General features: G+C 49.6%; 2 protein-coding genes and 1 long non-coding RNA gene across 4 annotated transcripts in view; 1 reads left to right on the top strand and 2 right to left on the bottom strand.

The window, feature by feature from the left end:
* LIMK1 (LIM domain kinase 1) overlaps positions 1-19489 on the bottom strand; it is a 25811-nt gene extending 6322 nt beyond the window's left edge. Inside the window, exons 1-12 of one of the 2 annotated variants that reach the window (XM_090276882.1) lie at positions 19246-19489; positions 17393-17489; positions 10777-10915; positions 10315-10424; positions 8984-9190; positions 4550-4655; positions 4285-4451; positions 3078-3261; positions 2147-2233; positions 1665-1796; positions 448-507; positions 107-172 (exon numbers count right to left, since the gene is read on the bottom strand). In XM_090276882.1, the coding sequence (XP_090133008.1) occupies positions 107-172; positions 448-507; positions 1665-1796; positions 2147-2233; positions 3078-3261; positions 4285-4451; positions 4550-4655; positions 8984-9190; positions 10315-10424; positions 10777-10915; positions 17393-17489; positions 19246-19300 (1410 nt within the window). In that variant the 5' untranslated portion in view covers positions 19301-19489. Of the gene's footprint in view, positions 1-106; positions 173-447; positions 508-1664; positions 1797-2146; positions 2234-3077; positions 3262-4284; positions 4452-4549; positions 4656-8983; positions 9191-10314; positions 10425-10776; positions 10916-14066; positions 14139-17392; positions 17490-19245 lie in introns of those variants that run through there. The other variant, XM_090276883.1, reaches the window with a different exon arrangement.
* Positions 19490-34066: 14577 nt separating this feature from the next.
* On the bottom strand, positions 34067-66222 carry ELN (elastin). The gene is given in 35 exon segments (XM_090279348.1): positions 34067-34433; positions 34436-34564; positions 34567-35178; positions 36701-36751; positions 37333-37362; positions 38453-38491; positions 39182-39274; positions 39547-39606; positions 39692-39763; positions 41184-41222; positions 41906-42031; positions 42580-42639; positions 42724-42819; positions 43874-43939; positions 44879-44973; positions 45355-45386; positions 45776-45870; positions 46415-46468; positions 47453-47650; positions 48144-48197; positions 48281-48373; positions 49748-49795; positions 50084-50143; positions 50549-50590; positions 51179-51250; positions 51744-51773; positions 52115-52186; positions 53141-53188; positions 53885-53947; positions 54030-54107; positions 54350-54442; positions 54939-54974; positions 58400-58432; positions 59920-60054; positions 66021-66222. Coding segments are annotated over 35 exon segments (3090 nt in total). The 5' UTR covers positions 66103-66222; the 3' UTR covers positions 34067-34329.
* Positions 66223-70491: 4269 nt separating this feature from the next.
* On the top strand, positions 70492-76378 carry LOC150009114 (uncharacterized). Its single transcript, XR_016511357.1, has 3 exons — positions 70492-70586; positions 75004-75158; positions 76177-76378. It is a non-coding gene; the product is annotated as an uncharacterized LOC150009114 (long non-coding RNA).
* Positions 76379-142583: the final 66205 nt, after the last annotated feature.

Below are 142583 nucleotides of genomic sequence, written 5' to 3'. Positions count from 1 at the left end.
GTAGAGGCATCTACCCAGGCACCCCTGTTCAGAGAAGGCCTTGTGGCTAGAAGTGTGGTGGGCAGGGCTCCTGCTGTCCCCTCCCTCCCAGGCCCAGTCTGCTCACCTCACGGACCAGGCAGTTGTGGGAGTTGAGGTCCCGGTGGATGATGTTCATGGAATGGAGGTAGGCCTGGGGGTGGGGGGCATGGACGTCAGGAGGCAGTGCGCTGAGGGACCCCAGCCCTGGCCCCCAGAGGCTCCCATCTCCCCTCCCGCCCCAATCAGACCAGTTGGGGGTGCTCTTCCCACTGTCCATTCAGGACCCTCTGCCCACTCTCAAAGCTTCCTTGTGGTTTCCATCTCTAAATTCCTTGTGGAATTTTAGGTTAGCAGAGAGAATGTTTTTATAGGTGGGGTTGGATCACCCAGCCCACACCCCATAAGTTAGGACCAGAGCCTACTCACCATCCCTGAAGCAATATCCTTGGCAAAGCTCACCCTCTGACTCCACGGATACTGGCTGTCCTGGGGGAGGAGAGACAATGGCCAGGAGGGGCCAACAGGGCCACAGTGGCAGGACAAGTGGGTGAGAGAGAGGCAGGAGGGGCTAGTGTCGTAGAGGGTCCAATAAACCCTACTCTCTTCTGCACCCACACCTGTTCCTTCTAAGGAGTGTGGGTAAATACTTCAAAACAATTTTCTAACAGACTGATTTCAAACAGTAAAGGAGGTGTGGGGAATACTCCTTTATAGTTCCTGATCACCAACTCTGAGAAAAAAAAACTCTTTATATCTTATACAAAATCCCATTCTTTCAAGTCTTTAAAAAATCTGAACCTATTTTCATGGACCATCAGGGACTGATGGACCTGCTGAGATTGCCTGCGGAACGCCAGCCACGTCACTCAGGAGAGAAGGGTTTTGGGCTCCACTCATTTGGGGAAACACCTTTTTCTCTCACCTCATCCCCTAGGAGACCTCCAGCAGGGGGGTGAGGCTGTCAGAGCGTATTAAGGATTCAGAGTGCAGTTAGGAAGCCAATGTTGGTGGAGCCCAGTGTTTCTAAATAGTACTTGACCACAGAATCCCTTCTGAGAAGTTATCTCCGTTAGGAGTCTGTAGGAGCAACACTGTGGCACCGCCAAGTAATTCAGTCAGGGTGAGGATCTGCCGCAGGCATGGGAGGGTGACAGGGTCTCAGGGTGACACTGAGATGGCCCTCATACTGGGTCCCAGGGGCACTGCCAGCAGCACAAGAGGGCTAGAAGCGCCCCTCCAAGAACTTTGTTTCTGAAGGTGGCTTTGTAATTTTTTTAAAAGAAAGTTCTAAATTTTACAGAACATGGCAAACCATGCAAATGACTTGGTTTCACCAGAAGCAAAACAAAGGCCCACTATGAAGAGGTAAGGGGAAGGGGCCTCTCTCAGGTGTTTGACCTGTGGCAGGTGTGGCTCGGTCTGACCTGTGTGGCCTTGAAGGGCAGCTAATTCAAAATAGCTTGTGCATCCCCTCAGCAAAGCTGCCAACCTTCTCTGGGCCCTGGCTTTAGATGGAGCCATGTAACCTTATTAGATTTTGAATCAGGGTTTGGAGGTTCTTTGAGACCACAGGCTGACCCCACCAAAGGGAGGTGGGGCCCAAAGGGGTGGTGGGGCCTTGCATGGGGTAGCCCAGCACTCACCATGCTCTTGATGATGCCCCGGAGTGTGCCCCCCTTGATGTACTCAGTGATGAAGTTGAGCCTCTTGTCCTTGTAGAGCACCCCGATGAACTTGAGCACATTGGGATGCTCCAGGCATCGCATGACCTTTACCTGGTGGAGAGCAAACAGGCTGGGCCTGGGCTGTGCTCATGTCTCCTTCTCCCTCCACTGTCCCAGAGGCCACAGACAGTGCCAAAGACGGAGGAGCCTCCCCATCCTGTGGGGCTCTTGTCATGCCCACTGGCCACTGTGCTCTTTGCTCAAGCTTCTCATACCCCTAGGAGTGGCCCTGTCCTTCTCGCCCTCCTGGTAGACATTGTCTCTTCTTTCAATATGTGAGCTGAGTGTCATGTCCTTTTAGGGTGGGTCCTCTGCCTCCCCACTCAATGGGGGAAAGGGGTGGGGACCACAGCATGTACCAGAAGTCTCGTGAAGAGGATGTGGCAGTTCCACTCACTGACCTCCTTGAGAAATGTCCTCTGCGTCTCCTCATCAAACCGGATCAGCTCCTTCATCACCATCACCTCACCCGTCTCCCGGTGTGTCACCTGAGTGGGGACACCGAGGAATGGAGATAGACAGACAGGGACTCTGCTCTAAGCCTGCCTTGTTGGAGGCCCTGTCCCTACCCCCAGGACTGCCAGGGAGATGACTAGTTGGCTTCAAGATCTTCACAGACATTCCTGGCCCTCAAGGGCAGAAGGCCTTAACACCTTTACAGATGAGGAAACTGAGGCTCGGGGGTTTCCTAGCAGGGCCCAGGGTCACCCAGCTGGCAGGGAAGGGGGTGGTTGGAGCTTGGGTCCCGGGCTGCCTGACCCAGAGGCCAGCTCTTTCCTCTGCTCTGCTGGGCTGTCTCCAGCAGGTAGAATGGTGGCTCTACCAGGGACTCCTCCTCTGACAAGAGGACCAGGGACAAGAGCTGGGGGCCAGAGCCAATCTGGACAAGGGCATGTGGGGGGCCTTGCAAGCACCTTTTGTATAATTCTGATCTTCCAGCCCAGTCATAGCCAGTGACATGAGAGCCAGGGAAGGGTTCATATTTCTGCTGGTGAGAGTATGAAGGGGAAAGTAGCCCTGAGCCTTGAGTCCCAAGTGGGTTGGCATCAAGCTCAGCATGAGGCCTTCAGGATCTGGCTGGGCTGCCCTCCCATTCCCCACCTTCCAACAATCTCCTCCACATAAAGTTCTGGGTCTATCTGGAGTAGGTCCCCTCCCCCTCAGTAGCTCAGGGAGGCCCAGGCGGAGGTAAGTACTGGCTAGGAAGTCTGGAAGCCCCTTTCCATGTGGATTCCTAGGGGCATTGGTGGGAGAACGCAGAACTGACAGGCTGCACCCAAACTACCCCCCTGCTCCCACCCTTGGCCCATCCCTGTCTGGCATGCCTTATACCTTGATGGCCTGGCCGAAGCAGCCCTTGCCCAACACCTCCCCATGGATGAGGTCCGATGGCCGGAAGATGCGGTGTGGTCGGCAGACCACGCGGAGGGACTCAGAGCGCCCCAAGTCCCTGCGCTGGGAGGCAGGGGAGCCGAATGAGCCGGCACCTGGAGACCTGTCGATGCTGCAACTCCTCCTGTGGGGGCACACACACAAGCCCAGTGCCACCGGAGGCCCCCTAGGGGTGGCCAGGCCTCAGCCTGCTCCCTTCCCTTTGCCTATCATGCTCCCACCTATGTCAGTCTATGCATAGTCATCTGTCCTCAGAGGGTACCTCAAGGTAGCTCTCCTGGGGTGGTCACAAGGCGTTTGCCCCAGCCTGATGGCCCTCCCTGCTTCAGGCCCACTATTGTTCGGGTGCCCTTGGTAGGAATGTTTATCCTTGGGTTTCTCTGCTTGGTGGCCCTGGGTCAAACACTTTGGCTCCCAGCATTGGGGTCCCGGGTGCAGAAGCAGACGACCTGCCTAGGAAGCTCATAACCCTGCCATATAGGTAGCCCTACAGGATGGCATGAGCTCCAGACAAACACAGGTGGGGATAAAATACATCACCTCAACAACACTATTTCTTAAGGGTAAAGGCTGTCTCCCCAAGTTCAGGAGTCCTGAGCAGCCCCACAGTAAGTAGAGTGAGGACCAGGATTGCTTCTGGGTTTCTTCCTCATGTCCCCCAAACCCCTGCAAGAGGGTACAGGCACCCCTCCCCCTCACCTGGACCACTGCAACAGCCCTCTAACTGTCTCTGGTCCTGGATATCCCTCCACACAGGGGACCAGAGTGGTCTCTGTGAAATACATCACTTTGCTGCAATACCGTTCAGTGAGGCCCCGTGATGGGTGGACAGAGTCTGAAGACCCCTGCCACATCTAAAGCCCTGCAATTAGCTTTTGCTTTGGAACCCACTCCTCCCAAACCACACCCAACACTCCCATTATCCTGAGTTAATACTCCCCAGCTCAGGGAGCGGCTTCCACCCCTTTCCCTACTTCTCATTACCCTTCCTTCCTCTTTCATAGTCCTTAGCACGTTTGGCTGGCCTGCTTTTTTGCAGGGCTGACTACCCCATGGACTGAGTACCTGAAGGTTGGGGATCAGGGCCCAACCCGAGGCCCAGCATCAGTGCAAGTACCTAGATACACAAGGTGCAGGGCTGACTTACAGGACAGGTTTCTGCCGGGCAGAATTGCCTGCCTCTCCACTGGGAGTGTGAACTGGAGAGCCCAGGGGGCTGGGCTCAGGCCCAGCCACGTGGCCCAGTGTGTCGTGGGGGTCATGCTCAAGAGTCAGCTGGAGAAGGCGGCTGGTTTCCTGGATCAGCAGGTCAATCTGGGGAGAACAGGTGTGTGGACAGATGAGTTCCAGGTGGTGGGAGCAGTTTTGAAGGCACCACCTTTGATCCAGCTTACCAGACGCGGGACCCATACCTCATCGAGGGGCACATTCCGAATGGGTGTGCCATTGATTTCCAGGATCCGGTCTCCAACGTGGATAGAATTCTTCACATCTGGACTCATGCAGCCTGGGTCCACTCTGTGGGCACAGAGCAGTGGTCAGACCCCTGCCCGCCTGCCTGTGCCCTAGAGCCCTGAGAGGAAACCAAAGCCAAAGGGATCAGCCTGGGGTGAGGGGGCAGATGATTCTATCTTGCAGATCAGCAGGTGGCAATGGTCTAGAATCCTGAGTTCTGGTTTGGTGGGAAGAATTGTGATTAAACTGGAGACAGGTGGCACAGCCCCAGATGCTCAGGGGCTACCGTTCAACAGAGCGTTGTCTCTGCCACAGAGGACAGACCCATCCTCTGAACTTCCTGGTATGTTTGGGGCAGACGAATGTCATGAGTCGTAAAAGGGTCTGGATCCACTGGCTTCCTACCTGACTCCCAAACTTGCCCTGCAAGATGAGGTGAAGGCTCCCATTCCTCAAGAATCAGCATGAAGGAGCTTGCAGCCTGCCCTGAAGCCACAGTTGCAGAGAGGAGACAGGATGATGCCCTCCATTAGTTGGCCATAAGCTAATGCACGAAATGGCCAATTTGCCAAATTTAATTGCATCTTTTAACTCTTTGGTGTTAATTATCTGGCTTCCTTTTTGTCTTCGTAAGAGCTTTTTAAGAAATGTTCACTTTGCCTCTGTCCTGAGATGGGGAAGGGCTGGGCAACAGGAGAGAAGAAACTCAGGACTTAAAGGAAAACAGATTCATAAACAAATTTCATTACAAAGAGCTTCTTCTCACATGGTGGAGCTCTTCCTTATACTGGAAAGCCAGGTAATAAATGCAGAAGGAAGAACAGAGTGAGGAAATAACCATTTTGTAGCCATCACGGTAATAATTGATACAGATGAGAATAATCTGTGGATGCTAGCACTGTTTAGTGAAAAGTTCTTTGGGAACAGGCTATTTACAAAGTCAAATCTCATAAGTGACTTAGTGACTGCATTACAAAGGGGAAAAAAAGTCCTTCACAGCAGAGAGGTTTATTTGCACTTTAGTCAAAGAATCAAAGCTGACACCCTGAATAAAAGTCACGCTTTACTGACATCGTGTGTATGGTGCAGAGGGACACAGCAACACCTGTGCAGTATCAGGCCAAAAATGCATAATAACTTAAATCCAATAAAGAAGAAACATCAGTCAGACCCAAATGGAGGGACATTTCACTTAACAACTGACCTGCACTCTTCAGAAATGTCATGAAGGACCATGAAAAGCTGAGCAATTGTGACAAATTAAGAGACTGAAGAGACTTGAGGATTCAGTGAAATGTATGTTCATGAACTGGATCCTGGATTGAGAAAACTGCTATAAAGAACAGTCCTGAGAAAACTGGCAACATTTGAATATGAACTGGATATTACATAAAAGTACTGTATCAATGTGAAATTTCCTAAATGTCATCATGACATGTAAGATACAATTAACAATTATGTTGAAGAGAATGCCCTTGTTTCTAGGAGAATATCTGAAGTTTTCTTTTTTCTTTTATTGGGGGGTGGGGGAGAGGGTGAATGGTAGCTGCAGCTTACCCCCAAGTGATTTAGAAGGTAATAATAATATGCACATATATGTGTTTATATAAATATAAATCAGTATATATGTATACACATACATAAATGTAGAGGGAGACACACACATACACCCCAAATGTGGCAAAAAATTAAAATCGGTGAACCTAGGTGAAGGGTGTATAGGCATTCAATACATTTATTATTTTAGCAAGTTTTCTGTAAATTTCCAGATAAAAAGTTGAAAAAACAATGAATATATTTTCATGGCTCCCCCCACCGCCCCCCGCCAAAATGTATTAGTTAAGACTCCTCTTCTCCTCTCCGTCAGTCTCCTGTTAAGGCAGCAGAGGTCTGGGTCACAGATAAATGAAACTTTCCTCAAAATGTTACTATAAACAAAATGAAAGTGGTTAACTAAGACTTGCTTAAAACAAGTAAATCCGGTTAGCAGTCTTTGGGCAACCTGGGAGCTTCTGAGAAAGGGGTGGCTCTTTGCAGAAATTGGAAAGCAGATGTTAGCTAGAAAGAATGCTCAGCCATAAAGGGAGACAGGGGGGAGGTGCCATTGGCTCTGCATTTCTAAAATTCTGCCTGGTTGTCAGGCACCAGCTGGTCTGGGAGTTTCCCCATCTCTCTCACCAGTCTGTCTGCTTACTTGTGTATGTAAGGCAGCTGCTGGCCTGGCTGATGCTCAAGGTGGGGGTGGAGATGAAGAGTCAAGCCTGACAGCATCCTCCTTCCCAGTACCATCTTCACTTCTTACTGGCTCCTAGGCATGGTGTCTGGTACCGAGCAGGTATGTGAGAAAGTTCACTGAATCCAATGGAAGCTGGCTCTTGGTTCTCATGTACAGGTGTCAGAACATGGGAAATATTTAAAACTACTTCTCAAGGAGTTAATAAAGGCCTTGGAGAAATCTTAGAAGGCTCCAAAGTGTCTAACTTCCTCATTGTTCAAAGATCCCAAGGCAGCTGCTCAACGTCACTGGGCTGGGCCCCTAATCTTTAGGGATGATCTGCTGGTGCTAAATCTTGGTCTTGTCTGTTTTGTCTGCCTTAATATGTCTATTTGACATTCAATCTTGAAGGACATTTTCCAATATAGAATTCTAGGTTGAGTTTTTTTTTGTTTTTGTTTTTTGTTCATTGCATTAAATATCTCATTTCACTGATTTCTGGCTTACATGGTTTCTGTTGAGAAATCAGCTGTTAATTGTCCTTTCTTGAATGTAATTTGTCTGTGTTCTACGGCCTTTGGATGTCTTTTCATTTGTCGTTGGTGGACTAGTTTCACTAGATAGGGTGGATCCATGGGCAGATTTCTTTTTATTTCGCTGTTTGGGTTTTACTGGGCTTGAGTCTGTAGATTTGTGTCTTTTATCAGTTCTGGGAAGTTCTCAGCCATTACATCTTCAAAGAGAGCTTCTCTCCCATTACCTCTCTCTTCTGGGATTCCAAATAGATGATTTGATCCTCTCACTGTCCTCCATGTGCTTTAACCTCTCTTTCACAGTTTTCATCTTTTTGTGTCTCTGCTTCTCTCTTCTGCTGTTTTAAACCCTACTATACTGTTAAATGCTTGCATTAAAATTTTCATTTTAATAATCATAGATTTCATGTCTAGGGGTTATATTTGGTTCCTTTAAGAATTTATTACTCTTTATTCATTTTTCAAGTATCTTTTTTTTATTAAAACACAGTGAGTATAATTGTTTTGTATTGTTTCTGATAATTCAAATACTGTAAGGTTTTTTAAAAAAATAAATTAGTGTTTTTTAAAAAATTTGTCTGTTTATTTATTTATTTTTAGAGAGAAGGGAAAGGAGGACGAGAGGGAGAGAAACATCATTGTGTGGTTGCCTCTTACTCGCACCTCCAACTGGGGACCTGACATGCAACCTAGTCATGTGCTCTGACTGGGAATCGAACCAGCGACACTTGGTTCGCAGGCTGATGCTCAGTCCACTGAACCACACCAGCCAGGAAATATTGGAAGGTTTTATAGGTCTGTTTCTGCTTCCTGTTGTTTCTGCTGACTCTTGCTCACAGTGCCTTACTTCCTTATCTCCATGTTCAGTGATTTTTCACTGAATTGCTCATCTTCCTTGGGACACTTATCTAAGTAAATTCAATGGAGTCTGGAAGTGGGTTTCCTCAGAAAGGATCTGTATCGATTTTGTCAAGGCTTGAGAGCACTAGCAGTTGGGAAGCACTTTAAATTTTTATAATTTTGCCTTAAGGCTTTCTGAACCACCTAGACACATGAATTTGGCTTGCAATCCCAAATTTATGAATTTTTAAGATTCCCTCTTCCCTTCCATTCAGGTTCAAATCAGTTTATTCTGCAGTTCTCAGAGTGGGGGGCTGATGGAAGGTGTGGTTTATTTCTTATTCATCCTCACCTTGAGGATCCTTCTGGGGTCCAAGCTTAATGGGGGAGGGAGCAGTTCTCTTATTAGATTAGCTTCCTTAGCAGGATGAGGCTTTGAGAGACCCAGTCAGGAAAGGACTTGAAAATTAAAGCTTAGGTTCGCCCAGTTGAGATTTGCCCTCAAAGCATGGCTACCTTTAGTATACTGCTGACATCCCTGGGCTCCCTCTTTCATTTATTCCTGACCTGCTTACGTCTCTTTCTTATAGGATTAAGGAAAATATTTTAAAATATTGTATCTAGCATTTGTAATGGTTTTGAGAGGAACCAGCCATCTAGTATATCAGGCTATCAGAGCTGGGCTCTATCTGGACCTAAGTGATACCTGTTTTCAGAGACCCCAGCCCCAGAGTTGGGTACATATCTAAAGCATCCATGGCTATAGCCACACCAACTGCAGCCGTGGCAGGCCAGCTACTCACCCTTGGACGCGGACGGTGTGGGAGTGCTCCGTGCCACAACCTGGCGGGCCATGAGGGGGGTCGATGGAGACTGAGAGGCCACGTTTGCCATGGGCCGAGGCTGGAATGGACACTAGAGTGACTGTGTGGGGCAGGTGAGAGCCGGGGGAGTCAGGCAGGATCTGCTCGATGACGGGGGTCACCACGGTCTGGTAGTAGCAGTGCCCACTGCAAGAGCCACAGGCAGCAGAGACCCAAAGAGAGGGAAGAAAACAGCACCAGCAGTCACCAGCATCACCACTCTCCACCCTCAAGTCCCAGGCTCACCCCCTTTCTGCTCCCCATGGATGGAGGGGAGTCTTAGCTGCCTGGTGGATCTGGGAGCAGAATCTGAACATGCACAGCCCTGCCCTTGCCCCTCTCTGGTGCTCAGTCATTCTGGGTTTGTCTACTCTCCTGTCATGTTGTAAGCTGACCAGAAAAAGGCTTGGGGTTAAATCCAGTTTAGGAGTAAGTCATTAAAAGTCCACCTGGGATCAAGCCATACTGCCCTCAGTGTAATACAATAAAAACTTCTTTGGTCTTTGGCTCTGGTTTCTAGGAAAGAGGCCCTAAATCCTTAGAATAAGAGTGCCTTTGTTTTTCCTGAGCCCCTCAGACCATACCTGAGTTTATGCTAACAAAATGATTTAGGATGGGGGTTAAGTCACCAGAAAGACCAACCCATGTAATTGGAAGGCTGGGGCTTTGACCCAGTTCAATCTCCAAGGAGAGGAAGGGATTTGGAGATTGAGTTCAATCACATGCCCAATCATTCAGTCAATTCTGCCTATACACATGTCCTGTTTCCATGGGGAGAACGCATAGAATCCCTGATTTAGGGACCCTCTCAGACCTTGCCCTTTGCATCTCTTCATCTGGCTGGTCCTGATTTGTATCCTTTATAAAAAAATGGAATCTGAATTATAGTACTTTTCAGAGTTCTGTGAGTCATTTAGTGAATTATCAAATCTGAGGGGTTTGTGGGAATTCCTGATTTGTAACCAGCTGATCTGAACTGGGAGTGTCCTGAAGAGCCCTCTTGCCTGAAGTGAGGGGGTCTTGTTGGAGACTGGGCCCTAAACTCATAGGGGCAGTGGTTGGTGCCAGAATTGTACTGCATGCAGTAATGCATCAGTAAGAAAGCTGATGTCTGAGGCTTTCACAGTGGACTCTTACGCAGTATTTCCCAGTCCCTTCTACAAAGCACTTTTATTAATGACTACCTGACGTGGGCAGGGAAAGGGTCCCAGTGTGGGAGACCTGTGATACCTGTGGACATGGCAGACATGAACAGGGGCCAGGGCACTCACCAGTACAGCTTGGAATGTTCCACCAGCGTGTAGGTGTCCCCATCACCAATGAAGGTCCCGCATGTGAGGCAGATAAAGCATTCGGGGTGGTACTTCAGCTCCCCAGCCACCTGGGAGGGTGGGGGGACAATCCAACATAGCAGCCCCTGGAGCCCCCATATCTCCTCCCCTTGGCCTTCTCTCAGAAGGGCAGCCCCAAACAAACTTCAGGGACCTGGCTGGCCAGCTGCTGAGCTCCGAGGCAGTGCTGGTTCTAGAGATAGGGGGCTGAGGGATATAGACAAATGTGTTAAGACGACATGGGGGAATTAGAGAACCAGTGAAAAGAAGAATGAGAGGTGATGGGAAAGAGATCTGGAGTAGGGAAACCTGCGAGGACAGACGGATGCGCGCGCGCTCACACACACACATACACACACACACACAAGGTGAGGTGTGCAAAGGGGGGCAGGGCGTGCTCACCATGACCAGCCCCTTGGTGATGTGTTCCGAGCACCCATGGCAAGACTCGCCATAGCGGGCCCAATAGTCTTTCTTGCAGAAGAGCTGCCCATCCTTCTCATAGTACTGGTGTGAAAGGGAGGCACTGCATTCACAACACCTAGATAGAAGAAGAGTTGGGCTTAGCATGGCCCATTCCCACCCCTCCCCTACAGCTGGGTCTTGCCACAGTCTAGAGGTGCCTTTGTGAGAATTAGGAAAAGGTGTGACATCTGGGCAGAGGAAGCCTGCACTGGAGCATGGCGCTTAGCCCAAGGAGTCAGGGAGGGATTCACCCACTTTGGCTCTTTGGCCAGAAGCCTCTGTGCAGTGCACAGCCTGCATAGCCACCCATAGCAGACTGCACCCAAAATATCTGGCCGCCTGCTAGCCCCAGGTGAGTGGTGCTCCTCCTCGGAGACCCTGTCCCTTGTCATGAGGAAGATGGCCCAGAGAGGGCAAGTGACTCACTCTTGGTCATCAGTCAGGTGAAGAGGGGAATGGAACCAGGGAGCCCAGGATGGAGGTGGTGCGCCTGAACAAACCATGGGCCCCACTTCTCCAGTCTAGTCAGCTTCTTCTCCCTCTCCCCTTCTCCCACCTCGAGCAACATGGAGGCAGCTTGAGCCAACAGACATATATATTAAAGTGACCTGTTGGAGATCTTCTCATCATCTTGGTTAAGTTTACTTAATACTCATAGGCCACAATGAGGCAGGCATGGGCATCCTCATTTTAGAGATGAGGCAGATGAGCTTCAGAGCATCTAATCTGCCCTAGGTCACACAAAGCTACACCATGTTCCACTAAAGCATAGGGCAGGAATTAAGCTCAGTAGAGATCCATCAGTATCAGTTAAGACAGGGGATCTACTGGTTTCCTAGACCCCGGCCACCCGTATAGTTGCTAGTCACAACAAGGGGGCTTAAGGGTAGTGTAGCATAGCCCCTCCCTCTAACTCAACCAGAGCCTTAGTCCCCACACCTTTTTCCCTCAGAAAAGTAGTCATGCTATATGGAGAATGCTCGCCTGTGTGGGATCATCAGGGCATGATCCCCTTGCCCCATTACCTGGGGCTACCAGGGAGGCCTAGGTTGTGGGGCCGCTGAAGAGCCAATGGGGAGGAATGATGTACAAGCTTCTAGGTGTCACCCCACAGGCCTGGAGCTAAACCGAAGGGCCTGGCTTCTTTCCATCCAAGCATCCATCCCAGTGGGGTGGGCACCAATAGCCCAGCTAAATCAGGAGGGCAAATGCAGAAACGTGGATCCTGTGAGCCCTCAGGGGCATGTTTTCAAGGGCCTGGTCCAGGGTCCCAAGGGCCAGAGTATACACCATGCAGAAAATCCATCCAGCTCTGCTGCTGTTTGAGCCCTCTGGGTAATTGTGAAGGTCACACAGGAACAAAGGCTCAGAACTTATGGCTCAGCAGGAAAACAATCCAAGAGAGAGGGGGACAGGAAAGCCTCCCATCCCTCAGGGAACCCTCCACTCTATGTAGACTGCTTTCATTGACTGCTCCTTGAGTAGGGAACTGGGGATGAGGAGGGAGAGGAAAGCAGGGAAGAGTGCTGGTGGGACACTGTGCCTTTAAGAGGATCCAGCCTGTTCTTCATTGTCTGGGAGCCTGAAGCGGGGAGGGGATGGGTTGGTGTGGGGGGCATGGCAAGGGCAAGGAAGACACAAAATGCTCGAGTTCAGAAGCAGGGGTGGTGTCCAGAATGGGAGTCTGATGATGCCATCACCCTATAAGAGGGCGTCCAGAGACCGCCCTGGGATGTGAGAGGAGGCAGCGGAAGCAGCAGCTGGACCAAAGCCATGATGTCATCTGTAACCCCCCCACCCCCAATCCTTCCTGCCCTGGGCCCCGCAGGGGGCGGGCATCTCACTACTGGGTGGTGGTGGTGGTGGGGGGGTTGGGTCGCAGGAGAAACCAGCTCTGCAAAGAGGCGGTGCAGTGCATCGTGATCTTAGGAGGTGCCCCACGCCCTGAGCTGATCAGTGACATTCATTTCACCCTCCACAGACCAGACAGATAGCGTCACGGAGTGTAGCCACAGGAGTCTCCCCCTCACTCTCTGGTTGCCCGGATGCGTGAAGGGGGCGCTGCCTGTCTCTGGGTGAGTGGGTTGGTCAGGCTCAGGAGCAGCTGCCTTGCTCCAGGGGAGAGAGTGTTCTCTGGCTTGCAAACTCCTACTCTTTTACAAATACTCATCACTATAACACCCCAGGAAGACCCGATGCTGACTCACCCAAGGGCTGGGTGAGTGAAGTTGAAACGTGGTCACTATTTCCTTGAAGCTTGCTCAGGGGCCTGGCTAGGTGCCCCCCAGCTCCCACCAGCCTGCACAGCCAGCCTTTGTGGGCCCACCAGTCTTTGCCACTAACCTGCAGGACTCTGGGGTCCCAGGCCAGGCAACCACAAACACTGGACCCCAAAGAAAACAAAGTGGTTCCTGCCAGAGAGGCCTGCTCTATGCACTCCATCTGGAGCAGTTCCCACCCCAGCATCCTCTGAGCTGCTGCAGGGTACCCCAGCTGGGCCTCTATCTCAGAGAGGGGACAGGGTACCTCCATCTCAGATAGGGGACCTAGCCCAGGCTCATGTAGCAGCTGGGTGGCTGGCACTTGTGGCCTCACTGGACCTTTGCTGATGGAAAGCATCCAGGAGCCCCACTCCTGTCCATCCCTTCACCCCTTATGTCCACATCCAGCCAGATGCTAGAGGAGGCAGGTGGGGCAGGCAGGCCTGGCTCATAGGGGTGCCCTACACATGCCCCTGCCCCCACAAAGAATGTCAAGAGAGGAGTGCCAGGTACTAAGGATGTATACAGATGGCCCAGGGCCGAACAGAGAGGCAGTCCTAAAGGATAGTAGTCTGTCTGCCCCATACAGGGAACCCATCTCTGAGAGCAGAAGACAAAGCCAGGCTCAGGAACTCGGGAGGGCACGAAAGGCCGGGGCTGAGAGGCAGGAGCAGCCTCTGCAATGATAGGTCCATCCCTTCCAGAGCTACATCCCTGGACATCAGAGGCGAAGGAAGAGCAGCTGGAGGACCAGCCTCATGTAGAGACGGTACTAGAAAGGCCAGAAGCCTCAGCAGTGGCCTGCTTCCCCTCAATAGGAGGCCACCAGTGACCAGAAGTTTCAGTTCTCCTGCCCCACAGCCTGGACCCAGGTTGGTCTGTCCCATAGTTGCCTCTAGCCCCAGCCCTCACACCAGGGGCCCTTTCTGGGGTCTGGGTCAGGTTGGGAAGGGGCTTTCCACTTACTTGGCCCCTCTAAGGAAGCACCTTCTTCTCAGAGCGGAGGCCAGCATCCTTTGCAGTTCCCCACAGCAGGGGCTCTGGAGGCCTATGGGGAGTTCAGGGGCAGGGGTGGGCTGACTGGCTGCTTCCCCATCCTACTCCAGGCACTCAGGATTGGAGGCTGCAGAGGGTGGGGCCAGAGTGGCCACCCACATGGGAGGAGAATGCAGCAATGTGGGTGCAGGAGGACTTGGTCTGAGCCCGAAACAGGAAGCAGTGGAAGGGCCTTCTGCCGGGGCTCCAGTGCAGGCAGGGAAGCTGTGGCAGTCACTCTGCCTCTAGCCCTACACAGTGAGAAAGGCACCCTCCATGCTCCTCAGTGTTTACTTTGACAAAGGCACTGGGGCTCAGTACTCTCTGTGGACAGGGACAAACTCAAAGGTGGCTGCATCTTCCGGTGCTGCCCCCAAGAGAACAGAGGTCGACTTTCATGGACAGTCTATCCTCCTTGCCTGAAATGTCCCCCAGAGAGGGGGAGGCTGCATTCTGGCCCAGGCTAGACCCACAGTGTCAGCTGTGTGCTCATCACCACCCCCCTCGCCCAGGGCCAGCCCACCCAGCCTCCAGGGAGATGTTACCAGAGCTACAGCAGCCCCAGGGCTCATGCGCTGCAGGCTGCTGGGAAGGGACCTCCCAAAGGCAGCAGCTGGACCAAAGGGAAGCTTGGACTACTCTGGGCCTGGCTATAACGTTCTGGGAGGGGTGCCTGGAACAGAGAAAGGGTGGCCCCTAGGGTGACAATGACCCCTAGCGCTAATGCCAGAGGCATCCTGATTGCCCACAGCAACTCTCCCACTGCAAGGCCTCAGAGCCCAGGGACTGGTGCCAGCCCTACTTCACGGCACTGAGATGCTTCCAAGGAGAGACCAAGCAGAGTCCGAAGCCTTGGGCACCCCACTAAGAAACAGACTGGCTGCCTATTAACCACGGGGACCAGACAAACAGTGACTCCTGTCAGAACTGCTTTTTCTAATTGTCACGGGATATGGACACTGTTGGCCTCATCAGCTTTAGGGGCTGCTGAGAGAGCCACACCACTGAGTCAGAACACTCATGTAAGCCACACTGTGGAACCTGTGGCTCTTACTGCCTGCGGGCCCTCCTCACTGGGGGAGCCTTCCCCGCGCCCCTGTCATACAGGGAGAGCCAAACATGCCTTCTTCCTACCATCTCCACCAGGGCCTCACCCCTCTCCTGGTTATGCAGGGCAGGGACCCTTCAAAGCTAGGTTATCTATGCATCCTGTCCCACCAGTTTACTCCTGTGGGTTCCACAGCTGTATTCCTGGCCCTCTCCCAAGGCGCCATCTCCCTCCCCACCCAAGGCACAGGGACCCCTAAAGTTCTTACCCTGATTTCTACTGGCCCCATCTCAAATTCCCCCACCATCTCAGTGCCAACCCTAAGTAGGCTGTTCTCTCTGGCCTTCTCACCTCTGACTGGCCTCAGACAACCTTGGCCAGCTCTGAGCAGGGTACTACCACCCTGGACAGTCCACTGTACCTCCAGTTCAACAGGAACAGGGCACAACTCATCACCAACCCTGCCTGCGACTCCATCAGAGCCAAGAGACCGCTGCCCTCCCCAGCACCAGGGTAAAAATCAGACCACCTTAAATTCAGCTCCTGCCCTTCACCAGTTCCCAGCCCCACACTAACGCCCCTCATCTCTTCAACTCTTCAGTGATTTGGAATAAGACAGACATAGGTCCGAGTCCCATCTCTAGCTGTTGTAACTTTCAGTCAAGTTACCTTATTTCTCTGAGCCTCCATTTCTCGTATACTGTACAAGCTGGGTAAATAATGGTACTTCATTCGGTTATGTTGACGGTTTAATGAAGTGGCATTAAAAGAGTGCTCAGTACATAGTGGCTAATATGCCTAAAACTTGCCAAACACTATCTCTTCTGTATCTGCAATTCTCTCCACTCTTAGTCACTATCTTAGGTCAGGCCTTGAGTACAGAACTCTGAACTACTGTGATGGTTGGTCCCTTCCCTGTCAAGTTACCAACGGCCATTGGGATGGCACTTTTCAATAGCACTTTCGCCCCTGTCCCTCCTTTGCTTTCTGCTTTTTGAATCCCTTGGCTGGCTCCCTACTGCCCTCAGGAGGTCCTTATCATAGGGCTCTTCACAAGTCAATCCCAACTCTACCTCCTCACTACATCCCTTGACCCAATCTGTTCCAACAAAATGAGGTGCTCCTGTTCCCTCAACTGCCCACGCTGTCCCACCTCCCTGCTGTGCACATCATCTTCTCTACCTGCTGAGGATCCCCTGCCTCCCTGAAAACTCCATCTGAACACCAGCCTGGTAACCCCAGGGCCTAGTGCCTCTCTTCTGGCCTCACTAGCCCGTGGTGTGCTTGCTGTGTGTTCATTTCACTCACTGGCTGGGTGACTTTGGTCAAAAGAATTAACCTGTGTCTCAATTAATGGAGATAAAGCAATACCTAATTATACAAAGTCCCTACCAGTGCCTGGTCCTGGCAGAAAATGTTAGATATTATTCTTAAAAAAAAAAAAAACTTGTCAGAGGTTCCCACTGACTAAAATAAACTCCACCAGCTGGGGCTGATACCCTGATTCCCACTGAGCCTTCCAGCTTCACATTCCTACCTTTGCAATGCCTTTCCACCTGAACTCTGCTGTTCACTGACTGAGCCAGGCCCTGCCACCATTCCACCCTTCGCACCTGCTGAGTCCTCTGCCTGGAATTCCTTCCCACGTGGGAAATCTCACATCCTTTGAGACACCAACTCTAAGGCTATCCCTGACCCTGCTTCTAATTATGGTCCCATTGGGTTGCTGGGCCATCTTTGGGTTCCATGTGCTCAGCCACAACCCTGGCTATTCTCTTCAACACCTGGGAGCTGGTGTCTGGGCTATGCACCTGAAAATTAGCCCGAAGCTCGATGAAGGGAGCCCAGCTTTCCCCAAGGCTGGGCTTGTCTCCCTTCCTCCTCTGGAGCATCAGCACCCAGAAGGCAAGGGTGCATTGCTCTCCTCCTCCTCCCCCCGCCTAGGTGCCTGCAGACCTTGGTAATACTGGTGGAAAAGCAGGTTTCTCTCCTTTCCTTTCCTCAGAAGTCTAGAATGTCAAAACAGAGAGACCTTTAGGGATCTTCCAGTCCAAATGCCTACTTTATAGATGGGGAAATTGAGGCCGAGTTACTGGAAGTCAAGAGACAGAACCAGGGGGAACAGCCAGCTCTCCTAGCTTGCTTGCCTAGTCTCTCGTCTCTGGCAGGCCTTGCTTATGGAACCCCACCCCTGGCCAGCCCACCTTACCTGAAGCAGTCTGCGTGCCAGTCAGCATTCAGGGCCTGGAGGTACTGGCCGTCATAGATCCTCTGGCCGCAGCTCGCACACACAGGCAACTCGCTTCCTGCAGGGGTGGAAAGAGAGCCAGAAACTATTCTCAGTGGAGACACAGTTTGGTGTAGGCCCAGTGTGCCCTGCCGACCCTACATGTACCTGCACAAATCCTTGTGCACAGACACACACGGCACCCAGGCTGGGCAGTCACTGTGCTGAGCAGAAAGAGGAGGTAGGTCTGAGAGCCTTGCTGAGACCTTGGCTGTTACCAAGCCTCTCTGGATCTCAATTTCCCTATCTACAAACTGACTGTAAACTGAAGAGGAGGATCAGATGTCCACTCTCCAGCAACAGCATTCTTCAACTCAAGGTAAACGGGGAGAAAGAAAGCAGCAAGATTTAGAAATAAGGCAGCGAGTAACATTGTTGTCACAGCTCCTTTCCTCCCCTGCCTGCCCAGGAAAAGGTACTAAGAGGACCTTTCAAATCCAGGTAGGTACTGGATAGGACTGGATTGGTCTATCCTGGGGTGAAGTCCCTGGGAGGGTAAGGGCAGGAAGCCCAGAGATGCCAGCCCCAGATGAGCCTTGGCTATGTCCTGGCTTAACTAGGGGTGGAACTGCAGAGGTGGGCACTTCTAGACACCTGCTCCAGGGAGGCCTGGCACCTCCACAAGCTGCTCAGTTGGCATGCTTAGTCATCCTTGGGGCCTGGCACCATTGGAACCGGGTGGGCCCTGGAAGATCCCCTAGGCCTACCTTTCATCACTGTGTAGAGGGGAAGACTGAGACCTGAAGAGGTTAAGGCTGGCTGGATCACACAGCAGGATCCCAGGCCACAGCCTGCCCCTCCTTGAGGACCCAGGGACCTACAATAGGGGCAATAGGGAAGTGGGCCCTTGCTCCAAGGAGGCCTTCATCAGCCTGGTGGAGGGCAGGGCTGGAGGGTCTGGCTAGTCGGGACCAGGTGGGCCTATGTGATGGTGCAGTTGAGGAAACCCAGAGAAGGAGACCTGACCCTGCTTCGGGCTGGGGAAGTTTTGGGGGTTCTGGTCTTCACACCCTAACTGTCGTGTGGACACAAGTCTTGAGCCCCAGTAAGGGGGAAGGGGCTGAAGAGGAGGCTGGGATGAGTCATCCTCCCAGCCAATACTGGTGGCTGGCACTGGGTACAGGGAAAGAGTGGGTGGGGGCCCCCAGCATACTGCCAACAGCTCCCTAGAGGCTCCTCTAGGCTGGGCCCATTCGCCCCCTGCCCACTAGTACCGGAGTCCAACTATGCGGCCCCCTAACTGTACAGACGGGGAAACTGAAGCCCGGCAAGTAGCCCCTGGCTCAAGGTCACAGAGCCAAGCAGGCGCGAAGCGGTGACTCGGACCCGGGCTGCGGCTTCCCCAGCGCCTTTCTTCCCAGGCTGGGTTAGAGAGTGGCAAGCCCAGGGTGGACAGAGCACGCGGATGAGGGCCGGGGTTGGGGGTGGGGGGCAGTGCGCCTGGGACTCCTACAGGGTGGTCGTCGGTCGGAGGCTAGGGAAGGCGGGGAAGAAAGGGAGGAGGGGCTCTCCGCTCGCCGGAGGGCAGCCCACCAAGGGCCGAAAAGGGGAAACCGGGGGTGGGGGGAGGCGGTGAGGGGGGGTGGGAGCCTGTCAGGGAGGGGCCTGCGGGCTTCGGGAGGTCCAGCTCATTCCCAAGGAAGGAGGGGCGCGGCCTCGCGGCAGACCCGGCCTCCGCAGCGGCCTGGCCCAGCCTCCTCCCTGCCCCCCGGTCTCCCCAGAAGGCGCCTCCGCCCCCCCGCCCCCCAGGCCGGCGCCCAGCCTGCCCCGCGCACCTTCTTCTCCCATACGTTCTTCCCTCCAGGTGCAACAAAGTAGCGTCAACCTCATGCACTCGGCGGGAGGCGGGGCCCGGCGGGGCTGAGGCTGGCGCTGAGGGCGGCCCGGGCCCCGCGAGCTCCCCGCAGCCGCCGCCGGCCCGGGTGGCGGGGGCGGAGAGAGCGGGCCCGGCCGGGTGGGCTCGGGGCTTGCGGCGCCGCAGCCGTCTCTCCGACACCGGCTCGGGCACCGGCTCCGCGCCGCGGCGTCCTGAGGAGGGAACGGAGGGGCGGGCCGGGGCGGGGCCTCGGAGCTGCGGCAGGAGGCGGGGCGGGGCCGGCCAGCGGCGGAATTGCCCTGCGCGGCCCCGCCCCACCTCGCGCGCCCCGGCCCCTCTCCCAGACCCCTCACTGCTCCTCCTCCCCTTCATTCATCCTTTCCGAGCAACTACTGTACCCTGCGCCGGCAGGCAGAGATACGTAAACCGAAAGAGCGCTTTGTTGGACGCATGCTCCGACGCGGCAGCCTCGGCGGGTTTAGAAGCCCCAAGAGGGGGCCTCAGTTTCCCTGCCTGGATCCCTTCTGACCCAAGCCAGCTAGGTGGAGGCTCAAGAGCCTTGAGCTGGAGGAGATTTTGTGGACCCTGAGGACCTCAGTGGCCGCCTTGGGGAGGGGCGCAGCCCAGTTGCTCTCCCTCTGAAGGGGCGGGAAGGCGATAACCCAAGTCTCAGGCCCTCACCGGCTAGGCAGGGAACTAAAGGAGCAGGACCTGTGGGAGGAGTGACCTGCCAAACTGTGACAGATGTGCCCAGGCGTCTGCCCTCCCCAGGGATCAGGAGGGGACACAGCTGAACAGGTTTTGGCTGAATGAAATGACCAGAGGAATTGGGTGGCTCCCAAAGCAAAGGTGCCGAATCCAGCACTGGAAGGATGTAGCACCCTGCCTAGGAGTGGAGAATCCTAGAATGCCCCCTGGGGAGGCAGCACCCCTATCTCCCCCCTAGGCCCACCCTCCCACTGCAACCTACTGCCCAGGAAGCTATGAGCGCAGAGGTTGAGCCGCGTGCCCGAGTGCACCCAGTGAATAACGGCAGGCTAGCTTCAGCCATCACATTTGCTAAATTTCTCTTGACAGGGCTCTGGCTAAGAGGCCGTAAGGGGGGGGCATTCCCCGCTGAGTGCGGGAACAGTTACCTGGTGGGGGCGGGAGAGGGAAAATATTCCAATTTTGACAACTAATAATAAAGAAGCTGGGCTTTAGAAATACTTAATACTTAGATTGCCACTAGTGCCCTCACTGCCTTTGGGTCAGATGGTCCCAGAGCACTTACAGGAAAGTGTCCCAAGGAGACATGGAGGTCCTGAGAGGCTGTAGAGCAACAGTTTTGCTTGTTTGATGCTATTCTATGGAGTATAGTGTTCTCTCACTTATCGCGGGTATTACGTTCTAGACACCCCCGCGATAGGTGAAAATCCGCGAAGTAGGAACCTTACATTTATTTTAGTACAGTATGCAGTATTTTATTTCGATTTAATATTTCTTTAATGTTAGAATCATTTATTAAATTTTTAGATATATTTTTTGAAAAATTTTAGGCAAAAATCGTTAAAATCATAAACACTACGCATATAAATACATATACAATACCGTAAAATCCCGCAATATAGCGAAAAATCCGCGATAAATAATTAAATATAATATTTTTAAAGATCCCGGGATACTGTGAGGCCACGATAAGTGAACCACGATATAGAGAGGGACTACTGTATCTCAGACAGGGTCCTGGCAAGATACAGGAGCCCTCAGTGGAGATTATTGAGGAGAGTTTAATAAAGGGGATTTTACAACGGATTGGGCAGGGTTAAGGGAAACCAATGAGGACAGGGACACTCTCAGGGGTGGCAGCAGTTATCAACCCACAGTGAAGGGGCTTAGGAGACGATCACAGTGCAGGGTGAAGGGCATGTGCAGAGTGCACCTGGAGGGGGGCCTGTCCCCGGTTAGCTGAGTAATGTTATCTAGTTTTAACAAAATTAACCCACACAGAATGAATTCATGGCTGCAACGGACTGCTGAAAAGAAAGCAGAGATTGATGACAATGCTAATACTGCAAGAAGAGTGAAAAAAAAAAAAAGAACTGGCATTTCTATCCCTAGTTGGAGCTGCTTGTCAGCAACATTTCCTGGTGAAACCAGTGACCAGCTCATCAGACCTGACATATTCAGTTACAGTGCTCATACAAGGTATTGTCTTTTTTAAACTGAAAGCAAAAAATTTATTTATCTATTTTTAGAGTGCTCTTCTTAAACTCTTTGCATTGTTATGTGATGAATATATTTTATTATTTGAATAGTCAAGTATGTATAAAATTATAAGTGAATATGTCTATGTGTGTGTGTGATCGGGCACAAATCTTAATTTGGGTGCCCATTTGCAATCCAAGTGGCAAAATTATTTTACTGATGGGTTTCATGATAAAAATTTTCTAGACAAGGGGTCAAGAGTCCTGTGGGAAAGGCTGTATAACTCCAGGTCAGTGATTAGGATTTGTCCAAACTGGTGTCTGGCTGAATGCAAGCTAGTGACAAGCAAGAGGATCTGTCAGGACACTGTCATAGGATGAGCCCAAGACTTACTTAGGACAGGGTTCAGAGCCTGAGCTGTCCTAGCCTGTGGAGGAAGACAGAACTGGCATCATGGGATCCCTGCTGTCAGACTCAGTCTGCCTCCTCCTCACCCAAACACATGTGTCCCTCACCCTCTCCTTGAACTGCAAACACAAGGACCCAAATGTCTACTTGGCACCTTCATTTGGATGGCAAATGGGCACCTCCATGTTAATGCATCCAGGCCAGAGCTCTTAATCTGTGCCTGGAGCTGCTCCTTCCCAGGTGTTTCTTATCTCAGTAAATACCACCACTGCCTTCTTGGATGGTTCAAGCCAAAACTTGCATGTGTCCTTAACTTCACTCATCCTCTTTCTCTACTCTGCATACGATCTAGACTTCTACGGCTGCTCCCTGGTCTAGCTGGACTTTCAGTGCAACAGCCCCAAGTCTGTCCCCCTGTTATCCTGCACAGCCTCTGAACATGTGGGTGAAAACATGACATTTCCTTGCTTTCAAATCCAAAACCCTTATTTCAACCCTTACGGGATGTAGCCCCTGGCTACTTCTTTTTTTTTTTTTTTCTTCTTGCTCATTTTTGTTAACCAAGGCGCACCTCCCTGCTGTTCTGGCTTCCCAGTCACGTGCTTATCACAGGGTCTTTGGCCTGAGGTCAGGTGACCCCAACTATCCCAAGTATCTTAACATTCTTTGTCATCTCTGTCTCCTGTGACTTTTAATCTTCATAGCATGGATTCACTTGACGTGAATCATTTATTCACTGTATTAGTTTCCTGTGGCTGCCAGAAGAAATCACCACAAACTTGGAAGTTTAAAACAACAGAAGTTAATTTTCTCGCAGTTCTGGTGGCCAGAAATCCCAAATCAGTTTTCCTGGGCCAGAGTCAAGGGCCACACTCCTTCTGTAGGCTCTGGAGGAAAATCAGTTCCTTTCCTCTGGCAGCTTCCTCTTCTTCTTTTTAAACTGTAATAAAGGACACATAATGTAAATTTCTATCTTAACCATTTTTTAAAAATATTTATTTATTTATTTATTTGTTTTTAGAGAGAGGGGAAAGAAGAAAGAGAGAGAGAGAAACATCACTGTGTGGTTGCCTCTCACACGCCCCCAACTGGGAATTGAACCAGCGACACTTGGTTCACAGGCCAATATCTTAACCATTTTAAAGTATACATTTAAATAGTGTTAAGTATATGCACATGGTTGTGAAACTGTAATGCAGGAGGTCGAGCCTGGGGATCTCAACTGCTCATTCGGATAAGCTGAAAAAACCACCAGGAGGACTGGATGGAGCAGACATAGCCTTTATTGCTCACATTACAGGAAGCACTGGTGGTGGCAGATCAGCAAAGTAGGACCGCACCTGCCTGAGTCTGAGACTGGTAAGGGGTCCCAGCCAAAGGGACATATGTCCTGTGCGTGACTCTAAATTACATAACCTCAGTGTATACAGGGCGTGCAAAGAGAAAAGGTCAAAAAGTGGTCACACAGGACAAGGGGCCGATCCCAAGAAGAGATAAGGAGGGAATTACAATCCATTTCCAAAGGAATACACATTCCTTCTGGCCAGGGCCCTCTGGCCAGCCTTCCATTATAGGGGTTGGAGGAGCCCTGACCAGCACGACCCACAGAAATAGATCTCCCAAACTTTCTCATGTTGCAAATCTACTCAATATACATTAAACAACAACTCCCATCTCCCCATCCTTTAGTCCATTGTAACCACCATTTTATTTTCTGTTTTTATGAATTTGGCTATTTTAGATACCATATATTAATGGAATCACACAATATTTGTCTCGTGACTGGCTTATTTTCACTTAGCATAATATCATCTAGGTTCATTCATGTTACAGCATGTAACATTTCCTTCCCTTTTAAGACTGATAAGATTCCATTGTATGTATCACACTTTGTTTATCCATTCATTCATCCGTAGACATTTAGGTTGCTTTCACTTCTTGGCTATTATGGGTAATTCTATTATGAACATGGGCATGCAAATATTCCTTAGAGAACTTGCTTTTGATTCTTTTGGGTATATACCCAGAGGTGGGAATGCTGGATCATGTGATAGTTCTATTTTTAATTTTTTTGAGGAATCTCCGCACTCTTTTCCATAGTGATTCACCATTTTACATCCCCACCAAGACTGTACAAAGGTCCCAATTTCACCACATCCTTCCCAACACTTATTTGTTGCTTTTTTTTGACAGTAGCCATCCTAATGAATGTGAGATAATATTTCATTGTGTGTGTGTGTGTGTTTTTTTAGAGACTGGTTCAGAGTTTTTATTCTTCTATAGCACAATGTACATTTGGGAATGTGATGTAATTTAAATATTCACATCAGAAAAATAGCAAAGAGATTAATTCCTGAGTCTCTTATGAGAGGAAAAGTAAATAAGGATGTTTAACAGAGGAAAAGATTTACTGAAGATGCGTTGTCTATTTAGATAACTTCTTTTCATCTTTTTTTAACTTGACCTGTAGAGAGTCTGTAGATATAGCTGATAAGTTTTAATTTTTTCTGCAACATTTAGGCTATTTTTTGGGATGTGCGTTAGTGCTTTGTGCTCTTGATTTGCATTCCTCTGCTGATTGGCGATTCTGGGCATCTTTTTACTTGTCTGTTGGCCATTTGTATATCATCTTCAGAAAAATTTCTTTTGCCTTTTTTTTTGAGGAGAACAGGTCCTTATTTATAATATTCCAACCTGGGCATGGTGGTGGGGAGCAGGCAGTGAGCACTTCAGCTCAGAGGCCCGTTCTCCCACGGGACCCAGCACTTCCCTTGCTCCCCAAAAGACTAAACCAAAACCATACCCAGAAGTTCCCTATTTCTTATCTGTCAGTTCTTTCCTCCAGGATCTGGGGTACAATGTCATCAGCCTCCTTGTAATAGTTCAAGAAAGCATGTGCTGTGTTACACTGGATCATGGTGAAGTCCAGGAAAGTTCAGAAAGCCTGGGTTTGAAAAGCAGAGTTCTTGGCAGCTTGGAGTTCTCTAAAGTTGGCATGATTAAAGCAGCAGCAGGCCGGCTTTCTTACTAGCCCAGGCTGCGTGGCCTCCCTTTTCTTCTTTCAGACTGTGTGGCTCTACACCCTTTCAAAACTGCATGGTTCTCTCCCTGCGAATGGTTGCCGCCTTATTTTTAAATCCCTAACTATCTGTGACACAGTGGGTGTGGTAACCGGTTCTGACCATTAGTAGAACCTTGTGCAGGCTCATAAGCCCTTTCCCTTTTGTCACCATTCTATGGTCATAATCCCTCCCATCTCCTTGGCTCCTTGAAAGGACCAAGCCATTTGCATAACTAAGACCCTATCTACCCATTATAGATACGCAAATGGAATCGCTTATGAAAAATGGCTGGGTTCCACTGAGTTCCCTCCCCCACTGAAACCAGGGGCTCTGGGAAATTTTGGGGACCCCCGCTCTGTAATAATTCCTCCCTCTTAGACTTAAGACCCTTTATAATCTTATAAAGAACAATGGGTGAAGGTCTTGTTCTCCTCCAGCTGCTTCCTGCTGTACAGGGCTGTTGTCCTACCTACCCTTGGGTCCAAAATCATTAATAGAGTGGGGGTGTGGAGGGGAGAGTGGCCTTCCCACATGGGGAAGGATCTTGCAGAGTCCAGGTCAGTTGGCTGTCCCTGGACAGCGGCATGCTCAGTTTCCAAGGGCTGGCACTGCTTGACAAGTTGACATTCTTGTTGTATTCTGGGGGCAACAGATGAGGGAACAGGGTTAAAAGGCATAATTAAAACAATAACCTCTAGATGACAAAAAGCAGGGATTAATTTTTCAATGTCGCATGTTAGGAAAATGGCTTTTTTGGAGGAAGGTGTGCATGGCATGTCACACCTGTGTTAAATCCTTTTGCCCACTACACTTAGCTTGAGCTAAGGGGAATATTTTTAGATTCTCCCCTCTCAGAGCTCTGGGCCCTTTCTGTCCAAGCCATTAGGGCAGAAAAGAGAAACCAGGTTTAAAGTGAAGCTCACAGATTGCCCCACACTTCACCAATCCAACCACTTAGTTTAGTCAAACCGTTGAGTCCCAGGAGGTGGCAATGCAGATGGGCTTCTTAAGTGAGGCCTGTATGTACAGACAATCACTCAGGTAATAAGATCATAGGCTTATGCCCTATGAAAACAGAAGGAAGAACACACATGTTAATTCACCCTACAACCCACAAACCAATCTCTGAGTTGGCGAGACTGTCTTATTGGGAAGACATCCAGTTACAAGGCATTTGACACATTCTCCTTGCCTGTAAATTGAGCATCTCTGGTGATGTCACAAACCCAGTTTAACTTGGAAATGAAAACAAACTTTAAAGACAGTTAGCTACACTAGTTAATAGTCTGCCACTGAGCATTGTGATTTTTCTTGAATCATGATTTTTCTCCTTAAGATTACCCTCCCTGTCAGTAAAAGGACTGCACTAAGTCCAGTTTTAATTTAGCCTGTTCATTTACATAAACATGACAAGAGCAGCAGTTGATCACATATGATCTTTAAGTCTGTTTTGCTGGAGCTCACACAAGGAACATTCAGGTTTGACTTTCAGTCTGCCCTTCAGGGCACAGAAGCTGAGCCACACACCTGCCATCTGGCCTTTCCAGTAAACACCTGCTTCTTTCAAGTCCTTCAGGTTTTCCATTGTCCCTCAAGGTTCCTTTTAGTCATCTTTCAGGAAAACAACCTTGGTTTCTCCCCTGGAAAGATTGCTGTGAACTGCACAACCAACCAAGGTATCAGGCTTTTTCCTCATGGGCTTTCATTAGCTTTGAAAGTCAATTCCAGTTCCTCAGGGCTTTTCGGTAACAACTAGAGCCCAGGCATGCCTCCTTCAGGCATGGCATTTCCGTCAGAGTCTTGGTTAACAAAACCTCTATTAACAACTAGTCTTATTAGTTTTATACCAAGAACCTTATGTCATTACTTACTTCTTCAGAATGCCAAATTCTGGAGGAATCAGGTAGGGAGAAAAATATAGAGTGTGAAGGAAAATTCTTGTCCTTCTAATATTCACTAAAATTGTATTTTCATGCCTTATATGCCCATTTTTTAATTGGGTTGTTTGATTTATGAGGGAGGACACCCCACAAAAAAAACAGAATTATATTCTGAAGGGGGCCCCTTGTAGGACAGGCTTCCCCAGCTAGGTGAGTGTTGTTGGAACCCATCAGCATCAGTGTACCAGCTGGTGTTGTTGTGAGAGGTTGCATTCGGCTTCAGTGAAAATTTTTTTAAGACTCTTTCATCGTGTTTGCCCATTTCATGATGGGTGGTTTATGAGTGTTCCTGCCCACACCATGCTGAGTGTTCAGCAGTTTTCGACCAAAAGCAGCATGACCCTCATGCCCAGCCCTCCCTATTCACCCAGTATCTCCCCAACTGACTTTTTTTTGTGTTTCCCTGGAAGAAAAAAAGTCCTTAAAGGGAAATGTTTTGCTAATGTGGAAGAAGTGAAACAAAACACGGCACCAAAAGAAGCACTAAAAGGCATTAAATCAACAAATTCAAAAACTGTTTTGAGCATGGAAAAAACATCTCAATAGGTGTATGACATCAAATGGAGAGTACTTTGAAGGTGACTGAAATTTAAACATGTAAGAATAAACACACATTTTTTAATAAATAAATTCTGGGTTTTTTTTTGGGTCCCCCTCTTGTATTGTTGTTGAGTTGTAGTTCTTTGTATATTCTGAATATTAACCCTTTATGATATACTTAGTTGGGCAAAAGTAGGTTTACGGTGATGTGTATACAAAGCAGTTTACTCTTGTATTAGTATTTATTAATTATTGTATTATTTTCCATATTAACAACTGTAAACCTACTTTTTCCTACCCCTGTACATGATTTACAAATATTTTCTCCCACTGTAGGTTGTCTTTCCACTCTGTTGATCATATCCTTTGATGCACAAAAATTTTAAGTTTGATGTACTCACATTTGTCTTTTCTCTTGCTGCTTGTGTTGTTGGTGTCATACCTAAAAAATCATTGCCAAGTCCAATATCACGAAGTTTTCCCCTATGTTTTTTTTAGGAAACATAAAATTTTCCTAGAGGAAACATAGTTTTGAGTCTTACATTTAAGTCTTTAATCCATTTTGAGTTAATTTTTGTCTATGGCGTAAGGTAAGGTTTCAATTCCTTTTGCAAGTGGATATCCAGTTGCAACACCATTTGTTCTGAGCAATCTTGTTGAAAACCTTTTGACCAGCTCTGGTCAAGTAGCTTAGTTGGTTAGAGCATCATCCTGATATGCCAAGGTTGTGGGTTTGATTTCTGGTCAGGGCACCTACAAGAAGCAACCAATGAATGAATAAATAAGTGGAACCACAAATAGATGTCTCTCTCTCTTTGCCTCTCTCTTTAAAATCAATAAATTAAAAAGTTAAAAAAAGAAAATCATTTATCCAAATATGTGAAAGTTTATTTCTGAGCTCTGTATTCTATTCCATTGTTCTAATTGTCTATCTTTATGCCAGTACCACATTACTTCGGTCACTGTAGCTTTGTAATATGTTTTGAAATCAGGAAGTGTGAGTCCTCCAACTTCATTCTTCTTTTTCAGAATTGTTTGGTCCTTGACATCTCATATGAACATTAGAATGAATTTTTCTATTTCTGTAAAAGATGTCATTGGGATTTTGCTAGAGAGTGCATTGACTCCGTAGATGGCTTTAGGTAGTATGAACATCTTAACAATATTAAGTCTTTCAATCCATGGGTGTGAAATATGGATATTTATGTCATCTTTAATTTTTTCAGCAATGTTTTATTGATTTTTATGTGCTAGTCTCATTTCCATGGTCAAGTTTCTAAAAATTTTATTCTTTTGATATTATGATAAATGGAACTATTTTCTTAATATCCTTTTGGATTGTTCATTGTTAGTGTGTAAAAACACAACTGATTTATTTTTAATCTTTTATTATTTTATTAAAATTTTTTCCAATTTTTTTGGAAATGAGTTTTTGTGTGTGTGTGTGTGTGTTAAGTTTGTATCCTGTAATTTTGCTGAATTCATTTCGTAGTTCTAACAGGTTGAGGGTGTGTGTTTATGTACGTGTGTGTAATCTTTAGGATTTCCTACATATAAGATCATGTCATCTGTAAACAGAGGTAATTTTATTTCTTTCCAACTTAGATGCCTATTATTTCTTTTTTTTTCTAATTGTTTTGGGTAGAACTTCTAAAGCTATGTGTGGAAGTGGTGAGAATGGGCACCCTTGTTATATTCCTGATCTCAGAGGAAAAACTTTCAGTCTTTTGTTAATTAGCATGTTAACTCTGGGCTTGCCATATATGGACTTTACTATGCTGAGGTAGTTTCCCTCTATTCCTAGTTTGTTGAGTAGCTTTTATCATGAAAGAGTGTTGAACGTTTTTTCTGTATCTATTGAGATGATCATGTGATTTTTGTTCTTCATTCTGTTAATATGGTATGTTATATTGTTTGATTTTTATATGTTGAACTATCCTTGCCTTCTAAGAATAAATCCCACTTGGTCATGGTGTATAATCCTTTTAATACGCTATTAAATTCAGTTTATTAGTATTTTATTGAGGGTTTTGGCATCAATATTTATCAGGAATATTGGTTTGTAGTTTTCTTTCTTTCCCCTCAAAAATCAATTAATTAATCAATTAAATATCTAGCTTTATTGAGATATAATTGCTAAATAAAATTGTATATTTTACTTGTTGTACAATATGATGTACTTATATGCTTATACATTGGGAAATGATTTCCACAATCAAGCTAACTAACATTTCCATCACCTGACGTAGTTGCTTTTTATTTTATTTTATTTTTTTGTGGTGAGAAAACTTAAGGTCCTCATCACACACACACACAGAAATCTCTCTTAGAAAATTTTAAGTATATAGTATTAGTAACTATAATCATCATGCTGTGCATTAGATCTCCAGAACTGACCAACATCTCCCTATTTCCCCTACTCCCTAGCCCCTCATAACCACCATTTTACTCTTTGCTTCTATGACTTGGGCTTTTTAAGATTCCACATATAAGTGATATCATGCAGTATTTGTCTTTCTGTGTCTGGCTTATTTTACTTAGCATAATGTTCTCCAGGCTCACCCATGTGATTGCAAATGACAGAATTTCCTTCTTTTTTTAAGGCTAAATAATATTCTATTATAATTGTATATATACAACATGTTTCCTTTATCCATTAATCTGTTGATGGCTACTTAAGTTGTTTCCATATCTTAGCTGTGGTAAGCAATGCTGCAATAAACATGGAAGTGCACACCCAAAAACAGGATTGTTGGATCATATGGAGTTAATTTTTAATTTTTTGAAGAATCTCCACACCATTTTCCATAATGGCTGTTCCAATTTTTACTATTGAGTTGTTTGAGTTCCTTATATGTATTAGATATTAGCCTAGATCAAATGTGCGGTTTGGAAATATTTTCTCCCATTCCATAGGTTATCTCTTCACTCTGTTGATTGTTTCTTTTGCTGAGCAGAAGCTTTTTAGTTTGATGCAATCCCAGTTATCTATTTTTGCTTTTATTGTCTGTGCTTCTGGAGTCATATTAAAAAAACCATTGCTCTGACCAATGCCAGGAAGCTTTTCCCTGTATTTTCTTCTAGTAGTTTTACAGTTTCAGATCTTCTATTTGTCTTTAATCCATTTTGAGTTGACTTTTGTGTATGGTGTGAGATAAGCATCCAATTTCATTCTTCTGCATCTGAATATCCAATATCCAACTTTTCCAACACCAGATACTGAAGAGACTATCTTTATCCCAGTGTTTGTTTTTGGTACCCTCATCAAAGATCAGTTGATTGCAAATGCATAGATTTATTTCTGCACACTCTTATTTTGCTCCACATGTCTGTTTTTACTACTACTGTAGCTTTGTAATATACTTTGAAATCAGGAAATGTGATGTTTCCAATTTTGTTCTTACTGCTCAATATTTCTTTGGCTATTTGGGGTCTTTTGTGGTTCCATATGAATTTTAGAATTGTTTCTGTAAGGAAATGTGGGATGAAGACCTCCTATTCTGCCATCTTGCTGATGTCACTTCTCTGTAGGTTTTTCTTCTTGTGGTGTCTTTGTCTGGCTTTGGTATCAGGATAATGCTGGCTTGTTAGAATTAACTTGTAAGTGTTCTTTCCTCCTCAATTTTTGGAAGAGTTTCAGGAGGATTGCTGTTAATTCTTCTTTAAATGTTTTGTAGAATTCACCAACGAAGATATCTGGTACCGGCTTTTCTTGACTCAGAGTTGTTTTTTTTTTTTTTTTTTTTTTTCTTCCTGATTTAATCTTCTTACTTTTTATTGCTCTGTTGAGATTTTTTATTTCTTCATGACTCATTGGTAGGTTGTATATTTTTAGGAATTAATCTACTTCTTGTACTATTATCCAATTTGTTGGCATACAGTTCTTTCAGCTTTTATAAGAATGCATCTGATTACATTTAGGACCCACATATGGGCTGAATTGTGCCCCCCTGCCCAATTCATATGTTGAAGTCCTAACCCCAGTATCTCAGAATGTGACTGTGTTTGTTGCTAAAGTCTTTAAAGAGGCAACTAGGTTAAAATAAGGTCACTAGGGTGGAACCTAGTCCAGTAAAACTGGTGTTCTTTTAAGAAATTAGGACACAGAAATGCACAGAGAGAAGACCGTGTGAGGACACAGGGTGAAGATGGCTGTCTGCAAGCCAAGGAGCAAGGTCTCAGAAGGGACCAACCCTGTCCACATGTTTATCTCGGACTTTCAGAACTGCGAGGAAATAAATTTCTGTTGTCAAAACCACCCAGTTTGTGGTACTTGGTTGTGGCAGCCCAAGCAGATGAATTCAGTAATATTTATAAGACTACGGGGATTAGGACTTGGATATCTTTGGGGCTGTTATCAGCACATTATCTCTCAACCAGAGTGTATAACTAATGAAAGCAGGGAGTTTATCTATTTTGTTCTTAAAGCAGTGTCTATCCTCAGAGTGTTTACATTCTAGTATGGAGAGTCAGGCGATAAAAAAAAAAGAAGGAAATCTACTTTGCCACATGGATGCTCTGGAGAGAAGGGAGGCAGCGGCAGTTGAAAGAGTGCTGCACAGAAGAGGGTACAGTTCGCAGCTTTAGAAAGGGAATAGGGAAGGACCTTATGAGAAGGTGACATGTGAGTCAAGACCCGAAGGAGTTGAGGGAGCCAAGCACATTGATAGCTGAGGAAAGAGTATCTGGGCAGGAGAGACAGCAGACATGGAGGCCTGCAGCGGAGGGGCTGCTGCCTACGGAAAGAATAATAAGGTCTGTGTCACTGCATGGCCTGGTGGAGAGTAGCAGGATTTGAGATCAGAACCGCTGGTGCAACTCAGATAGGGGCTTTTAGCCATTGAAAGACCGCTGGCTTTGTGACTGAGTGAGATGAGAGCCATTGCAGGATTTTGAGCAGACACATGACCTGAACTGACTTAAGTTTTGAGAGGATTGTTTTGGCTACTGTGTGGAGAGAAAAGGCTGCTTGGACAGCTGGGGAAGAATCAGGGAGTCCAGTCAGGAAGCTGTGTCAGTAATCCAGATACTAGCTGCTGGCAGACCAGAGCATAACCCCTGAAGGTTGTGGGAAGTGGCTGGACTCTAGATATCTCCTGAAGGTGGATTCACTGCAGCATTTGCTGGTGAATCTGCTATGGGGGGTAGGGAGGGTGGGAGGAAAAGACTCAGGTGGCTCCAAGCTGCCAGCCTGATCCAGCTGCTATTTACTGAGCTGAGGAAGGCTGGGTGTGGGGATGGGGGCCATGTTATGCAGGGATGAGACTTCCAGGTGGAGATATTAAGAACTGACCCTGGGTGTGCAAGTCCGCAGCTCAGGGTAGAGGTCTGTGCTGGAGGTGTCAGTTCAGCAGTAGTATTTAAAGTCATGAATCATAAGAAACTAAAGCCGGATGCCGCAACCTGGGGTTGGCCAACTTTTGAAGGTCAGAGAAGTAAAGAGTGGGATCAGCAAGGGGTATTTGTGTTGAATAAATGAATAAATGAATCTCCTTTGCCACTACTCGGGCAAGCTGTCACTCCTCAGGGACTACCATAGTAGCCCCCTGTGGGTCTCTATGAATCCACCCCCTACCAACTTCAGATCCATCCCCTATCTTTCCTGTCCCACTAGGGCATCCTCGCTGCCCTGCCCTCTCCCTGCCTGAAAGGCATGACCCTCTTCTCTGTTTTATTCTTTGCCTGACAAATTGCTTTTTATACTCTACTACCCTCTAGGAAGTTACCCCTGAGCATCATCCCATTTCTTTTCTCTTTTCATCCCAACTCCTTCTGGCACTATGAGTGTCCTTGCCAACAAACACAAGATAGTTCAATCTGCCTACTCCACCCATACTGCAAACATAGCTCCTGTGCCACCCTTCTGACTTAAGGGCATGTCACTGGCCATGGGGTCTGCTCTCAGGAGGTCATATGTGGCATGAGGCCATGTGGTCCCTGGAAGTGGATTTGGTGCTTTGCAGAAGGAATTCCAGAATCTGGTACCCAGAGTATAGTCTAGGAGGGAGTTGTAGGCATGTCCTCAGACCCCATGGACTTCTGGCCCCAAAGGGAGGGGGATGTCCCTGGGGATGGACACATCTAAGAATGGTACTGAGTCTCCCAGTGCCGTCTGCAGGGTGACATTTATTATGTTTTATAAAGTGAAGTGATTCCTTACATGGCTGTGCGTGAGAGTGGATGTTTCAGAGAACATGTCTTCTAGTGTCTTTAGGTGGGACCATTTTCTGTACGGCTGTTGACCAAGGCCAAGGGTTTGATCTGGATAGAAGGGTCACTTTTGTTTACTCCACCCCTCCAGTTGCACCCTTAGTGCTTGGAGGCCTCCCACCAGGCCCTGTGTTCATCTTAGTCCTACAGGGCGAGGGCTGGGGAAGGTGTGGCTGGATAGGTGAGCCCACCTCTAGAGGAGACCCACTGTGGGCAGGCGTGTGTGGGGCTGGCTGGCCCTGCTTCCCCCTACAAAGAGGGTTTAATTTGTTAAAGGACAATCTGAACTTGGAGAAGGGTCATATACCAGGAGCCAACGGCAGGGGATTCTGATAAGCAGCCCTCCAAATACCTCTTGAACAGTGGAGGTTTCCTAAGGCCTGGTCCAGGAGCTGCCAGCAGATGAGGGATTACAAAGGAGGCCAAGACACAGTTTCCTTTAAAATGTTTCATTTATTAGTCTTTTTTGAAGCAGTTAATTCTCTTTTCTTATTTAAAAAAATGTGTGTTTCATCCAGAGTTATACCAAAGTGATTAAAATAAATTTGCTACTGGGGTTATAGCTCCCCAGATCAGAAAAAAAAACAACTTTTTTTTTTTTTCAGTTAACCACAAAAGTAAAACCAAGAGAAAACATCAACAATCAAAAATAATCCCCAAATATCCAGGACAAAAAATAAAATATTTATTGATCTATCACAGCGAGACACAAAGAGATGGGCGGGGTGGGGGTGGGAAATGCTGTGAAATACAGTGGCTCGAGGGAGGGACGGGGGATACAGTACTGCGTGGGGGGAACCCAGGTCAGGGAGGAGGTTCCTGCCGCCCCAGCTGGCACAGCCCCCACATCCCGGGCCCCCCTGTAGGGGTGTGTGTAGTGGGATGAAGGCAGGGCACAGGCTGCCATGACAGGTTAATCAGGTTGATGATGAGGTGCCTGGCCAGCTAGTGGTGCCAGGCGGTCAACTGGGGACAAAGATGGATGGATGGATGGACAGATGGGCGGATGAATTCCACAAGAGAAAGAGGGCTATTCCCATTGGGGTTTTTCTGCTCTGAAGGCGCCCCAGACATGGGGAATAGCAATTGGTGGGGGAAAAGAGGGACAAAGGGGTCAAGAGATGGTGTGACCGAATCCAGCTTGAGGTTTTTGATGATTGGGTACCAACTGGACCCCAGCCAGGGGTGGGTCCTGGTGGGCAGGGGGAGGTAGGACTGCCCAGGAAGTGTCTGCACCATTTTCAGAGGAGGCCCTTGAAGGAGGCTTCCTGAGGGGCTGCCCTTCCCTTCCCCCTCCCCCAGGAAGATGAAAGCACCAGCACTTAGCACCAAGTTCCCTTGGAGATGGAGAGTGTGTGGAGGGAGCCACTTGGTGGGAAGGGGGTGGGAGCAGGGGGCCAAGCCCACCCACCCCTGGCCTCTGAAGTGGGGGGCTTCCCGGGGCCCACTTGGCCACTGTTCTCTTGTTTCCTTGTCCTGTGGATTTCCAAGTCCGCCCGGCCAGCCCTGTCCCCTCCAGAGGTGGGGACTTAGGAGGGGGCGTCGGGGGGGTGGGTCACAAGGGTTTACATTCTCCACCAAGCAGTAGCACCAACGTTGATGAGGTCGTGAGTCGGGGGTCCTGGGAAGCTCACTTTCTCTTCCGGCCGCAGGATTTCCCCAGGCAGGCCCCAGCTGGGTGGGAGAAGGCATCCACAGCAGTTAGTCCAGCCCCTCCTCATTGCTGCTCAAGCCACTGCCCACTGACCAGCATCTTCGCAGTGGGGAACAGGGGCTCCAAGAAGCCTGGACTGCACCCCAGGCCAAACTCTCATTGGACAAACTCCCAGTAGGCAAGGGCGTGGGACCAGGACTCAAGATGTGTGGTTGATGAAACCAAGGCTCAGAGAAGGGAAAAGGCCAGGGAGCTTGGGGCTGGGGCGGGAAGGATGGGTCTGGACAAGGTCTCTATCCTCTGAGTTCACTGCATCTGGGAAGCCTTTAGGGAGTGACTCTGGACGGCCTCCATCAAGGGAAAAGGTGTGGTAGATGAACGTGAGGGTGCCTCAGAGAAGTGAACTGAGGCCCAGAGAGAGAGAATCTTACTCATCCACAGTCAGTGGCTGACCCGGGACTGGAACCTAGGCCTCCTGCCCTCTCCTGTGGAGGGTGTGATTGGTAAACCTTGTTTCTAATCAAGGCACCCCTATCTGGTAGTAGGGCCTGGGGCAGTTCCCACCCTTGTGGGAATAGGCATGGCTTGTTACCGCCACCTGGTGGCAGTGAGAAGCCAAGTGGGGCAGCGACAGGCATCTCTGAAGCTCATCCAGGGTGCTTGGAAAAGCGACGGGACAGGGTCACTGGCATCACTATGCACCCTGGAAAGGGTCAGGCTGGTCTTGCCTCTGCCTCTCCTAGCCCTGGCATTACCTTAGCTGCCTCATGTGTGTAGCGGGAAGCAGATGGGGGTAGAAGGGAATAATCCATAGTCTGAGCAACTGCAGGGTTGGAGCTGGGGCTTCTTTGGGTCTCCTTTGGGTATTGTTGGGAGGAACTTGGGAGGTGGTGATTGGAACCCACCCCACACACTTCCAGAGGTATGTATGCATTTTTGAGCGAGGGTATGGCTCAGTGCCGGGTAATGGCCTCTGCCTTCTCTGCCCAGCCTAGGCACCTTGGGTCCCCCCATCACCCTTCAGATTTCCCTAACTCTAGGGCTACTATAGTCTCATCCATTTTCTCTGCCTATGCTCCTTTGAGTTCTTCCCTCCTCCTCCTCCTCCCTTCTCTTTCCCTTGGCTTCTTCCTACAGGGGGTGTGTGGGCAGCAGGTGGCAGGGACTGCTAGGCCAGGTTGGGCCAGGGTGAGCGTGAAGGGCCCTGGGCCTACTCCCACATCTGGTCATCTGTGTCGGAGGCAGAAGACGGGATGGGGGAAGTGTCCAGCTCCTCCAGCCTCTCCCACCCCACTCTCTGCCAGGCCTAGTCCAAATGTGCTTCCCCCAACCCCATACTGATGGGCCCCAGCCTCTGCCTCTATTTCTGCCCCTCCCTTTCTGCTTTCTTCTGGGGGTGGGGGCTCTACTCACGTTGGTATCCTAGGGCTCCCAGGGCTCCTCCGAAGGGCTTGGGAGGTTTGCCTGTGGAAGGAGAGGTAGGGATTGGGGGGGGGGGGGCTTTCCTGCCTCCCCCAGAACCCCCACCATGCAGGGCCTGGATCCTGTTACAGCAGGTTCTGGAGGCCTTGCGAATCATATCCTCATATGGAGGCCGGAGTAGCTTGGTGGCTGCCCCTCACACCACAGCCAGACCCCAGCCTCAGCCTTGCCCCAGCTAACATGCTGGGCTGGGGAGATTTTGGCCTCCCTGGCTACCTGCTTGATGGGCCTTGCTCTTCCCTTATAGTTGCTTTTTCTATAAGAACTTGTCTATCTCTGCACTTGGACCCCAAGCTCCAGGGTGACCCAGGTCCCTGTCTCACTCCCGGTGCCCAGTCAAGTGCCAGGCTGGGAGCCCCAGGAATCAGGATCCATGCTCCCTGTTCCCACGTCCCAGGGCTGAACTTTCAGCTTCTGTGACTTCCCTCAAGCCCCCACCCCAGAGAACAGCCAAGGGCTGTGTCCACCGTGGCCACGCCCTAAGCAGGATTCTCCTCCCACCCTGGTAAAGAAGCTCAGGGCCTTGCTTGAACTGGGACCCCTCCTTCTTCTTGCAGACTTACCGCCAACTCCCAGGCCCCCTACTCCACCACCTGCAAGGCAAGGAGAGAGGCTGTGAGTGTGCCATTTCTGGGAGCCCGCCAAACTCTCCTGACAGCATGGGCCTCGCCTGAGTGGGTCAAATGCTGGGTGTAGCTGCTGGGAGCCCTGGCCCTGCCTCACTCACTGTGTGACCTTGGGCAAGTCCCTGGCACTCTATGAACCTCAGTTTACCACATCTGGAACATGGCATTTTAGAAAAGCTGATGCTCCCTGGCCTTGCAAGAGAGGAAGAAGAGAATGAGGGGGAGACAAGCCTGCTGTAACTGAGGTTACGGGGTCCATTCTGGGGCTTGGCTCAGCCCTCCTGAGCAGGTGATAAAGCAGGGGAGGGGGAAGGACAGGGCCAGAGCTGCAGCACAGGGCCTGGGGCAGGAAGCCGGGGCATACCTGGGAAAATAGGAGATAATCCGAAGCCAGGTCTTGCTCCAACTCCTGCAGGAGGGACTTGTGGTTAGCATGGGGCTGGGCCCACTCTGGCCTCATCCTCTCTTCCTCTCTGTCCAGCACCACCTCCTCCCCATAGCTACCCTCCCCCTCCTTCATAGGCAGAGCGGCTTTCTTCACAAACCTTGTTCCTGCCCGGCATCCTGGTACGGGGCTCCATACCCTCAGCTTGTCAGCCTGGTGCCTGAAGCCCATGGTGTACCCCCCAACCCTGAGGCCTGCTCCTTTGCTCAGGATGTTTCCTTTTCTGCACTGTCCCTTCTGCCCTCTTGCTCATGTCCCTGTGCTAGCTGCAGCTCTAGGATTTCCCCTGCTATCCCAACAGGCCTTCTCTAGATCCTGCTAGAGATGAGGATTTCACAGCAGAGATGGCCCCTACCTGCACCTGGGAATGGCCTGGCAGCTCCTAGGACTCCTCCAAGGCCAGCAGCACCTGAGAAGGGGGCAGATGGGCTTTGGGACAAGGCACAGTCTAAGGGGCCCTGAGCATCTCCTTTGGATTCTGGGGTCAGGAAGGTCCTGGACAGGCTCTCAGGGGGAAGTTGAGCAGGATTGAGGCTGAGATGGGGTAGTCAGGATGGGGAGTAGTAGTAGCCTATAGGCCTGGCAGGAGGAGGGCAGCAGGGAGTGACTCACCATATTTGGCTGCTTTAGCAGCTGCAGCTGGGGATACGCCTGGGGAGATGGGGTACATGAGGGCTCAGGAATATCCCTTCCCTCCCAGTCATGCCCCCCTTCTGTCTTGTTCACCATTTACCACCTGCACACCAACTTATCCTTCTATCATCCATCCACCCCTTCTTCCTCTGTCTTTCCAAAAGTCTTTATTAAGCTCCTACTGTGTGTCCAATCTTGTGGCACACACAAGAAGAGACTTCAGGTGGGATTAGGTAGGGAGATACAATGATGACCCAAGAAAGAGTGAAATGTCAACACAAGGCCTGCCAGGATGGCAGAGACTTTGGAAAAGCAATTCCCTCCATGCTCAGGTTTTCTTCTCTAGGGAATGGGCATAACCGTCATTATACTAGTGAACTCCCACTTGAAGTGATCGTGTGAGTTGAAGGAAAGAGGAGAGGGAGAAGGTGGGATCCCAGCTGCAAGAAGCACTCCTAGCTTCTGCTTGCTCAAGGCCCCATCTAAATGCTGTGGGAGCCCGGGGAAGGGGGCAGGCCCACCGCAAGCCTGAGTGGCAGATGAAGGGGAGTTGTGGTGGGGGCAGAGAAGACAGCTTGAGCAAAATGTGGCAAGGTGGAAAGGAAGGTCTCTCTCTCTCTCTCTCTCTCTCTCTCTCTCTCTCTCTCTCTCACACATACCCACCCACACACCCACCATAAACTCACTGATTCTAGAGAAGCCCCTTACCTCCAAGCCCCCCAGCCCCTGGGACAAGTCCACCAGCCCCAAGCCCTCCTATTCCCAGTCCTCCAGCTCCGAGCCCGCCGGCTCCTCCCAGGCCTGTGGAGAGAGCTGTGTATTAAAACCTGACAAGTGGGACCCCTGATGCTCATCAGTGAAGAGCTGAAGTTTTCATCCCAGGACCTAGGTGGTGCCTGGCCTTCCAGGGCCTTTGCGGGTGCAGTGGGGCCAGGTGGTGGGCTGGGTCTTGGGGAGACAATGCCCCTGAGGTCCTCCAGGGCAGGTCAGGGAACAGTGCCCCACGGTGCATGGTCAGAGGCTCCCCAAACCCTGGGACCTGGTGGCAGCCCCCACCTCTACACAGTGCTCACCAAATTGGGCAGCTTTGGCAGCAGCCTTGGTGGCAGCAGCCAAGGCAGCAGGTCCAGCTCCTGGGGACACAGAGCGAGCTCAGGGAGCAATTCTCCACAGGTCAGCATCCCTCCCTGCCCAGCCCATCCTGGGGTTCCAACTCACCTGCCACACCGCCTGGGACACCTACTCCACCAAGAACTCCAGGCCCTCCAAGTACCCCAGGCCCTCCTGCTCCTGAGGAGAGAGCACAGAGAGTCAATCCCCTCACTTCTGAAAAACAGAGTCTTCCTGACCCAGGGACATTAGTCAAGCAGACAAGTGGTTGAGGTCATGTGACCAGTGGAGGGAGCACCGGACAGAAGTCCATTCCCAGACATCTGGGCCCATGTCCCTGACCAATCAGGCAAGAGGAAGCTCACTTGAGCCTTGGCCTGCCCATGTTTTCTCCATCCTCCTGGGCTAGCGCTGGAGCCACAGGTGGTCACATGTGGTGGCCACAAGCTGCCGAGGGGAGAAAATGAGTCTTGGATTCTAACAGCCCTGAGTTCAAGTCCTGGTCTCTCCACTCATTAGAGCTGTCACTTCTCTGAGCTCCAGAGCCCCATCTCCCTAAAAGAGACAATGATCCTTACCCCAATCACCCTGCAGGTATTTGGAGAGTAAAAGTACACCATCTGTAGATGTTCTCTGAGTTTTGAACCACTGTCCAGAGCAGAGTTGCTGGGAATAGCAGCAGTGGGAGTTCCACAGTGCTTCTCACAGTTACTCTGCTTATTATTCATTGCACCAGGAAAGGCGGGTACTAATATCATTCCCATTTTGCAGATGAGAAAATTGAAGCACAGCAGAGGTTAAGCAATATGCTCAAGGTCTCACAGACAGGAAATGGCTCTGGAGCCTGTGCCCTCAACTGCTTTGTTTCCCTGGCAATGACTGCTAGACGCAGGCTGGCAGAGCAGCCTGCAAGGAACAGGAGAAGGGCCTGTGTGGGTCACCAGGCCCGCCAGAGGTGGAGGCTGAGGAAGCCGGGATTTTCCGAGGTGGAAACTGGCCCCAAGAGGACTGGCCCGGGGCTGGTTGGTGTTTCCCTAGCAGAAGCTCTGGCCTGCCTCCCAGGAGGCCAGGAATTTGGGGGCCACAGACAGTGTGGGTCTGGCCAGCCAGGGCTGCTGGGCGCCAACTGGAGGGGCAGGCATGTCTGCCACGTCCTCGTGGCTCGTGGCAGGCGCAGTCATGCTGACAGTGAAGTGGGTGGGGGACAGGGCCTTTGCTGGCTAGGAAGCAGAAGCCGCCTAGCTGACAGCAATCCTGGCCCCTCCGGGGCCCTGGGGCCCACAAAACTGTGATAGCCAGAGGTACGTTAGGGACCATGGTCTTCACCAAGGCAGAACTGCCCCCAGGGAGGTTGGAAATGTGAGGGCTATGTTTGGTTGTCCCAGGGCCTGAGGCTTGATAGGTATTTAGTGGGCAGGAGCCAGGTCTGCTAAGCATCCTAGAAACTGCCTTTTTCCATCCTGACCATCCCAGACCTGTGCTGCAGGCTCTGGGCATGGGGCCCTGGGCCGGGGGGAGGGGAGATGAGTGACCAGGTGCTGCCAGGGATGATGAAGCATCAGGGGAACCAACCCTGGTGGTCAGTGTGTGGGGTACTTACCATATTTGGCTGCTTTAGCAGCAGCCAGAGATCCAGGTACTACAGAAAAAGGAAAACGGAAAAGTGGGGTGGTCAGTAGCTAAGCTCTGTACTTGAGGGTTCTGCTTCCTCCGGGGAGTCCCCCCTGCCTTCCTTGGCCTTGTTTGCTTTTCTGAAGGCCCCAAATCCGTGGCTCCCCAGCCAGGAGCTCACCCTGCCAGATAGAGCTCCAGTATCTAACCATGCCTCTGCCAGTCTGGTCTGGGGGTGCTTGAGGGCTGAACTGTGCCTCCTCTTCCCATCTGACCCTCCTGTCCCCTTCAGCTCCACTGTGGCCTGCCTGAGGCTGGATGCAGAGCAGGGTCACTAACCACCAAATGAACTGGAAGCTCCTAGTGGCCCTTGGCATAGTGCCCTGCTAGGGGGGAGCCAGGCTGGCCCACCCATGTCCATGGGGCCCAGGGGCCTCCAGCTTCTTTCCCTGGATAATGGGCTCCTTTTCAGTTTGGAGCCCTATGACCCCTCCACAGAGGAGGTAGTGACTCTGACATCCGTCAGCCCGGGGTATCCTTGCCTGGCCAACCCCTCAACTGTTACCCTAGTCATCTCTGACTGTTTGGGAGAACCTAATGGGGAATTTACTATGAGTCTCAGGTTAGGTGTTGCAGGTGGTGCTGGGAGGAGAGAGGTCTCCCTCCTCTGAGCTTAGGGGTCATTTCTGCCCAGCCTAGAAGGCCCCTCACCTGCCCCAAAGCCAGGAACACCAGCACCAGGTACCAATCCAGGAACGCCAGCACCAGGTACAAGTCCAGGAACGCCAGCACCAGGTACAAACCCAGGAACACCAGCAGGAAGCCCAGCTGCAGCCCCTGGGAAAGATGAGCAGCAGGGTGGTGACTGCAGGCAGAAAGCTCGCCCCTGTGGGGGTGTCCTGCCCAGGGAGCTGAGTCAGGCCCCAAGGGAAGCAGACCAGGCCCCCTTAATCCACCCTCTGTGCTGCCACCAGAGTGGCCTTCCTAAAACTCCCATTGGACGCTAAGTCCCGCCCCTCCCCTAGCCGGTATTCAGGGCTACACCCCTTTCTTTTCCAGCCTAACCTCCCACTCTTCCCTCTTAGATGAGCTCATTCAATGATCCCAATAGACTTCTGCAGCAGATGCCATCAGCACTCACTTGTCACGCACGAGGACAGGAAACTCAGAGGTCGGCCACTCAGTGTGGGGCCTAGGATTCGAACCTGGGACTCCTTGACACTAAATCTGCTTTTCTAACCCCTCTGCCTGCTGCTTTGGAGAACCCCAAGCCTGCATGGTGGGCCTGAGAAGCTGTGTATTGTGGGATGCAGCTCCTGCTTGGGTTGTGCTGGGCCACCCTGGGCTTGGTGGGGTGAGGAGGGAGAGCCAGGCAGGGTACTCACGGAGCTGGGCTTTGGCAGCCAATTTAGCAGCAGATTTGGCTGCAGCCGGGGCCCCTACTCCTAGAAGGAGAGGGAGGGGGCATCAGGGATGTCACCCATAGAGGATTCAGAGGCTCCTCGGGCCCAATTTCTCACACAGCTCACCTGCAACACCACCAGGGCCAATGCCAACACCAGGAACTACGCCAGCGCCGGGGCCAATGCCAACGCCAGGAACCACGCCAGCACCGGGGCCTACCCCTGCAAGAGTGAGAAGAACTAATCCTGAACCCAGTCCCAACCAAGGACAAAAGCCAATGGAAAGAGCAGCAAAGCTGGGAATCAGAAGCCTTGGGTTTTCTGAGCCAGGCGAGGCACAGAATTGCTGTGTGATCTTGGAAAAATTATTTTCTCTTGATACGCCTCAGTTCCCTCACCCTTAACATGAGGCATGTGTAGGATCAGGCACTCTTAACCTTTGGAGGTACAAGGACCTGTTTGAGGCTTCTGAGGGTGGTGGAAGCAGAGTTATGTAGTAAAGCGTGGTCTGCAAGACAGACAGACATGGGTTTGAAGCTCAGCTCAGCTACCATTGAGCTGTGTGATGACAGGCAAGTTAAGCTCTCAGAACTTCAGTTACCACATCTGTAAAATGGGGATAATGGTACCAACTTTATAAAGTTGCTGTAAGGATTGTCTCAGCAAATGGCAGTTTTACAAAAAAGGAGTCATTCTTCATACATGAGTTTGGGGGTCAGTGGACCTGAAATTAAGATTTCTCTGGCCTAGACAGCCCTAGGTTTTCTGATCTGAATCTTGCTGCCCACAGGTCCCTAAAGCCAAGGTGTCTAGATTCCCTGGCACAAGCTTGGCAGACAGTTGAGCTCTACGGCAGGACTACTGCCATTTGCTATATTCAGGGAGGTGTAGGCACCTGGGGCTGCCAGGGCAGCCCTAGGTGTATTGAGAGATGAAGAACCTTGTCAGGGAACAAGAAACACTCTTACTAAGGGGTGGTGGGCAGAGAAGCCCAACTTGAGGTTCGGAAGTGGGGTGGGCCCTAGCTAGACTTGGGGGCAGCAGGGGCTTTGGGAAGGGTGGGGAGGTTGGTCCTGGGGGGCTTGCCAGGGCCTGTTCTCATTTTGCTTTCCTAATCAGAGATTTTACCCACACCCCTAAAAGTAGTCAGATAGGTCAAAAAGCCCACCGTGAGAATGTAACAGCTTAAGGGGGCTGCTAGACCCCAGAGCAGAGGACGTGAGAGAGCAGTGCTATAGGATGAGCACAGGGAGGAGAACTGGGCTGGGGCACTTACCATATCGGGCAGCTTTAGCGGCTGCTGCAGCTGCTGCAGCAGCTGCGGCTGCTGGGGTCCCAACACCTGAAAAGGTGAGGAGAGGGGCTTGGGGAGGGGTCCCCTGCACCCCTCCTCACTTTCCCCACCCCCATTTTGGAAAGACCTCCCAGAGTCACCTCTAGGGAACTATGTCCTCTCCCAGAAGACCCTCTCTGGTGCTGCCTCCTCACGCTGGAGACAGAGAGAAGCGTGCAGAACCCAGCCCGAGGCAGGTGACCTGGGTTCCAGGCCTGCTCTGAGGTTGGCCCACTAGCTGCCCTGGGCACATCCCTTCCTTGAAAACAGCTCACAGACTGTGACAGTCTAGCTCAGACTATGGTGGTGGGAGCCCAAAGCTGTGACTGGCAGATGCTTAGATCCTTTCCAAGACTCTGCCTAAAAGGTTTGTGAAGCTTTCTGCTAAAGGCGACATTTATTTTTTGAAAATCTCCCTTGTGTCTGTATCCAGAACTGCTAGAGGAAATATCTCATTTTGGAGGGAAACTCAAAAGGGGAGTTTTCTCCCAGAAAGAAGAAAGAATATAGAAGAGAAATTTTCTGGTAGGAAAAAACATCCAAGGAAGGTTGTAACTTAATCTCATTGTAGCTCTTAACTTCCTCCCTTTGGCCTGACTGGTGGAGGACAGAGTGCAGGGCAATCAAAGGGAGACACAGGCCCTTCTGCCTGATCAGGAACAGAAGGGACCCCAAAGTAAATGAGGCCGCCCAACCCTGACAGAGCAGAGCTCCACCGCCCCACTGGTCGACACCTAGGTGTCCTGAGCATCCCCAAGGGAGGAACTTGCCAGGTTCATTCAGCAGACTGGAATCCCATAAAGGGTCTGCCCTCCAAGCTAGCGGACATGGCTTTCCCTTCTCCCCATCTCTGGGCCCAGTCTTGTCATCTATAAAATGGTACACTTGACCTGGGTCAACTTCCATGAGACAAACCAAACCTGTCTCTGGGTTGGGGACACAGCTCACCTGGCACCCCTCCAACACCTGGAACACCTGGTACTGCACCGGGCACAAGCCCTCCAGCACCTAGAGGAGTAAAGAAAGAGCATCCAGCTCTGCCCCTGGAAGATACCCCTCCTTGAGGGAGCAGAAGGTGGAGGTGGGATGGGGACTAGAATGGCTGCAGTGAGCACCTTCAACTCGATGGTTTGGGATGGGGTGATAAGCTGGGCACTAATAATCCTAATGGTGGTGCATTGAAAAGGGCAGAAAAGTTCAGTGTGGCTTTGGAAGATGGGGCCAGCGGCTTCCAATCTTGACCCAAGCCATTCCAGCCCTTGAGGCCTGAGTGTGAGCTTGCTCTGTCTTCATGCTGGGGAATTGCTCTGAGCTCAGTGGCTGGGCCCCAGGGCAGAGCAGGGCTGGGGTGGAAAAGAGGGGAGAGCATGTCCCAGGAGGGAAGAAAGCTGCCGTGGGCATGGGGGCATGCCGGGCGGGGGCACGTACCGAACTTGGCTGCCTTGGCGGCTGCTGCCTGGGCTCCAGCTGAAATGAAAGAGACCCTCAGAAACCTTGCTGGATCTCAGTGGGGCTGTGCTGACTGCTCTCCTACCCCCAAGAGGCACTGCAGGCCCTCCCTGCACTCTCCCCAGCTTCCTCCTGAGCACACGGAAGCCCAGTCAGCACTCCCCCAGTCCCCCTAGAGCTCTACAGAAGAGAAGCCCTCATGCCTTCTCCCCATTTCCCCAATTGGAACTAGGGCTCACGGGAAATGCCAGCTCCAGGGACTACTCCAGGGATGGCTCCAGGGATGGCTCCAGGGATGGCTCCAGGAATGGCTCCAGGGATGGCTCCAGGGATGGCTCCAGGGACAACTCCAGGGATGGCTCCAGGGATGGCTCCAGGAATGGCTCCAGGGATGGCTCCAGGGATGGCTCCAGGGACACCATAGCCTGGAAAGCCCCCAGCACCAACCCCGTAAGTGAGAACACATCCAACTCCCACTCCAGTTCTGCCCCCTTTGGAGGGAGGAGAATTGGATAGAAAACAGTCTCAGTGAGAGAGACTAGGAGGGTCCTGGGAGATGCTGGTGGGCTGAGAAAGCAGGTACAAGCTTCGCCCAAGTCTGGCCCTCGAAGGACAGGAAAGCATAGAATGCCTGGGCCACACCCAGCCTTTCCCAGGAAGGCTTTATTGACACCCTCCCCCAGCATTTCCCCAACCCTTCTCTTCTCTGATTGAGACAGGGCCCCTTTGTTGGCTATGGAGAGACTGTGGGCAGGTCCCATTTCCCCAGCCAGGTTTAGGCTCCTCGGAGAGGGGCCCTGGTTGGGGCAGGGAAGATCAGAGACAGTGTCCCCACTGGGAATGCCATATGAGGACTCTGCCATCACTCAGCTCCATGGTCTCATGGTGGGAGACCACTGGGGAAGACATCATCCTGGGACCCAACAAGTCCAACTTCCCAGCTCTGCCAGTGACTTCATGTGTAACTCTGGGCAAGTCATTCCCCTTCTCTGGCCAGAACAGGGTAGGGTGAGGCAGAGCTATCAGCACACTCACCATATTTGGCTGCTTTGGAGGCTGCTTTAGCAGCTGCAGCTGGTGACAGAACCCCTGGAGAGACCCAAGGGGACACAAAGGATTAGGAGAGAATGAAGGAGAGTTGCTCAGTTTACATCCACTCTTCACTCATCTATCCAGTCTATCTCTATCGAGCCAACCCAATGGATGTCTATTTGTCTATTCACCCACTCATATCTCCATCTGTTCATCTGTGTACTTAGCCACCTATTCATTCACCCACTTACCTACCCATTGCATCTCTCCATTTGTTTGTGTATCCTTAGACTTCAATCCATCCAGTCCATCCATGCACCCATCTATCCATCCATTTATTCATTCATTTACCCATTCATCTAACTATCTATCCAACTATCCATTTTTCTCTTGTCTGCTACCCACCTATCTATTCATCTGCTCATCCAACTATGTGCTCATTCATCCATCCATCCATCCATCCATCCATCCATCCACCCATCCACCCATCATTCTAACCACTTATCTAGTCCCTCACCTGCTTTTCCATCTGTCTTTCCATCTATCCATTCATCTCTCCATCCACCATTTTACCCTTGTATCTATTCATTCATATATTTATCCATCCTTCTATCTGTCCATTCATCCTCTTATCCATCAACTTGTCTACTCATCCACATGGACATTCACCCACATACCCAGCTGTCCATCTATCCATCCACCCACCCACCCACCCACCCATTTACCCACCAGTTACTAAGCATCTATTTAGCTAAGGGCTGAGAACATAGAGATGACAAAGACATGGTTCCTTCCCCCAGGATCACACTCACAGCCAGAGGTGAGCTGGAGAAGATAATGCTGGCAGTAATTATTTAGGAGGTTGTTACAGACCAAGAGAGAGAAGATGAGTCATGCCCAAGAGTATGGGAGAAGAGGAAGATGAGTGAAGTGTTAGAGAATCTAAAAGTCTTGGTAATAGTTTCAATATTTCTCTTACACACAGACACACACATACATAGCCACAAACAGAGCCCAGATCACCTAGTCTATCCACAATACCTGGGACCCCAACACCTGGGACTCCAACACCTGGGACTCCAACACCTGGGACCCCAACACCAGGAACTCCAATACCAGGGACCCCAACACCAGGGACCCCAACACCAGGAACTCCAACACCAGGAATTCCAACACCAGGGACTCCAACACCAGGAACTCCAACACCAGGGACTCCAGGCACCAAGCCTCCAGCAGCTCCTGTGGAAGCAAAGGATTGTTCTAGCCCGAACCCTGTGGGAACCTTAGAAGGCTTCCGAGGGCATGGCTCTGGGGAGCTGTGGGAGTGGCAGGTCCTGGGTGCAGGATCCCAGGTGGGCTGGCATTGCCTACAAAGCTTTAAGGGTTTAGGTCTTTGGGTGGGAAGAATACAGTCTAGGCCTAAAGAAAATTCAGAGCATACCACTAGCACACAGGCAGTTGGTTCAGCAGCTATGAGTTGGCCTTGGGAATAGGGTGGAAGGAGCCCGATGCTCCACAGCAGTCCCCACCCACTGCTGGGCCAATCAGTGGAGAACAACACCAAGGGCCAGGTGGAGTGGCCAGAATGGGTAAAGGCGTGTTTGGGGAGGTTGAAGTGAAGTTTCCACAGATGGATGAAGGCAAAGTTCATCCAGCTTTAGAGGACTGGGCAGGCCTCAAGGGTCTGAGGGCAGGCTGGAGCCCTGGGCCTGCCTCCCTAGGGGGCACTCACCATATTTAGCTGCCTTAGCAGCCGCCTTCGCAGCAGCAGCTGGGGCCCCAGCGCCTGGAGGGACAGTCACAGAGGGTGAGGTCTTTCCCCGGTGGCCTTCTCAAGGACACCCCACCCCCTGCTGGAACAGACACTACCTGCAATGCCTCCAATCCCAGGAATTGCGCCAACCCCACCGGGAATGCCGGCACCTCCAACACCAGGGAGAACTCCAGCTCCTCCAGCACCTGCTGGGATGGAGACAGTGCAGATGTAGCTCCCATGGCCCCTGCTGGGGCCAGGAAGAAAGGCCACTTAAATGCTGGCATTTTAACTAGCATGAACTCCTCTGGGAATGAGTCCCAGGCATCTCTGGCTGAGCCTGCTTGAGAAGGTCCCCACCCCACTGTTCATTGACTCACCCCCAAAGTGTCCATTTCAACACACTCATTAAGGGACTTGTATGTTTTCAGACAAATCCCATTCTAATCACTGCCACATACTGAGAAACCACAAGCGGCCGCTCCCTGGGCTGGAGGGGCCCCTGTAGGAATGTTCAAGGCTTCCTCTCCCTGTGTTCCGAAGACTCGGCCAAGTTTGTAATCCAAGCGCCTGGCTGCCTGGGTCTGGCAGCCCCTCACTGCCCCACTCTCCTGCTCCCACATTCCACCCTTAGGGGCCTAGAGGGAGGGTCTATGGGGCCTCCTTGGGGCAGGCCTCCAGCCTGGTGCTTCCCTCCACATTCTCAGCCCCTTGGCTGGTGGGCAGATGTTTTCTGTCCCCCCATGGCTTCAGGGTGGGCTCCCCTGGCACTGGGGATGAAGGGGAGGACATCAGCCCCAATGACCTGACTCTCAACTGGGTCTACCTGGGGCAGGGGGACAGACGCCCACTCTGCACACCTCATGGGTACAGGAAAGGCCATGCCGTGTCTGCCAGCCAAGGGATCATGAACTTGAGGAGCTAGTTAAAAACTTTATAGTATACACTAAATTGATACTAAACTATTAAGATTTTTTAATTGCTCATATAGGTCCCACCTAAAATAATCATTCTAACCAACATAGTACCCATTCCCTCTGCACAGGCTCCTTCTTCTTGTTTTAACCACATGACAAACTCCACCTGTATTTTAAGGCCTCGATCAATATCATTTTCTCTGAAAAGCCTTCCTGATTTTCTTTTTCCAGTAGAAATAATATCTCCCTCTTCTTGAGTCCCACAACAGTGCCTATAGTCTCCAGCAAAGCTCACACCTGTCCCTGGTCTCTGGAGGAAGCGAGGGAGGGATAGTTAGATGGCTGAGTGGATGAATGGATGGATGAAAGAATGGAGAGTTGGAGGAATGAATGGATGGAAAGATGGAGGAGTGAATAAAGGGATGGGTGGAGGAACGGATGATGGATGAGTGGATGGATGATGGAGAGAGGGATGGGGGAAGAATAAATGAATGGATGGAGGGAGGGAGGGAGGAATGGGTGGTGTTGAAAAAGTTGGAGAAATGAGAGTGGGCTGGGGAGGGGGCTGCCTTGGTTACTTTTCTGTGAGGCAGGCTCTCAGTGGTAACAGGGATGGGGAGTTTGAGGGGCTAGGGGCTAGCAGTTAGGGGCTCCAGAGGTACTCACCGTACTTTGCTGCTTTAGCTGCTGCCGCCGCAGCCTGGGGGCCAACCCCTGGGGGAGGGGAAGGAGAGAGACTGAAAACTGTGCCCCTGAATCTCCAGAGCCCTCCTATTTCAGCCTGAAGAGAACCACCTGTTCACTTATGGGTTAGGTGGGGGTGCTTCGTAGCCAGCAGACTGATAGAGCTGCACAACCAAGATCCTTCTTCTAGGCTTAGACTAGGGTCTGAATGCAGGGTGGGCTGGCTTGATTCCTGAAGAGATCCTGGCCAGCTCCAGAGCTCTGGAACCTGAGTGATTAGTGCCCCTTTGGCTGGCAGTGGGGTGAAGCTTTCCTTACCTGTCCCCGTTGGGTACCCAGCCTTGGCTCCTGCACCAGCAACTCCTCCAGGCCCATAGCCTATAAAGTGGAGAGGCTCACTGGGCATCCATACAGATCTCACCGCAGCTGCCCCCCTACCCTGCCTTTCAGGGGCTGGGATGCCCAGAGTCTCTACCCTGTCACCCCCAGTTAGAGTTAAAATAAATTCAAATGTGTGTGGGGGATGGTTACTCCCATTGTACAGACTGAGACACTGAGGCTCAGAGAAGAAGCTGGTTTTCCCAAGGCCTGGTGATGAGTGTGAGGACCAGGATTGAGAACCAAGCTGTCTGAGTCCAAGGTCCTTGTTCCTTAGAGAATTCCCTTTCCACCCCACCCCAGCTGGGTGCTCTCCTAGCCCAGGGCTGGGGCTGTAGCTTCCTTGCCAGGACCCTGCATCCAGAAAGAGCCAGAAGGTCGCCAGTCTAGGAGGGCCTTACTCACCATAGGGCAGCTTCCCAGTGCTGTAGGGTAGTCCGTAGCCACCTGAGGAGAGGGTAGGGTGAGCTCAGGTGCTGCCCTACAGCAGCCCCATGCCTTGCTGTGCTCCCACTACCTTGGTGGACAGATCCATTCCCACAGTTGCAGAGGCCTGAGACCCTCCCAAGGGTCGTGAGCAGCTCACAGAGGCTCTCAAGAGAGCAGAGGCCCTGGGTAGAAGAGGGAGATGGGGAACCCTGCCAGGTTCCTAGTGTCTGAGTAGCTTCCTTACTCCCCTCCCCAACAATAAACATCTCATTGTGTGAGCTGATGGAGGTGGGTTTGATGTCAGAGGGGTCTTTCCAATGAACAGTATTTCTTACCATCAATACCAATGGTTTCCTATCAGGGCTATGGGTCTCTGTGCCTGTGCATGCATGTGTGTGTGTGCAGGTGTGCATGTGATGAGACCAACACCTGCAGGATGGCTTCCCCATGTTTTCCTCTGCTGGCAGTCAGAAGTGAGGTTCAGTACCCAGGTTTCCTGATGCCCTCGCAAGAGACACCGGTGACTGAAACAGTGCCCTTCACATGCTGCCTGCTCAGCAGTGGAACCTGGTGAGCAGTGGCTCTTGAATCCTCCTTCTGACTTACCTGGCAGCTTGGGTGCCTTGATGGGGTATCCCAGTGGGACTCCAGGCTGTTGACCCCCAAATGGTCCAATTCCTGCAGGAACAAGGAAAGCAAAATCAGGTCCCAGCAACTTGGGCCAGCAGCTCCTGCTGAGCCCCCAGCCTCACTCTCCGCTTTCTGCTTGGTTAGAATGAGCTCCCACTGCATCCAGGAACCATCCTGCTTAGAGAGTGTCCCTGCCTTGCTGTCACCGGTCAGCTGAGCTCACTAGTGCTGGGCCATTTCCTACAGAACTCTCTCCCTCCCACAGTTGGGGCCTATAGCCCTTGCAGCATTGGCACAGACTGGTAGGTTTTCTGGGCTCCTGGGCACTGCTACGCATGAGGGGTTGGGACTGGGGAAGCAGACCTGTGATGGATGCCACTTTGTGCTGGAGCCAGTCCAAGGCCTGGACCAGTAGGCACGAGAGGAATTGGACAGGCCTGATGGGATTCTGAATGCTCAGCCCCTCCGAAGGCAAGAGCCCCTGCTTGGCTGGCCACCCTGCTGGCCTGCCCACCCACCGGGGAGTCTTGCCTTGCCTCACCTGGGATTCCAGCGAAAGCTCCACCTCCACCTGCAATGATGAGGAGCCATCACTGTAGCCCTTCTACCATGGGTACAGGGTGCCGAGGCACCACAGGCCAGTGCCAGGCAGCACAGGGAGGCAGGCTGCCCAAGTAGTGGCCAGTTCCACCCTGACCTCCTGGCTTATGCTGGCCTCACACACACTCAGGATTCTGCGAGGTGTTCTGTCCACCTCTGACAGCTGTACCAGGGCTGGAGCACAAGGGGTGCCCACCCGGAGGGCACTGAGCCCAGTGACTCCAGCCCCACTCCCGCTTTCCCTCCCCCCCATAGGGTCCTGAGAGTGGGTGCAGATTCCCATCATGGGTCCCCAGCCTACTGGTCACATACCTGGGACCTTGGGCTTCACTCCCGTTCCAGTGGGAACCCCAGGGAGCACCCCCACACCTGGAAACCGACCTCCTGAGGGGGTAAACAGGGGGTCGGCAGTGAGGGTGGGAAAGCAGGCCTCAAAGGCCCAACCTGGCACCCACACTACCCCTTGGGTCATACAACTGACCTCCTTCTGCACTGACCATCTGTGACAGACACAGCTCATGTGGGATGGGGGCTGTGTAATGGTGACTTTTCTTCCCTGTCTGGCTCAGAAGAACTGAATTTTAATCCCATTTCCTAGCCATGTGACCCTGTGCCTCAGTTGGCCATGTCTCTAAGCTGAAATGAATTTCCAGTCACCCTGTCCACCCCTACCAGAGAAGACAGACAGTGAAAGCTGGCATGAGGTGGGAGCCTGTGCCCTTTCGGGCCCTCGCTTGACATACATTCATAGCCAAACACAGACAGCCGTCTGCTGTGGTTGGGAACTCCGCTTCTGTCAGTGCCTGGCACTCCCACCTCTCCTGTCTATCCTAGGACTGGGCCACCTTGGCCAGAGGGACAGAGGGAGGGACACTGTCAGCAAATCTCACAGAATGGCCTAAGTCTGGGCTTTTGGGGGAATTCAGGAGGTCACATGTTGGGTGGGGTGGTCAGGCCCTGGCAGGGAGGGGAGGCTGAAAGGGCAGCTCTGAGGGTCTCCCGCAGGGCGGATGCTCTGGGCAGGCTCCCTGGTGACTCATGTCTTTTGGGAATCAGCTGGCTACACTGGGGACTTGGTGTGTCCTCAGGGGCCCATCTCAGGCTGTGATGATGATCTGGGTTTGGGCCTGGGGTCAGGGCTTCGGTGGGACAAGGCAAAGCTGACTGGCCTTCATAGGGAAAGATGACAGGAGCCTTGTGTCCCTTAGCCTGAGCTTTGATACTTAGGGGCCCAAGGCTTCTGGTGGCCTTGGCTTGTAGGGCAGTGAGAAGCCACCAGGGAAGCTACCAGAAGATGGTATCTTTGCTATAGGGTTCCTTTCTCCTTTTCAACTTTACCTGCGCCTGGGAGCACTCCACCTGGGAATACACCTGGTAGCCCCACACCTGTGGCGAAAAGAAGGAGGAGCCATTAGCAGCAACCCAGCCTCCAGGACCCCTCCCTGGCCCTTCCTTCTGCAGCTCCAGGGCTCACGCACCAACCACCCCAGTACCCGGCAGGGGCAGCCAGGGACACATGTGTGGTGGCTGCAGCCTTCCTCCCATGAGTTTCAAAAGTCATCTGCAAACGCTTCTGTGCATGGATTTATCTTGTCTCCTGGAGCCTGTTTACATGGCCAGCTCAGCCCACCTCTGGGCTAACAGCTTCCAGATGTTCCCTCTCTGCTGTGTGGACTTGGGCAGGCTTTTGTTTAACCTGAAGTCACTTTGTCAAGAGCTTGGTGCAGAGGAATGAGCACCAGATGGGGAATGAAGGCACCTTGGGCCACCCTGGCACTGCTGTGACCACCAAGAGCCCTCTGCACTGACTCTCCATTCTGAGCTTGTGTCCCCATCTGTCACCTGAATGTCAACCACAGAGCTTGTCTTTGAGGCCTCTTTCTGTTCCAAGATCCTGGAAGAAGGGCCTAGAAGGTAGGCTAGGGCCCCTCTCCCTGATTTCGAACATGGCACCACACATCGGACCTTGCTCTCTTCCCTGCCCCCGCTGTAGCCAGGCCCCGCCTTTTCCACGCAGTAAGGAGGTGGGGGCCTCAGCCCCTCCCTGGCTCTGTTGTCCAGCCCCAGGGACTCCACACTGACCTGGCACTTTCCCAGGCTTGCCTGCAGCTCCGACTCCTGCTCCAGGCTGAGTCAACACTCCACCTGGCATGGAAGGGACCGCATCAGTGTGGGTGTCACCAGGCCTTCAGCCTTCACCTGGGTAACCCAGGGCGAGCCACCATACCTATAGACACTCCTAAGCCATTTAAGAGACCACCAGCGCCACCAACACCAAGTCCACCGACACCACCAAGCCCAGCACCTACAGAGCCAAGAGTGGGAGAGGTGAGGGGTCATGCAGGAGGGACGCGAGTACACGTGCAGAGCCCAGTGTTCATATCAGATTCTGCCACCACCTCACTTGGAGACTGGTTGCCCCCCTGAGCCCCAGCAGATTGGAGATGAGGATCCCACCTGCCTGCTTCCAAGGAAATGTTTTTTGCAAAGTGCAGAGCCCACAGAAGTGAGAGGGTCTGAAAACATCCCCCAAAGAGTCATACTCACCAGCCTTGGCAGCTTTATAGGCTGCAGCAGCACCAGCCACTCCACCAGGCGCTAGAGCCCCCGGGAAGGCACCTCCAGGAAAGGCCCCAAGCCCTGTGGAAGGGAGGATGGGGTGAGGTCCTGAGCCCACCCAGCCCTGTCCAGGAGGCACGGTTGAGGTGGACCCTCTGCTCTCTGCAGGACTTCCATGCCAAGCAGCAGCCTTTGCTCTCAGGACCGGGTTCAGTGTTGGAGAGCAGTATGTGCCAGATGGCTGTGCTCAGTCTGACAAAACTGCAGGGATCTTTTGGGGTCAAACTTCCACAGAGCCTCCTCCAGGAAGCCTTCCTGAAGCCCTGCTGAGTTGAATTCCTCCCCTGGGCTCCACTGACCCCTGCAACCTCTTCCATCCAGCTCTTAGCACTGTGTTGTAACAGCACTCAGGACGCAGCAGTGACTTCCTTGTGTTCTGGGCAGCTGCTCTGGGCAAGTGGTCCCAGCCTCACCCCCATGCCCATGCCCAGGACTGGCCTGGCCCACATGCCAAGCAGATATCCTGGGCTTGGTTTTGGTCCCCAGATGGGTGTCTTGCTTGGGTGTCAACACTAACCTGCCCCAGGGCCAACTCCTGCAAGTGCTCCAGCACCTGTAGGGAGAAGGAGACAGAGCCAGGTGAGGAGAGGAGAGACTGGTATGTGGGCATCATTCCTGTATCTTGGGTAGGAAGGGTCTCATGGAAGGCAGGCAGGAACCAGGCAGTGCTATGGTCAGTGTACAGCCACTCATGCCCCTAAGCTGTACAGAAGCCTTTGGTTCTCAGGAGCTGATCCTGATAAAACAGCAGCTACTATTTAGCAACCAGCTGCTCTGTGCCGTGTAGATGTAACTGCATTGACTTCCCATCCTACGTGCCCCATAATGTACCTAGGCCAGGCCTTGCTTCTCCTAGACGGCCTGCCAGCTAATGGGGGACTCACAGGGCATTCTGTGAAGGCAGAAGCTGGGTAGTCTGTTAGCAAGACCTCACCCAGGCCAGGTCCTGCCCTGCTCCCACACTCACCTGCCCCCTAGGTCTCTCTTCTACTTCCTTTCAGGTGTCTCCTGGCTCAGCCCATTTCTCCTTCCTTGTATCTGGAGTCCCTTCTGTCCCCCACCATCTATCTGTCCGCCCAGCCTGCCAGCAATCCAGGAGCCTCCTCTAGTTCAGACAGATGCTAAAATGTTTATGAGAAGTCAAATGGGTCCCTCTGGCTCTCTCTTCCCACATCTGGGCCCAATCGCTTCTTTTCCCCCTCTAGGAGACATTCCATGACTTTGGCCAGGACTGATGGGCAATCAGGTTGGAGTTCACAAGCGTGCCGGGTTTGTTTCCAATTATGTGAGAATCTCTCCTGCAAGTGCCAGTCCTGGCTGCCAGGCTCCTGAGCCCAGGGAAGCCCTCTCTGGGGACTGACTGCCAAGCCCTGGAGGGTCTACCTGGCGTTCTCTGGGTGTGGTCCCTCCCCCCACCTGTTTCCTACTTGTGTGAGTTGGCCCCATCTGAAAGTCAGCCAGCCCCTCTGAAAGATGGGTCTCTAACTCTGGCTAGTCTGCCTTCCAAGCAGGTTACAGTGTGGGTCAGGCCCAGCCTGGGGCTTGCAGAGTTCACTTCCCAGCACTATAGGCCCTGCCCCTCCCCAGCTCTGTCAGGGGCTTCTCTCAAGCCAGGCTGGTTTCCTGAGCTCCAACAGGGCAGGGGACCTGCTTGATTGGACCTTCCTGACCACAGAGGGGATGGGAGGAGAAGATGGAAACTGAACTGGAAACAAGGAAGGCGGGGGCAGGTGGGGGTGGGAACAAGCAACCTCTGTAGCCACCTGTCCTTTCCCCACACTGCCCCCAGCTGTCTGGTCCCAACACTGCTCTCCAGCACAACCAGCTCCACCCCTGTTTGCCCTCCTTCCTTTGGACTTGCCTGGCCTAAATGCCCCAAGGAGTCCAGCCCCTGGAAGTGAGGACAGGAGTGGTGAGACGCTAACCACAGCTGGGAGCCCAGGGGCCTGGCCAGCCCAACCCTCTCTCCTCCTGGAATCAGAGAGCTCTGGATTCAAATATTGCTGCTCCTGCTGACTCTACGCATGTAGAAGCAAATCACTTTGCCTCTCTGAGACTCAGTTTTCCTACCTACAGAATGGCCACTGTGTCTCTGACCTTCTCCGGAACAGTGAAATCACAAGCAGAAAGCACCTAGTGTGGGAAATATGCCAGAGTGCCCAGTGGGTGTGCCCTGCTCCTTCCACTCCTCTCACATGGGTGGCTGGCCTCCAGCTAGTGCGGAGGGTGTGGGTGTTGCTGGCTCGCAGCTGCCTGGTCCCCCACTGAGAGCCCAGGCAGGGCCAGCCGCCGAGGCCCACATGGCGCAGCTGCCAGGCCACCCACCCTCTACTCGCCAAGGGATTAATTGTTCCTAAGCACGACACACACGGCCTGTGCCCTGTTCCCTCTTGCCTGGGCAGGCCCGGACATCCCCATGGCCCGGATGTGGGGAGCTGCCTGGGGGAGGGAGGGGGACTGTGGTTTTGTCCAGGCCTTTGTAGTCCAGAGTCCTGAGGCTAGAGGATGACCTCAGGGAGTTTGTGAGATCCAGCCCCTTTTCATCAGAACGAGATGCTCTGACTTTTGTGTTGTTGTTCTACTCTTTCACCCTCAGCTGAAGGTTCTTTCCGAAGTCTAAACTAAATGGTTACTAAAAGCTTCACTTTAGCGATCGGCTATTACAAGATTCTGTGCAGTTTTCTCAGTCTTCCCTCCTGTGTTTAATCATAACATGACATGTGGCCCCTGCTGCTAATAGGATTAGCCAATCTCCTCTCTAGCTTTGCAGTCACAACCTCCACATTTTGGGTCTTCTAGGCTAAGCACAGACTTACGTCCACACCTTGGCTTATCCAGTCATTCCCTATGTTGTTTCTACCGTCAAAGACCCTGTGAAGGTTCCTGCAAGAAAGCAGGATACAGGTTCTGGCAGGATAAGCAGTGAATTCCAAGGGCTCAGGCCTTGCAGACCCCCAGAGCCCAGGAAACCCCTTGTCCTAGCTTCCTGCCCTTTGGCCTCTCTCTGGCCTGCCCCAGCCCTAGAGTTTCATAACCCAGATGGGCTTGCAGGGAAGGGGAATCTGGGTCTTGCAGATTCATCTACAATTGGATCATCAAACAGTGGGATTGCATAAGAGCTGTTGGACACCCAAACTGTCCTAGAGCCTCGGGCTTCAGAGCCAGGGAGACACAGAGCAGGGTGGGGGGGTGCCAGGGCCACATATGGAACATCTCACACCAATAGGGTCATCAGTCTGGACAGTCACCATTTCCTCCACCTGCTCCTTATCCACCAGTACTTCCTGGGAGGGACACACCCTCTCTCTTTCTTGGGGGTCTGTTCTTTGGAACTGGAGGTGGATCCTGATGGCCAATTCGGTAAGGACAGGACAATCTAGTCACATCTCCTTCCTGGAAAACTTCATGGTCTAGACATGGCTAGAAAGGGCCTGGGATCAAGAAAGATGATCAGCTGGGGCGAGGGCCAGGGCCAGGGCCAGGGCCAGGGTCCAAACTGGGGTTAGGTTTAGGGCTTGGTCTGGAGTCAGGGTTCAGCTTGGGGTCAGGATAAGGGCTCAAATTGTCATCAAGGTCAGGATATTGAGGGACTTGGCATAGGGTTAGAGAGGGTTTGGTCTGGAGTGAGGGGATCATCCAGGTGGAGTCTGGAGCCTACCGTCTGTGACACTTACAGGATTGGTGGCCCCTGGAACATCAATCCTTACCTTTGCCCTGAGCACCAGGGCTGTTTCTGAGACCCTGTGTAGAAGGGACAGGGCAGCTGGGCACATAGGCAGTTATAGGATAGACGCCGGACACTCCTCACACAAGCGGTCGCCTGCAGCCCCAGACTACTCATACCTGGGGGTTGGTACTGCCCATCACTTCCTTCCTGCCTTTTTCCCAGTGGCCGTACTGCCAGGTCCACAGTTCTGTGGGCCCTCCCCTCCCCTGCCCCTGGGCCCACTCTCAGTGCCTTAAAGCCTCAGGTCTTACCTGGCTTGGGAGGTTTGCCTCCAGGTCCCAGTGCTGCAGAGGAAAGAGATGGTAGTGAATGGGGAGCTCTAGCCCACCTGTCTTACTGTTTATACCCCCCAGGTCAAAGCAAGGGCATTGTGGGGTCTTACCCTCCCAGTCCTTAAAGGGCTGTCAGGGACAGCCCACCCTTTGGACAGGGAGCTGCTGGGAACCCAGTGTCTAGATGTCTGGTGGGAAGCCCAGCTCCAGCCCTGATTTGTGGTTTTTACTCTCTCAGACTCAGTTTCTCAGCCTCTGAAGGGGACAGTAATACCCACTCAGCCAGCATTTCAGGGATGTTGTGGAGGATCAAAAGAAACATGAAAGAAGGCAGGGGCCACCAGGGGAGAAGCCTGGCAGAGGCGCTCGAGAGGTCAGTGGGCTCCAGTTCTCAGACAAGTCTCCCCATTAGACACTCGGGCTGTAAAACGAGAGGGCCCTTGATGCCTGGGCCTTCTGGGGTTCTGAGGTTTGAGGACCTGCGTGAGCTAGGGTGACACTGAGTCCCCATCAGTGAGTAACCAGATTTGGTTTCTGAGCTCACCTCTTCCTACCAGGCCTCCAAGGCCAGTCCCTGTTGGGGACTGGGGAGAGAGAGAGAGAGAGAGAGAGAGAGAGAGAGAGAGAGAGAGAGAGAGAGAGAGAGAGAGAGAGAGAGAGAGAGAGAGAGAGGGACAACAGTGCCCCTGCCAGAAAGCCGGCCATGGTCAAATTCATCACTGCCTAGCTTCATGACCTCAGGCAAGCCTTAACTTCTGCAAGCCTGCCTTCTTATGCATCTCCTCGGGCCAGTTGCCCTGTGCCAGTCTGTGCCTGGGGGTGTGCTGGTAGCTGCCCTCACTTCCATGTCAGTTCTGAACCCTCAAATACTTTTTAAGTATTGAGAAGATTACTTTGATTTTTAAATCCACCTTAAAGCATTATGCTTCCTTTTCTAAATTAAAAGAAAATATGGCCCTCTGATGGCCTTGCTCTGAGATTCTGCCCGTTTTCTTTCAGCTGGGGTGGGGCTCCCCAGTCTCCATCTACCCTTGGGTATTGCTTTTCTATTGTTTTTACTTGAAAAACACTTCACCATATTGCACAACAGATAACAAGTTCATACTTTTTAGTAACTGGGTAATATTTCAGAGTTTACTTAATCACACCCTCCAGTCAGGTGGGTTTCTTGTTTTACAGTTTTGCAAACACCACTCCTATGAACCTTGTTGCAGATCGTTCTTTTTCTTTCCTTTTCAATTATTTCCTTTAAATGGATTTCCAAGAGTGAGCTCAATGATTTGAAGACTGAATGGCAGAATCATCTTTCAGAAGATTTATGCTCTTAACAGATATAAAACAATGTCATGTAAACTGTTTTTCTAACTGGAAGTGACTTGTGGGTCCTCTGTGGTAAGTGTGACTATGTTTTTCCCTTCAGCAGTGTCAAAATGTGCATCTCTCATGAACGGACTTGCAGTCTGCCTCACCTGAGTATGTGGAAGTTTCACATACGTTACCTGGGTAATAGACTCCTCCCGGAACTCCTCCAGGAACTACTCCCGGAATTCCTCCAGGAACTACTCCAGGAACCACTCCAGGAATTCCTCCAGGAACTACTCCAGGAACTACTCCAGGAATAGCCCCTGGGACCCCTGAAAGGAAGTAGGCAGAGCCCCCTATTAGCCAGAACTAATAAAAACATGGTAACAATAATGATGAAAATGATGATAATAATATTGCACATCCACAAAGCAATTTTTGTTTTCAAAGCATTTTTTTCACTTATTCTCTGCAAAATGGCCCTGTGAGGTGGGAAAGGCTGGGATTACTATCTTCATTTTAACAGATGTGAAATCAGGCTCAGAGAAGTTAAGGGATGTGCCTGGGGCCACACAGCTGGAAAGAGATGGAGCCTGGATTCAAACTCAGACAATTCTCTCCTTGGAAAGGGCCTGGCGTGAGGCTGGGTCTGAGTGCCTTTCACTGGGCAGCCAACTCTCTCCAGCCCTGAGCAGCATGGGCAGGGGCCAGGGTTGTGGGAGGGCAGGCCCGGCTGTAAGTGAACGGTAAGGAAATGTGGCCGCTGCCAGTAAAAATGTAGCCATTCCCACACTGATAGGACGGCATGAGGTCAGCGTCCTCAGCCACTGGGCAACAGTGGATGGGTGGGGTTCTGGCTGTCTGACATAGGGCTGTCTTAGGAGGCGCCGGGCCCCAGAGGGGGACACCATGAATGAGCAAAGTGAATAGTTTCCTAAGCAAAAGCTAATTCACTGGCCAGGCCAGGGACTCTCTGCCCAGCCAAGATCACAAGTTCAGACCCCACAGACCAGTGAAGCTCTCACTGGGGAATGCTGCGATGCTGGGTCCCAGACCCATGCCTGGTTGTGGCAACAGATGATCTTAGTGCAGACCAGGCTCTAACTTTACCACCTCAGAATGGCCCTGACCTTGACAAGCCACCTTGCCAATGCCCCAGCCCAAGCCACCGTGCTGAAAAGGGCACGGTGTCCGTCAGCTCTGTAGGATATCCAGAGCCCTCATGGACAGACATCTGGCCTCTGTGCCTTGCTGATGATGCACAGCTGGGCCTGTCGGCCCCAGGGCCCTGTCAGCCTCAGCCACAGTCCAGCGGGACAGGGGATGCCAAGCTGTCACAGCCACCCCGTGCCAAAGTCTCAGTGTCACACTCTACCCCCCAGGGCCTGCAGTCCCCCAGGAACTACAATCCAGCCTGGAGTGTGCAAGCAATTGGTCAAAGCCCCGGGGGCTCAAAGTGGTGGCCCCAGGAGGGTGGGTGTGCTGGGAATGAGGGCGTCAGCCTGTCATCCGTTGCCAAGCACACACATGGCCCGCCTTGAGCCTTTGATGCCTTCCCCAGCTCTGGCCTCCAGCTCTGAGCACTGTCTCTTATGTGCCTTTCCTGGTACACTCTGGGCCTTTCTCCGCCTCAGCCTCTTTCCCTCCTCCCCTGGTCCAGAGCAGACTGCGAAAGTAGTGTTAGGAGGTGGAGGGAACAAGGTGCTCGGGAGAGACCCATCTGCTGCTCCTGGCTGTGTCACTTCTTACCATCTATGTGGGCAAGTCACTTAACCCCACTGAGCTTCAGTTTCCTTTTCAGTAATGTGGGGCTGATAACTGCTGCCTTGCAAAGTTGTTGCAAAGGTTCAAGTAAGAGACCTGTGCTGCCCTGGACCTGGCAGACAGTAATTGCTAAAAAACAACAACAACAACAACAAACAAACAAAAAAAAGAAAAAGAAAAAGAAAACAGGTGATGACCTTTTGTCTCCATGTCACTGCTCAGCACATGGCCTGGGGCCAGGTATACAGCAGGAATTCAATAAATGATGGGTGAATTAGTTGGAGGGGAGGCAAAGATGCTGCCTGTGGGTCTGGGTCTGACCTGTTCCATCCCTAACCAGCCTAGATGGGTCTCCCACCTTGGCCTGGCCTACCACTCAGGCCTGGCTGAACCCCCACTTCCTCTCTTGGGGTTCTGCTCTCCCATACCTGCTTGTGACCAGGCCCCTTCTGGGCCTGCCAGCTCCTCCTCTGCTTCCTTTCTCCCCAGTGCCTACCCATGTCCTCTCCCCACTCTCCACCCCCATGATTCAAATCCCAACAGTGTGTGCCAAACTCCATGCCTGAACTATGACAGCCTAGGGAAGTATGGATTTTGATCCCCATTTTGCACCGAGGAAATAGAGGAGACTTGGTTGGTGTAAAGGGTCCCTGCCCTGCCCTCTCTCTTCAGGAGAGGTGAGAATATAATAAGACAGTAGTCAGTCAAGGGCCTTCAAAAAGGCAGAAGTCACCTCTCATGCTCTAGCGGGTCATCTTCCCTCCTGGCCTGAGCAGTTTCTCCTGCCAGGAACGCCTATTCCTCTCTCCAAGTCCTACCCTTCCACCAAGACTGAGCTCAGATTCTCCCTCCTGCCTTCTCTGAGCCTGTGATTCTCACTTCTTAGCTGGCCCAAAACAGTTGGCCTGCAGCATGCTTGTCTTGTTTTATGTGGGTTTGGCTTATTTCACCGGCTAGTCCAGGGTGAACTTGTCTCTTGCATCTTGGAAGCATGATCCTAGACTCTCAGAGATCATAACAGTCTTTTGGCCGGGGCTGAAATCTCCTTCTGCAAACATCCTCTGGTGTTCCTGCTTGCACGCCTCCAGTGACAGGAAAATCACCACTTCCTGATACTGTCAGCTCTACCTGCAGGTCTTCCTCCTATCAAGAGAGAGTCTGCCCCTCTATCTCTCTAATTCTGCCTCCCAGAGCCCCATACACTGAGGTCCACCTGTCATTCAATAATAGCCCCTCAAACATTGACCTTTCTTTAAAGGTCTAACTCAGATGTCACATCTGCTGTGAAGTTTTCCTCAGTTTTCTGCAACGCCTCCAGGCACCCCCTGCCTCGGTCCTGTCTGTTTCCTCCATCACTGCCCTCTGCTCCCCGCTAGACAAAACATGGCAAGAGGGAAATTAAAGCTTATAAATGTGCACTAATGACAAGGGTTGAACAGCCCAAGTTAGAAAATTCTAAATAAGAAGATACATCATTTTAAAAATTCACATCCCACAGTCCTCTTATTTGATACTTTTTTGGCAGATGTTCCAGCCCTAGGAGGTAGTAGGGCAGGGATGTTTCTCCCCATTTTACAGCCAGGGAAACCCAGAGCAAGTGAAATTAAGTGACTGGCCTGGGACCCATAGCTGAACCCAGTCACACGCAGGGCCTTCTGCTGGGGGCTTGGGCTCCAAGTTCAGAGATCTGGGAGAAGGCTGTTTGGGAACAGGCAGTGGGCAAGCGGTTCATGGTAGGGTTTTTTGCCAAGCCCAAGTCCAAAGGGCCGATCTGGGGAGCGGAAAAGACCACATGAAGCTGTTTGTTGTTTGTTTGGAGAAAGGCTGCCAAGGGTTTTTCAGAAACAATCTGTCCTCCAGTAGGTGACCCCATCCCGCCTTGCCCCTCAGGCATGTTTGCCCTGCTGCCTTGGCCTTAGCCTCCGCAGAGAGCAGGATCAACCCCAAAGCCAGAGGTCCTTGCCCCTGGGGGCTCACTGGAATCCCTTGGGCAGCTTTGACAAAACCGCCATGTCGGGGTCCTTCCACAGACCAAATAAAACAGGAATTCCTGGGTGGGACCCCCACATCAGAATTGTTTAAAATTCCCTGGGCAACTGCAATACACAGCCAGGGTTGAAAACCCTTCTTCCGAATCATCCTCAGCTCTGAAATAAAAAAAACAAAAAACAAAAAAAACCCCACCAACTGATAATATTTCTGGGGGATGGGGAGATGCCTGATTTAATTTCTCTCTCTCTTTCTCTCTCTTTTTGAATGGTATGGGGGTCTGGGACAGCTGGTCCTCAAAGCTACTTTTGACCCATCCTAGCTGGGTCCAGACAACCCTTTCCATTACAGAGTCATCACAGGGAGCCCCTTTCTTGCCTCCACTGGTAATGTGGCTCTTTGGAGCTGAGGAACTCATGGAGGTGACACTCTTGGGGTTGGGGAAGCTGGGCTACCCCAGGACAGCCAGTCAGGTGGTTCTGTGTGTGTATGTGCGCATGTGTGCCCTCAGCCCCTCCCATTCCTTGACCTCTTTGGACTTTGGTAGGTTCTGAGCACAAACCCCTAATGACCTCATAAATTCATGCACCCCTTATTTGGACCCGGGATTCATTCTTCCATCTGGGACAGAGCTGTGATTTGTTTGTAAGGGAAGAACAAGGCCAGCTGAGCATTTCCCAGTGTCATTGAGGGGACAAGGAGAGGGTATGTTCTCCCCTAGAGCATGTCCACCCCAGAGGACTCAGCCCTAGGCCTGAACCTCCCCAGATGCTGCCTGGCACCTGGCCCCTGCCCCCTCATCCTTTGTCTCAGGGCAGAGAGCTGGCTGGTACTGAAGCTCCTGCAGCTGCCTTAGCCAGTCTGTGCCTCAATTTCCCCATTGTAAAGTAAAGATAGTAATCCTTAACTCTCGGTTCCTCTGGGGCTTAACTGCCATGGCTCTGGGTAGGAGCTCTGAGAAGGCAGGCAGGTGTTCAGGGGCCACGCCTTGGAGGGGGGGCGGTTCAGGCAGGTCCAAAGCTGCTGTTCTCAGACAGTGGTGTGGCTGGTGCTCTGGGGTGTCTCACTCCCCACCCTGGGCCCCACCTGATGGCGCTCATGTCTCTTAGCGAAGTTCAGGCCCAGGAACTGATGACCTCTGTGCAGGAAGCCCCTGTTCCCAGCAGTCCTGTCCAGACAGTCAATCTCACGGAAACAGCTGCTGCTCCTGCCTGCTTCCCTACTCCTGCCCTCCTGCCTGGCGCTGCTCCACCCAGCGCACCGCCCCCTCCCTGCCATGCTGGTCCCCGCTGAAAGTCTGGTTCTCATGGCAAGAAGGACTCTCACAGGAACCAGACCCCACCCCGAGCATCCCACCAAATGGCTCCTGAGCTTTCACCCTCTTCCCATGGCCAGGAGCACCTACATGGTTCCCTGGTGTGTCACTGCCAGGGTCCTCCAAAGTGTGTAGCAGCCCCATGGGGGGATCCTTGGGCCTGCAGCAGGACACACCCTAGATAGTCCAGGGCTGCCCTGAGGTCCACTCCAGCATCTGCGATGGGCTGCACTCCCTCTGCCAGGAGATAAACACCTTACCCATCATCTCTTATATTCCATACCACTACTGCTGCTACTACACACACACTCTCTCACATGCACAGTCACATGTACAGTGACAATCCACACCCAGTGACACACCTGGACACCAGATCTCCTGTGTGTACAAGCCTGTCAGGTGGCAGACTTTTGTGCATATCAACAGGCACTTTCAACCTCCTCCCCTCAAACATACAAACATATACACATGTACACACACATACACATACACCTGTCCAGGGATGAACCCGTGAACAGACATTTATTCCAGAAAACGCCTCCACTTTTTGGTGACATATCTGGGCATATACACCCATGCACACCTGTGCAATAGCATGCAACACACTCATTTAGGTATGCATGTGTATGCATGTGCACACATATACACATACTTAACACACACTCAGAAGTCCCAGGCCTTCTCACCAGGGACAGACCACAGAAGCAGCTTTCCAACTGGCAACCCCATAATCAACTAACCCTGATCTTCCTCAGAGGGGTTCCTGACTTCCCAGGGGACAAGGAACCTGCTGAAGTCACATAGCTTATGTTGACTGGCCTCTAGCTCAGGTCCCCTGTCTGCAGGGCATGTGTGCTCACTGGGCTGGGTCCACAGGTATGCAAACTGCCGGTGCCTGGCCCTTCCACAGCATACTTCCAACACCCCCACTGGGAGAGCACCCAGAATAGAGCAGGGACAGAGCAGAAGATCCTTGGTTCTCTCGGGGCAGCTGAACCTGGTCACTGTTGAGACCATCCTGCATTGTGGGGTATCTACGTGACAGGTTCCACCTCAGCATGGGCTAGGTCCTGGGAGGGGAGGCTCTAAGGATCCAGTGACTGCGGGACTCCTGCCTTGGAACCCCTGTAGGATGCGAGGGTGAAGGGCACCCTCTCATCCATTAGCCCAGACACCTGGCTGGGAGGCTGGAGGATCTGCGGGCAGCTCCGGGAACAGGGTGAGGCCTACCTCCAGGCTGCGAGGGGTGGATGATGGACAGCAGGAGCAGGAGGACTCCGGGCCGCAGGGCTGCAGCTGTCGGACCCGCCATCTCAGGGAGAAATGCCCCAGCCTGCTCTCCGCGCCTCGTTTTATCCCCAAAGCGTAATTGCTGCCTCCTCGGCTGCGAGAAAAGAAGGGAGGGAGAGAGGGCGGGCAGGAGGGCCTGAGAAGGGGGAGGCCCGGGGGAGGGGGCCGTGGGGAGGGGGGCAATTACGAAAGGCCGGCTCACAAGCCTCCCAGGCTGGGTCTGAGTGGACTGGACTGTGGACTCTTTTCCTTAAAACACACACTCGCTCACGCGTGCGCGTACACACACACACACACACACACACACACACACACAGTTTTCCCTCATCTTTCTCCTGCTTTCCCTCTGTGGCTGTTCTCTCACTGCTGGCCCTGTTCCCGCCAGAAAGTGTGAGGGGGGCCTCTGCCAGGACAGCCCTCGGGAGAGGAAGCAGGAGGGAGGGCCCTGCAGCCCGGCCAAAAATCCAGCCCCAGCCAAGGCCCAAGTGGCCAGGCCCCCACCCCTCCGGCTGGGCCCCGGGCCCAGTGTGGGGACACAGGCCAGCTGTCCCTCGCCTCTGCCCCCACCCTGGCCCTCCAGACTTCCCAACACCCCCAGGCCTGGCCCGAGACAGGCCCCGCTTAAAGCTGGAGAAGTGAGGTGTTGGGTAGGTCTGGGGGCTGGGACCCAGGGCCAGTGTCTACAGAGGTTTAAGTTGCTATAGGCAGAATGGCCTGGAAGGTAAAATCATGTTGTTATTGTCCCCCGAGGCATCTGGGAGCTAGAAGGGGGACTCTGACACAATATAGGGCTCCCTTCTGCAGGAGCCAAGGTCACAGCCTCTTGCCTGAAGCTGGGGTGGGGTGGGGGAGTTTGTCAGGTCTGAGATCCATGGCTGCAGAGACTGAGAGGCTGCACCAGGGGAATGACCTGGAAGTTAAGACCATATTGGTATTGTATCCTGGGGCATTTGGAGGACATGTGGGAGACCCTGACACACCACAGGGGTTCCACTTTCATGGATCAAGGTCACAGTCCCACATATAGGCCTGTGCAAGGCACAGTGTCTGGCAAAGGTCAGACTGGACCCCCAAGGTGTCCTGTGGGAAAACAAGGACTTGGGGAGTCCACCAAGACTGACAGGTGACCTGTCTCTTTTTATCACTTGGCTCCCACCTGTCCCAATACTGAGCACTTCTAGCCCCCAGACCAGACGTGGGAGCTCCTAGACTGCCGGTTCTCTCCCTGCCCAAGTGCTCAGGACCAACGTTCCTCAGGTGGCCAGGAGGGGGCGGCCCTGCGCTGAAACAGCTGGGACCAGCATTTCCAGAAGGATGGGGTCTGTTCCTGCCTAACTGGGAAGGATGAGGACCTTGGGGATTTGGGGGTTGGGGGGAGGGAAGAAATTTGGGAGCCACAGGCTAAGAGAGGGGGAACTGGTACTTGCCCTCATCACAGCCTGGGAGGGGAAAAGTCGAGGCCACAAGATCTCAGAGCTTCTCCCCACCTTCCTCACCCAGTTGCTGCATGAGGGGAAGACACAACCACAGCATCGTGGGAAGGAGTTAGATGCCCCCTCCTGCAGCCAGGAGCACCATGGCAGTCTGGAGGGCTACCAGGGGCGGCCAAGAATGGAGACGCCAAAGGCAGGCCCTGGACTTAGGGGACTAGGCCTCAGTTCTGGCTCTAGCACTTTCTAGTGGGGTCACCTCTTCAAAGAGCTTCGGTTTCCTCATCTGTCAAATGGTGGTTAATATCCCTACCTAGGAGGGTTATTGCAGAGATAAGTAAAATGTGGTCACACCTTTCTGTACCGTGCCTGCTAGATGCAAAATGCTCTGTGCTCATCTGGAGCTGGTACTGGTAATAACGCCACTATTGCCACCACGAGTTCTGCAAGTACCCCTCCTGTTTGTATGGTGACTATTAGACCAGGCTCTCCACTGGGCCACCCCTCCTCTTCCTGCCCTCGAGTGGTGGATGCTCCAGGAGTTTGGAAGGGGTGGACATTCTGGGAGAACTGTCTTACAGCTGTTGGCACAGCAGGTGTGCAGCTCTTACTTGTGGGGTGTGTTATTTGGGGTGTCTTGGGCATAGTTGATGGAGATCATGAGCCTGAGCTAGCCCTTGTTGGGGAGGAAGGGGCTGCTCAGGGTCAGGGCCTGAGGCTCAGGGCCTGGATGTGCCTGTTGGTAGGGAGGAGAGACCAGGGGGTACATCTGTATGCCTGCCCCCTCCCAGGAAGTGGGGAGGATGGGGTGCTGGGGAGGAACTGGGCCCCACTCGTCTCAGGGCAATGACGTGGGCAGGAACCGGCTTTCAGACTTGCAAACCGCAGTCTGCTCAGTCTTTATTAATTCCAGGACCGGGATAGAGGCTGGAGCCAGCTGGAGAGGGCTTGCTGTGGGGGGATTCAGGAGAGGTGTGGAGGGGCGCTTACAGGGATAGACTTGAGGCTGCTGGGCCAGGCCTCTTTCGGTAGGACCAGGGCCCTGCATCCTGTCCCTTACCTGTGTCCCCCCTCCTTCTTAGCGTCCCACACTCATTGCAGGAGCTCCATTAACTCATATCCAACAAGGCTCTGTGCACCTCCAAAGGGGGCCTCAGGTCAGAATCCAACCCATTAAACTGATTATCCAGTGCAAGTTAGCCCAAATGCATTCAATACATAATGTAAGGACTGGGAGTTAGAGTTATCAACCAACTTTCATTCACTTCCACATTTAAGAAATCCTACAGTCCTCAGCTGTTCTGTGCCACCTCCCTGAATATCTGTACAAATTATACAAGGTCATAAATATAGAACTTCCCACAGAAGGCTCACTGAATGCTGGGTGAGCCTGGCTTCACCAATAGCATTGAGAAGCTCCATCTGCTGGGCATCCAGGTGAGCCACTGACACGCCTCCTCTGTCCTCAGCCTCTATAGGTGCACCCATATGGGAAGAACAGAGTGGCCAGCCTCCATACAGCTCTTAGCATGTCGTTGCTTTGCTCAGAAACCCTCAGTTGCCTTTCGGATAAAGTCTGGACTTTGGAGAATGGCCTTCAAGGCTTTGCATGACCCAGCTCAACTTCTCTGTTGCTCTCCTTCCTTCTGGCCAGCTGATCTCCCTTCTGGCTGGTACAGCTGCTCCCCAGGCTTGTCCTAGAGGGCTGCATGCTGGATCATTGCTGTTGAGATTCCCTGGTCTCAGCTTCCCTCCCTGCAGATCTGTGCCTTCAGCATCCTTGCCCTGGGATCTCCCTGAGGACCCTTGGTGCCGGCCCTCACAGGTGGAGCTTGTGGCTTTATCTTATCCCTTGCTGGCCTGGCCATGACTGAAGCCAGCTAGAGGATGAACTCATTTCTGTCTCCCCCATTGTCCAATAAACAAATGTGTGCTCTCCAGAAGATGGGGACAGACCTCCAGAATCCTGGGGGTGCAGATTTTGTTTTCCCCCTTGTCCACACATGGTCCTTTTATCCATTGAGTGGAAGATGCCCTCTCTGCATGGCACCTCAGACCAGAGAATGACCGGCATGGTCTGCCTAGGAAGAGCTTGGTGTCAGCCAGGCCCAGGTCCCTGCTGTGCTCCCTCCAAGTGTAGAAGCCTCTGCTGTCAGCCATTTACACCTCTGTGTAAGTGAGGGAGGAGCATGAATTTCTCATATGGACCCAAGTGAGGTTTGGGACAGAAATGTACACTGATTGGGTAGCATGGGTTCAGGTGTAGAGATTCCAGGAGGGAACCAGCAGCAAGGTAGAGTGAAGGAGCCCTTCGCACCTCCCTCCAACCCACCTGTGCTCACCCATGAGACCCAGCTGCAGGCATTAGGGAGAAGGCCAGAATCTTCTCCTCTGATTCAACATTTTCCAGTAACCGTAGAGCATAAAAGAAAAAGTAAGTAAAATTAATTTTAGTAATACATTATTTTTAACCCAAAACATCTGAAGTATTATCATTTGAACATATAATTGATACGAAAATTATTAATGAGATGTTTCACATTCTTTTTTTGTACTAAGCCTTAAACCTTGTATGTAAGTTACACTTAGAACACGTCTCAATCTGAACTAGTCATATTTCAAGTGCTCAGAAGCCACATGTGGCCCAGGGCCACCAGAGCGGACAGCACAGGCTGAGACCATGAGAGGACAGGGAGGACGAACCTGACTTAGGACAAGTAAGGAGGGAGCACCAAATGGTGACTCCTGCTGCTCAAAGTTTGCAGGTAAAATGAGGCATGAGGGTGAGGGAGAGGGCCAGAGAAGGAGGCACATCCTTGAGTGCTGGCAGAGAACTGCCTGGGCGCACCCACGACAGGCTGCCCCAGAGGAGACGCCCTGCCCTCAAGCTGGTGACTGAACCAGAGAAGGTACCGCCTCCTGAAGGGCACTAGGCAGCATCGGCCGGGAGCCAACACTTTGGCTAGAAAATAAGAAAGGCCTTCTGCAGGTCGTCTCTTCCCAGAGGTGGCCAGGAACCCCTCTGACAGCAAGAAGCCAGGAAAGGAAGGGACCTGCAGCAGTACAGGTGGCAGAGGTAAAGGGTCCGCAGCTGAAAAGAGATGGGACGCTGCTGGTCTGGGCCACTTTTGGGTCTCACTTCCTCAAGCAGGATTGGCTTGAGGGAAGAACAAGCTGTGCTTGGGGAGGGGTTTAGAAGTTGGGATGGGGGGCTGGATTTCCAGTACAGGCTGCTTCTGCATCCCCCAGACTGCAGTTCTGGGAGCAGAAGAGGGGTGCAGGGGGGATGCAGAGGGGGCCAGTGGTTGTGATGAGAATTAACATTGATTAGCATAATTAGCAGATCACTTAGTCATACCTGATAATGGCATGTAAACAGTAATTCGCCCAAGGAAGCCCCTGTTTCCTTTTATGGAGAGAGGGATTTCACAAGCTTTCAAGATTGAAGGCTCATGTCTTAAAAAGTGTTGTGCACAACAAGTGCTCAAAGGTGGATGAGGTCCCTGACACTATCTCAGGCAACTGGAGCAAACAGTTGAGGCTGGGGGAGGGGGAGGAAGCCTCTCCTACAAGGACCAGCCCCACTACTGTCCTGGGATACCCCAGCTCCTGAGCTGCCTCTCTGATCCAGCGACCTCTGTACAATCACTGCCTCTGCTCAGGCCCGGGTGTTTGCATGTCTGAGTCATTTGTCAGTCTGGATCCTTGGCGGGTGCAAGCCAGGGTGGGGGGTGGGTGTCCTGGACTGGTCGTTCTGCCCCGTGCTATTCCCACACCGCCTCACGGGCTGTCTGATGCAGTCTGGGGGGAACATTGTGAGCCGGGTGCTCAGAGCACCCCTCCCCAGGGGACTTGGGATGAAGAGTCCAGAACACGCCTCTCATTTGACACTTGACAGTTTACAAAGCACATCTCTCTTTGCCATCACAGATATTATTATCCCAGTTTATAAACACAGGGTTAGGAGCCCTGTCTACAAACTCTGGCCGCCAGAAAGAGCACTCTTGGTATCTCCTTTAGATCTATTTAATCTTAACTTGGAGCCTCTGTCACATGAACAGCAGTAAATTCCACCCTAGTTACTGGGTCTCTGCCTCAACCCCTGACCAAAATTCAGGCATCAGGAGTGCGGGGCATGCAGACAGAGGGGCCCTTGCTTTGAAGGTCCCCTTGTTGGAACCTCTGTGCCTTTGTGTACCCCGAGAATGTGCTGAGGCTAGGGAGCCTGGACCTGAGCTGGCTCTGGAGATGTTTGCAAGGAATGAGCCGCTCATGGGACACACAGGGTTCTCCCATTCCCAGGGTGGGACATCTTCCCTCTGTCTCTCCTGCCCCTTTAGGATAGTTTCTCAAAGAAAAAAGGCTTCAGACTGCTTTGGCTCACAGCCTGGTGAGCTGTAGGAGCAGCAGGATACAGGATGGACACACACAGGTGTTCATGACTTAATAAACCACCCTGCTACCTGGGTGGGGAACCAGAGTCTTGTGAAAACACACAAGTGGCCCATGGACACCGCAAGGTACTGTGGTCTGGAGCTGAGGCTTCCAGGGCATTTCCCCCTGCCAGCCACACTGCTCTCCAGTGGGGCAATGGCCTCAAAATTGGGTACACTCAACACGTGGAGAGCAGGGCCTTTTCTTCCCCGGTGCTGGGCATCCCACGGGCTTCTGTGCTGGCTCAGAGCCCCTCCCCCCTGGCCTGGCCCATGCTCTCTCTGCCCTGTCCACGCAGTGCTCCCTCCTCCCTCCGCTCTCTTTTATCACCTCCCCTCCCCTAGCCTGCCGTGCCCAGGAGCCCTTCCAAGAGCCTGCACTGGGAACACTGCTGGGCAGGGAGCTCTCTTCCTCCAGGATTCTGCCGGTCTCCATCCCTACACCACGTTTGACTACTCCCTGCCCTGGACAGACCCTCCACCCATGCCCAGAACCCTCAACTGGCCTGATTCCTGTGGCGCCAGGCGGGTCCCACAGGGCGGGCTGGGCAGCTGCCAGGATGCAGGGTGGGAGGCAGGCAAGGCCGGGCCAGGGGTTCCCACTGGGCCTGGGTTGTCTACTCCCTCATTTATTCTGCTCTCCACATTTCTGAACTACCTGGTCTGGTTAGGCTTCAGGCTTTAGAATGGGGTACAGATGACACCAGCACCTGCAGTCCTGGGAAAGGAGAGTCAATCAGGAAGGCTTCCTGGAGGAGAGGATGTCAGAGTTGAATCCTGTTCCCTTCTCTGCAAGGAAAATGTGTTTAGGTGGTGCTGGCAAAAGGAGGAAGGCTGAAGGCAGCCGTCACAGAGGCTGGCCTTTGCCCTTCAGGCCACCCACAGGCTGCCTGCTCCTTCCCAAGCTCCTGAGAGCACAGATCCCAGCTGTCTGCACCCTGCTTAAAGCCCACTAGTAACTGACTCTGGGAGGATGTTGGCCCTTCCTGCTCAGCCTTTCACTTGCCTCCAGTAGTTTTCAAATTGCAGGACATGACCTTTTTAGTGGGAAAGGAACAGCATTTAAAAATGAAGGAATAGAATAAAATAGATGCAACTGTAATACACGTGACCAAATCAGCCTTGTGTCTTGAACCTTTTGTCTGAATTACATGTATGTGCACAACAGCACTGGACTATGATGAATTTTTTTTTCATAAGTCATAGTCAGAAAGTCTGGAAGACACTGTTGCAATGGCTGTTTACGAGTTGTTTTTGCCCTTTCCACTGGGGGCTGTTGTCCTGCTCGGGGGAAGGAGGCTTGCTCTGCAGAAGCTCTCACAGTGTGGCTGAGTCAGTGTACAAGTGAACAAATACATTGGAGGAGGGAGATTCCTTTGCTACGAGCCTCCCTGACCCCTGTCTTGGATTGGCTACAGGTCGTGCTCCTGCCAAGCTGATGAGAACTGGGGTGCTGGTGCTCAAGTTCTGGTTATCATTGTTCCGGGGGAGTTGCTTGCTCCTAACGTCAAAACCCTTCAAACTCCCCAAGGGCCTTAGAGAGGACATCTGGGGAGAGGTCAGGGATTCCAGGGCATGTTCCTCAGGATAGAGGTGGGACTCCTGGGTGAGCAGGGCTCCTGGTTTTGTGTGATTTATGAGATACTAGGTTCTGAGTAACATTTCATTTGAAGACAGGCTTCTGGGGCTTGAAAGAAATCACAAAAACCACCACTCTGCTGGGAAGTCAGGGTCTGCAGGAGACTGGCATTCCATTCCCTCACCTGCCCCAAATGCTGTGTGACACTGGGTATCTTCTCCCATCCTCTGGGCCTGGAGCTGCCTCTGAACAGTGGGGTGCAGACTAGAGCAATAGTTCTGGCCCCTGGCCATGCACTAGAACCCCTGGGTTTTCCCTGCATCAGTCCCACTGCCCAGGCTGTGCCCGGGCTCAAATCTCTGGGGCAGGGCCCAGGTGTTAGTATTTTTGCAGCTCCCCATGCAAAGCAAAGTTTGAAAAACACTGGGCTAAATGGCCCATCTCTACAAGTGACCCTCCCACAAGGGACTCAAGCCATTAGGCCAGTGGTTCTTAAAGTTTAATGAGCATCCTAATCATTGTTAGAAATGCACACTCCCAGGCCCACCCCAGATCTTCTGGCTCAGAAGCTCCGGGGTGGGACCAGGGACCTGAGCTTTAACAAGCCCACCAGATGATGTGGGTGCACACTCAGAGTGGGAGCCATTGACCTAACTTTGGCCATCACACTCCTCTGCATGAAGGTCCCCTGCATTGCCAAACCAGTCCTTTTGCTTCTGGAAAAAAGATGGAGCCACCAGTGGTTTCTGGTGATTGTACTGGTTTTCCCAGGCTGCTATAACAAAGTTCCACAGATGGGGTACCATGATTAGCATGAATTTGTTTCTCACAGTTCTGGAGCTGGAAGTCTGAGATCAGGGCGTGGGCAGGGTTGATTTCTCCTGGGGCCTCTCTCCTGGGCTTGCCAACGGCCACCTTCTCCCTGTGTCCTCATGTGGTCTGTCCTCTGTATGTCTCTGTCCTAATCTTTTCTTATAAGGACACCAGTCATACTGGTTTAGGGCCTACCTAAGAACCTTATTTTAACTTAATTACCCCTTTAAAGACCCTATTTCCAAATATAGCCACATTCTGAGGTACTGGGGGTTAGAGCCTCATCATATTAATTTGGGGGAGACACAAATCAGCCCATAACAAAGGGCTTGTGGGGTCTTGAGAGAGGGGACAGTTTGGAACTAAGCCCTCCAGATACTCTTGTTCCTTTTCCTACTGTCAACATGCTCATTGCTCTCCTGAAAGCAAACCCTCTAGTTCTGGTTCTTGAGACATGCACTTGCACTTGGGGTGGTGTGTGCAACTTCTTGAAATGATATGCAGAGAGGACCCCTCCCCTGCACTGACTTCCTGAGGGGGGGTCTTTCCTGGTCACACTGTGTTACCACATGGTCTGAGTAGCCAAGCAGACGTAGGACTGTTCTCATCTATTTCTTTCAAAATATTCTTTGGTTCACACTGAGCTACACCTACTCTTTCCCCATCAGCCCAAACTCGTTGAGACGCCTGGTCGCCCAGGAACATGTGTGTGAGAGTTCACTGATATGGAAGAAAAAGAGCCTGACAGTGCTAATCGGAAACCAGGGGTGTCAAGCAGAAGAGATGCCACATGAGGCCAGTCTGGGAAGGCTTCTCAGAGGAGGTGAGATGTGGCTTTGGATTCCAGCCTGTATTGTGCTCCTACCACCTGCTCACCATGCTGGGGGTTTCCATGAAAATAACTGGTTTAATCTCCAAACAAATGAAAAAGTGCTGTTATTCCTCCTGTATTAATCATCTTTTTATTCTGTATTTTTTATGACTCGACATCTTGGAGTCTTGCTGACTCTGGACGGACTGCCCCTCCCAGGGCTAACTAACTCCTAGAGAAAGCAAACAACTTGCCCTGAGTGCGCCAGAGTCCACCCAAACCAACTCCTCAATAGCTCTCACACTCAGCCCCCCCGCCCCACCTCCGGCCCCACTGGCCCTAATCTCCCCATGGCCAGGTATCAGGCAGCCAGGGACAACCCCTATGCCTAAGGGCGCGCTGGGTTTGAAATTATTCTAACTAGCCAATCCTAAATCTTCTGACCCTGCCTCGCCCGTTCCTTCCCACGGAAACAACGAGAAAGACTCTTGCCCGTGTTTCCTTCTCCCGCTGAGTCTCTGGTCTGCTCTGGGATGGCCCATCACTCTGTTCTCTGGGCCCTGTCTTATCTCCGGATTCTTGAGGGGGCTTGGAGGGAGGTGAATGAGACCCAAACTCCCTTGAAAGAGGAGGAGGCAGACCTGTCCTAAGCCTGGCCCCCTCCCTCTGGATAGCTGGAGTGTCTGTTTCCGATTTCCAGGCACTACTTGGGGGCTGGTGCTTTGTCTCAGCCCCTCTGTGTCCCCGGAATCACCAGGGTCTGGCCTAGAACACACACCTGGGAGGTAGGAAAAAAGTTAATGCAGGGATGTTCCCTGCTCTGTCCCCTTCTCTCCATCTCGCTCACTCTGCATCTCTATCTCTCTTTCTCTGAGTGAAACTTTTTCTCCCACCAGTCTCTCTGTGTTCCCTCCAGCATCTTTCTCTGTCTCACTGGGGTCTACTCCTGCAGGGCCTAAGGCTCTCCATCCCGGGTTTGCATTAACTTGTTTATCCTAAGCAGACCCAGCTGCCTCAACTCTCATTCCAGGCCCCAGAGGAGGAAGTGCAACCGGTGGGGTGGTCTCTGTGTTCCCCGGCACGGGTTTTAGCTTTCAGCTCTGGCCAAGACTCATCCTTCCTCTGCCTCATGCTCCACGCTCGAAATCACCAGAGCAGCCCGGATGGCCCCACTGTCAACCCTGCTGATCACAGAAGAGAAGGCTGTGGCCTGCATGGGAGGCATCAGTGAGGACAGGTGGGTCTATGTGTGTTTCTGTGTGTCAGTCTGTCTCTGTGTTGTCATATTGACTTGCACAATGATATCTGCTAACTCAACAGCTAACTCAATTGCACAAGAGCATTTTAAAGTAAGAATAACACGCACAGAGTGAAGTGCACAAAGCTTAGGTGTGCAGCTTGATGATTTTTACAAGCCTTTATACCCATATCACCATACCCAACACACAGAACATTTCCAGCCCAGCAGGTTCCTCTGTGACCCCTTCCCAGTCAGTACCTGCTAGAGATTATCACTCAACTAATGTCTCTCACTACAGATTAGTTTTGCTTATTCTTGAACTCTGTTGTTGGTTAAATTGTGTCTTGCAAAATATATATTCCAGGTCCTAATCCGTAGTACCTATGAATGTGGCCTTACTTGGAAATACTCTTTGAAGATATAATCAAATTAAGATGAAGTCATATTGGATTAAAGTGGGTCCTAAATCCCATGGGTTGTGTCCTTATAAGAAGGCCATGTGAGGACCCGGGGACACAGAGACGCCTAGGGAGAAGATGGCCACGTGAAGATGAAGGCAGCGATTGGAGTGAATTACCTACAAGCCAAGGAACACCAGCAATGGCCATTAGCCACCAAAAGCTAGAAAGAAGCATGGAAGGATTCTTCTGTACAGCATTCAGAAGGAGCATAGCCTTTCCAATGCCTTGGTTTAGACTCTGGCTTCCAGAACTGTGAGAGAATAAATTTCTTTTGTTTGTAATAATTTGGTATGGCAGCACCAGGAAACTAATACAAACTTCATATAAATGAAATCCCAATATATGTACTCTTTCATGTCTGGCTTCTTTTGCTCATATCGCGCCTGTGAAATTTAATCATGTAGTGTGTTCATTCTTTTTCACTGCAGTGTTACATTCCATCTTAGAAATACACCCCCTTTTTTTTTTTTTTACCCATTCTAATGTTAACGTACATTCAGGTTGTTTCCTTTTTTCTTTTGTTATTATAAATGATGCTACTAGGAATATTTCCATCTTTTTGTGGACATATGTTCTCATTTCTCATGGGTATAGCATCAGGAGTGGAATTGCTGGGTTTTATGCTAAGTATATGTTTAACCTTTTGAGGAACTTTTGGACAGTTTTTAAAGTCATTGCACCATTTTACAGTCCCACCAGCAGTGTATGAGAGTTCCAGCTGCTCCACAGCCTGCTGACAAAATTATCAGTCTTTACATTTTAGCCATTCTGGTGGGTGTATAGGGGTTTCTTATTTTGTTTTGACTTTCATTTCGCTGAAGACTAATGATGGTGGGCACCTCTTCCTATGCTTTTTGAGCATTCAGATATCTTCGTCAATTGTCTATTCAACTCTTTTGTCCATCGTTAAAAATTCGGTTGTTTGGTATTTTCCTGTTGTTTTGTAGCAGTTCTTTATATATGCTGATACAATTCTGTGGTTAGTTAATGTATTTAAAAGACCTCTTGCTCTGTGGTTTGCCTTTTTTGAAATGTTATCTTTTGATGAATGGAAGTCCTTGATTTTAATGAAGTAATAAAGTCAAATTTATTAATTTGTTCTCTAGTGCTTAGAGTTTTTTCTGTCCTGTTTAAGACATCTTTGCCTACTAACAGGTAATGTGGATATTCTTCTAGAAGTTTTATAGTTTTACCTTTCACTTTTAAGTTTCTGATCTACTTTGGTACAAGAGCACTTTAAATCTCAGCAGAGCCAGGCCTCAGCCTACCCACCCAGCCCCTCCCCAAGCTTGGTGGGGATCTTCGTTCCTTCTGAGTCACTGGTTGCACTTGCCTCTCTCATTAGCCCCATCCCCGAAATTAATAAAAGCCCGGAGCTGCCTGTGGTTTTCAGGCTAAGTGCTGGTTCAATTAGTCAGGATTCAGGCAGCAAGTGGGGTCCCCAACCCCTCTCCATGTATACTTCTTATCCCACTCTTGTTGGACCATCTCACCCATTCATTCAACTCTGAGGGTCCTCAGACTGAGACAAGAAATCTCCAAGGAACCTCCTCACCTGATCCTTCCCCACTCCTCGCTTCTCTCCACTTGTTCATAGACTTATGTACTGGAGGATCTCGTCCCCTCCAAGGATAGCAAACAGGTTCCATCACCAACCATGTTTGACTAGCAATGGCTGCCGGAAGTGGTGTTAGAAAGGATTCTGAGGATATCCAGGTACAGCGGGTGCTTGGTAATATCTGCCTGGCAGCAAGAGGCAGGCGTTGTTGCCCTGTCTGTTGTGCCTATAATGCCTCTGATCTAGTCTAAGTCCCTCATTAGAATTAATCCAAAGTAGATTTTAAAAAATTATTTATGCTGTTACAGTTGTTCCAATATTTCTCCCTTTGCCCCCCTCCTTCCAGCCCCCCCACCATAGTCAATTCCTTTACCATTGTTCATATCCATGAGTCATGCACATATGTTCTTTGCCTAATCCTTTCACCTTCTTTCAACCAGTCCCAGCCGTCTTCCTCCCCTCTTACAGCTGTCAGTATGTTCCTTGTTTCTGTGCCTCTGATTTTATTTTTGCTCACTAGTTTATTCTATTCCTTAGATTCCAGTTAAAAGTGAGATTATATGGTATTTGTCTTTCACTGCCTGGCTTATTTCACTTAGCATGACAGTCTCCAGGTCCATCCATGCTGTTGTAAAAGGTAAGAATTCCTTCTTTCTTTCTGCTGCATAGTGTTCCATTGTGTAAATGTACCACAACCTTTTTATCTACTCATTTACTGGTGGGCACTTAGGCTGCTTCCAAATCGTGGCTATTGTAAGTAACTCTGCTATGAACATAGGAGTACATATATTCTTTTGAACTGGTGATTTTAGATAACTCATTCAAGGGCATTCAGCTATTAATTGAGATGGCTTAGAAGCTCAAGTATTATCTGTTCAACAAAGGCACTTATTCATTTATTCAACAAGTATTGACTGAGCACCACCTATTATATTTCAGTCATAGTATATTTTAGAACTGGCCACAGAGGTACAATGGTGAATGAGACCTAGTCTGGTCTATCCCTAGGTCTGCATGAATTCCTTGATGCCAATATTTAAAATATATCGTACAATGAAGGAATCAGGGGTCTCATGTCATGGTCAGTTGCCATCTGCTGAGCCTGTTATTGCTCAATCCTCCACCTCCAGCCCCAGTCCCTGGGGTGAGATTATTATACAATTTTTTTTTAAAAACAGAATTTGGTGGGTAACTCGGGTTCCATAGTTGAAGTGTTTCTCTCCAAATAAATTTTGGGAATGCAGGTCACAAACGAGACCTGTGAATAAAAGGGTGTGAAAACCTTAATTGCTAATGAAATGGACCAGGCGGCTCTGGGATTTCTAAAATGGAACTGCTCGGGGACTGCTCAGGCGCCGTCTGGCCTTTCTCCCTCTGAGCTGGCCTCGGGGCTCTCTGCCCTTTACCAGGTGTGCACACACAGAGGGACATGTACACAGACACACAGATACATGCTCACAAAAGGACACACACATGCAGACACATGCAAACATGGACACCAACAATACACATAGTTGCAAACATGTGTAAAGTCTATTTTTCTCCCACTCCTCCACCACCAGTAGTTAATAAAGCCAAGGTTCTGGGCTCACATAAGTCAGGTTCAAGTTCCTACTGCCCCACTTTGAGCTATTTGACCTTGGGCAAGCTACTCTCCTTGAGCCTCAATTTCCCCCTTTATTAGAGAGGGATGTGGGGAAGAGTTGATTACATCGTACATGTTAGGCATGGGGGAGCTGCCCAACAAATGTCAGCTACTGCCCTCCCTGTTGCCCCATTAAGGTCACTGGCTCAGGGCTATACCAAGAAACTGGGACAGTGAGAAGGTGTATGGCCTGGCCCCAGGGCTCCTTAGAAAATCTATCTCTATGCCCCTACTCAGAGCTTGGCACTGAGCTGGGGACATAGTAAAGATGCAATCAAGGCCAGTTATGAAGGGAGAACCAGGGTTTTGCTCTTAGTCTTCTGCTTTTTTCCCTTTGGGAAAGCTCTAATTTGTTTCAGAGGCCTGAAGGATCAGGGTCAGAATGTCTGGATCAGGTAAGCTGGAGTAAGCCATTGAGTCTCCTCCACTGGACTAGAGGGACCTGGTAGGTGAGCCCCAGCCCTTCTGCAGAGCCTCTGACCAGAGCCCGCCCAGGCCCCATGTTCTGTGTTTTACCATGTCCACCGCCCTGGCTGGGCCCCCGCCAAGCCCTCGCTCGCTGCTGAGGGCCAAGCCGGGGCCGTGCCAGGCTCAGCGAAAGCCCTCGGCCAAGAACAGCAGAGCCGTTCTCAGGAAAGCTGGGGGATTTAGCCACAGGCCTGAGGGGACTCAGGTATCTGCCTCCAGTCCCAGGCTGGAGATTAGGGACAGGATGACCTCACAGCAGCCAAGGGCTGTGAAACAAAGGACTGACATAGCCACCTACCCAGCGATGTGGGAACACAGAACCACCTGGGCCAGATCGATTAGGGGACCACCTTTAGGGAGGAGATGAGGCCACAAACCTCCTGCCCCCTCCCCCAACTAGGCCTAGGTCTCACAACCTGGAACACCTGCTCCCCAGGACAGGCCCAGCCCTGACACCACTCCAGACTAAACCCTGGATGGCAGTGGCCTAGCTCCTGTCCTGGTTCCTAGACTGAGCCCTGAGTCATGGTGTGAGGGGTGGATGGCTATTAGGGGGTTGGAGCAGGAGCTGTTCTGGGCTGTCTGCATCTGCCCGCAGAGGGGTGGAGGTGCCCAGCTCGTTCTGTGGCCCAAGTGCCCCAGGCTCTGCTCATTTTACTCCCCTGTCTGGAGTGTGTTTCCTCTGTTCTTGTCCTGCCCAGTTCGAATGCATCGTTCCAGACTTGCTGCCTCTGGGAGTGTTCTCTAACCCCAGGCTTAATTTCAGGCTTCCTCCTGCTCCCCCAGCCCCTGCTAACCCCTCTGCTATGACATTGACCACACGGCACTGCCAGCAACTGCAGACACCTCTGTCTCCCTCAGAACCCCCAGGGCAGGGCCCCCTCTTCCCTCTGCTCCCCAGCCTCCCTCTTTTGACGCTCCTTCCGGGCTGGGCCCGTCACTGGCTGGGCCTCACTGGAGCAGGTGGCCATCTGACCTGGCCCAGTCCCCTGTCTGAGCTGCCTCTAAGCCCCTCCCTGTGGGCCCAGGCGGGTGGGGGTGTCTGACTCAGATGTTATTTTGGGCTCCCCTTGGGCCCAGCAAGCTCTAGGCCCTAAGGCCTGTTTAGACGGCTGGGCCGGACGTTACCGAATCCAGGCACTTGGGTGTCCACAGGGCTGGGTGAGAGTCAGGCCAAGGCAAATGCTGACTGGTCAGGGTGCAGACAGAGAATGGGCCTGGAAGGTCAAGGGATCTAAGGACTGGCCAAGGCCCTGTCCACTCTGGCTGGTTCTTAGCTCTGGTGTCATATCTGAGACTCTGAACATGGGAGCTAGTACACTACACCCTGAGAGGTCACTCTCTGGTAGATTTACAGTTCCAGAATCTCTCAAATTAGAATGCCAGTCGGAGGGCATAGCCTTGATATGCCACACACACACACACACACACACACACACACACACACACACCTGTGTCCCCATGGTTGGGGCCTGAGGCCCAGAGAGGGAGAAGCAGGCCCAGTTTATATGGAGAGGACTTCACATAGGGTCTCTGACCCCCAGGAGATAGACCACCTTAGAGCTGCCACCTCAGAAGCTGCTCAAAGGCTCAGGGCAGGTGCCTTGGAGTCCCATCTGTGCCCTGTGCCCTGTACCCTGTGGGCCCTGGGAAAGCTCCTCTCCTCTGTTTCTTTGTCTGTGAAAGAAGTTATTTGGGCTCTACCACCCTTTAGGTCTGGGTGCCCTGTGAGCCTGTGATTGGGAAAACCCCAGGTCTGCTCTTCTGATGTGGCCTCCTAGACAGGGGGCAGATGGTGCCTGACTCGTCACCCTGAAGTCATCTGTCTCAGCTCCTGCCCCAGGCTCCAGCCCAGAAATGTTTAAGGAAACACGAAAATCCTTAAGCTCTGTCCACCATGTCCGAATCAAAAACAAGGTGCTGAAGAGCTGCTGTAAACTCCTGCAGAGCAAACAATGAGCCTAGGGTTGGGGGCTGGGGTCCAGATGCACCTCTGGGGCGGCCCCTCAGTGGGCTGTCACTGGCATGTTCACTACTGGCCTGCAGGTGGGTGCTTGGTATCAGCCAACCTCATGCCTGGGCCCAGTGACACCGAGACCTGCTGCTTTGGTGGGAGGCCTTTCTGAAGGAAGTTGGGGGGCAAAGGAAGGAGAGGTTGGCTGCTGCAGAATTTCTGGGCCACTGATACTCTCTCTCCTGCCCCTCTGGGGCCCCCGGGAAGCATACCCATCCCAGCAATGTTTCAGAGCCACCTGAGGGCTGGTCTGGGCTCCCCACTAGAGAGGGAGGAACAGACAGCAGCTCCCCACCGCCCCCACCTTGCCTGGTCACCCGCGGCGCAAGGGAAGGGACAGGCGAGACATGAGGGCCCTGTAAGAAAGAGAAGCTGAGTGAGTGATCAGAGCAGGCTTCCCAAGAAGGGCCCTGTGGCTGGCTTCTATGCTCAAAGCGGTGGACAGAGAGATGCTTTGGGCGACTAGGTACCAGGAGGAACAAAGGCTGATGTGTCCCTGCCGTTGTGGGGTATGGGAGTGGGGATACTAGTGGCCCCCTTTCTACCCTGTTGGTGTGAGCTGCCCAGGTCAAGACACAAAGTTTCTAATTGCTGATCCTTGAGTTGAGAAGGCCTTGGAGCAGCCTATTGTGTGATGTGTAAGGCAGAGAGGCTCAGGGAGAGGTGTGGCTTGCCCTGTGCTACCTGAGTGTGGCCCGTATGGGAACTGGTATCCATGTCTCTGTCCCCAGACTTGAAGACAGTGCTTGACCAGCAGGGACTGGGCCTGGGTGGAGGGCGGTTGAGCTCTGTTCTCTGAAAACTACCCCTCCAGCAGCTCCCAAGATCCCAGCCCTAGAATATCCCCACCTGGTTTTCAAGGCAGGTGGTGGTGATAGGTGGTGGCTTCCCAGGGGCCAGGCCCTAGCTCTAGACTGAGGACATTGCTGGCCTCGGCAGCCCAGCCTTCCGGCAGCTGCCCAAGTATGTGGACAGCAGTGTGGACAGCCGTTCTTGCCACGTTCCCAGAGCACACACCAAGGAAAACATGGAATGTTTCTTGGATGACACATTCTCCATCCAAAGTCACACATTCTTGCGGGAGGGCAGTGAGGAGGGGTCGAGGCTGTCTGCAGGGGCGGGGGCTCTGCTTTGGCACGCACAGTCCTGTCTGCAGATGTGGATCCTTGAGCTGTGCCCATAGCCAAGGGGTTCCGTGCTGGATGCACCACGGGGTGGCTATGCCATGGGCATACAGCTGTGTTCCTGCCTTTACAGGCAGTCAGCAGACACTGGCCTTGTGCATGTGGCTGATGCCCTGGCTCTTCTGTTTTCTGCACTGGGAGCTCAACTGGTATCTATCCCTGCCCCACATGGACAAGTGGCATGTCCTTAGGCCTGAGCAGACAGCCTGTGCAGCCCCTGCCCTTACATACACCACCCTTTCTCCTGTCCCTGTGTCCTGCCCAGATACCAGCTGGTACGTGCCCTGCACTCTACTTAAAGTGGGCATGTCTTCAACCTACTTTATACATAGGGTCATTTAAGTTAACCAGCTTGGGCTCTACCACTGTTTGAGTATGGCCTGGATAGACATGTCCTCCCAGGCCCCTAGCCTCAGTTTTCTCCTCTAAGTGGGCCAAGTCATACCCTTCCCATGACCACTGTGATCATGATAAAGGGTAATGGCCAGAACACTTTTTTGTCCCTGGGCCCTGGACTGAGTTTGGTGGGAATTATGTTGACAGCCTGATCTTTTTGCATCATCACAAAAGAAAGGAGCCTCTAGTCTTGACCTGGAAGATTCTGAATCCTCAAGAGTCCAGGGTGGAAGTCAGGGACCCAGAGAGGGCACTATGAGACCTCTACCCTAGAGAGCCCCCATCAAAAGCTGGCAAGAGTGCTGAGTACTATGATTGAGAAGGCTGGGACAGGTGAAGGTTATGGGAGCTGAGGGCATCCATTAGAGAAACAGGGATGACTCTTTAGGAAAGAACTTATGAGGTGGGTGTTGAAGGTTGAGTAGGAGCTTGTCAGTAGATCAGAGTGGAGGAGAGCTTTAGAGCTAAGGCATCATGTGTGCAAAGTCCCCAAGGTGGTAGGAAGTGTGGTACACACTCAGGGAAGTACAGGAGGTCTGGAAGGCTGAGTTTGAGAAGAGCCAGAATGAGCCACGAAGGAGGAGAGCCTGACTTGACCAGTAAGTGATGAAGGAGGGACTGAGAAAGTCAGGGAAAATTCTGGAGTAGGTTTGCCTTAAAAGAGAATGTCAAGTTGGACAGGGTTCAGTGATAAAGTAGCATGTCTGTTGAAGGGATGGTGTGTGCAGTGGTAAGGAGGTAGCAATGTGGGGAAAACAGAGGGGTCCAGGTCTGCTGGTGGGCAGAGCTAAGATCAGCCAGGTAAGGTCCTGATGCTTCCTTCTGTCCAAGATGGCTGCCTCGTTCTGCCCTGGTCTCCATGTCTCCGGCTGGTACTGGGGAGCTGGGATGTCTGCCCCCCACCCCCCACTATTTACATTTCTCACATACTTCTGGGATCTTATCTGCAAGGGTCTGTCGTGCATGCCCACCTTGCCAAGTGGTCCCATCATTCCTTGCCTCATAAATCAGGCCTGTCTCTCCCCTTGCCTCCCTGCTCATGCCACACCCTCCCACTGCTGCCCGCCCCACCCTGAGTCTCACCCTGCTTGGGAGGCAGAGGGGGGCCAGAGACAAGCATAGGGCCTGTCCAGGAGCTCTTAGCTCTGCAGAGCAGCTGTCCTGAGTGACCTCGTCCTCGTGAAGCATCCCCAAAGGTCTCCAAAGACTTCTCCAGTGGCAACCCAGCTTCCTGGTTCCTGAAGGGGTGGTTAAGCCAGTTGCTCCCTGTGGGAACTTACTCAGCGTAGGGTGGGAAATAGGCATATCCCAGAGGCTGGAAACTAGCCTACTCTCTTTCTTTTATTTTTATTTTTTAGATTTTATTTACTTATCCTTAGAGAGAGGAGAAGGGAGGGAGAAAAAGAAGGAGACAAACATCGGTCAGTTGCCTCTCGCACGTGCCCTGACCAGGGACTGGCCCGCAAACCAGCCATGTGCCCTTACTGGGAATTGAACTGACAACCCTTCAGTTTGCGGAATGACACCCAAACAACTGAACCATGCCAGTCAGGGCTAGCCTACATCCTTTTAGAAACTCTAAGGACTGTGTCTGCACTCCACAGTGGGTCAGAGCCTTCACTACTGCTCTTCCGAGTCTCACATTCCCATCTAGAAAATGGGTGTATTCACTCATTCATTCAACATTTACAGTAGTCCCTCTTTTTTCTTAGTTTTGCTTTCTGTAGTTTCAGTTACCCGTGATCAGTCATGGTCTGAAAATATTAAATGGAAAATTCCAGAATAACAATTCGTAAGTGTTAAGTTGTACACCGTTCTGAGTGTGTGCTGAAATCTCGCCCTGTTCTTCTCCCTCCCTCCCAGGATAGGAACCATCCCTTTGTTTAGTGTCTCCACACTATACATGCTCCCTACTCATTAGCCACTTAGCAGCCGTCTCCTTTACGAGAGAGAGAGAGAGAGACCACATTCACATAACTTCTATTACAGTCTATTGTTACAATTGTTCTGTTTTATTATTAGTTATTGTTGTCGATCTCTTACTGCTCCTAGTTTATAAATTCAACTTTATCAAAGGAAAAGCACTGTGTACGTTGTTTGGTACTATTTGTGGTTTTAGGCATTCACTGGGGGTCTTGGAATGTATCCCTGTGGATAAGGGGAGACTACTATACCGTGTTCAAGGCCCCAGGCATGGAGATGCACCGGGCAGAGCCTCGGCTGAATGCACAGTCTAGTGTGGATGATAGATGAGGACAGAGGAGTGCCCAGAGTGTCTCGTGGTCCAGGACAGATGGCAAGGGCTGCAGCAGGAGGACTGAGATGAAACAGCCAGTCCTCTCTTGAGAAAACAGGATTGTTTATAGAGTACCTGGGGCCGGGTGAGTACATGGAGGGAGTGTTCTAGGCAAAGGCAAAGGCTCAGGAGGAACAGTCAGAGGACCTGTCCTTGGTTTACTCTGATGAAGGAAGGTCCTCGGGATGAGGTATGGGTGCTGAGACAGGAGGCTAAAGAGGTTAGCAGACCGTGGGAATCAGGCCAAAAGACTTTGCCCCGAGGCACTGAGGAGCCATGGAGTGTGTAAGGCAGGGAACATCACAGTCAGATCTGCATGTGGAGAATGGGCAGGGGAGGTGCAGAGCCTTGTCAGGGGGCTGTGGAATCCTGAGGGGCAGTCGGAGGAGTCAGGGGAGGTTCAAATCAGAGATGCTATCCAAGACTGGCTTCTGATTCAGAGGGTCACACTGCTTTCATGACTGCCTGGCAGCTTGAAGGAGAGGCTGGCTCATCCCTGGGAAGATGGTCCTCATTAGGGTTCTAACGTCTTCCCATGACTGGGCCCAGCCAGGGCCCTGTGCCAGCCCAGGCCATGTGGACCAAATCTCTCTGCGTGGCAGACTCGCTGGACCACAGTCCTGATCCCATTGGTCTTCACACAGAATGGAAAGGTGTCTTTCCGAAGCCCCAGACCGATGGCCAGTTGCCTGCTGCATGCCTCCACTGGGATGCCCTCAGGCACCTGCCTGCCACAGGTCTACACAGTGTCCCTCCTCAATGCCAGCCTTTTTTTCCCCAGAGTCCCAAAGTCCAGTGAGAAAGCTATTAAAGCTATTACAATGGAGGAACGGGGTGCCCCAAGGAGAGCATAAGGCTGTAGGAGCCCAGAGGAGGTACTGACCCTGTTTTAGCAGTCAGAGAAGACTTCTTGAGTGGGTGGGGGGTGGGACTTTTCAGCAGAGTCTTGGAGGACAAGGAGAAGTTTGCTAGTTGAAAGAGACACAGTGGGCATGGCCACTAGGGTAACCACAATTCAAAGCAAGACATAGCAGGCTAGACTTTGGGTGGGTGCTTGAGAGAGGATAGTAAAGAGAAATGAGGTGGTGAGGCCAATGGGGCCAGATCCTGCCAGGTATGAAGTGCCAGATGAGGAGTTTGATCAGTTCAATGGAGGTAAGCGGGAGCTATGGTTGCAGGTTCAAAACAGAGAGGCTACATGATCAGACTTGCATCCTAGAATGATCCTTAAGGCATTGCTTCCTATGTGCAGAACACTACACTGGGGGTACTGAGGAAGGGGTCACAGAGTGCAGGAGGGGTCTGGACAGAGGGTTGAGGTAGCTTCACAGAGGAGGTAGTGCTCAGTCTGGGCCTCCAAGGAGGAGAGAGAGGATGTCTAGACAGTGGTGTCTGGCACCCCCATGTGTCCCTGAGCCTGGCACAGACACAGGGCTTGGGGAGGGAGCCCATGTTGGTTGAGTGGCCCACAAAAGCATCCTTTCTTGGAGAGAGGCAGTGGAAGGTTTGGGTCCCCCACTGTGCCTAGGAGGTGCTCTCTCCACACCTGCCGAGCTCCCCTTGCCCAAGGCCTCAGAGGCACCTCCAACAGGGCCCGGCCTGAGGAGGATCCCCAACCTGCTTGGAAGGTGGCTGTTTGCCTCCAACACCTGAACCAGGATTGCTTTCCCACTGCACATTTCTGGAAAGGCCCAGGGAAGGCCTGGGGACCAACCCTCTGGTCTCTCAGTTGATGCTGCCAAGTGCCAGGGCCATATGTCTGGAAGCTCAGTAGAAGCCACTGAGGGCCCTGGCCAATGTGGCTCAGTTGTTTGGAGCGTTGTCCCATAGCTGAAGGGTTGCAGGTTCAATTCCTGGTCATGGCACATACCTTGGTTGTGGGTTTCATCCCCAGTCCAGATGTGGGCACATGTGACCTCCGGTCAGGGCACATACAGAAGGCAACTGATCAATGCTTCTCTCTTGCAATGATGTTCCCCTCCACACCTTCCTCTCTCTCTAAAAAAGCAATGAAAAATATGTCCTCGGGTGAGGATGAAGAAGAAGAAGGAAGAGGAGGAGAAGGAAGGAAAGGGAGAGGAGGAGGGGGAGGAGGAGAAGAAGAAGGCACTGAGGTCACCCCTGTCTCTGGGAGAATAGCCAGACCCAAGGTGTTTGTTTGTTCTCTCAAAAAGGCTCCCTCTAGAATTTTCCCACTGGTGTACTCCTAAGAACTCAAGCGGGGGTGGAGGAGGAATGGAGGAGGTGCAGGTGTCGTCTGCGTCAAACACACACACACACACACACACACACACACACACACACACTGTCAACGACATGCAACAGCTTTGAAGAATCTCAGACATAAAGGCTACAGACATCCTCCAGGATTCTATTTACAGCAAGTTCAGAAATGGGCAAAACTAGTCCATGGTGAGAGAAGTCAGAAGAGTGGTTATTGTGGATGGAACAGTAGTGCCTGGAAGGGGGTGTAAAGGAGTTTTGGGGGGGCTTGGAAGAGTTCTATATGTTGATCTGGGTGCTGTCAGCAAAAATGTGATCAGTTTGTGAAAATTCACATTGGATATGATGAATGTTCACATATGATTTGTGTACTTCTCTATATAAATAATGTAATACTATGATTAAAAGTTTGAAAGTCAGTGACAGTATTTTAATATATGTATGTATATGTATATATGTGTGTATAGACAAATCTATGCCTGTATCCCTCTGTCTGTCTATCTATGTATGTATTTATCATTTATCTCCACATAGCTGTATATTTAGGAGTATTTGGCTAATGCTTTTTCTTGAAACACAGTTGGGTTCTCTGCTGAGGGGAGGGTAGAAGGAGGTATGGACCACGGAGTAGTTCCCCCCACAGACCTGCACCCTGGGGAAGGGGAAGGGGCCCTTCCAGCTGCAGAGATGAGCAGTGGCACTTGTCAGAGGGGATGACTTCATCTCCTTCTCAGCCCCTACGAGCTGACACATGGAGGCAGACCAGGCTGTAAGCCCCCAGGGATGACCTACACACCCATGAAGAAATATCTGTTGACCAACTGCCTGCCCAACTCACAGACTATTGTCCCCCCCTGGTCAGGATGGCCAGATACAGGCTGGAAGACACACTGTCTTGTCCCAGCAATCAGGGACCTTCTGGAAAAAGAGCAATTGGCATAACCAGCATCGATTCAGGGACAAAGCAAGAGGGACAGATGATTGGACATTTGCACACACACGGTCACAGACACATGTGGACCCACACACACCAGGCTTGGATCCGGATGTCTGGCAACCAGAGGAACAGCCAAGCCAGGGGATCCAGAAAAAAATGCACACACTTATCCTGCTGTTGAGAGGGACTCATCCCATCCTGAGGTAGGGCTGGTGCTGGTGCTGGGTGACCCTTTATCGGATGAACCAAGGGAGACATCCAGGTGGAGCACAGACACACAGTGGGAGAGGCAGACACACCCTCAATTGTTCTCTCAGCAGCGTCTGAGTCTGGTGTGTCTTGGCTGGAAGGCGCTGGCTCCAAAGAGCTGTTAGAGAAACCAGAGAGGATTCTGGGAGGAGTAGGGCATGTGGATGGAGTCCCAGATATGAGATCTTAATCTAGAGCCCTCTGTTCCACTAGGCTGGCTCACATGTCCCTGTTTCCCTGACCCCAGCCACCTCCTGATGACAAGAACCTTTCAACACCCCCCCCCCCCCCGCCCTGGAAGCTGGTGGGGACCCTTAATGGCCTGCCTTGCCTCCCACCCACTCCCACCTCAAAAGGGCAGCCACAACTTTGCCAAAGACCCTTGACCTCTCCCTGACCCCTCCACTGTCTCCCTCCTGCCTCCCACCCTCATCACATCCCCAGCCCTGACCTCATGTCTGCAGGGCCTGAGCAAGGGTGAGATAAGGCGGGCATTGCACGCGGCTCCCTCCTGGGTACCGACACGGGAAGGGCGGGCCAGGCCGCCAGCCTCAAGAGAGCGCCTATGACTCACCAGGTGGGCAGGGTCCAGGCTGGTGTCCGGGAGGAAAAGCCACTTCCTGTGGATAAGGCCAGAGGCCCCCAGTTTTTGCATTATGGTTTATGCATTTTAGGTTTTGTTTTAAGGAGTCCTTCCCCAATTCTATGTTACAAAAATATTCTCCAACAGTTGAGTCAAGCAAATTCGGCTTTTTTTTTTTTTTTTTCATGTTTAGGGTCTGAATTTAATCCATCTGGAATCACCTTTTTAAGAGATATGAGGTAGGGATCCAGTTGTAAGTTTTCTCCATAAAGTAAGCCCATTTCCACAACCTTGGTAACAGTGGACCTGTTGTATGTTAAGCCCTGTCTTTGTGCTTGCTCCTCTGCTCAGTCACCCGTTTGTCTGTTCTTGCCCTCATACCATGCTGTTTCCCTTCCAGAGGCTTTGCAGTATGTGCTAATATCAGGCAGGGCAAGCTCTCCCTCTTGATTCTTTTTTCCACATTCACCTAGCCATTCACAAATCTGTATTCTTCTGTATATTTTAGAGGGAGTTTATCAAGTTCCTCAAAAATAATCAGTTAAACTTAGTGATTTCAGTTCAATGAAGGACCACGGACAAAGTGACAAATGGGAGGATGGTGCTATTTTGTTATTTTAAAACAATAAGGCACTGTGATCTGGAATATACAGGGAATGCCTGCAAAGCGAGGAGAAAAAGACAGCAAAACCAACAGAAAAATGAGCTAAGAGTATGAACTGGCAGTTTGAAGAGTAAAAAATTAAACAATTAGAAAGCATAGAAAGACAGACCGAAACTCACTAATAATCAGAGAAATGCAGATTAAAACAATAATGAGATATTGGTGAACACCCATCAGATTGCTGGGCATTAGAGAGCTGGGTAACACCAGATGTTCGCAGGGACATGGTCAGGAGCAACCCCCCTGGAGCCCCATCTCGAAGTGCTTCATTATCTTAAAACCCGCTCAACTGGCTTTCTCCTCAAGGCTCTCCTACCTAGGCCCACAAGGGAACCTCCACAGCAGCACTGTCTGCGGTGGCAGAGAGACACACCCCCTGGGTGGCCTGCACTGGGGTGTGGGTGCAAAACATGGCCATGCCCACCCTGGGTCAACCATGCACCAGTTCAAAGCAACAAGCCTGGTGGAGATGGGACCATGTTGTTAGATCTTAAAAACAGAGGACTGAATGGAAAACACAAAAAAGAAATATGGCCCATGGCCCAATTCCACTCATGTAAATAAAAATCTCCCCCCAAAACAGTGATACACATTTTTAAAATTTGAGGTAAAATTCACATCATATTAACCATTAGCCATTTCAAAGTGTACAATCCAGCCCCATTCAGTACATTCACCATGTTGTGCAACCACCCCCCTATCTGGTTCCAAGACTTGTCATCTCCCTAGAAGGAAACCTGGACCCATTAAGCAGTCCGTCGTTGTCCATGTTTTACAAGAACACACACACACAAAAGGAAGAGTTGCCCATTGGGGGAGGGGAATGGGACCAAAATGGACCATGTAAGAACTAAAAGGAGATTTAAAAAATAAAATATAATCTGGAGGTTCATATTCCCTCTACTCCAGGCACCCAGGGAGCAGAGACTCTGGAAAAGAAAGACCTGGGGGGCCCCCACCATCCCCTCCTCCCCTGGCACTGGGTAGGAGAACTGGCTGAAGGTGGAAATTGGGACTGGGAAGGAGATGGTGGGGAAGAAGCAGGCAGGAAGATGCAGGTGGGAGCTGAGGGCATGGACGGCTGCAGACAGAGGTGGACCTCTTGGGGGTGAACAGTGTGGTACGCTGCCGTTGGGGGGCTGGATGGAGCAGTGGGAACCTGAGGGCTGTGTCAGGTCACTCTCAGCTGGTCCCAGCTCCAAGGCAGGGCAGAGCAGGGCCTCAATTTCTCAACAAGAAACCCAGACATGTGGTTTGCCAGAGGCGTTTTTTTTTTTTTTTTGGATTTGACAATTTATTTATATGAAAAGTCTTACCAAGGTATAAACATTCTGGGCCTTTGCACATGCTGCAGACTTAGCTGGAATGTTCCCTCCAAGGCCCCCTCTTGATCTGTGTCCGCCTGGTGAACTCCAGCCATTCTTCCAGGCGTCTCTTTTCAGGAAGCTTTCCCTGACCAATGTCTTCCTCCCTGACCCCAAACCAGGGGCAGTCACTCTCTCCTGGGGGACCCACAGCCTCTCACTTGAAAATCACTCTCCATTTCCATGTCAGTCTTCCCTCCACCCCACTTGGAGGGGTTTCTCAGGGCATAAGGCTGCTTCGTTCTTTCCCAGGTGCCTGGTTCCCCCGGGGCTCAGTGAATATCAGGTGTGTGGGTGACTCATGGACATTTAGTCACACCTACAGGGCTCAGGTCAGGGCAGGGGCTGTCTTCCCAGAACCAAATTATTGGGGTTTGAATTGAGGTGGTCTCCAGGCCCCTCCTCACCTGAAATAAGCTATTCTCTGCTGCCAGAGACCCACAGGCCTGGGCCTATGACAGGTAGCCCTGGCCCTGGACATTGAATGTTGACTTTGTGTGGTCAGTCAAGGCCCCAGACCCCAGAAGGCAGGGGGGAGACTGAGGTGAATCAGGCTGCCACCTCACAGGGTTTTATGACAGGGCTCAGGGTGCTTCCTTCCATCACAGTTGCCCTCAGTGGGCCAAAAAGATGAGGCACCATGGGCAGCCTGCCCCCTACCCCCCAAGGCCAGATAAGGGCTGCTACACTTGAGTCTCGGCGATGGGACCACTTTCTGACCCAAGGGACTCTCCTGGCAGCTTCACAGACCCTGTCTCTGAGTGAGGCGTTCTTCCCAGACAAGGGGCCCGTCTGGGTCAGCCTGGGGGACCTGTGTGAGCCCCCAGTTGGGGAATGGGAGGGAGAGAAAGGATTTTTTAAATGCATGTACTTTGATTTTCTGTGATATCAGCTCCCAAAGTCACTGCTCCCCTCCTGGCTTGGCAGCACTGCCCGCCTTATGCTGTTGACCTTGGCTGTGGGTTTGCGGGGGCTGGAGCTCTCACACCATAAATTCCTGTCTTCTAGGAATCCAGCCTGGGAAAGAAAGGAAACACGGAGGAGAATATTTGATTAACATTTTTCCAACGTGACCACATCACAGAGACGTGTGGCCGGAATTCTCACCCTGGACTGGGCGGGGCAGGACTCCGGCTCGTGCCCAGCTGTGGGGAGGGTGGGCTGGGCTGGAGGCCCTTCTGGCCTGAAGGCAGAGTGGGGTCTGGGCCAGCATTGCCCTGCAGTGTGGAGGGTTCTTGAATGGGAGGTGGGCCAGGTCAGAAAGCTGGAGCTTGAATGACTGGCCGACCTCACCTTTGACCTTAGTGGCTCCAGGGATTGTACCCAGAGCTCAGGGTGGACCCCAGGGATGTCTGACCTGTTTTCACCATCTGCTCCCTACTCTGGACAGAGCTGTCTCTGACCCCAGATTGAATGTTGACCCTAACTCCAGACCCAGACCTGGCCCAAGGTCTGCAATGACTTCGCCCAAGGTCTGCAATGACCTCTGACCCCAGCCCCAGGTCGATTCTGGGCTTTCCCCTGTCACTGAGCTCTCACACAGAAATCCTTCCTACCTCTTTCACTGTCCCCAAGCTCTGAGCTTTCATCCTCAGCCTGAGGCTAGTTCTATGGGACTGTCTTCAACTTCACATCGCCAAGACGGTGGCCATCTGCCTTCTCTCCTCTTCCTCATTCAGATGAAAGAGAGGCCACTTTGACCAAGGTGCACCTCACCTGTACTTGACTCCCCGCCCCTCCACCTGCTTGACCCCTCAGCTCATCCCCACCTTCATTTCCCGCACTTCTCATTTTTTCAGTCCCTTCTCATTGGTACTTAAACATTCCATTGTCAAAAGAAAACCCTACTTGAAACCTCCTTCCACCTCTGGCTGCCCCTCGCTCCCAACCCCCGTCACAGTCAAACTCTTCAGAAAGCCGTCTGCACAGTTGTCTCGCCCCTCGCACTCCTCAGCCCAGTCCTGTCAGCGCCCCCTCACCATGCTGCGCAGATAACCCTCACTGAGGTCAGCGGTGGCCACATGGAGCTCAGCCCAAAGGGCGCTGCTGCAGCCTTCAACTCGCCATCTCAACAGCATCCAACACTGACCACCTGCTCCCAAGACCTGCTCTCTCCTGAGTCCTAAGACCTCACTCTGTCCTCCTCAGTCCAGACCGGCAGTGTCATCTCTGCCTGGCTGTCCTTCAGGCACCTTGGTCCCAGCAGTTCAAACCTAGACTCCTCTTCCCTCAGACCGCCTGCCCTGCAGTGCTCATGCACAGCGAATCGTACTGTCCCTGTTGCTCAAACCCGGGTCATTTCCCACACTTCCCTCTACCCCCCAACCAAGGTCCGGCCCGTCACTGTGCCCTGGAAACCTTGCTGTGTGGGCATCTCTCATCTTCGCCCACTCCTCTAGTTCCACCTCATCGCCACCCCCATCGCCCCCAGCACTCTTTTTAACCCCCCATCTCTATCCCCTTGCCACCTCTTCACCTCTCCTCACTCCCCCAAACCACCATCACCCCATCACCCTGCACATAATCCTATCCCCACCCCATTACTACCACCCTCTGCCCCCCCCCCCCCCCCCCGCAGCCTCCCCACCAGTCCAAGCTGCTGTCAGTTTTCCTCCAATTTCCTGGGCGAGCTTTCCAACTCTACCCTCACCCACCCCGCCCCCTTCTAATCCAGCCTGACCTTTAAAAAATGCCAGTCTTATCACGTCACTTGCCTAAAACCCACAGTAACTTCCCACTACCTGTACGATGACATAAGCCATCCTTTCCATGCTCACAGGGCCTTGTGTTTTCTGCCTCCAGCCTCCTGCACTGATTTCACAGTGGTTTCTCATCCCAACTCTGCCCCAGGTAGACTTTACTGTGCTTCTCTCTCAGACGTGATTAGACAACCCTCTCCCCGGAGCCCTCTCAACCTCATCTCCCTCCAGCCTCATGGTCTGTTCATCCACCCATTTAGCACAGACAGACATCACCTCCTCCAAGAAGCCTTTCCTCATTCCAGCCTTCCCTCATTCCCAGGGCTGGGCTGGCGTCCCGCACTGGGATGCCATGGGACCAAAGAAGTACAAAGCACATGAGTCATGATTCCTTGGCTCTTCGATCTCAAGTTTAGAAGCCCTCCAGGAGCAGAGACTGGGTGACTACCACTGTTTTTCCTGTCCCAAGCACATGGCAGTCACTTAAAACCATTTTTAGAATGACTGAGCATAAAAAGATGGTCTGACTGTGCACAGGTCCCCCAGCAGAATGTGAGCTCCAGGTGGGTGGGTCCCTGGCTTATTTACCTTTGTGTTCCCGGGGACCAGGAGAGGACCAGGTACAAAGCAGGGGGTGTGAGAGTTGGCTGACCTAATGCACTAATGAACAGCAGAGGTAGCAGTGGGGCCAAAGAAAAGGCGGAGCTGCTTTCTCAGAAGTGGGGCCGGGTGGGCAGAGTGGAGGGAGTCTGGATATCTGAGTATTTCTCTTTTGCAGAGACTAGGAGATGAAATGGGAAACAGAATGGCTGTCTGGGGAGATGGAGAGTGGTCTGGGGGCACTGGGAACACTCCAGTCAGGGAAGAGAGTCAAAGCACCATGGCATGGAGCGGGCCCTCATTTGACAAAGGGGCTCTGAGGCCCAGAGAAGGTTGGTAGCTTTCCCAGGGTCACAGAGCTAAACCCTGGACCAGGACCCTGACTGCAAGTCATAGGCTCAGCCTCCAGAAGATTACACCTCCCTTGGCTTTGGCTTTCACTTCCTATGCTCACATCATCACCCCTGGAAGCCCACCTGGTTCTCTTGGAACCTCTTTTCTCCTCCACAATCTCCCCAATCCCTCTCAGCTCTTCATAGCAGGCTCTACCTCGGACTCACATTCTCCTGAACCTGGTAACTATTTCACCCACCCCGACCAGGCCCTGCTCATCATGCACTTGACTCTTGACCCCTCTGTAGCTTTTGCTTCCATTTCTCTGGGTCTCACAGGTCATCCTTCTTTTCCCTGCTGTCACCCATGTTCTGTACCAGGATTAACTACCAATTCCCCTACCCATCATTTATAAGCTGATGTAGCACCTATTGAAATGTGAGCAGGGAGGGAAGGGGTTGTAGAGCTTTTTTCTTAGAACACCACCAAATGATCCTATATTTCTTCTGGAAAAATACATGTGACAATTTTTTTCTAAAGAAATTCAGGACAAGAGGAGAAATGAAATGAAACAAGATCCTTCACATATTGGTAATAAGAGCAGCATTTACTGTGCACCCGCTGTGCATCGGGCCTAGGCTGAGTGCCTCCCAGGCATTATCTCACCGCACACTCACTGCAGCCCACGTGAACTTGTCACTGGGGAAGTTTCCACCTTCACCTTCATCTCACATTTCTATGTGAAGGGACTTCAGCTAGAGGACATTCCTATCCTCTCTTCATTCTTTTTTCTCCTCCCCCAGGATACTTATATTTTATGTTGTACTCTATAGTAATTTTATGGGGAAGGCTCTGCCTGGCAGGAGTGGAAGGAAGACCTGGGGTGTCTGACACTTCCTATGACTGGGTCCAACTGTACCTAAGTCAGGGATGAAGGGCAGAATATCCACTGAGGCTTTGTTTCTTGGTTTGTTTGTCCAATACCTTTTATTTATTTTTCTTGCTTTATTGCAATGGCGAGGCCCTCCAGTATGATGTTGAGTACTAGCGGAGGCAGTGGAGAGAAATGCACAGTAATAAGGCTTGTATTTATGTTTGTCTAACTGACGCCTAGTCTCTCTCAGCTTATTCTGAAGTAGTGAAGGAAATGTCTTTTATAGACATTTTCCTAATACTCCATTTTACAGATGAGAAACTGTGAGGTAATTTGCCCAAGGCCACACATTTATTAAATGGCAAAGTTCCTATATAAATCCCAGTCAGTCTGACTTCAAAGGTCATAATATTAACTACTGTGCTATAAAGCCGTCAATAAACATGTACTAAAAGGACAATAATTTAACAGTGTGCTACTAGAGTAAGGTCATAAATACAAACCATTGGAATAGATACAAGGAGCAATTATATATAAGAATCAATTATATATAAAAATGCAATATATGGTAAAACAAGTATTATAAAGTGAATTGAAGAGTCAGCAATTCAGAGTGAGAGAAAATTAGTTAATACGATATCTAACACTAAGATTATCTCCAGGAAGATGAAAGAGTTAAAATTTATGTAAATTAAGTAATAAAATAGTACAGTAGCTAGTAGAAAATTTTCAAGTCTTTTTTTCCCTCTGGAAAAGCATTTATAAGTTTTCTTTAATGTTTCTTAAACTTTCTGAGGAGTTTATAAGTTTCCAAACAATAGGAGAAATTACAAGGAAAAGATGAATGTTTTTGGCTTTAAGATGGTAGTGTGTGGGGGAGGGGCAGGACCCTAGCAGTGACTGTGGGGATGAAGCCACAATGAGCAGCAATGAAAATGATCTTTGAAGACCAAGAAATAGACACCAACACACTGCTGCCACGTTGCCAGTGCCCGGAATCCCCTGGCAGCCCTTGGATGCGCACACAGGCCACGCCGCCAAGGCACCTTACGTCCTTAGTTGTGCATAAGATGCCTAGTTTGCACTCACACATTCTTGTTTTTTCAGACACATCTTCTCTTGGCTTCACACACTTCGTTGTTCTCCCACAAAAGTGCTCCTTTGAGGGGTTGCTGAGATGTCTGTGCACATGTAGGCACGTGCCAACTCACTGGGAAGATACAGTCAGTGGCTGGGCACAGGCCAGGGCACCATATGTCTACACAGCCTGGGCCTCTTTGGGTGGCCAGCTCACCCCAGAGCGTGGCAGCTGAGGGTCCTGCCAGAACCCACCAGGCAGTGAGGCCTGAGGCCAACTTAGACTGGCCCAGGAGGAGCCCAGGGCCTAACTTACGCACTGATCTGCTCTAGCTCCTACTGTCCCCCATAGCCCTTCCTGGGACCCCTCTCCTGCCCAAGCCATACCACACATCTGCACCTGCTCTGAGCCATGTATGCAGGCCCTGAAAGATGAGTGACATGTAAGAACACAGGGCTTGCTCGCCACCCCTTCACCTGCAGGTTCAGCTGTGTTCCTCAAGCTCACCTGCACGGGCTGGGAGGAGGCTCCACCACCTTTTCAAGGGTATCCAGGGAGCAGTGCTGACTTCCACCTCTGCTTCCTAGGTCTGCTCTTGCTCACTAAGCCCTTCATTGCCCTTCACCCTCCTGCACTTGGTCCAGCCCCACCGCCCCCAACATCTGCTTGAGTTCACCCCCACCATCAAACTCAGAACTTCCCCTTAGAACTTGAGTTCTGTCCCAAGCTCCATCTGGAGCTTGGTTGAGCCCTCATCCCATCTGCAGGCCAGACCCCCTTCTCCATCTCCAGGGATTTCAGCCAGAGCTGAGCATAGCCCCTGGAACAGAGGAGGCTGGCAATCAATATTTGACAAATGTGTCAATTCCTCAACAATCTTCTCAAATAATCCAGTAAGCTCCTTGACCCATACCCTCTGCCTTGTTCCTAAAGTGGGCTGCTTTGGGCCAAGAGATGAGAACTTGGTTGATGCAACTCTGTTCCTGCCTCCCATCGCCTCAGTCACACATGCTCCCTGTTTGCCTCTCCCTTCCTGGGGGAGGATATGTCCTTTCCAATTTGGAGGGTCTCCTCCTGGACACACAGAGCAGGGCCCTAATACCACAAAGTACCTTGGATGGCACCCTTTCTGTTGCCTTGAGGTTTTCTGCAGGCCTGTCTAATCCTGGGTTGTAGCCGCTTCACTTTGTTAACCAGCCTGGAACCTCCCACCTGATCCCTTCCGTGTTGGGCATCCTCACATCCCCTCACATTTAGGGCTTGACTGAGGGTTGCTGGGCTGCTCCTAGCCCCCTGCACAGGTGGCCTCTCTGAGCAGGGAGAGGTGTACTAACACTGGGGAGTATGCCCAATGCAGCCCAACTCTCACCTTCTCTGCCAGCACTCGCTTCCCCTGCCTGTCATCCTGCAATAATGTGGTTTAAAATAAATGAGGCGATGAGCTGGAGGGTTAATCTTGTGGGTCAATGTTGCTCTGAAATTTACAAAGGATGTTAAGGAAGGCAGGAGCCATGTCTCCAGATGTGCCTCTGAGGGCCTCCCAGCTTTACCCTTCAAGGACCCCCCCAAAAGCCAGGCCTTCCTTACTCTGGCCTTCAAGAGCAGCTGAGCCCTCAATCCTCGCACAGGACACCCTACGGGGACCACACCCACAATAGGACAGAGAGCTGTGGGAAGCAGCCCAGTGTTGGGAAGACACATCTACTCACCAGCGACATCCCCAACACCTGGCTGGGCTGTGTGTCCTCAAACTGGATGGTTGGTGCGCACCCTCACCCAGGTACCCCTCTGACCAGGGACAAGGCTACAAGTGAGGTTCAGGCTCCTTCTGGGCTTCAAATGCACTGATTTTTCCAGGGATTTGCCCCAAAACTTCGATTTCATGAGCCTTTGCTCCTGCCCCTGGCTGGACAAGTAGTCAGCTCTCGGGCACCCAGTCTTCTTGTTGCTCAATCTGAAGTCTTTGTGGCGGGAAGAACATGTTTTTAAAAGACATAAAAAAACCATCCTGTCTGAACTGAACATTTTCTTCTGCTTGTTCAACACAACCATTTACATTCCTGGGCCAGTCGGCAGCCAAGATATTTATAGCACTGCACTGGCACTCTATCTTGCCTAATTGGCGCAGCCTGACGGGGCCCCCATCCGTCATGGTAAGTGGGCCTTTCACCAGCCTCCAGCAGGCTCTCAGCCGACCCGGACATTTCCAGGCCTGGGGGGAGGATGCCCCCCGCCCAGCCTACTCCCTGTGCCCCTCTACTGCCCAGCCCAGGGTGATGGGGGATCCCTGACAGCACCTCCCCAGATGTTCCCAGGCCTCCATGCTGCCTTCAAGCTTCCTGCCGTCTATTCTTCTAACTTACAAAGGTGGCCTTGTCACTCCGCTGCCTAATGGCTTCATGGGTTTGCATTCCTGCAAGATGAAGCCTCAACTCCTTCATCAGCCCTGAAAAGACCATCACCATCCATCCCATGACATATTCGGCCTGCTCTCTCTTTCTCCATTTTGGCCACAGTGAGCTAGCTACATGCCATTTCCCACAAGAAAAGATGTGCTCCAGGCTTTTGTATGGGCTCTTCCCTCTGCCTGGCACACTTCCCACCCCCTGTCAGCGTGCTTCACCTCTGCTCCTCCTCTGGGATCTGCCTCAGACACCTCTTCCTCTGTGAAGCCTGTCTGTGCTCCTCCTCCTCACCATGTTCCCAGCAGTTCTGAGGTCTCTCCTTTGAATACCTGGGAGGTCCTGAGCACTCTCATCACCACACCCAGCACACTTACTACATTGGATTGTCCTTGCTCAACCTTGAACTCTCCAGGGCCAAGGGCAGGCCTTATCCTTGCCCATGGGTGGCTATGGAAAAACCCTCAGCACTGCTGAGAAATCCATCTATTACTCTGTCCTTCAGTCCTAGGGATTGAATAGTTTTGTTTCCAAAATATCATGTTTTAATTCCCCCCAACCACTGTTTTCACATCTTTGAAATTGGAATAGCATGTCATAGTTTAATCGTCATGGTTTTTAATTGTCCTTAAAGGGTCCTCAACCAATGGTGCATCTTTCATTCAATGGCCTGTAGGACTTGATGGAATATAGTAATAATGTTGATTACAGTGTGTCACTGAGACCCCATAGTGGTTGTAAGGTCAGACTTCTGATCTGACTGGCCTGGATTCTGGCTGTGCTTTACTGGGTAACTAATTGTAGCTTCTGAGCCTTGGTCTCCATGTCCAAAAAATGGAAAACACTGATGTTACCTACATCACTGGGTGGTTGAAACAATTATATACAAAATGAGAGAGAGCTGGAAATGCTCAGTATATAACAGCTGCTGCTATCATTTCCTTCAACAGAGGTTTGTGTGCCAACTGGGAGCACTGCGGTGAGCAAGGTAGATATGGCTCTGTCTTCATAGATCTTACAGTTTTGGTTGCAGAGACAAGGATAGACACATACTTATAAATTAAAGTAAATTCATGTAGGAGACAAACAAGAGGCCAAGACCTGAAGGACAAGAATGGACCAGCTAGAACTGTGGGGAAGAGCTGTGGGGAAGAGCTTCCAAGCAGAGGGAACAGCACGTGCAAATGTACTGATGTAAAGAGAAGATAGTGCTGGGAGAGTAGAAGGAAGTGAGGTAGCGTCAGGTCATGAGGGGCCTCATAGACATTGAGGGGTGTCAATTTTGCTCCAAAGGCAATAGGAAACCAATAGGGGAAGGGGCAGTTTAAGCAGGAGAAGGGTGGGATCTGATTTATATTTTAAGCCAATTCCTTTGGCTCTGTGGGGGAGTGGGCTGGAGCAGGCAGAGGGGAGGCAGTCAGGAGGCTGGCACTGTTGTCCAGAGGAGAGCCAGTGGTGGCTTGAACAGAGGGGTGGCAGTGGGAACCGAGAGAAGTGGATTCGGGGTTTATTTTGGAGGTAGAATTGACATGTCTTGGCAATGAATCGATGTGGGTGGTGAGGGTAGGGAAAATCCAAGGATGCCTCCCAGTTTTCTGGCCTGAGCAACTGGGCGGACGATGGTGCCATTTCCTGAGATGGGGAAGACACAGGGAGGAGCAGGTTGGGGAGGAAATTAAGAGTTTACTCTTGGACATGTTAAGCTTGAGCTGTTATTTGTCTTGCTTGGCTAATTGCTGACAGAGTTCCATGGGCCTCAGGGCTGTAGTGAGGCCAGAAAGAGGGGTGTCTCTAGGCCAAAAACCACCCTGCCCATGTGTGGCCCCATTGGGTGTTTCAAAGCATCGAAATTGCTTGAGCATCTTTTATCCCGCCTTCACAATGCCAGAGGCAAGGGAGCCTTTCCAGTCCTTAGGAATTGCCCCAACCTCTTCAATCTAAAGCAAAGAAGGACCATGACCTGGTCCACAGGCTCAGCGGGGAGGTGCCCACATCTCTGTTTGGGACCCTACCCCATGCACTGTGAGCTTCAGGATCTGACCTGATCCTTTTTTCCCCCAGTCTAGCCTCTACCTGCACATCCTGGACCCCCCCTGCAGAATTCTTTAGAACCACACACATGCCAGCTCAAATTCCATCTCTTCCATCCATATCTAACTAATTATGAGCTGGGTGACCTAGGTTAAGTGTTCTGTATCTGTAAAATGGGGCAATAACGTCAATGTCCCCTCAGTGAGGCTGTGAGCAGTCACTGAGCTAATGTTTGTAAGGCTGTTAGAAATAAGTGCACAAGTTGCTGTTCTTGCTTATTATTGCCCGGCCCCTCTCAAGCTCACTGTAATGCCCTGAGTGTGAAATCCCCAAGCTGGGACCCCCAGAGCCTTCCCCTCTTCTCCTGCCTTTCCCTCTGTGGCACCCAACAAAGTTTTGATGGTGGGATTCCAGACATTGTCAATCAATGGGAAGGGAGGGGGCACTGAATCACCCCCTGTTGGCACGTGGTGGCCTCTGGAGCCTGCAGGCGGGGCTGGCCTTGTCTGGTGACTGAGGCGGGAGCTGGCGTTGGTCTGGGGAATGGGGGACAATGGGCCCTTGTCTTTGCTGAGCTTTCTCCTTCCAAGACACTCCAGCCCCTAGACAAATATGACCTCATTCTTCCTCAAGGCTCCAGAACAGGGGGAAGAAACAGGCCTGGAGTTGGACGCACCCACCCCATTTCACAGACTGGAAAACCAAATCACTGGGGGAAAGAAGACAAGAGGGCCTGAATTCACACCCTTCTGGGTCATGGAGCCAGACATAGTGGGCAAGCTTTTGGGTCAGATCAGCTGTGATTGGATCCCAGCCCTGTCACTCACAGCTGTATCCTGAACAACTTGATCTGCTTCTCTGGGCCTCAGTCTTCACATCTGCCCAGGGGCCTGGCAGCCCCTTTCCTGACAGTGGTGTCCTTGGACATCAGTGACTAAGGATAAGGGCTCAGACCAGTCTGCTTGGAGCTCAAGTTCCCACTCCCTGACCTGAGGGAGTGATTTTGTGGGACGGACAGGTTTGTTTGATGATGGGGTGAGGACCCACCTAACCCAAGCCCCCAGGGACCACAAATGATCCCAGCTTTCACCCCCAGCCAAGGAGACCTATTACAGGAGCATATGGTAGGGACCTGGCACACCCTCCTGACCAATTTTTAAAGGACATTTTCACACTGGCCTTGCTGGCTCTCACACCCCTCCCCATGGCAGCTCTGACTTATGTTGCTGCACCCCTACCCAGCTGAGAGGGTCTGCTCTCAACCCCCAGTCCTACTGGGGATACCCCCTGCATCACACCTCTCATGGTTATCCAAGGAGACATGTGAGCCTCAGGTGAAAGCAGGGACCTCCAGGCCAGACAGGGAAGCTTTATTGCTGATGACAATAAACATTTTCAAAGGTCATTTAGAACAACTTTCAACTCACAGATGGAGGAAGCAAGGCCTAGAACCTGGCCTGGTCCAAAATGTGGCCTCTGGGCTCCACATCAGGGGTTCTCAGAGCTGGCTGTCCTTGGTCATGTTTCAACCCAGGGACCCAGGTGAGGGAGGCAAATGAGTGCGGCTGGGGCTTTCTTGGAGCTGGCCCAGGCTTTGGCCTTTCCCTTGGCCCCAGCTTCCACCACGGCTGCACTCCCAGTGAGATAAACAAGGGATCAGTGGGAGCAAAATGAATGAAGTAACGGGGAAGATATGAGCGGCCGCGCCCGCCCCCGGCCCACCCGCTGCCGGACAAGGAGGGCTTTGGAAGAAGCCAGGCCCCCCAGCCTCAGCTGGTGCCAGGCACCCAGGGAGCTCAGCTCAGGCCAAGCTTTGGCTGATCCCCAGGCTCAGGATGCAAGCCCCTCTCAGAGCCTTTGGATCCTCCCTGGGCCTGTCCCTGTGCCCCACCCTCCTCCTTGGCCTCCTCAGCCCCCCAGCCCTCACGGAGCTGGGATTATTTCAAATCCAAGCCTTGGTGATCTGGGGAACGCCTCACTTCCATATGCAAACTCACCAAGCCCCTGCGTTGTCTGGAATCAGCATGGGGTTTGCCACCCTGGGTCTGGGTTTGGCCCAGCACAGCCCATCTACAGCTCTGGACATCCAATGAGCCACTGCCTGCAAGTGGCGGACAGGCTGTTTATCCCCAGGGCCTTGCCAAGCACAGTGCCAGTTCCTAGCCCCTGAGCCTTTGGCCACCCTGACCTCTCAGAGGAGCCCTGGAACTCTGGGGGTGTCTCCAGGGCCAGATGGGAGGCTGGCGCTGCTGACCCAGCTTGGATACCAACCAAGCTGGACACCAACGCGGGCACCTTCTCCTGCTGAGAAGCAGACAAAGAGCGAGTGTCAGCTGGAAGGGCTTCGCCTCCTCCCGCTGGCTGTGGGGACAAGTTTCTAGCCAAAGGGATCCAGGGCCTGTGCCCCAACCAGGGACCCCAGAAGCTCAGGCCCTTCCCTTCCTCATCTTGAAAGGAAGAGGTGGAGGTAAGTGGGCCCTCTGCCTGCTGGGAAATATGCAGAGAGCCCCCCTGTACCCTGAGCCAGGAGCCCAGCAGATTTGGGGCACGTGGTGAGATGCCCATGGCCTGCCCACCTGGCTCACCTTGGGTCTCAGCTGCTCTCTGCAGGTGGCCCCCAAATTGCCCCAGGCTTTGACCAGGCTGTCTTACAGCCTTCCTCAGAGTTCTCTGCAACCGACCCAGGTGTAGCTGTGGAGCTGCAGGCCCGGAGTTTGCATTTTAACAACTCCAACTCCTTATGTGATTGAGGCCACAGCTGAAGAGAAGACGCTCCAGTCCCTTCCCCAGTTAGCCATTCCCTTCTGGTTTCCAGAATGTTCTGTGCTGCCTACTGAGCTTCACCCATATCCCTGGCTCCTGGTCCTCAGGCCCTCACTTTTCCAGCAGACTTCCTGCCACCCCACTCCACGCACCTCTGCTCTGATCATGGGGAGACACATCTGTTCCCCCAGCACACAGTAACCTGCCCTCCTTTCTGTACCAGCCCCTCTCAGTCTGGAATGTTTGTTCAATGGCCCCCTTTGTAATCGAAATATTCCTCCTTTGCTCACGGACCAGCTCTAATGTCACTCTGAGAAGCCACCTTGACCCCCACCTTGACCCTGCTTCCCCTTTGTTCTGACATATCTTCTCGTTGCACTTGCCACTCTGTACCAAACTTGCCTCCATTCCTGGCTGGGGCTGTGCCTGATCCCCTAGCACAGGGCCACCAAGGACTGTGGGAGAACAGGGCACAGTTGCCCTGTGGTGACACATGTCCAGACTCAGATGTCTCAGAGGCTGCAAAGTCCTGCTGTGTGCTCAGCTCTCTCTTCACTGCTTTCCAAAGACAACAGAGCACCAGGAAGAAGAACTGACTTGCTCAGAATCACTCAGTTGAGATGGTGGTGCTGGCCCTAGAACTGACCCCTGTGATCACACCTCCTGCACCAGTGGCCTCCCTGAAGGTCGTGGACAGTGGCTCGGACACAGACTCACCCAGTCCCCAGACCCTAGGCTGGCCTTGATGGGGCACAGTACAAGAAGAAAAAGAAAAATTCTGAGATCCAGGACTTGCCCAGAGCCAGGCAGGGCCTGGATACCACTGGCCAGAAAGAGAGTGTGGAACATAGGAGCCCAGGAAGCAGAGCGGCCCTACATGTGGGAGCACCATGAACACGGGTGATGAGATTCTTCGGCTCTCGCCAGGGCCCCTCTGACCAACAGGCCATTTACCCCAGGGGCCACCGGTTCCCAAGGCCACTCCCCAGAGAGTTCCAGGCAGGGGCTGGATATCTGAGTTGATGCTAAACACAGCCGATTGCAGCAGACAGACGTGGGAGGTGCCCCGAAGAGGCCAGTGCTGTTTGAGTAGAGCAGCGATGAGGTGACCCCTGACTCCCTGCCAGGAAGCCACTTAGCAGCAGCCGCTGGCGCACCGGAGACACCCAATCTGTCAGCATGGGCCACGTGACAGACTGGTGTCCAGCCATGGCCTTGAGGGGAGCCACTAGAGGGGGGCCAGATGCTGTTCAGGGCCCTGGTTCAGAGGCAGGAGAGAGCTGAGGTCACCATCCTAAGGGAGCCACCTTGACAGCTCCAGGTCATTGAAGCTAGCTTTAAGCTTTTACATTAAAAAATAAATTTTTTTTTAAATTTATGGATTTGAAAGAGAAAAAGAGAGAAACATTGATTTGTTGTTTCACTTATTTATGCACTCATTGGTTGCTTCTTGTATGTGTTCTGACCAGGGATGGAACCCGAAACCTTGGAAGTTTGCCGTGAGAGCCAAGGTTAAGGTCCCAGAACTGTGTCTCAGCCACTTAACCAACTGTGCAGTGGCTGTGGGCAGGTCTCCTCCCTGCTGACCTTCATTTTCTGTCTCCATAAAATGGACTAAAAATGAAAGGTGATGACCCAGTAATGCATGTAAGGTGCTTGTGGGAGCAGGGCAGGAGGAAAGAGAAGTTGGGGTGTTTATCCCTGGCTCTCTTCAGGCCTGGTCACAGTTCTGCCAGCGGCTGTTCCTCCAGGCTCTCAGCTGCTGGGGTGGGGTTGGGGGGTGTCCCCATTGTATGGTCCAAACTCTTGCTGGATCTTGGCAAAACCTTCCCTTCCTGTTCCCCTCCAGGCCTGGAGGCAGGCGGATCACAGCTGGGCCTCAGCTCCTCTTCTTTGCGCCTTTGCCCCCCGCCCACCTCTTTCTGCACACGCTCCCTTACTTAAAGTCCCTTCTGTTAATTCCTTTGGGTATATCACTGAGCTGCTGCTGAGACCCTCCTGAGATAGAATACACCACAGGATTTGGTGCCCAGGGGCTGCTTGACAAATGAGGCAAACCCCCAGCAACTTCCCCGCATCCACAAAGCTGGGGGATGGGTCCTTCAACCTGAGACCTCCCAACCCCACCCCTCACCCCCTGCAGTTGGCCAACTTCTCCCAGTGGCCCAGGATTTTTCCTTTTCGCTTTTCCCTTCACCAGCCTCACAGCCTGTCCACAGGTCCGGCTTCTGCCTCAGTTTCCCCACCAGGATAAAAGTCCAGACTGAAGTCAGTTGTCTATCTATGAGTGTGGTCTGACCCTTCCCCTTGTTCCCCTCAGGCCACATGCATCACACTGTGGGCCCAATGGACTGTCCCCTGCAGTCACTGCACATCTATTCCACACTTCACCTAAGCCTTACCTGATTTGTCTCCCCTCCCCACCCCAGACAGTGCTCTGGGCCTTCCATAGCATCGTCCTGGCATGCCCCCAAACCTGCCTGGTGAGTGTGTGCTCCGCTTCACATCCCTACAAATCACCCACAGGCCCCATAGAGAGGCAAATGGAGTGGGCCACAGAGGCCTTGAATGCCAAGCTGAGAGGCTCAAGTTTTAGCCTGAAGGGAGTAGCTTCACTTTCTATATTCTGGATGTAAGTTCTTGATCAGATTTATGTACTGCAAATATCTTTTCCTAGTCTATGACTTGCCTTTAACTTTCTTAATAGTATGTTTTTCTTCTTTTCTTTTTACATTAAAACAATTAAATACATAGATCTTAAGTATACAGTTTAATATTTGTTTTGAAAAATGCATACATTATAAAATTAGAACTGATAAACAGGTTCTAGAGATTTAATGCACAATGTAGTGAATATAACAAACAATATTATATTATAATCACCAAACTTGCTAAGAATCCACACTTAAATAATTCCAACCACAAAAAAAAAAAAAAAAAAAAAAACGAGGACACATCCAGCCAAAATGGAGGCTTAGACAGACACACTGCGTCTCCCTCCACAATTAAGAAGGAATACAACTACCTCCAGAAGTTCCAGAAAACCAAGCTGCATGGAAGCCCAACAAAAAAAGATATAAAGAAGAAATACTCATCCAGACAGGTAGGAGGGGCAGAGCTGGGGCTGAGAGGACGAGGTGTGGTAGCGGCAGCAGTGGTAGCAGCAGGCTGGCGGACAGCACAGTCACACGTTTTTAAAAGTAGGGAGGGACACCTGGGGAGTGCTCCCAGCACCAAACCAGACTGCTCAGCTACAGTTCCAGCACCAGGGAAAATAAAGCCTTGTTGCTCTCTGACTGTGAAAACCACTGGGGGTTGGGGTGGAGGAAGAAACTGCTGGTCTCTCAGTAGAATCCACTTGTTTAAAAGGCCCCCATGGTCCTAGAACATTTGCAGACCCACCCACTCTGAGAACGATGGCCAGGGCAGCAGCTAGAGAGGAACCAGTTCCTTATGAAAGTGACAGAAGTGCCTGGAAAAGGGGTGAATGCTGAGCAAGCAACATTGTTCCCTCTCAGACCCCTCCCCCACATATCGCGCCACAACGTGGTGAAACAGGTCACCCATACTGATGAATACCTAAGGCTCCACTCCCTACAATGTAACAGGTGCAACAGCTCTACCTAAGACACAGAGGCAAACAAACACAGAAGCCTGTCAAGATGAGAAGACAGAGAAGTATGGCCCAAAAGAGGGAACTGATCAAAGTTCCAGTGGGAGAACTAAGTGATAAGGAGATAGTCAACATAACAAATGAGGATATAGCCAACCTAACAGACAGAGTTTAAAAAATTGGTGATAAAGATGCTCACAAGCTTGACAGATATGTTCGAGAACGGCAAATGCATAGGGGAAGAAGTGAAGGCTATGCTAAATGAAACGAAGGAAAACCCACACAAAACCAATGGTGAAGGGAAGGAAACTGGGGTTCAAATCAATGATTTGGAACATAAGGAAGAAAAAAACAGTCAACCAGTACAGAATGAGGAAACAAGAATTGGAAAAAAATGAGGAGAGGCTTAGGAACCTCTGGGACAACTTTAAACATACTAACATCTGAATAATAGGGGTACCAGAAGGAGAAAAAGAAGAGCAAGAAATTGAAAGCTTAAATGAAATAATAATGAAGGAAAACTTCCCAGATTTGGTGAAGGAAATAGACATACAAGTCCAGAAAGCACAGAGAGTCTCAAACAAGCTAGACCCAAGGAGGACCACACCAAGACATATCATAATTAAAATGCCAAAGGTTCAAGATAAAGAGAGAATCTTAAAAGCAGCAAGAGAAAAGCAGAGTTGTCTACAAAGGGGTCCCTATAAGACTATCAGCTGATTTCTCAAAATAAAGTTTGCGGGAAAGAAGAAACTGGCAAGAAGTATTCAATGTGATGAAAAGAAACCTACAACTAAGAATACTCTATCCAGCAAAGCTATCATTTAGAATGGAAGGGCAGATAAAGTGCTTCCCAGACAAGGTAAAGCTGAAGGAGTTCATCATCACTAAGCCATTATTATATAAAATGTCAAAGGGACTTACTTAAGAAGAAAAATGTTGAAATTATGAACACTAAAATGACAACAAACTCACAACTCTCAACAACTGAATCTAAAAAATAAAAACAAAAACAAACTAAGAACAAACCAGAATAGAAATGGAATCATAGGTATGGGAATGATTTGGAGGATTATCAGCTGTGAGGGGGAAGGGGAAGAAATGAGGAAATGGTGCAGGGATTAAGAAGTATAATTGGGAACTATTGTAACAATATAATCAATAAAATATACTTTTTAAAAAAAGAAGCATAATTGGTTGGTATAAAATAGACAGGGGGCAGTTAAGAATAATATAGGAAAGGGTGAAGCCAAAGAACTTATATGCACAATCCAGGGACATGAACTAAGTGGGAGGGGGGATGAGATTGCTGGAGAGAAGTGAGGTACTGGGCAGGGGAAAGCAAAGGGAAGAAAAATGGGACTACTGTAACAACCCAATCAATAAAATATATTTTTTAAAAAGAAATAATTATGTGATGTATGGAAGTGCTAACTATTCATACAATGGCAACCATATTATAATATATAAATGTATCAAATTAACATATTGTACATCTTACATTTACAAGGTGTTATATAGTCAAATCTATTTAAATGAAAAAGCTAAAAAAGAAAAGAAAAATGCATACACTAACATAACCCCGCTCAGAACACAGAATATTTCCATCACTCCAGAAAGTTCCTTTGTTCCCTTTCCCCATCACTCAGCAGCCCCTGATATGATTTTGTTTGTTTGTTTGTTTGTTTGTTTCCCTTTCATTGAATTTATTGAGTTGACATTGGTTAACAAAATTATACGGGTTTCACTGTATTTTGTGTTCGCCACCCCAAAGCAAGTCTCTCCATCACCATTTATCCCTGTAGTCCCTCCTTCACCTCCCCACCCCTCTCTCCCTGGCAATCACCACACTCTTGTCTGTGTCCATGAATTTTTTCTCTTTTTCACTAACTCCCTCTACTCCATCCTGATATGATTTATATCACCATAGATCCATTTTGCCTTTAGTGGTATCTTGTTTTTAAATATAAATTTTTTCCCTAGCTCCTAAGTTATAAAGATATTTTCTTGCAATTTCTTCACAGTTTTAGTTTTCACTTTTAGGTTTATAATCCATCCTGAACTAATGTCTGTGTGTTGTGTGAGGTAGGGATCAAGGTTTATTTCCCCCCATATATATATCCAGGTGCTCTAGCAGCATTTATTGCATAGAATTACATCCATGTCTTTGTCGTAAATCAAGTGACTGCATATGCAGCTTCTGTTTCTAGACTTTATTCCGTTCCATTTGGATTCCTTTCTATTAGCAATTAAACATGCCTAAATTACCTTCAGCCTGAAAATCCCCAATCCTTTTTTAACTCCACACTCTTTTCCACTTCAAAGAATTTTTTTAAAGAGCCCACTGTTTCCACTCCTTACCTCCCACTTTCTCCATAATCCCCTCTGACCTGGCTTCTGTCACCCCTATTCCAGCAGAACAGCTCCCTCCATGTTCCCAGTTTCCTTTGTGTTGGTAAATCCGATGGATCCTTCATACTTTCCCCTTTATTACATATAGCCACAGCATTTGACACTAGTTTCAACTTTCTACTCTGTGAATCCATTTTCCCTTTGCTTCTATGACCCATTCTCTTGACTTTCTGCCTATCTCTTCAGGTACTCCTTCTCCAGCTACTCCTAGCCTCTCGTTGCTCTCCCTTTTCCATCTCTTTCTTTTTTTTCTTTAATTTTTACTTATTGATTTCAGAGAGAGACAGAGAGAGGAAGGAGAGAGAGGAAGAGAGAGAGAGAAACATCAATTTGTTGTTACACTTATTCATGCATTCATTGGTTCCTTTTCCATCTAATAAAGTTGGAGCTCCTTGAAGCTTACTCCCAAATCCTCTTCTCTCTCATGTCCCGCTCCATGCTCTGTGGAGCTTATCTTCTCTCATGACTTCAGTTACCATCCATGGTAAGGGTTATCAACTCTGGCTGCACTTCAGAATGCCCTGAGAGCTTTAGAAAAATTCCAGTGCTTAACAGAATCCTCAGAGATTCTATTGGTCTAGGGATGAGAACCAGGAATCAACTTATTTTTTAAAGCTTTTAGTTTTCATTCCAATATGCAGCCACCATTAAGAACCACTGGCAGAGATACTGGTGACTCCCAAATCCCTCACTGCAGCATATCTGTCCCCATACTTTGTCCCCAGCACCACAAACTTAGCATCCCCAAGTCAGAAGCATACCCACCTTTCTCTCCTTTAAAAATCTGAATCTAACAGTACATACTTGAGCTGGAAACATGGGGGTTATTTTTGGTTCCTCAGCTTCCTCAGACATCCTCAGGTCTGACCAAGTATATTCTAAATTCCTCTGAAGACAATCTGCTTTTCTCTGACCCAGTGTCTACTATGAGCTGGGCATCAGGGTCACAGGGGTGAACAAGACAAACTTCATTGTTACCTTTATTGGACCTATAATTTAGCAAAGGGTGAGTGAGTGAGAGAATGAATGATCATGTATTAATATTTAATCTCCTGACCATGGTCATGGACATCAATCCCCTCATGTCTCCTCCCTAGTTGCCTGCTGTAGTTTGTATGTTGGTTTGTTTTATCCAGCTTTATTGAGGTTCAGTTGACATACATTAACAGCAATTATCTAAAATGTACAATTTGATGTGTTTTCACATATGTATACAGTCATGAAATCATCATCACTTTTATGATAATGAAGACATCCTTGCATCACCTTCAAAAGTTTTCTCCGGCCCCTTAGTAATCCCTCCCTCCAGCCTCCCATGATGTCCCCCAAACAACTCACTATAGATTCATTTGTGTTTTCTAGGATTTTTACATACTCTTTTTTGGAGTCTGGCTTCTTTTATTCAGAATGATTACTTTGAGATGCATCTATGTTGTAGCATGTATCAATAGTTCATTCTTCTTTATTGCTGAGTTGTAATCCAGTGTATAATATACTTCAATCTGTTTATTCATTAACCCACTGGTGGACATTTTCAGTTTGGAGCTCTTACAAATAAAGCTACTATGAATATTTATGCATCAGCTTTTGTTGTGTGGGTAGATATTTTCATTTAACTTGGGAAATACCTGGAAGTGGAGTGGCTGGGTCATGTGGTAGGTGTATGTTTAGCATTTTAAGGAACTGCCGTGTTGTTTTCCAAAATGGTTGCTCCATTTTACCACCAGCTATGATTGAGAGTTCCAGTTTTTGCCTGTTTTTAGGTCTAAAATTTCTTCATATAGTCTAGATACAAATAGTTTGTTGGATATATGTTTTACAAAAATCTTAGTCTGGACTTCCGACCAAGATGGAGGCCTAGACTGACACTCTCCATCTCCCTCCACAACTAAGAAGGAATACAACTACTGCAAAACCAGAAATAACCAGAAGTTCCAGTAAATAAAGCTCATAGAAGTCCAACGTATGAAGTTATAAAGAAGTGGTGCTCATCTAGATGGGTAGGAGGGGTGAAGCTGGGGCAGCAGCAGCTGCAGTGATGGCGGCAGGACGGTGGTAAGCATAGACACCCATATTTAAGGGGAGGTGAGAAGTACCTGGGGAGCACCCCCGGCTGCAAACAAAACCCGTCAGCTTGCGATTCCAATGCCGGCGAAGGCAGACCCCCATCGCCTTGGACTGCGAGGGCCGGAGGGGGTGGTGAGAAGAGTCACTGGTTGTGACAAGTGCATGGGGCTCTGCCCGCTATAGCATAGGAGGTGTGACAGCCCCACCCAGGAAGCAAAGATAAACACAAAACTGTGAGGATGGCACAGATCATGACAGAGATCCCGGTGACGCAGCTGACCAGACAACAAATATCTAATCTAATGAAGCAGCAGATATGAAACCTTTCTGAGGCACAGTTCAGAGCTTTGGTTATACGAATGCTTACAGACTTAACAGCAGATCTTAAACAAGACAGGGAAGGAATGAAGGCTAGTTCTGCTAAAATGAATGAAAACATATATGAAACTAGTGGAGAGGGAAAGAAAACCAAGGATCAAATCAACAAACTGGAACATAGAGAAGGAACAAACAGTCAACCAGTGCAGAAAGAAGAAACGAAAAGTGAGGAAAATGAGGAGAAGCTCAGAAACTTATTGGACAGCTATAAGCGGGCCAACATCTGAATCATAGGGTTGCCAGGAGGTGAAGAAGAACTAGAAACTGAAAAATTATATGAAAAAATAATGAAGCAGAACTTCCCTAACTTGGGGAAGGAAATAGACTTACAGGTCCAGGAAGCACAGAGAGTTCCAAAAAACTGGACCCAGGGAGAACCACACCAAGACACAATATAATCAAAATGTCAAAAATTAAGGATAAAGAGAGAATCTTAAAAGCAGCAAGAGAGAAGAAGAGAATTACATACAAAGGGGTCCCTATAAGACTATCAGCTGATTTCTCAAAAGAAACTTTGCAGGCAAGAAGGGGCTGGCAAGAAATATTCAAAGTAATGAAAAGCAAAAGCCTTCAGCCACGATTACTCTGTCCAGCGAAGCTGTCATTCAGAGTAGAAGGGCAGAGAAAGTGCTTCCGAGACAAAGTAAAACTGAAGGAGTTCATCAGACCAAAACCACTGTTATATGAAATGTTAAACGGACTTATTTAGGAGAAAGAGGATCAAAACTATGAAGATTAAAATGAAAACAGTATCACAACAAACAACAACAGAAGCTAGGGAATCGAAACAAAGGCAAACTAAGTAGGCAATGAGAGCGGGAATTATATGTATGGGGAACATTTTTGGAGGAGGTCATCAGGGAGGGGGAAGGGGGGAAAGGGAGGGAGATGGTACCGGAATTAGGAAGCGCATAGTAGGAGGGAGTGGAGTAGACAGGAAGATGTTGAGAAGAACTATGTTCACAACCAATGGGGCATGGACTAAGGAGGGGGCAACTGGAGGGAGGTGGGTCACTGGGTGGAGGGGAACAGAGGGAAAAGAAGTTGGGACAACTGTAATAGCATAATCAATAAAGTATATTTTTTAAAAAAGAAGCTTTGAAACTTCAAAAAAAATTTTTTAGTTTGTTCCTTGCCTTTGTCATTTTCTTCAGGGTCTTAGAAGAGCTAAAGTTTTTCATTTTAATAAAATCCAATTTATTGATTTTTTTCTGTTATTATGTTTTTTGTATTGTAGTTCAGAAATATTTGCCAAACACAAAATAATTAAGGTTTCCTCTTATGTTTTCTTCTAAAAGTTTCATACTTTAAGCTCTTACTATTTTGAATTAATTTTTGTGTATGGTGTGAGGAAGGGTGACCTCCATCAATCTTACTTCTCCTCCAATCCACTCTCCTCACTAAAGGATGGTTTTGCCAATGTGCAAACCCTTCTGTGTCACTCCTGGGCTTCAGCTGCCACCATCAAGGCAAACCCCAGTTTCTCTAAGGTAGATGCTTCAGCTCACAGCTGGCCCCAGTCAACATCCAGCCTCTGTCCCCCTGTCCCATGAATACCACAAGCCATTTCTCAAACATATTGAACATCTCTCTTTTGCTTCTTAGTTTTGCTTATGCTGTTTCTTCTGCCTGGAAGTACCACTGCCCACCCACCGCCCGTCTGTCACCATAAGCTCTTGGTGTTTCTTGCGAGTCCTTCGGGGATTAACTAAGATATTGCCTCCTCCTCCAGGAGCCTTGGACAGAGGCAGATGATGCCTCCGAGCCCCTGGGTCCTGCTGAACACTGCTGACCACTGGAACCATAATTATCTAGTCACCTGTTTTCTTCTCATTGAACTCCCTCGGGGCCAGGGTAGGTGTCCCCTCATTCAAGACCTCAGTCAAAATATTTAACAACTTAGATCACCTCTCCAGGAGATACCAGCTGAAAATCAACCTGCCCTTTATCTGTGTCCTCAGTGGCACAGAGGAAACCTGGCCCAGCTGTGGAGGGAACCACCACAGACACCTTTCCCTCCACCTGGACATTTTGCTTCCAGGACACACTGTTCCCTTGGACGTGGGGTGTGGGGGCTGCAATGTTTTTGGGAAAAGCAGGAGCTGGGTTGGAGAGGAAAAGAGGAAAGGGAAGCAGAAGCTGAGGTTTTTGGCAATACAGGTTCTGGAAGTTGAGGATAAATGGGTCTGGGACCGCAAGATGGGGTGAAGTCAGGGCACAGAGGGGCAGCCTCCGGTCAGGGTCCATGGCCCCCCAGCAGCTGCTCTGTGAGGCCATGGGCCCCTGGGCAGCTACAGGGCTTTTGCACGTTTCTCCTCGCTCCGGCCAGGCGAGGGGGTGAACCTGAGGTCACCCCATGCCTCTCGCCGCTTTCTCAAACAGCCGCTTACCACAGGGGACCTGGGAAGCCAAGTCAATAACGTGAAACCATAAAATATCGAAGGCGTTGAACGTTTGGACAGAGGAGCAGACGCGGCAAATGGGGCCTTTTCCCAGGCAGCTCGTGTGGAACAAGCAAAACAGATTTATGAGCGTCTGGTTGAAACGGAGTTGTGGGGCGGGTGGGGTGAGGGGTGGGGGCTGGTCTGAGACAGGGATGTCTCTAGGGCACAGGAAAGATGATAAATGGGAATTAATTGCACAGTCCCCATGATCATGATTTAAAATGCGTGAAACACTGTCTCTTCTTTAGTGTGGTCTGTTTTGGTGTCATTTGGAGAAACATAAATGCATTTGTCGGCACTTTTATGGGCTCTCCCAAGACCTTCAACCCCTGATCCTCTGTTCTCTGAAAGGGAGCAATTGGAGAGGGGTGTTGGCCCCTGTGTGTGTATGGGCTGGGTGGGCTGTGAGCCCATCCTTGGCCAGGACTATGGACTCCCAGATGTAGCTGCACGGCCTGTGTTGGAGTCACGGGGAGTGTCTAATTCTCGCTATAGACTCTGGACAGACTCAGAGGCTTCAGGTGTGCATGCATACATACACGTGCACACCCGAGCTTTACTGAGTGCCAGGTTTTGCCCTCAGAAAGAACAAGAGGCTTGGCTCTCCAGAATTATCTCCCCCTCCAGCTTCTCTTAGGGATCAGCTCATTTGTGGGAACAGGGTTTCCTGACCCATTGAGGAGCCTCCCACCCTCCCTATAACTCCCAGCACGAACCAGGAAGATGCTGAAGCAGCTCCTCAAATGCCTTCAGCTGGTGTGGAACAGGTGGAAGTTTCTCAGAGTCCAAGGCAGCCTTGGGAGGTGGGAAGGGTAGAGATCACCTGGGCCTGGTCATCTCAGATTGTGAGGGTACTTAGGGGAGGCACTTGCCCACCCAGGTCAGTGGAGATGGGTTATTCAGGGTCAGAAGGCCCAGAACAAAGCTGCTTTCTAAGGGGCTCCATGTCCTTGGGGTGACCTTTCTCCCCCAGGACACTCCTTAGCCACTCCTGCCTCAGTCATAACCCCATCTGGTGACAAGGGATGCCCCAAGGCCACAGGAGTACAGAGGTTACAACTCTCAAGAAGGAAGACCCTGGGGCAGGAATCTTATGCAGGTGACCCTGGGGAACTGATGCTTCCATGGAGTTACAAATCTTTCAGACCTGCCTCTGGGAGTCCCAAGCTGTAGTCATCTGACAGTCACCATCAGCTCCTAGAGCTCCAGTCCCAAGGGAAGGGATGTGCTTGGAAAGAGTTGTATGTACTGCATTGCCTGGCTGTCAGCACACCATAAAGAATGAGCAAGATCAACAAAGCCCCTGCCATCTTACACGCCACCCGGCTCCACTGCCACTCTGCCTCCTAACACACACCCCCTCTTCCTACCCCAGAGCCCTTCAATCCCCTCTGGCCGTGGTCTCCCGTGGCCACCTTGGTCAGGACCACACAGATACATGAGCACTCCAGCCCCCTAATTTCTAGAGATGGGAGAGTCCAACCTTTGTCATCAAACAATCCAAGCCTTGGGTCTGTAGCCAGAGCCCAGCACAGTCCTAGACTCCCAAAGGTGTGCCGTGAGGCCAGCATCAACACAACCTCCCTTTTATCCAAAAGGAAACTGAAACCTGGGAGGTGAATGACTTGGCCAAGGTCCACACATCTATGAAGCCTGGCCTGGAGGTCTATAGGCATCCATGTGCTTAGCTTTCAAGGCTCTGTCTCTTCAGCAGAGATGAAGGAAAAACTGACAGGCTCTGTGTGTGTGTGTGTGAGTGTGCCTGCCTCTTCAACCAAAACATGCACACACATACACAGATGTGCACAGAGTACACATGCACAAGTATACAAGGCACTCAAGAATGTGCATGCACATGCAGAGAGCACACACATGCACACACCCATGGTTCATATACATGCACATGTGCACACACGTGCACATGCATGCATGCGTGTACGTGAATATGCACACATGTAGACACGTGCTCATGAGGGACACACCACACTCCCTCTGCACGCAGCAGAAAGAGCACAGGTTCCCACCTTGCTCATGACCACTCCCCTGTAGGTGATGAGCCCTCCCATTGCTGCTGTTCAATGAAATGATGGATGAGGAGCCCAGGGTCCCAAGGCCTGGGTGATGAGAGAGGCCTCAGTAGGATGGCATGCAAGCCCCATCCAGACAGGGGCGTCATCTGGAATAAAATCATGAGACAAACATGAGCAAGGCTGTAAACATACGCAGACAACAGGGGAGACAGGCCCTGGGGCTCCATACTGAGCGTCCGGCCAGGCCAGAGCTTAGGCCCTGCTTGGCTCAGGGGCGGCTGAGGGGACGGCAGGCGGGGGCTGCTCTGTGCTTGGCTGGGACGGCCGTCTCGGCTGCGGCTGGCCGGTCCCGCTCCGAGTTGGCTGGGAGGCCTGGCCTCCACACAATAAACAACAGAGAAAGATAAATCGCAAATGTGTCTGGAACGGGTGGGGAGTGGGGAGAGGTACGAGGGGGTCACCAGGGGACCTGTTTCCTTCCTTGGCCGCTCCACTGCCCCCCCTAATAGGAGGGCCCAGCACTCCAGGGGGCTCAGTCCTGGAGCCCAGGGCTGCTGGGGGTTGGGGTGGTGGGACCAGAGACAAGATGTATTGAGCATGTGGAACCAAAGAGGCCCTTTGAGGCAAATTTCCACCTGGAAAATTCCAAAGAAGTGCACAGGCTCTGTGTGGAGTGGAAGGGCCAGAGGACGGGGCAGAGTCCTCAGGCCAGGCCAGGGGGCCCTCTGGGAGCCACAGACCCAACAAGCATCCGCTGCTTTGGGTGCCCCCAACCCCAGCCAGGGATATAGGCCATCCAGCATGTGTTCTCCCCTTTTCTAGAAACAGAAACAGGCTGATCAGTGGGGGCTTTCTCCTCTGTGCCTCCTCCCTGTGTCCCCCAACACAGTCTCAGAATCTCCCCCTTTCTCCAGGTGACCTCACACTGAGCAATTCCACCCGCTGACCTCACGTCTCCACCTATGCATCTGGTGCAGACCTTCTCCCTGGGCGGGCTGCATTCTGGACACTTCCACCTGCATGGCCCCTGGGCACCTAGCAGGTGCTAGCCCTCATCATCACTCCCCCCACCACTGTGGACCCCACCTCCACTGCCTCAGCCAGAGCCCAGGGGGCTAGGCCTCAGTCCTCCCTCCTCCCTCCTCCACCAGCCCCTCAGTTTCTTCTTTCCTCCTGTTCTCCCACCACCACTCAGCAGCCCAGGCTTTCATCTCCTCCAGCCCAGCCCTCGCCAGAGGGGTCAGTGGGAAACGCACATCTGAACTTCTGGCTCACGTCACTGGTCCCCCATAATCTATAGGACAAAAGCCCGGTCTTAGGGTGCCATAGGGCCCCTCCGGCCTCTCACTCCTTATCCATTCTTTCCCTTCCTCTCCCACGTGACACCACAGAGGAAACCTGTGGTAGGGCCTTGAATTCACCATGCTACCCCCACCACCAGGTGCTTCTAGAATGGTCTTGCAACTCACCTCCTCCCGTAGTCTGAGCAAGAGTCATGGCCCTGCCCCAGGAAGCTGGTACTAGGGAGGAGGCATGGACCTGCCATAAAAAGTAAGTTAGTCTGACGGAAAAGACACAGCCATGCTCTGGAAAGGGTCTGAGCAGGACAACATAGTCCTGGCCCAGAAAGTCGAGTCTGAGGGGGGCACAAGGCCTTCTCTGAGGATCCCCAGTCATAGGGGGTGGGGGTGGGGGAAGTGGCACTTAGCCTTGGTTGCTGTGATCGGACCAGAGATGTGGCCCTTCTTGTACAAGTCCCCATTCATCAGGCCTCTCTTAAGAGGGTCATGGGTGTGGGCCTGGACCCAAGGAATCTCCAACTCTGGGGCGGGCCTGTCAACACAGGGCACAAGCTCTCACCCACCTGCAGGAAGTCATTCCCAGGCAATGTCAAAGGGACATGAGGCACAGAACTAGAGCTGATGACAGGGCCGGCCCTACCAGTGGCCGCGGTGCCGACGGGGGGTGCACCCAATGCCGACCCTGTGGGGCTGCTGAGGAGTGCAGAGGACAGGGGCCTGCGGCAGCTTATGGGCAAGAAAGGCAGACAGGCACCCCTGTGCCCCTAACTTAGGCAGCCCATCTCTCAGGGCAGAGACCTCAGGACCTCTCTACTGCCCTCACATTCCCACAGGGCCACATCAGGGTACTTCTATGTGCTGCAGGGTTTCAACTCTCTGCTTCTTTGAGGATAGGCCCCAAGTGACCCGCATTGAACCAAAAGCTCACTGAAGAAGGAGAGGTGAATGCTAACCATCTATCAAATGCCCGCTATGTGCTTTCCCAGCATCACCTCATTGCTTACAAAACCTAAGGGGAAACACCATTACAGGCTCAGAGAGAGTAAGTGGCTTACCCCAAATACACAGATAGAGTGTGAGAGGGCTTAAATTCAAACCCAAGTTCTCCTATGCCCCACACTACCTTGAAATAGGCCTCCCTGTGGGCTGGGGCAAGGGTTTCCCCATCAAACACCAATAATCCACACCTTTACTTGCTTCTGAGGTTCCATCCACTGCCCCAGACCCTGTGGTTTTGAGTGTGGCTGCCAATGTCTGTCCTGCTTGAGAATGTTGTCCAATCCATAAAGAGTCTCAACAGCACTGAAAATGTGAATGAATGAATGTGTACTGTGCCTCCTCTCTGGGCCAGACCCCATTCTACAGAGAGAAGGAAGCAGGGTTTATTCTGGACTCCAGGAACTTTCGTTTCAGTGGGGAAGACAGGCTGAGACCCAAACCTGCCCTGAGCATCGGTCACTGTGCCACATGAGTGCACAGACAAGTGGTCAGGAAGAAGCCAGCGGTCCATCCGCCAGGCCCGACGTGGGGAATTAACGGGAAGCTTCATGGAGAGGGGAGTAATTTTAGCCAAACCTTGTGGGAAAGACTTTTCGGCCCAGTGCTGAGGAGGTGTCACTAACCAGCCCAGACTTTCCAGGAGCCAGTGTTTTACCTGGAAGGTGGGTGAGGTGCACGGGGAGACAGGGGCCCAGGGAGCATGGATGCTTTAGGACACCATGGTTCTTGGCCACCTGGGTAAGGAGCTGGAATTTTCTCTGCTGTCAACAGGGAGCCTGGGAAGGTATAAGGCATGGGGTGATGTGGCCACCCTGACTACTGATGGGACTGAACAGGCAGGGAGGGCCTGGGGGCAGAGTCCTCTGGTGCAATGATGTCAGTAAGGGATAGACAGGTCTGTGCTAGAACAATGACAATGTGGCCACCATTGGAAACTGTCAGGACTTTCTGGGGAGTGAAGGTCTGGCAGGATGGTCCACTGAGATAAGGCATTCAGGAGGAGCATGCTGAGGAGCAGAGCCTGGGGGCCTGGGTATATGGGCCTCAGCTTTCCCTCTTTTACCTGGAAATGCCCTCCTGAAATGCTTGGTTGCTGCCTGGGCCCCAGTTCCCCTCATCCACTTCAGAGAGCTTTCCCATAGGTGGAGGGTGGGCAGCAGGGCACTCCTGTCTGGGCAGCCCAAATGGCAGGCTAGAGCCCAACCTTGTCCAGAGGCAGGCTCAGAGGCCTCATGCCTCCTGTTCAATGGGACCATGTGTCCACCGGCAGAGGCTAACCCCCTTGTTTGAACCCTGTGGCTGGTCATGGTGGACCATAGAGCTGGGCTTGCTTGTGGATGGTGCTCTGACTGAGCATCCAAGCCCACTGGCTGTGCCAGGGCCATGGGGAGAGAGGGCAATGGCCCCAAGAGCTTGGGTGTTCCAGCCGCCCTCAGTGCAACAGGCAGCAGGCCCTGGGACCGAGCAAGCTGGACTATGGGTGGCAGGGAGCCCTGGCCCAGGGGCAGCTGGCTGTGGCAGCAGCTGCTCATCTTCTTTTCCACTCCTCCCAGTTTATCATCCAGCTCATCACTTTCCCCTGTGGTCCCTGGTCAAGTGGATGGAGACTGGGGCTTTAGTTGGGTGTCTTCTGAGAGGACATCAGACAGGCCTTGTATCCAACCCCACTCTGCTCTAGCTGAGCAGTTTCTCCACTGTGAAATGAAGATAGTAACAACCACAGTGTCTGGTCTGTAGCGGGTACTCGCTGAAGGGCAGCTCTAATGTAGGCAGAGCAGGCAGCCACTCCACCTGACTGTTGCACAGGAGAGAGGGTCCCCTGATAGATCTATGGCCAGAAATCCTAATGTTGTTACATCACTCTCTTGATTGCTGTCTAGTTGAGGCCTCCTATGAAGTAGGGCCCTGGGCCCCTTGTACAAGGAGGACAGGATGGGAGGAAAGTCCAGGACTTCAGCCACCCTTGACCACCAGTTTTCATGATGTTGGACAGTTTTGCTGATGGTCAGAAAAACACCACCAACCCAGTTACAGCTCTGATCTGGCCCTTGCCTGGCCCTTCTCTCGCTTTAACTGTCATTTGAATGAGTTGGATGCACTGGTGGCCCCCAAGGACCATTTCAGCGCTTGGCTTTCAGGATCCAGATGTCTTCATACCCACTGGCCGGGCATCTGCCCTCTTTGACCCCATGCTATGACCACTCCAGTCTGCAACACTTGCTTGCTCAGATTTCCTTAATTGGGATGCTCATCTTCTTCTCTGCTGCTCCAAGCCCCACTAGTTTCCTAACACCCACCTGAGACCAGCCTTTGCAGGATCCTTGCTCCTAAGCAATTCAAGTACTTCCTGCTGAGTCGCACAGCCAGGCCTGGACAGCACCCCAGACCATATGAATGAGGCGTGCTTGATGGTGGGCTGCCTACTGTTTCTCAGGCATTGGCTGCATGAATGGCAAGCCAGACAGCCCAGATATCCACCACCTGGCCACCATCACCATTCAAAGCCAGAGTCCCAACGCATGAGCAGACATCGCCAGGAGATAACCAGGGCCTGCAGTTCTGGCTACGACCCCACATCGAGGGTAGCGTCCCCAACCAGACACGTCTAGTGATGTCAGAAGTTCAACCTGGGAGGTATGTGGGTGGCACTAATGGTGATGGTAGAGATGGTAAAGTTGCTGGAGGTGAGAATGGAGGTGAGGATGCAGGTGACGTTGGAGGAGATTATAGAGATGATTGAGACATTGGCAGTGACGATGGTGGCAATGGTGGTAGACCTGCTGAAGGTGATGGGATCAGAGTGATGATGATAGTATAAGTGGTAGATAGGATGAAGGTAAGGAAGGAGGAAATGATGGGGATAATGGAGCTCTTGGTGGTGGTGATAGGGATGCTACTGTGGCTAGGGAAACTGGAGGCAACAGTAATGGTAAAAACAACAGCCAGAGGAGAGTTGTTGAGAGTAGTCCTTGGCCCAAGCCCCTTCAGAAAACAGAAAAGCTCCTTCATCCATGACTTCATTTTAGGCTCAGTAGCCCCCTCTGTCCAGTCAGTGTCATTGATGAGCATTTAGCTTCAGGTAAAGATAATGGACAGGAAGGGGACCAAGTTGCCTCCCTGGCATTAGCTAATGTGAGTGACGCATCAAGCATGACTCAAGGCAGCTGACAATGTAGGGGTTTCCAACTCAGTGAGAGGCCCGATGACTGGGGTGCCAGATAGGATGTGGCCTGGGGAGAGGCCCTTCTCTCCCAGCAAGGAAGCAAGGCCTTGGCTGCAGTCAGGCAGGACAGCGAAGGCTCTACTGGATGCAGAGCAGCCCTGAGTCCCTGGAGCCATCAAGGTCGGGAGGCAGAGCCCAGCAGAGTCTGCTCAGAATGACACTGGAGGTGGAAGGGGCACCTTGAGTGCCAGCACTTGGCTAAGCGTTGGGCCTGGAGAAAGTGTCAGGAGTGGGAATGTGAGGTTGATGGAGGACTCTGAGGCAGACGCATTCAGGGGTCTTGCTAGAAGCAAGGGTGAGGCAATGGTGACAAGAAGGTTCCAGGAGTGCTTTAAGCATGCATTCTGAGGTGACCATTGGTAATCTTAGCATCACTGGCAAAAGGTCACAAATTTCTCTTCTATTGTTGACATCAATACACAAACACAGCAGTTCCGCCATGACCAATGTTTGAGCTTTTCCATTACCCGCAGGCGGCCTGCCCACTTCCCACCCCACACGCAGTCCCTCGGCGCACCCACTTCTGGCCTCTGCCAGGACCCCAGTGAGGGGCTGGCCTGGAAGAGCCTGGCCAGGTTGCGGGCCAGCCTCCCTAGCGTGTTGCCCGGGCAGAGGGCCTTGCCAGGTGTCACACTCAATTTCCCGACCTTTCTTGCTCAGAGAACCAAGCATCTTTTTCTCCACCCAAGCCAGGTCCTCTCAGGCCGCCTCCTTGGCAGCAAGAAGACCTCCGGGGGCGAGGGGCAATCAGTCTCACCAATTCGCCATGCAGGGCAGGGTGGGGGCAGAATGCAGAAAGGTTGTTCATCCAATTTGTTGCCCACCTCTCAGCAGGCAGCCAGCCAAAGGGAAGACACTGTTGCCAAATGGAGTGAGGACGGGAGGAAGCAACTGCAGGCAAAGTGGCGGGAGGTGGTGAGGGAACACTGGACCAGGGGATCCGGAGACCTGGGCTCCAGCCCCTGACTCACACTGTCCTGTGGGCAAGACCAGGGCCCAGTTCTCCACTGGTAAATAAGGTGGGTGAGTAACAGGACTTTTGAAGTTCATCCCATCTTCCATTACTCAGCAAACTTCCCTCCCCAGCCAACCCTTGCACAACTTTGCACTCATTGTTTTTTAAAAAATAAGAGCTTTATTATGATATAATTCACATACCATATAAATCACCCATTTAAAGTTTACAGTGCAATGTTTTTAGTATATTCACAGTTACAGTCATCTCTAGTCAATTAAAAAATACTTCATCATTCTAAAAAGAAAACCTTTCAGCTATCACCACCACGCCCCCCACATCCCAGTCCTTCTAGGTCCCCCTTAGATCTTTCACCAGCTCTAGGCAGCTACTACTCTATCGACTTTCTCTATAGACTTGCCTATTCTGGACATTTCATATAATCCTTCCTTCTTTAGAGAGGGAGAGCACTGGGCGAACCAGATGTTTGCTGCCTCCAAACCAGAATCTCTCCACGGCCCATACTGCCCCGAGTCCCAAGCCTCGGCTGGCAGGGATTTGGGCTCTAGACTCTCCCTGCCCTCCAACCAGTGCTGAGTCCCATCCCTCTTTCCCCCTATCAGTGACCCCTTTCCTCTTCCTCCCCTCACACTCACTAGCTGACCCCTCTCTCCCACAGTCCACTGTGACAGTGGTTACTTCTCAGTGCCCCTTGGGACTGTTCTAAAGTAAAAACCCAGTTAAGTCACCCTGACCCAGCAGAATACCTTCCACAGGTCTCTGATACCCTCAGGGGTCAGTCCAAGCTTCTGCCCCAGGTGTTTTAGTCTGGATCCCCTTGAATGCAGTGCCTGAGCAAAAGCATGCTTTTGGGAAACCATTCCAAGAGACAGGCGGGAGAAGCAGGGAAAGCCTGAAGGCCACTCTCAAAGTCTGCTGTAGGCAACAGGGAATGATTCCACTGGAACCTGTGGGGACGGTACAGGATGCCACCAGATTGGTCTGTCGAGAGATGGAGAGACGAGAGTCTCCCCTTCCTCACTGGGTTGCTGCCAGGTGAGTTAACGCCACCCCACATCCCAACTGTCCTTGCTGTCAGGCCAAGTGCCCAGGCAAAGACTAAGAGACAGAGAAACGTGCTGTGGCTGATGCCATTGCCGCACTCCTCCCAGAGCCCCCTTGACAGGCTGTGTGCCCACACAACTATGAGCTGTGGACGTCGATTGCTCGTGGGTCATGGATGCCCTTTCTCCAGAGAAGAGCCTCAGCTGATGGAAGTTGAGCAAGCTACCTTCAACGGCCAGTTGAAATGGGGGCCTCCTTGCCTCAAAGGAGGTGAACACTGTGGTGCAACTTATGCTCCAGAGTCCTCTCTGTGGACAGGCCAAGGACTCACTTTCCCTGAGGCCATGCCCTACTTCCCTTCCTCAGGAAATCATGGCACCCAATCCTTGATTCAAGCCCTGCTTCTGGAAACCCCCCAAAACCTAGGCATTTGTGTGCAAGGCAGGGCACTCGGAGTAACTTGGGCTGTCTATCAGAGTGGAGGTGAAAATCTTAAGGGGCTGCTACACCAGATTCAGAGGCCCCAACCACAGAGGCCCAAAATACCTCTGCGGTCTCAACTCCCATCTCATTCTTCCCAAACTCCAGCCAAAGGCTATAGTTGATTAGGGGTGAGAATAAAATTTGGCTCCAGAGAAACATTGTGCCCACCCCATGTCATGATTGTCTGGAACACAAAACCCACAAGGCCCATGAGGAAAAGAACTTGGCTGCATGTAAGCTTGTGGACTGGATTTAGGAGGACAGCCTGGGGAACCAGCAGCCCTGGGTGGAGTCTTTCTGGGAGTGACCAAGTGACTGATGCCAGAAGATCAGATTTGAGGAGAGCAGAGGGTCCCAAAGGCAGGTATCAGCCTCGAGCATGGCCCATGAGAAGTAATAGAGTGTTCACACACAACACTCAGAGTCCAGCATGAGTAGGTGGGTGGCCCAGGAAGCTCAGGGCCAGATGCAGAAACCCAAGACGGGTGACTGGCTGGGTGGGCAGCTGAGACAGGGACTCAAGTCTGCCATATAAGTGCCACATCACAATCAGGGTTATGTGGTGAATCCTGCTCTGAAGGAATGAGGCCAGAAGTCAGATATCAAACGTGCAGTCGTACCCCAAGCCAAGGTGACTTGAATTGGAGTTCCAGATAGATGGTCTGGAACTGCTTAAATTGCCCGTGCTTCAGGGAGGGCCCAGCTGGTCCTATAGCCTGAGCTAAAGCTGAGCCCAACTGGTGAGACACCAGGAGACTCCCGATAACATGAAAAGAGGGTTTCAGGGCAAGAGGCAGGTGCCCCAACTCTAAACAGCCAGCAGAATGAATAAACATTTACTGACTAATCAGCTCTCGTGTAGTCATTTGATAACTGTGAGCAACAGCTACGGGAAAAGCCCATGCTGGGTGATTTGGGTTCCTGGCCATGTGTAGCATCCCTTTTGGAATTGCCTGGACACTGGATTCCTGCAAATACTGGCAGGCTTGTGCCACAGCTTAGCACCCCAGAGCTGAAGGCGACTGGTGACCCAGGCTCATGCTCACTGACTTTCTTGGGAAGCCTGATGAATGGGGGCTCCTCAGAGTGGTCCCACATCTCCCCTTAGGTCCCAGGTCCCAGGGAAGTGTCACAATTCTCCTCTCTGGCTGGAGCTTCTCAGGACAGGGCAGGGCCTCCTCAGACTACACTTTCCAGAGGATGATGCATCTACCTCATCAGACTAACTTACTTTTCAGAGCAGGTCTATGTTTCTCCTCTCAGACCTTTTCCAAAAACTGGTGGTGTCTCCCTCTCAGGGCAACACCACGTGTCTTAGCTCATACCAGTTTCCTATCAGTTCTGCTCACTGTGTGGCCTTCTCTTTTTCCTCATCTGTAAGGTAGGGAAAGTCATATTGGCTTCACAAAGTTTCTATGGATGGAAGAAGATGGAAGGAGAACAGCATAACATCACAATATTGAATGTGCAATTAAAATTCACTATATCCATACAATGGAATATCATTTGGCAATAAAAAGACAAAGTACTGATATGCAATACAACTTGAATTAATATTGAAATATTATATTAAGTAACTAAGGGTCATATATGACAGGCATGATTCTATTTATATAAAATGTCCAGAATAGACAAATTTATAAAGGTAGAAAATAGATTAATAGTTGCCTAGGGCTGGAGGTAGTGGTAGTGAGGATTAGTAAATAAGGGCTAACAACATCAGGGTTTCTTTTAGAATACTAAAAATATTATACAATCTTGTGAATATAATGAAAGCTATTAAATTTTGCACTTCAATGAGTAAATTATATGGTATGTGAGTTACATCTCAATAAAGCTGTAAATAAAAATCTTAGTGCACATGCAAAGAAGGAAAATATGGCCCCTAACCAAGAAAAAAAAATCAATGAAATAAATCAAGAAATGACAAAGATAATCAAATTAGTTGACAAAACTTTAAGGCAGCTATTATAAATATGTTCAAGATTTAAAAAAATAAACATAATGAGGAGAGAAATGGAAGACATAAAAGAGAACCCAATGTAACTTTTAGAGCTGAAAATATAATATCTAAAATAAAAGATTCGTGGAGAAGCCTAACTGTAGATTAGAGGGAAAAAAATACTAAAAATTTTAGCAGAGTCTTGAAGACCTATAGAACAACATTAATCCATATCACATACATATATATTTGGAGTACCAGCATGTAAAGAAATAAGGGCTGAATTGTTTTAAATTTCAAATTTCAAATTTGATGAAAACCATAAACACAAAGATGCAAAAAGTTCAAAGAATTCTAAGAAGAAAACTACAAAGAAAACCACACCAAAGCATATTATAATCAAGCTGCTGAAAACTAATGAGAAAGAGAACATCTGAAAAGCAGCCAGAGGGGAAATGACAAATTATGTAAAGGTAAGACATGCAAACATGATATACAAGACAATGAAAACACCAGAAATGACAACTAATATAAAATATTTTATTTCATTTTAATTTTTTAAAAAGATAGTTGACAATTACAGAAAAACATCACTGTATTGTGGGGTTTATAACATATGTAAAAGTAAAATGCATGACTACACAAAGGATAAAAGAAATGAAGTGGAAGATATTATTTTAAGATTCTTATATTATTTATGAAGTGCTAAATGTACTTAAAAGTTAGATTGTGGTTAAGTTAGAGATTCAAAGAATAAATTCTAGGTTAATCAAACAAACACAGAGAGAACTACCTAATAGGCCAAAATGGAAGACAAAACCAAAATAAAAAACCTCAATCCAAAGGAATAAATGGGCCCTGGCTAGTTTGGCTCAGTGGATTGAGTGCCAGCCAGTGAACCTAAAGGTTGCCAGTTTGACTCCCAGTCAGGACACACACCTAGGTTGCAAGCCAGGTCCCCAGTTGGGGATGCATGAGAGGCAACCACACATTGATGTCTCTTTTTCTCTCTCCTTCCCTTACCCTCTCTCTAAAAATAAATAAGTAAAATACATGTTTTTAAAAAGGAATTAAGGGAAAAAAGCAAAATTAAAAAGAGCCAAGGGAACAAATAGAAAATAAATAGCAAGATGGTGGCATTAAACCCAAATACATCATGCTGCATCTAGGCACATGGAGTAACAGCAACTGGATTTGACCTCCCACCTTAACAAGTAGAAAACCAAAAAAATGACACAGCAGTAGTCTGACATGGAAAAGAAGCAGTAATAAAATATAATCCCTAAGAGAGGGGAAACAAGATGAACTCTAAAATCTGGAAAATTTCCCAGAGATTAGGAAATTAACACACTTCTAAGTAACTTGTGGGTCAAAGAAAAAAACACATGGGAAATTAAAAAGTATTTTGAACTAAATGGAAATGAAAACACAATACATTAACATTTTTGGGATGCTGCTCTAAGCAACGTCTCAAGGGAAATATATACCTTTAATTGTTATAAACAAGAAAAAAAACTTATAATCAATGAATAAAGGGTCTACCTTAAAAAGCTATAAAATGTAAGAGCAAATTAAATCTGAAATTTAAAAAAATGTGAATAATAAAAGAACATAAATAAATAGAAAGTGAACAAATAGTAAGAGAAAATCACTGATACCAAAAGTAGTTCATTTGAACAGTCCAAATCATTAAAGTATTTTTTAGCTATTGCTATATAATATTACTAGAAACATAGTGGAGTTGAACAACATACATTGATTTTCTCATCATTTTTGTGAGTCAGGAGTCTAGGCACAGCTTACTTGGGCTTTAGAATCTTACAAAGCTGCAATCAAGGTGTCTCTCTGAGGCTCAAGCAGGGAAAAATCCACTTCCAGTTTGCATGGTTATTGATAGAATTCAATTTTGCTGCACTTGGAGCCTCAGTTTCTAGTTATTTAAAAGCCGGAGGCCACCCTCAGCTCTTTGCCACAGGGCCTTTCCAAATGGCAGCTTGGAACATGACAGTTTAATTCCTCAAAGTCACGGGGCAGGGGGAAGTTTCATAGTAATGTAGATTAATATATTATACAAATTATTTCATAATTAAAAATGCATAATCACGTACATCCTTTTACCTTTGTCATATTCTATTGATTAGATGTATGTATGTCAGAGGTCGCATCCACACCCAAAGGGAAAAGATCATATAAGGGAGGAAACACCAGGAGGTGAATATCATAGGGTTACCCCTAGAGTGTCTTACCACAATTAATAAAACTCAGGCTAGATCCTGTAAACAAAACAAAACAAAACAAAAAAAGACCAATATTATTAAGAGAAGAAGGGACATCACTAAACTTATATATACATTAAATAGGGAATATTATGAAAATATCATGCCTATATATTTGGTAACCCAAGCAGAATGGATAAATTCCTTTAAGACACTATCAAAACTAGCACAAGAAGAAATAGAAATTTAGAGGAAAATTTATAGCTGAGTAAATAAATAAAGATTGAAAGTAAATGAAATAAAAAACAATAGTGAAAATTAATAAAACCAACAGTCAATTCTTTGAAAAGTTCCCCCCAAATCACAAATCTTTAGCTAGACTCAACAGAAAGAAAAAAACGCCACAAATTATTAAAATTGAGAATGGAAAAGAGATATTACTACTAACTTCTAGAAAGACTCAATCTATTAAACTTAACTTAAAAAGAAACTAGAAAACTGAAAAGATCTAAGAGATTGAGTTAGTAATGGTAGTAGTAGTAGTAATGAAAACAAACAAAGAAAAGCTCAAGCCCAGATAGCTTTACTAATGGATTTTGCTAAATGTTTAAAGAAGAATTAATTCTGCAGAAATGACAACAGCAAGGTGGTGGAATAGAGGTTTTCCCCTCACAGTACAACAATTTTAACAACCACTGACAAACAAGAATACCTTTGTGGGAGTTCAGGAATCCAGTGGAGAAGTTCCACCACACCATTGGAGAATTTGTGCATTGAAGAGAGTAAGAAAAACAATTTTACTTTATCCATGTCACCCCTCTCCCAAGGTGGCATAGTTCAGTGCCAAGAGAGATAAATCCCCTTTGCCAACAATTCCTCCCATAGAGAAAAGACAGTGTAACGAGTCATCATCTGGCTTCCCCAGCCAAAGTAAGGATGCCAAAGAGACCCACTTTTTTCTCTCCCCCCAGAGAAAATTGAGGCGATCAATACAGCTGAGGGGTTGAGAGAGTCTGAGAGCACAGAAACCAAGACTTGGAACTCATCAAAGTGCTGCAGATTTATCTAACCACCATGTGGACTCCATTAGAAAGCCTATCAATAAGTTGTTGGGGATTCCTCATCTGCAGGTACCACTTCCAACTGGTCCAAAGGTACTCTCAATGCTCTGCATACCTCATTCACTTCCTATGGCCAGCTCCCTGCACATGCCTCCATGGACAGCAAGTTTGAGCCTTTGCAGACAGCTTGAAAGCACACACAGAAAACTGATCTGGTTCTGTGGGATTGAGACAAAACACAAAACTTGAGCATTTCAGGACGCCACCCTAGGAGGAAATAGGGAAGTGCTCAGCTTTCAGCCTGGCTTTGTGGAATCAATAAAAGGCACACAATTTTAAGACTTTCCTCCCAAAAGGGGAACAAGAGGTGTGGAGTGGACACATCTATGTAAAAGTTCTGAGAGAGTCTCAGAATCCCTAGCAGGGCTGACTGCTGAAGGTATTTCTTTCCCAAACCAGTTAGTAAAGATTGGAGGAATTGACTGGTTCTACAACTGTGAGTACAATGCAAAACTTCAAGGAACACACACACACACACACACACACACACACACACACACACAAATCAAGGAAACATGATGCAAAAAACTAAATAATTTTTTAGTAACTGGCCCCTTCCAATATGGATATCAAATTGCCTGACAAAGAATTCAAAATAATTGTTTTAGAAAAACTGAATGAACTGCTAGAGAACACAGATGACAACTCTATAAATCGGGAAAACAATACATGAACAAAACAAGATATTCAAGGAAGACATAGAGCTTTTTTAAAAGAACCAAATAGAAATTCTGGAACTAAAGATTACAATGAATGAAATTTGAAAATGTAGTAGAGAGCATTAGTATCAAAACTGGTCAAGCAAAAGAGGCTTAAAAGAATCTGTGAACTCAAAGATATGTCATTTGATGTTATTCAGTCAGAGAAAAAAAGGAATGAAAAGGACATCACAAAGTAAATAATATATACATTATGGGAGTCCCAGAAGAAAAGGAGAGAGAAAAGGGGGCAGAAAGATTATTCTTTAAGATTATGGCTGAAAATATCCCAAGCCTGAGGAGAGACTTAGACATCTAAGTATGTGGCGCTCTAAAGTACCCAAATAGGTTCAACCCAAAGAAGACTCCAACGAGACACATTACAATCAAAATTCTCATTACCAAGAGGAAATTTTGAGAGCTGCAATAGAAAAAAAGACTCATCACATACAAGAAACCCCCGTAAGGCTATCATTGGATTTCTGAACAGAAATCTTGAAGGCCAGGAGAGGGTAGGATGATTTATTGTAAATTCTGAAAGAAAAACCCTGCCAACCAGAACACTTTACCAGATAATGATGTTCTGCAGTAATGATGGACAGATGACGACTGTCCCGGATAAACAAAAAATATGAGGGAGTTCATCACTACTAGACCAGGCTTACAAGATATTCTAAAGGGAATTACTCAAGATGAAACAAAAGAATGCAAATTGGTAACATGAAAACATGTGAAAGTATAAAACTCATTCATAAAAATAAATATCTAGGCATATTTAGAATACTCTAATGCTATAATGGTGGTGTGTAAATTGCTCTTAACTCTAGTATAAAAAAGACAAAAAGACTTTAAAATAACTATAGCTACAAGAAGTTGTTAATGAATACACATAAAATGGGAGGAGTAAAAGTGTAGAGTTTTTGTAAGTGACAAAAATTAAGGTGTTATCAGCTTAAAATACACTATTGTAACTATAAGATGTTTTGTGTAAGCCTCAGGGCAACCACAAAACAAAAACTTCTAGTAGATACACAATGAATGAAGAGAAAGAAATCAAAGAACACCATTACAGAAAACCATCAAATCACAAAGGAAGACAACAGGAAAGGAAGAAAAGAAAAAATAAACTACAAAACAGACAGAAAACAATGAACAAAAGGACAATGATAAGTTCTTACCTATTACTAATTACTTTAAATAGAAATGGATTAATTTCTTCATTCAAAACATATAGAGTGGCTGAATAACTTTTTAACATTAAGATTATTTTTCATGGATGGAACTAGAGAGAATTATGCTTAGTGAAATAAGCCAGACAACCAAAGAAAAATACCTTCTGCTATCACCTATTACAGGAGACTAATGAACAACACAAACAAATGAGCAAAATTGAACCAGAGGTATATAAACAAGGAATAAACTAACAGTAACAAGTGGGGAGGCGGGAGGGAGAGAAGGGGGTAAGAAGGGGAAGGGTCTAGTCAAAGAACATGTATAAATGACCTACGGACATGGACAACTGGGTGGGGACTGAATGTGGGAGAAGGGGGGGCAGGGTGCAGGGAAGCAAGAGGGGGAAAAAAGTGGGACAATTGTAATGGAAAAACAAAACAAAAAAATTTTTTAGTGGGGGGAATAAATGAAAATATAAAGAATAGAAATGCAAGTTCCGTGAATATTAGAAGGACAATGATTTTCCTTCACACTGTATATTTTTCTCCCTATCTGATCCCTCCAGAATTTGACATTCTAAAGAAGTAAGTAATGACATAAGGTTCTTTGCATAAAACTAGTAAGACCAGTTGTTAATAGAGGTTTTTTTTTTGACTAAGACTTTGACTGGAATGTCATGCCTAAAGGAGACATGCTTAGGATCTCATTGTTACCAAAAAGCCCTGAGGAACTAGGATTGACTTTCGAAGGTAATAAAAGCCCACGAGATAAAAGGCCTGATGCCTTGGTTGGTTGTGCGGTCCACAGCAATCTTTGCAGGGAAGGAACGAAGGTTGTTTTCCTGAAAGATGGCTAGAAGGGACCTTAAGACACAATGGAAAACCAGAAGGACTTGGAAAAGACAAGTGTTTACAGGCAAGGCTGAATGCCAGGTATGTGGCTCAACTTCTGTGCCCTGAAGGGCAGACTGAAGGTCACCCTAAATGTTCCTTGCATAAGTTCCAGAAAAACAAAACTAAAGATCATAAGTGACCATTTGCTACTCTTGTAGTGTTTATGCAAATGAACAGAATAAATTTAAAATGGACTTAATGCAGTCCCTTTAATGACAAGGAAGGTAATCTTAGGGAGAAAAATTGTGATTCAAAGAAAATCACAATGTCAGTGGTAGACTGTAAAGTAGTGCAGCTAACTGTCTTTAAAGTTTCTTTTCATTTAAAATATGTTTTCATTTGAAAGTTAAACTATGTCTGTGGTATCATCAAAGATGTTTAGTTTACAGTCAAGAAAAATGTCAAATGTCTTGCAACTGGATGTCTTTCCAATAAGACAGTCTTGCAGATTTAGAGACTTGTTTGTGGGTTGTGTTGCATAAATTAACATGTGTTTTCTGTTTTCAAAGGGCATAAGCCTATGATCTCATCACCTGAGTGATTGTCTGTACGTATAGGCCTCACTTAATCCTGTGTGCATCGCTGCCTCCTGAGACTCAACAGTTTGGCTGAACTAAGTGGCTGGGTTGGTGAAGCATGGGGTGGTCTGTGGGCTTCACTTTAAAATTGGTTTCTCTTTTCTATCCTAATGGCTTGGACAGAAAGAGCCCAGAGGTCTGAGAGGGGGGAAACCTAAAATATTTCCCTCAGCCCAAACTAAGTACAATGGGCAAAAGGGTTTTGGACAGGTGAGATGTACCTGGGACACCTTCCTCCAAAGAAGCCCTTCTTTTCCCTAATGTGGGACATTGAAAAATTAATACCTGTCTTTTGTCATCTAGTGGTTACGGACTGAATGATGTCCTTTAACCCTGTTGCCAAACCTGTTGCCCCCAGAATACAACAAGGATGCCAGCCTGTTAAACCAAGCATGCCATTGTCCAGGGACAGCCAGCTGACCTGGAGTCTGCAAGGTCCTTCCCCATGTGGGAAGGCCACCCTCCCTCCACACACCCACTCTTATTAGGGATTTCTGGACCCAAGGGTACGTAGGACGACGACCATGTCCAGCTTGAAGCAGCTAGAGGAGCTCGAGACCTTCGCCCATTGTCCTTTATACGATTATAAAGGGTCTTAAGTCTGAGAGGAAGGGATTGTTATTTTTTATTGTTAAAATAATTAATTATTATTATTTTTTTAAACAGAAGAAGAATATATGAAAGGGTGAAGCAGGAGAGCTTGTATGTATGACCCATGGGCATGGACTTGGGGGGGGGGATTGCTGGGGGAGGGGAGCAAAGGGGGAAAAATTGGAACTATTGTAACAATATAATCAATAAAATATACTTAAAAATTTTTTTCCATTTTTTAAATTGTTTTCTATTACAGTTGTCCTATTTTTCTTCCATTGCTCTCCCTTGCCCCACCCACCCCATCCCCTCTCCCACAGTTGAATAATTTTTTTCAAAAGAGAACCAATTGCTGTCTACAACAGACTCACTTCAGCTTTAAGAACACACATAGGTTCAAAGTGAAGGGATGGCTAAAGATATCCCATGCAATGAAAACCAAAGGAGAACAGAAATAACTATACTAACTTATATCAGACAAAAAAGATTTTAAGTCAACAACTGTAAAAAGAGATAAAAGAAGATCATCACATAGAGATAGAGATTTATTCATCAAGAGGATATAATAATTGTAAATATGCATTCATACAACAGAGGCCCTAAGTATATAATGCAAATATTAAGAGGTTGAAAGGGATAAATACATAGCAATACAATAATAGTAAGGGAATTCAATATCCCATTTTTAACAATGGATAGATCATCCAGACAGAATGTCAATAGGAAAACACTGGACTTGAACTATAGTTTAGATCAAATACACCTAACAGACATTTACAAAATATTTCTTATGTAACTACTTCCTGCTGGCCAAGGTCATAGTCCTACCTATCCCTGGGTCCAGAGATTTTTTAACAAAAAGAGGAAGGGTCAGGAATGGAGAGAGGCCTTCATGTGAGGGAGAAGAATCTTGCAAAGTCCAGGTCAACTGACTGTCCTTGGGAAGTGGTGTAAGCAATGTCCAAAGGATGGCTTTGCCAGACAAGTTGGTATCCTTGTTGTATTCTAGAGGTGACAAATTTGGCAAGAAGGTTAGAAGGCATACACCCCATGAAAACAGAAGGGAGAACACAAAGGTTAATTCACACAACAAATCATCATAAACCAGTCTGAGTACACAAGACTGTCATTTGAAAAGATGTTCAGTTGCATGGCCTTTCTTGGAATGATATTAAACAGTGACAATTTGACAAACTCTTCTTGTCTCTAAATTGAACATCTCTGGTGATGTCATCAGCTGCTGAGGTAAAATCTGTATGGCATATACAGAAACCAGTTCAGCTTCCAAGTGAAAACAAAACTTTGAGGATAGTTAGCTATACTAGATTCCAATACCCACAAGTGGGCATTGTGATTTTCTTTAAAATACAATTTTTCACCTAAGGATTACTGTCATTCTCATCAAAGGGATTGCATTAAATCAAGTTTTTAATTTTGCCTTCTTATTTGCAAAAAAACAACAAATACACAATTAATCATATAGGCTCTTAAAATCTGCTTTGCTGGAACTTACACAAGGAACCTTCACATTGAACTTTAGTAAACCCTTCAGGGCACAGAAGCTAAGCCTCACAACTGCCACATGGCTTTGCCTGCACTACCTATATTTCTCAAGTCCTTGAGGGTCCCAAAGTGTCCAAAGTTTCCTTCCTTGCCATCTCTCTAGAGAGCAACCTTTGTTCCTTACCTGGAAAGATTGCCATGAACCACATGACCAAACAAGGAACCAGGCCATTTCTCCGATGGGCTTTTATTATCTTCAAAAGTCAGTCTCAGTTCCTCAAGGCTTTCTGGTGACATCCAGAGTCCAGGCATGTCTCCTTCAAGCATGACATTCCAGTCAAAGTCTTGGTTAATAAAACCACAATTGGAAGTTGGTCTTATTGGACTTATGTGAAGAAATTTTGCCATTACCCACTCATTAAGAATGCCAAATTCTGGAGGAATCATGTAGGGAGAAAAGTACAAAGCAAAAATGAAAATTCTTGCCCCCTGATAGCCACCAAAATTGCATCTCCCTGCCTTGTGCCTTCTATTCCTGAAACGATGCAATTTCTTTCCACCTTAATGTGAACTTTCACAAAGTTCTTACCCATTCAGAAATAACTATTTTTAGCCTAACTCTCTTTCAATATTTGTCCCTCTAATAATGGCAAGGACCATACTCTAACTTTGTATCAAATAGTCCCTAGATTTGCAAACACATTCCATAACTTCTTGAGACACAGCTCTTTGATGCTATTTCTTCCTAAATCCTTATGTGTAATAGGGCTTTGGGTGGCACTTCCCCTTTACCCCAGCAGAACACATTTGCTGAGGAAGCCACCACCTTGGAAATGCAAAAAGGAAAGAAAGGACTTAGCTTTGGGAGCCAGTGGCCCTTTCTGAAAGAGAAATTTTAAATCTTCTTCAGGAGTGCAGGTCCAGCTTTCCCTTTCAGCACCTACCACAGCAGCAGGGCCCCAGTCGTCCTCAGGCAGTGCTGCTTTATCCATGTGTGGTGGGTTCAAGGCTTGACTCCCATGAGCTTTAGGCAAGAGTGTGTTGTCAGCAGGAGTCATACAGATGAGTCCATTGTTCAGCTAACTGCTGTTTGGGGACTTGACTTTCCAGGTCTATAGTAAGACTTGGTCTCCTGGCTGGAACAGGTATAGGGCTCATCAGAGGGTTAGATGAATCTGCAATGAGTAAACTTGTGCAAAATTGTTTGTATTTTCCCTAAATGTCGTATCTATTGTTCAATTTTTGACTCACATCCCTAAAGGGTGCATTTCTAACACAGAGATTTGGAAGGGTCCCATAAACTATTTCAAAAAGGCTTAATTTAAGCCCACTTTGGGGTGCTACCTTAATTTGAAGCAAGGCAATACAGCATGCCTGGTCCTGTTTCAAAGGCATTTCCTGGCACTTCCAGGGTCTTTATTGTATTCTTTATTGTGTGATTCATTTTCTCAGTCTGTTCCATAGATTGAGGTCTTCAAGATGCATGCAGTTCCTATTAATTCTGTAGTGCCTGTCCAATCTTCTGGGAGATCTCTGGAGTGAACAATGGTCCACTGTCACTTTGAATTCTGTGAAGAAGTCAAACCTAGCTCATTGTTGGACATTTCCCATGAAGCTGATCCCATCTGTATATAACTCCTAGTCAGGTACTGTCAATGGTTGGCCCAACTAATCATGCTGGAGGGCTGAGTCTCCATTTTGATCCTGTAAGCCACTTGGCCAGGTGGTGAGCACCAGGCCCCATGGCTGGCATGATGTAGCCCCTGCAGGGATGGCCACAGCAGTTAGCAGCAGCCCCAGCCCCAGGGCAGGAAGCTGCAGTGGTGGCAGTGGTGGTGTGGTGGTATGGTGGTGTTGGCCCCATATGCAGACTCCAGGAAGGAATCAGAGGCCCAACAATGGCAAAGAAAGCAGATGAGCTCCTTAGATGATCATGTAGTAGCCACCTGCAATTCCTGTAGGACAGTATTTTGAATGGGAGAAAGAACTCTGGGCACAGCCTTGGACTGGTCTGGCAGGGGGTGGCTGAATTTTCTTGGATGCTCTGGAGGGGATGGGCTTTGAGTCAGGAGCCTGCCATCCTCCCAGACTGTGTAGTTTTTGAATAAAAGACCTCTTCCTTTTTCTCACCAAACTTTTGCCTTCAGAATTTTCCTGTGGGTGATGGTGGGGAGCGGAACCCCAATTTCTGTTTGGTAACAATATCACAGAAACACAAAGGATCTTAAGAGAATACAATAAGTAATTACATGCAACTATTTTGTATTACCTATAAGAAATGGATAAATTCCTAGAAACATAAAAGTTACCAAAGCTGAATCATGAATAAATAGAAAATCTGAATGAACATACCAATAACGAGAAGATTAAATTAGTAATTAAGAAATCTCCCAACATTTCCTAATCCATTCTCTAAGCCTCTGATACCAAAACTAGACAAAGACAATATAAAAAAGAAAGTCACAGACCAGTAATCATTAGAAATACAGACACAAAAAAAATCTCAACAAAATATTAGAAAATGAATCCATATAAAAATGATAATATAGTATGACTATGTGGGATTTCTCCCAGGAATGCAAGATCAGTTCAACATACAAAAATCAACTAAGTTAATACACCATATTAATAGAATAAAGGACAATAAATAACTTTATCATCTCAATAAATTTTTAAAAAGCACTTGACAAAATCTAATGCCCTTTTTATAATAAACACACTCAATAAACTAGAAATAAAAGGAAGCTTTCTCAATGGGATAAAAGGTACTTATGAAAATGCACTACCAACACTTACGATCCAGAGTAGCTCAAAGATATCCACTCTCACCACTTATACTCAACATTGTATTGGACATTCTAGAAAAAATAAAAGCATCCATGTTGGAAAGGATGAAGTGTAACTATCTCTATGTGCAGATGACAGTATTTTCTACATAGGAAATCCTAAGGAATACACACACACACACACACACAACTACTAGAACTAATAAACTTATCAAGACTGTAGAATACAAGAGAGATTTAAAAAATCAGTTAAATTCATATACATTAGAAGTGAATAATTTAAAAATCAATTAAAGAAAACAATTTCTCTCACACGACACAAAAATTAACTCCAAGGAAGGCCACCCTCCCTTCCACACCCCCACTCTTATTAGGGTTTTCTGGACCCAGGGGTAGGTAGGACGACGACCATGTCCAGCTTGAAGCAGCTAGAGGAGCTTGAGACCTTCGCCCATTGTCCTTTACAAGATTACAAAGGGTCCTAATATTTGAGAGGGGGGGGGATAGTTAATTTTTATGAACCAGGGGTATGGACTTGGGGGGGATTGCTGGGGGAGGGGGGTGTGGGGGGAGGGGAACAAGGGGGAGAAAATTGGAACTGTTGTAACAATATAATCAATAAAAAACATTAAAAAATTAAAAAAAAAATTAACTCCAAGGATCATAGACATAAATGTAAGCCCTAAAGCTATAAAATTCTTAGAAAAAAATAAAGGTATAAATCTTTGTGACCTTGAACTAGGTAACAGTTTCTTAGATAAGATGCTAAAAGCACAAGCAATGAAAGAAAAAGTAAATAAATGGAATTTCATCAAAATTTTAAACTTTTGTATTTCAAGGAACCCTCAAAAAAGTAAAAAGATTACGCACAGAATGGAAGAAGATATTTACAAATCATTTATCTGATAAGGGTCTAATTTCCAGAATATATAAACAACTCTTACAACATAACAATAAAAAGATAACTCACTTTTTAAATGTGAAAAGGATTTTAACAGACATTTCTCCAGAGAAGATATACATACAGATGGCCAATAAACACATAAAAAGAAGTTCAACATTATTAGTCACTAAGAAGTAAAAATCAAAACCACACTATGATGGCTGTGATAAAAAGAAAGACAATAAAAAAGCGTTGACAAGAATGTGGAGAAATTGAAACTTTCATACATTGCTGGCAGAAATATAATATGGTGCAGCCACTTTGGAAAACAGTTTGGCAGTATCTCAAAAAGTTAAACATAGAGTTGCCAAAGGAGAAATTCCTCTCCTATGTATGTACCCAAGAGAAATGAAAAAGTATGTTCACACAAAAACTTGTACACAAATTTTATAGTAACATTATCCATAGTAGCCAAAAAATGGAAACAACCCTCATACCCAGAACTGATGGATAGATAAATATAATGTGGTATATCCATACAATGGAATAATATTTAGCTATAGTAAGTACCTCATTAATAAAAAATGAAATACTTATAAATGCTACAACAATGGATGAACCTTGAAACTATTATACTAAGTGAAAGAAGCCAGCCACAAAAGGTCACATACTATGTGATTCCATTTATATGAAATGTTCATAATAAGCAAATCCATAGAGGCAGAAAGTGGTTGCCAGGATTGGGAGGAGGGGAGAATGAGAAGCGTCTGCTAATGAGTATGGGAGTCTTGGGGGGAGATAAAAATTTATGAAATTAGATAATAGTTGCATAGCTTTGTGAGAACACTAAAAACCATTGATTTGTCCACTTAAAAAATAAATTCTATGGTATATGAACTATATGTCAATAAAAAGAAGGCCGGGGTAATCTGAATGAATTTAGAGCTACCAAAATTTACACTTTATAGTTAAAACTTTCCAACAAGGATAAATTCCAGACCCATATGGCTTCACTAGTAAATTCTAGCAAGTAATTAAGGATGAGGTAATACTAATTCCAAAAAACTTTAAGAAGACATAGTAAGGAATACTTCCCAACAAATTTTATGAGGCCAGTGTTACTCTGATACCAAAACCAGACAAAGACATTACAAGGGGAAAAAAATCCTAACAAATATAGACAAAGGGTCCGCACACAAAGGCCTATGGGCTTAAAGCCAGCTGGTAATCTGTTTATGAAAATAACGTTTTGTTAAAATACAACCACACCCTTTTATTTACGTATTGTCTATTGCTGCTTTCATGCTACAGTGGCAGACTTGAGTAGTTATGACACAAATTATATGGTCCATAAAGCCTCAAATACAGGGTTTTTACAGTTGTTTGTATGGAAAATGATACAACAATTAATAAATAATAATACAAGAATAAGCTCTGTGTTTCTCGTACTCACAACTGTAAACCTACTTTTGCCCCACCCTGTGTTTACTGCCTGACTCTTCACAGAAAAAAATTTGCTGATTCCAGCTATAGACTAATAGCTCTCATGAGGAAAGATGCAAATCAACCAAGAAGTATATAAAACAGGTAAGACATCAGGATCAAGTGGAATGCAATGTGGTTTACAAAAAAAAAAAAAATCAGTCAATGTAATGTAACATATTAACAAAATAAAGGTTAAAATGACATGGTCATCTCAATAGTTACAGAAAAAAACCCTGTATTGAAATTCAACATCCTTTCATGATAAAAATACTTTTCAGCAAACTAAAAATAGAAGGGAAAGTTTCCCATCTGACGTGTACGAAGTTTGTAGGTCACCACTCTGTCCTAACAACAAGTAAAAGGCTGAACAAACTGAAAATCAACAACTCTCCTTAGATGCATCAGAGAAGTTAGGTCACAGGCAAAACTGCTGCACCCAAAGCCATTAGAGACACCAACATAATTAGTCACAGAGAATTACAACTTACCAGAACAGAAACCCATTGCAGAAACCAGAGAGGACCTGTGCCAGGGTA

This window comes from Furipterus horrens, unplaced genomic scaffold (assembly GCF_987537825.1).
Source record: "Furipterus horrens unplaced genomic scaffold, mFurHor1.1.pri manual_scaffold_5, whole genome shotgun sequence".
Taxonomy (NCBI): Eukaryota; Metazoa; Chordata; class Mammalia; order Chiroptera; family Furipteridae; genus Furipterus; species Furipterus horrens.
Note: the sequence above shows the minus strand (reverse complement) of the source record. Positions and strands in the feature narration are given on the sequence as shown.